Source organism: Chrysemys picta, chromosome 3, assembly GCF_011386835.1.
Source record: "Chrysemys picta bellii isolate R12L10 chromosome 3, ASM1138683v2, whole genome shotgun sequence".
Lineage (NCBI taxonomy): Eukaryota > Metazoa > Chordata > Testudines > Emydidae > Chrysemys > Chrysemys picta.
This window is the reverse complement of record NC_088793.1, coordinates 82,277,000-82,421,178: the sequence shown is the minus strand read 5'-3', so window position 1 is coordinate 82,421,178 and position 144,179 is coordinate 82,277,000. Positions and strand designations below refer to the sequence as shown.

The 144,179-nt window shown below is 40.5% G+C and overlaps 1 protein-coding gene across 9 annotated transcripts; it reads right to left on the bottom strand.

The window, feature by feature from the left end:
• Positions 1 to 23,075: 23,075 nt before the first annotated feature.
• On the bottom strand, positions 23,076 to 142,014 carry PRDM1 (PR/SET domain 1). Of its 9 annotated transcripts, none has more exons than XM_024102487.3 (9): positions 141,542 to 142,014; positions 140,995 to 141,087; positions 140,280 to 140,319; positions 50,698 to 50,946; positions 43,503 to 43,622; positions 38,460 to 38,709; positions 27,031 to 28,133; positions 26,499 to 26,627; positions 23,076 to 26,225 (listed from the first exon to the last, which is right to left on the bottom strand). In XM_024102487.3, exons 4-9 carry the CDS (start codon positions 50,878 to 50,880, stop codon positions 25,650 to 25,652), a joined length of 2,361 nt encoding a protein of 786 aa, XP_023958255.1. In that variant the 5' UTR covers positions 50,881 to 50,946; positions 140,280 to 140,319; positions 140,995 to 141,087; positions 141,542 to 142,014; the 3' UTR covers positions 23,076 to 25,649. The 9 variants fall into 9 exon arrangements, with proteins under 9 accessions (XP_023958255.1, XP_005287756.1, XP_023958256.1 ...); XM_005287699.4 differs by lacking the exon at positions 141,542 to 142,014 and adding an exon at positions 141,187 to 141,434; XM_024102488.3 differs by lacking the exons at positions 140,995 to 141,087; positions 141,542 to 142,014 and adding an exon at positions 140,412 to 140,784.
• Between the last annotated feature and the right edge of the window lie 2,165 nt (positions 142,015 to 144,179).

Sequence of the window (144,179 nt, the reverse complement as noted above, 5' to 3'; positions counted from 1 at the left end):
CCACCTGCACCCCACCTGCACTACAGAGGTAGTATCCCGTTCCAAAAGGACTAGGTCCATATAGTGGCAAGGTCTGGATGAAGGATGTCCCAGAATGTGCAGTAGAACTCCATGGTCAGCCTGTTTATCCCCAGAGATTTGTTGGTGGGCATCAGATGGAAGGTGACCAAGAACTCAGCCTGAGTGAGGGGATGCTCTAGTTGGTCCCAGACAACCACACTGACCTTACGGAGTTCATCCCACAGGACTTTTCCCACTTTGGTGTCAGTCAGGTCTGGAGAGAAGAGGCTGGAGTAGAAAGCCTTGGCCCTTTCCCACATTGCCACTGGTTCCGTAAGAGGGGTGCCATCTGCTTCCCTGAAACAGGTGATATGCTTTTTGGCACCCCTCTTTTTCTCTGCTTGTGCCAGGTCAGCCAGAACTCTTGGAAAGACACCACAAAGCCCACATCCTCCAATCAGCTGTTGTTAAAATGCCAGTGGGCCAGCCTTGGCCGCTCAGGCATCAATGAGACTGGTCACCATGTCGTGGTTAGATAATAGATATGGGCTGATGTTGGAGGAGTGCATGACTGAGTGTCTTCCACCTGGACATAAATAAAGGTGGCAGAGTCATCTAGGGGGTGGCCATGCCAGATGTTCACCAGGGAGTGATGGTCCAATGATCTCCCTGAGGACATCTGCAGCAGCCTGTCACTTCTCTCTTCCAATGCCATCCTGCATGTTCAGCATGGTGTTTAAGTCACTGCACAGGACCCGGCACTTGTGAGGATCCAAGATGCTGAGGAAGGCGTATGCCTGCCGTTAGAACCACACCCACTCTGGGTCTGGTATTGGGACATAAAAGTTAAAAGGGTAAAGGATCAGCCTGTCCACACAGATCTAGCGGTGCAGCCGGTGACCAGGCACAAGCTCAGCAAGCCCCAGTACTTCGGGCCATAGATCCAGGGAGAACAAGGTCGCCCCTCTGCCCAAGAACTCAGTGACGTGGCTGAAGTACACCCAGTCCCCCCACTCCAGCCACCAGCTGGCTTCAGTGGCCTGGACTGGAGAGAGTCTTCTGCAGGAAGATCACAGAGTATCCCTCCACCCTAAGGAAGGAGAGTACCTGGCATCTGCAGAGAGACACTTTAAAGCTGCTGATGTTTTGAGATGTGCTGGTGGTAGGTCTCACTGGGGAGTTTGACAATCCTCACAGCTGGTGACAGCGCCACTCACCCCAGCAACCCATGGTCAATCCCAAAGTTGACAAGGGAATTGTGGAAACTGCAAGCCCATTGGTAGGCTGCGGAGCACTATCCCTGGGTCCCTTTTCCCTTCCCCCCAAAAGTCCTCCCACCCTGGAGGATGAGATGCTGGAGAGTGAGTTGCACCTTCCTTCTGAAGCCTTGCGAGTCATCCAGGAACTGGCACAGCTCGTCCCACAGTGCAGTGGAGGCCAAAAGGACCGTAGACTCGAATGAGCCCAGGCATCCTCCAGCTGGCCCCCAACAGCATCCCCATGGCCTTTGGGCAGGGGTGTGGTTTCCTCTCTCTCAACGGTGCCAGAACCCTGGTGCAGCACGACCAACATGGTTTACCTTTCCCCCAACAGAGGAGTGAGTGACAGAAGGAGCACAGCAGTCCCCGGTGGAGCATGGAAGGGAAACACAAATATCATCTCCTGAGGGTCACCCTATCCCCAGTGGTAGCATGGAAGGGGAAAAAGGAGGGGTTGGGAGTGGTATTAGCATCCACCGTGACTGAGCTGCTAAGTTGATACCACTACTCAACCCTCATTCAGGTGCAAAGGCAGCGCGCACCACACAGAGCCGCCTGGCTGCCCATGCGCCTAGAGGCTGCCGGGACCTGGCAGCCGCTTCCTCAGAGCCGCAGTAAGCGCTGCAAGGACTCCGCACCCCAACCCCCTGCCGCAGCCTGAAGTCCCCTCTCGCACCCCAAACCCCTCATCCCCAACCCCACCCCGGAGCCCACACCCTCAAAACCCCTCAACCCCAGCCTGGAGCTTCCTCCTCCACCCAAAACCCTTCATCTCTGGCTGGCCCCACTGCAGAGCACAGTCCTCCAGCCGGAGCCCACACCCTCTCCTGCACTCTGAACCCCTCATCCCCAGCCCATAGCTCCCTCCTGCACCCCAAACCCCTTAGCCCTGACAAGCCCCACCCCAGAGCCAGCATCCCCGGCCCAGAGTGCATACCCCCTCCCGCTGCCCAACTCCCTGCCCCAGCCCAGTGAAAGTGAGTGAGGGTGGGGAAGAGTGAGCGATGGAGGGAGGGGAGATGGAGCAAGCAAGGGCAGGGCCTCGGCAAAGGGGTGGGAGTATGCGTGGGGCCCCAGAAAAGGGGCGTGGCATAGGAAGGGGCATGGGTGTTCGGTTTTGTGTGATTACAAAGTTGGCAAACCTGGGTGGCTACCAGGAGGCAACAGATATCATGTCTCTGGTCAGAGCGGGGAAGAAGCCCCAGCTGCTGTTTATATTATATGAGGAGGCAGTGGCTGGAGGGGCCACAGCAGATGGTGAAGGGGAAGCAGGTAGAGATGTGGCCACATGCCCTGGGGACTGACATGCAGGCACCCTGCAGAGCTTGTGGCAGGGACAGCAGAAGGAGCCTTATGGGCAGGGCTCTTGCCCTTTTTCCTGCCTTGGCCCTTTTTGCTGACTGAGGGGGGCACGTTGGCGGTGGTAGGAGACTTGGCAGCAGAGTCCCTACCTGTGCCTTTTGCTACCGCCCTAGTGGGGCGCTGAGATGCTGGTAGAGGTGTTGAGGGAGAAAGCTGAGGTGGGTGATGACAGTTGCTGGAGATCCTTCTCCCTCAGTGTCCCTTCCCTTTTCCTCATGGAAAAAGCTGCTGGAGAAGAAGCTTAGCAAGTGGCTGGGTTGGGGGGTCTGCCATCGAGGGCTGGTGATGGGAACAGCCACTAGAGGAGCCAGGTGTAGGGGATAGAAATGATAAAGGGGTTGGGGTAGGGGAAAAACAGATGCTAACCATTCTTACCTTCTGGGCTGTGTGTGGGGGGGGAAAGGGTGCAAACAGAAATTGAGGAGGATTAATGGAGCAAATAAAGAAAGGTGGGGAGTCACATGAGGCAGTTTTTTTGGGGAAACCACCTCCTTCACTTGCATTGGGATTGAGGGACTGATATAAATGTGTGTGGGGGAGGTGCACTGAACAGTGGATCAGACAAAATGGTGGGATCAAAAGTGCAAGGAGTACATAGGTGCACAGGGCACAGGGGCCAGGCAGGGCAGAGGAGGCAAGCAACAAGCAGTGAAGGGCGGGGCCTGACTGGGCAGGAGATGCAGGCAACAAACAGCAAGGTGGAGGGCAGGGGAATCTCAGGCAACGAACAATGAGGGAGGGCAGGAAGAGGAGGAATACAAAGGCAGGGGTCCCTGGGAGGGGCAGAAGAGGCAGGTAACAAACAACAAGGGGGAAGCTCTGCTGCAGCAAGAGAAGCAGGTGACAAAATATAGGAATGAGGATAATGAGGGAACCACATGAAATGGGGGAAGGGCAATAACCTGCAAGGGAGTGGGGGACCACATGAAATGTGGGAAGCAGTGAACTGCAAAAGAGAGGCAGACCATGCAAAACTGGTGTGTGGGGGGGGGGGAGGTTAGGAGTGGTGAACTGTAAGGGAGAGGGGGACCATGCAAAGCTGTGAGGGGCAGCAAACTGCAAGGTGGGAGGCAGGCAAGGGAAAGAGAAGGAGGTCTACCAGTCCAATGCAAACTGAGGGGAAGAGGAGGGAAAGCCCAAGGCCCAGGGGCATATGCATCCACATGCGCTTGTGGTAGAATGTAGCTGCAATCCCCAGGGGGGTGGGTTGAGGCAGGCAGCCTAGCAGGCCAAAGGCAGGTGAATAGTTAGGAGCAACAAGAAGTCCTGGCAACAGAGTCACAGATATCAGGGAAGGGAATTATAGGAAGTAAAAAGCCGGGTTTTATGGTTAAGGCAGTTGAACGCTGTCCTGGAGGATTGGATTCTGTCCCTGCTTCTGTTGAAGAGTTCCTATGTGATATTCTGAAAATTACATAAACCAAACTTTTCATGGGTGTTTGCTAATTTTCTGGATGCCTGAGTTAAGATGCGGGGGTCTGATTTGCACCAGTTGAGCACCTGTAACTGAAGTCAGTGGGAGCTGTGCTTTGAGCATATAAAGTGCTGCATAATAATAAATATTTATTCTTAATCTCTGGACTTCAGTTCCCCAAATGTAAAATGTGGATAATACCACCACTTCATCCCCCGGGGTTTTGGAAAGATAAATTAATTCATGTCTGTGAAGCATTCAGGCAAGGTGGATAGATTTTAATCACCAATTTTAATCATGATTTAAATTGGCAAGCAGGAAACCTTGATTTAAATAATTGATTTTTATCTTGTTGTGGGTTTGTATTTTTTAGTCCTTTTCCTAAAGAAAGGTTGATTGTCATTGGTCAGTGACCATTAAAACATGTTGGTTTGCAACTAAATGTAGCTTTTACATTGTTTGGTTAGTCTTTTTGCTAGCCAGGAGGATACACTATATCTATTCATTTATTTTAGCAATTATTATATATCTTAATTTACATTTATTCAGATTCCTAATCTTTATATTTTTATTGTTAGAAAATGAATGATGCATTTCTTATTTACTAGATTACATTTTTTACTTCTGATTTGTGTCAAGGTCTATGTCAGGGGTCGGCAACGTTCGGCTCACGGCCAGTGGGGGCCGCGATTAGCCAAACCTTCCGCGTCAGCAGATAAATAAACTGGCCCGGACCGCTAGGGTGCTTACCCTGGAGAGCCACGTGCCGAACATTGCCAACCCCTGGTCTATGTGGATGGAAATTAAAATTTAGTTAAAAATGCACAAAACCATCACATTAAAATAGTTAAATAAAACCTACTAAAAACATCTTAACTATGCTGGATACATAAGGGAAAATTATCTGAAAGTTTATCACAACATGTATTGCATTTAAAACTCACAGATTTATTAAATAGAGGAAGTATTATCTATAGTTAGTGAATTGAACTGATTGTTTCTGGTTACCATGTCCTTCAAGATTTTAGAACTAGTAGATCTCACTCTCTCACACCTCTTTTTTTATTCTGCAATTGGAAGAGAAAAACAAGCTTTTTTTGCCTTTTCAACTCCTATTGGCTTCTTAACTTTGACTGAACTAGTCATTGAACTGAACTAGTTGAATAAACTCAAATGAAGAAAATATCTCTCTGCACCTGCAGAAGAAGCTATTGCTATCCAAAGCTGATTTAGCATTTCAGCAAACTCTGGTTCCAGGTGCTTAGCCAGTGACTTCCACTGGGTGAGTGGTTTCAATTTCCTTTAAACTTGGCAGCAAACATGTAGTGCTTAATATTATTTTTTTATTTAAGTCAAATGATTTTAATAGATAATAAATTTAGGACTTAACATAGGTTGTCATCATTTCAAATTTAATTTGTTTTAAATAAACCTGTGTTTAATTTAAATTAAAAAAATTCAATTTAGATAAAAAATGTGATATAAATATTTTTTTTAAAAGTCAACATTCTTTTTATCTATATTTATCCATCCATCCATTCAGATACTATAGTGATGAATGGGCCATAGAAAAGCTCAAGAGGAAATGAATAATTCTGTCTTCAAAAAGGGTTTAAATAGTGTGCCGTAAATAAGGCTTAAGGCCAAGCACTGAACAATGAGGATAAAAAAAAAATATTGAATAGCTTCTCATTAAGTGAGCTCCCTCTGTTCTGTGCACTGAATGAGGCAGGGATCCTGGGGGGGGAAATAGTATTTGTTCATATAATTAAAGACTGTATCATAATGCATATGCACAGGCAACCTTAACTCTGGCATTTTCTGATTATTGAGTGCTTGATTTTTCAACCTTATGTTGTTTTAAGTGTGTGTGTGTGTGTGTGTGTGTGTGTGTGTGTGTGTGTGTAATAATTTTCGCTCTCTGCACTAGATATCTAGAGAGGAACATCTTTTCCAGTGTCAGTTTACTTCTAAGCTAAGTGAAATGACATCCCACTCGGTTTTAGCACATTTTATGGGGGCCCAGCCTTTCAATATTCTATAATATTTCTGGCAACAGATGAGAGATAATATATTATGTTTAAAGCTGGGATTAGTTGTTGACCAGCTGTAGTTTATATGAAAAGATATTGAACGCTTTTCTTTAGATAATGTCAGTTTTTGCCTGGAACCCACATGTAGATCAGACCAAAGAAGATGAACACTATACTATCAGTCCAGTCCCATAAAACTATAAATCTCTTCTAATGTTTGTTACTATCATCCTCTAACAGGAGACTGTATTTAAAAGGTTCAAAATATTCTAGTGGAGGCTGTTCAGTACTGAGCTTTCATTGTTTTTATAAAAAGATAAAAACTGAACTGCCATTTCCAACCTTCTATCTGCATTTAAGTGGTAGATTAGTTAAGCTCCTGCAGAAGTTATTGCATGCAGCCTAAGTGGTAAATGTTGTTTGAGCTGCAGAAAAGGAAACAGCTCTCCACAACTTATTAGTTTCTGCAAAGCAAAGATATCTCTTCAGCTTCCCACACCATCAACCTGAGTCCTAAGTAGATATGGGCAAATACCACAAAAAAAAAAAAAGTCCTGTAAGTATTTGTTTGAAATTTAAATTAATCTCCATGAACTGGATTTATGTCCCTCCTAAGTTTCAAAACTGCAGGCCAGAACAATTAATTAATCAGGCAAGATCTGACTATTCTTTGCAACTGGAAGTATTATCTCTTACATAATTACTTTTTGGGAATGTGAGGAGAGAAAATTGATATTTAAGCTCTGAACCCAGCCAATGGATTTTTCAGTACCCTATTTTTGTTAGGAATAGTAAAAATATTTACAATTATGTGGCGTGTTACATCAGAGGATCTCAAAGTCTGGTTAGTTTAGCCTCACACTAGAACTTGCATGAGTCTTTATACTCATGCTACAGAGGAGTACAGTAATGCACAGGGAGATTAACTGACTTGTTCAAGGCCACACCACAAGTTAATAGTGTTGCTGATGATAGAACCTAGCAGTCATGACTGTTTCCTCCTGACCCTGTCTTACCTCTAATTATTGAATTTTCCATTAAAATATTTAAACCTATAAGTCCACAATATTGTACATATTTTGATTACAGGTATGCTCAAATGTAATCAGTAAATTACTGCATAAATGTTCAGGTTCAGTGGAGATGTGAACTAGAGATAGCGCTGATTGAAAATCCCAGATCTGAACTCTCTAAGCTTTGGGGAAATTCAGATCTGGATCTGAACTTTGTGGCTTGGGGCTGTGCCTACTAGTGTTTATGGATTTAAAGTTCTCACATGTTTGAGATGTTCCCTTTTTAATGTTTAGAACCTTTTACAAAGTGTGAGTGTGTGGGAGGGAGGCTGATCCTGTTAACAAGGTACCAAAGTAGGACTTGGGACAGCTATGTTTAACTGGAGGCTTTACCACAGACTTCTTGTGTGAATTCAGGCAAGTGATTTAGGCTGGTATTTTCAAAGAAGCTGAAAGGTGTTAGGTGGCTGGGGCTCTGTGAATTTGAATGTGTTTTGGGGATCAAACTCCATGGGCTTTTCTCAAAATCCCAGCCTTAATCTCTGCCTGAGTTCCTCCTCTGCAAAGTTGGGGATATTTGTCCCCTACTTAACAAGGGTGTTGTGAGGGTAAATTCATTTCTATATCTGAAGAGCTCAGATGGTATACTGACAGAGCCCACTGTGTTCACTGGGGGAAAAGGGCTCTAAACAATAACTGAATGCTCGATACAATTCTCCAGGAAGCACAAGCAACAAAAGCGATTGTTCAGCAAATCATATAGTCAGTTCTGACTTTTTTTTTTTTTTTTGGCAGCAGGCTGGGGGAACATCAACCAATTTGGACAGAGATACTCTATCTAAAGATTGCTGTTAGCTGTTGATTTTTATTTCTATGAAGTGTGCGTTTTTACTTGAGAAATAACACATTTATTAGTGAGACTCCTGATGTATTACAATATCTGGCATTAAAGACCTAAAGTAAAGTCAGGTAGAATATGGGAGGAAAAATCCTCATAGATTTTGGTTAAATCCCCTTAGTCTGCTGCAGATTGTGGAGGAAATTCCCTGCAGATTTCCATCATCCCTACATAAAAGTGCTCTGGGCCCTCTTTCAATGTGGCACTTAATTCCCATTAAAGTTAATGGGACTACAGATGGAAGTAATGGTTTCCAGTCTCGAGCTCTTTTACTGTAAACACTTCAGGGTAGGGACCTTTCATTTCAAGAGTCAAGCTCATAAATGCAGGAGACAGAGCTTTCTCAAGGGTGACTGGAACCAAGTCCCACTGGAACCAAGGACCAGACCAAACCTCACCACCTTCTGCTCCAAGTGCAAGACATGTGTCTTCCTCCTTGCCTTCTCTAACCTAAACATGTACACTTAAAAAACCCCAAACCCTACCATAAAAAAACAGTCCATTACACACACAGTTCTCCCCCTGGGGAGAGCGTGAGTGAATGAACCGCTTTTGACAGATGCTAGTCACACCACATAATGCACTGCTGGAAGGCACTCTTTGATGTGCCTGTAGTGATGAGGGTAGTATAATAGTTTACACAGAAGAGATTAGTATTTCCATAAAGCACCATGCATACCTCTAGTGCTATATTTTAAAAATGTAGTTTATTTTGGATACAAATATATAAGCAGGGAGTTAATGTTTGGGATAATAAACCCCTGGAGACAGATTGTGCCAGGCCTTGAAGAGAGTGGAAGTGTGTGCAAAAGCCCGTCTCCCCCTCCCCTGACATGCCCCACACAGGGGCCAGATATCATTTCAGTTCCTGTAAGCTCCCAAGTGCCAGAACTGCTCCAGGCTAGCACCCCAAGGTGGAGCGACTCTCTCACAAGGGGGTGAGGAGATGCATGAGCCTTCCTCCTCTTGTTCTGGTCTACAGAGTTTCCTCTCCTTGCAAATGGCACAGCACTTGAGCTCCTCAGGTCTAATGTCTCCTGGAGAACCCATTGCACCCACGCAAAGCTATGGCTTAAAGCCAGAATTTATCCCTTGTTTGCTCTAGGGATTCATGACAGGAAAGTATCTGGTTTCCCTTGCCATTGGTTTAGAGTGGCCTGCAGGGAAATTTCTTGGAAGGCCCACAAACCCCACCTAGCAGTGGCAGTCCAAACAAAGATCCTATTTCTCTGTGTATCCGCATCCTAACTGGCAGGGGCTAAAATGCTCAACAGACCACAGATCCCCACTGCTGGGGAAAAAATAGCTCAGGAGGAGGTGGGGCTGGTGTCCTCTTTCCCCTCTTGTGTTTGAATTTAGCAAACTACTGTGCTATGTGTTATGAGGTGGGATCTGAGGGCTCGTCTATACTTACCGCGCTGGTTCGGCGGCAGGCAATCGAACTTCTGGGTTCGATTTATCGCGTCTAGTCTGGACGCGATAAATCGAACTCAGAAGTGCTCCCCGTCGACTCCGGTAATCCTGCTCGCTGCGAGGAGTACGCGGAATCGACGGGGGAGCCTGCCTGCCGGGTCTGGACGGCGGTAAGTTCGAACTAAGGTACGTCGACTTCAGCTACGTTATTCACGTAGCTGAAGTTGCGTACCTTAGTTCGATTTGGGGGTTTAGTGTAGACCAAGCCTTAGACACTGTACTTCATTCAAATCCAAACCACAGCAAACAGTTGGAAGGCAGCAAGCCAAACATTGAGAGTATGTCTACACTTCGCCTGGTGCCTTCCAACTGTTTGCTGTGGTTTGGGTTTGAATGTACGGAGATCCCACCTCATGATGCATAGCACTGGCCCAGGAGAATCACGGTGAGAAGCAGCAGTAATGGATTTCTAATTCCTTTACCTGAAGGGAGAAAAGACCAATTCTGCCTCCAGGGGAATGGTGGTGGGGAGTTAAAGCATAGGTCACTGCTGCCCTGCCCTCCCTTGATGGGTCCTCTTCTCTGCTCTTCCTGGAGCTCTTCCCTCCCAGTGCAGCATTGCTGACCTATCTTTTATGTTTAGGTGCCTCTTCTCCTCAGATGTACACATAGTGCATTCTGAGGCTTCCTGTGGGGATGTAAAGTAGAACTGAAATGTCATTGGTGGAGACAGAAGGATCTTTCAGGTCCTGAGTGGAGAAATTGGAGGGAAGACCTCTTTAAGTATTGGTAAGTGTAAGTTATAATTTCTGATCCCCTGGGTGGGAGAGGTGGAGGGGGCGGGGGAAAGAGAAACAGTTTGGTTGTTACTTGGGTCACTTTTATGCTTAAAGAGCGTTGTATCTGTTTTGCAGTGTCAATAGGCCGGGTACGTTATAAAGTCATGCTATTTGTGTTCCGAAGTGATAAGACAAGTGCAAAATGCCCCCACAACTTTCTGAAAGAGAATCAAATTGAAACTTACCAGTAAAGTAGAAAATACATAACACCCACAGCTACAGACGTGCACTAATTGTTGCAATATAGGTTAGATGAGGAGTCTCATTCTGCAGCTCTTGGGTCCCATGAACAAAAAGATTTCTCTAAATGACTTGAAGCCCATGCGCTTTTTCCCTCTTGAACACTCAACTAATTTTTAACAGCTTAGTTAAAACACGAATTTTCACTTTTCATGTATCTGTGCCCCTTTCACACCTGGTTACAGTTTCCACAAAATGTTTAACTTTTTTTTTATTATTATCAAATGCAAATAAAGTGAAAAACACCACCATCATTAGGAAGCCCCCTGCCTTAAATGACTTCCCCCATTGTACCCAGAACACAATGAACAGAAATCTGACTTTTTACTTATTAATGATTATTAATTGTATTATGGTTGGAGCCTCAAGGCTCCAACTGAGATTGGGACCCCTATATACTAGTCCCTGTGAACACACAGAGTGAGAGAGAGAATCTGTCCCAAAGAGCGTATAATCTAAGTCCACAAGACAGGCAAAGGGCGGGAGACAACAAGTATTCTCCCTATTTTAAAGCTGGGGAATCGAGGCACAGAATGCTTTGGTGACTTGCTTAAAGTCATACAGAAAGTCTGTGGTAAAGTTGGGAACTGAACCCAGCTCTCTAGAGTCCGGTGCACAGCCTTAACCACCACCTTCTCTCTGCTAAGAAACTGCTTTCTGTTAGTCCCTTGAATGCTCATTTAAGCAAGGTTTCGGTAAACTTAAATATATCATCATATCTGGCAAATGCACTGCATACTGCAAAGATTAAAGGCATAACCTTTCCAAGCTAAATTTTGTGCTCTAACTATTTCTAAACCTCGTGTCCCATTGCTACAACTAATTCCCAGCCCTGTAGCCACTAATGGGTTGGAATGCTGTAAGGAATCTCACTCAGTACTTGGATGAGGAAATTAAGCAAGGCTATTCACAATTAATGGAAAAAGACACAGAGGCCTGGGTTCAGATTCCATAGTGGGATGTGTTTTCTACTCATTGCACAATAAGGAAGTCATACTGGTTTGGCTTCCTTAGGTATGGTTATTTGGTCACACCTAGTTAGGTGGCCTGGAATCCCAACTATCTTCCCAAGTCTGACAAAAGAATGAGGGGAAGAGAGACTGTGCTCCTTGCTTGAGGTCTTCCTGCCTCTGTCCTAGAGGCAAAGACTCCTATCACAAGTGTGAAGTTGCAATACCCAGCTTCCTTGTAAAAAGGACCAGTTCAGACATAATCACCTTGATCCTCAAAACAAAACAGTTTAGGAAAGGAGGTGAAGAAGAATGGTGTACCCAACTGAAATTACAGGCAGGTACTTAGGGAGGCAGAATTACAGACACTGGGATTTAGCCAGAACCCTGGGAGTAACAGCTCTACTCCTGAAGCAAGTGCCACAAGACTTGTATAGTTATGATCCCAAGTGGTCAGGAGCTTGATTTGACAGACAGAACCTTCAACAGCACAGTGACCCAAACACCAACCTAGGGCTTTAATTTAGTGGGCAGTGAGGTACTGTATCTACCAGTGAATACTGCAGGCAGATGTGGTCGCCTCATCTCAAAAAAGATATATTGGAATTGGAAAAGGTTCAGAAAAGTGCAACAAAAATGATTAGGGGTATGGAACGGCTGCCATATGAGGATAATAAGACTGGGACTTTTCAGCTTGGAAAAAAAGACGACTAAGGGCCGATATGATTGAGGTCTATAAAATCATGACTGGTGTGGAGAAAGTAAATGAGGAAGTGTTATTTACTCCTTCTCATAACATGAGAACTAGGGGCCACCAAATGAAATTAATAGGCAGAAGGTTTAAAACAAACAAAAGGAAGTATTTTTTTCACACAATGCACAGTCAACCTGTGGAACTACTTGCCAGAGGATGTTGTGAAGGCCAAGACTATAACAGGTTTCAAAAAAGAACTAGATAAGTTAATGGAGGATAGGTCCATCGATGGCTATTAACCAGGATGGGCAGGAATGATGTCCCTAGCCTCTGTTTGCCAGAAGCTGGGAATAGGCAACAGGGAATGGATCACCCGATGATTACCTGTTCTGTTCATTCCCTCTGGGGCACCTGGCATTGGCCACTGTCGGCAGACAGGATACTGGGTTAGATGGACCTTTGGTCTGACCCAGTATGGCCATTCTTATGCTCTTACCAAATGAACACCATCACTTCCTGAAGTTCACAGAGTTTCCCATCCAAACACTGACCAGCCCTGCTCAAATTCTGTTAAAAGTCATAGGCCCAAGTGGCATTACTAAGACCATTTACAGCAGCACAGTTGTACCAATACAGCTGTGCTGCTGTCAGAGCGCTCGTGTAGCTGCGGTATGTCTCCCGTGGACAGAATAAAACCAGCTCAACGAGCAGTGGTGCACATGAGTTCTTATGCTGGCAAAACTTATGTTGCTCAGAGGGGTGTTTTTTTACACCGCTGAGTGACAAAAGTTTTGCTGACATAAGTGCTGGTGTAGACATGGCCTTATTCTCTTTGGAGAAATAAACATGCAGAAAGTTTCAATTTTTTCCTACTTCCTTTTAAAACTCACCCAACAAAGGTTTATTACATATCAGAAAACCATAGACTAGGGCTTCTATTGTTTTTTCCAATAACTAGATTCCATAATTCTTGGTCCTGCTAGTGAAGGCAGGGGGCTGGACTCGATGACCTTTCAAGGTCCCTTCCAGTTCTAGGAGATGGGATATCGCCATTAATTTTATTTTATTTATTTATTTTTATTCCTGAGTCATTTTGCTTTCATGTTATTTTTTAATCCAGTTTATCATTTCCTCATTCCATAATCTTGATAAATACAATTGGAAAGGAACTAATGCCTTTGCTCTTTGCACCACAGGCACAATAACATGCAATACTCAGTCACCCTTATATAAACATAACAAAATATTTTTATTTATGTTTTCTCTCTTATTTTTAAGAGATTTTAATGGTAGTGAAAGCAGATAGACAGCCCTGGAAAATGAAGTCTTCTCCTAATTCAGGCGCAGCAGTAATGCAAGATTCCTACCACATTCTACCTCTAGGTGACAGGGTAGTTTATGTTCTGTGCCACTTAGGTCACTTGCCTCTCTGCTGAGCCCAGGTATAACAATTTGTGGATGGCCTTCCCCAAGGAAAATTGGGAGTGGTCCCTTCCCCATCCTTAGAACTTCCTAACTTTAAGGTGCCCTTTCCTACATTCTGCTCTCTCTCAGTGAAGATGTGTGTTTTATTTCTTTAATTCTGTCACAGGAAGCCAGGCAGGAGAAGGACAAGGTTCTAGGCTGAAGCTCTACATCTAAATGGAAAGAGAGAGTTTTAGGGATAATCTTTTCCTTATTATAAGTGGCCTATAGCTAAGGATGTTTTCCAATATAAGACCCGGTTTTCAGTTTAATCAGTTGGACTGATACTTTCTGTGCTGGGTGTCTGTCTCAGGCTGAATTTTTTATGGAAAGTTTCAGCTAAAATAGTTCTGGGAATGAGGTTTGTGAAAAATACACTGTTTTGCCCATGTTAAAAAATTGACACCCATTTTAATGAGACGCTCTAGCAACTCTGTGCTATAAAGCAGGGGCTTGAAATTTGGCAGCGGGTTCCCCTGGTGTCAGGGATCTGCCTTTTTAACATTGCCATGGAAAACCAACCCACATTTTGCCAAGTTATATGCCTTTGAAAAATCTCAGTTTGTACAAGCTCAGTACAGACTCGTTAGAGATCAGCAGCTAAATTCCACTGGTCTACAATTTTTGAGAAGTCGTCTGCTTCAGAGATAAAATGTGCTATTTATTATGTGTTTTGATGTGCTGAATTCAAACATGACAATTAAAATAACTGATTGGCTACTGTTTCTAAGATATTTAAGTTTTTACATTTTATGTCTATGTATATTGCGTAGATAGTAGAGTTTTAATCATAAATTGTAAACCTAGGTCTTTTCATGTGTTTATGGTTGCTTTACATGATAATATTTCACCTGTCCTGTTTATGTAACACTTTAAAAATCAGCAAAAGGGTTATATAAATAAAATGTATTATGAAACAAAAGGCAAAAAACTATTATGTACATAGTTTAGTCTTATTCAGTGTCTACTCGGTGCTTCTTGGCTTGTCTCTTGTATTCATTAAATGGAGCATCTCTTGTCACTGTCCAGCACTAGTCTGCAAGCATTGATGGGCTCCATTTGCCCTGATACCGTTTCTCCATTGTTGCAATGTCCTGGTGAAATCGCTCGCCGTGCTCGTCGCTCACTGCTCCGCAGTTCGGTGGAAAAAAATCTAAATGAGAATGCAAAAATGTATTTTTAGTGACATGTTGCAAGGCTTTTGTATGCCTTGAGGAGGTTTTCCACCAACAACCTGTAGTTGTCTGCCTTGTTGTTTCTGAGAAAATTTATTGCCACTAACTGGAAAGCTTTCCATGCCGTCTTTTCCTTGCCACACAGTGCATGGTCAAATGCATCATCTCGAAGAAGTTCACGAATCTGCGGACCAACAAAGACACCTTCCTTTATCTTAGCTTCACTTAACCTTGGAGATTTTCCACGGAGGTACTTGAAAGCTGCTTGTGTTTTGTCAATGGCCTTGACAAAGTTCTTCATCAGACCCAGCTAGATGTGTAAGGGTGGTAACAAAATCTTCCTTGATTCAACAAGTGGTGGATGCTGAACATTTTTCCTCCCAGGCTCCAATGACTGTCGGAGTGGCCAGTCTTTCTTGATGTAGTGGGAATCTCTTGCACGACTATCCCATTTGCAGAGAAAACAGCAGTACTTTGTGTATTCAGACTGCAGACCAAGCAAGAGAGCAACAACCTTCAAATCGCCACAAAGCTGCCACTGATGTTGGTCATAGTTTATGCACCTCAAAAGTTGTTTCATGTTGTCATAGGTTTCCTTCATATGGACTGCATGACCAACTGGAATTGATGGCAAAACATTGCCATTATGCAGTAAAACAGCTTTAAGATTCGTCTTCGATGAATCAATGAACAGTCTCCACTCATCTGGATCGTGAACGATGTTGAGGGCTGCCATCACACCATCGATGTTGTTGCAGGCTATAAGATCACCTTCCATGAAGAAGAATGGGACAAGATCCTTTTGACGGTCACGGAACATGGAAACCCTAACATCACCTGCCAGGAAATTCCACTGCTGTAGTCTGGAGCCCAACAGCCCTGCCTTACTCTTGGGTAGTTCCAAATCCCTGACAAGGTCATTCAGTTCACCTTGTGTTATGAGGTGTGGTTCAGAGGAGGAAGATGGGAGAAAATGTGGGTCCTGTGACATTGATGGTTCAGGACCAGAAGTTTCATCCTCTTCCTCATCTGACTCAAGTGAGAATGATTCTGGTGCATCAGGAACCGACAGTTCTCCTCCGTGGGGTACTGGGCGTATAGCTGATGGAATGTTTGGAAAATGCACAGTCCACTTTTTCTTCTTTGACACACCTTTTCCAACAGGAGGCACCATGCAGAAGTAACAATTGCTGGTATGATCTGTTGGCTCTCTCCAAATCATTGGCACTGCAAAAGGCATAGATTTCCTTTTCCTGTTCAACCACTGGCGAAGATTTGTTGCACAAGTGTTGCAGCATATGTGTGGGGCCCACCTCTTGTCCTGATCTCCAATTTTGCAGCCAAAATAAAGGTGATAGGCTTTCTTAACCATAGTGGTTATACTGCGCTTTTGTGATGCAAAAGTCACTTCACCACAAACATAGCAGAAGTTATCTGCACTGTTCCCACAAGTACGAGGCATCTCTGCGCACTTTGGCTAAACAGAAATGTGTCCCTTTGCAAAATCAAACACTGACAAATCAGAAAGCACGACACTGTATGATTTCTAGAGCTGATATAGGGCAATTTGTTCAGCAGAGTGATGTAAGCTTTGTTATGATTGCATCATCCATGACTTCTAGGAATAACATGATGCAATTCATATCATGTATGACGCAATACCAGCTTCAGATTGCATCATTCATTGTTTTGCCTAAAAAGCAAGTACTGTCCAAACCCAGTCATAGATTTATTCATAGATCCAGTCAAAGATGTATTTTAGTCATTTCTGGTTTAAACTGAGATCCCTTCCCTTTATAACTCACTTATCCTCCACCATTCCCAAGTCAAGGGTCGTATATACTGACCCAATAGCATATCTTGAAAACTAGAGCCAATCAACAATGTTAAGCATCATTTTCGTTCTCAGTGACCCAGAATTAGTAAAGTTTGACTACATTTATTTCAGAAGCATTTTGGCTGTAGAGCAGTGTTCTCTGAAGATTCCATTTACACTGAACATGCTGCACTCAGGACTTTCCCTGTGGTTGTCCCTCCTGATAACCAAGGGCTGTTGTGGCAGGGAGACTGACTCTCCTGTGCCCTCAATATTCCCGCTACTGGTGGCCAGGCAGCAAAGAGGAGGTGGAAAAAACAGTCTGATCGGAGTGCAGAGGAGTGAGGCGCAGAGGTGGGCGAGGGAGATGATAGGTGCAGAAGATAGCTGTGGCAGGCGATGCGATAGGGACAGGGTGTGTGGGTAGTATTTCATTGAATGAGGCGATCCTGTGGAAAATATAGTATGTGATCATTTAAATAAACCCTATATCATTATTCATATGCACAAGAGGGCTGAATTAAGGTCACACAGGCAACCTTAATAATGGCATTTCTTAACTTCAGTGCTTGACTTTGCAACCTTAACATTCTTTTAACCTAGTTTCTATTCATGTCATTCTAATAAAAGTGCCTTCCTTGTTCAGTGTCTGAAGGAAAGTGACTTTCTGAGATTGATGATGATAATAATGGCAATCATCATCATCACAGTGATCCTTCCTGTTATCCCAAAGGCCATCCTGCCCCTCTTCAGAATTAAAAATGGGTACATTACATTAAAAGCTGAAAGGAGGGGCACACGTGGTACCTCTTCATGCCTGCTTACTGTTTTGCCCAGTCCTTTTGTTGTATCTTCTTGTGGGCCACCTACTTTCTTTTAAAAGAAAATCTTCTCTGTCCCATACCGCCATCCTTTCCACTTCTAACTTTGCCTTGGGGGAGAGGAAATAACCCCAAAATGAAAACATCAACACCCTAGCCTCAGCAACCAAATCAAGATCCCATTATCTAAGCTATGTCCTAATTGCTGTTCATTAGTCCCAGAAGAAGCTCTGTTTTGCTCTATCTCTTGGGCTTCCCTGTGCTTCTAGGTTTCACTTCTCACCTCCTCGCCCCCCAGCAGCAGGTTTTTCTCTGATTTTCTCACTTGGTTGATGGCTCAAGGGATATTTTCCTTCTCTCTTTCCACACTCCCTGCTGTATGTCTGGCTCTTTTAGAGGTGGGAGGTGCTCAGATGACATGCAGAGAGGAAACGCGTAGCTCCTTACATAGAGGGAGACTGCAGTATTGGGTGGCAGCAGTTCTTCCTAAGAATGGCTTGGCTCCAACTTTGTCTTCTGTCAAAAGCACTAACTAGTAATCCTCCCTAGCTCTAATGTCATTCTAACAGCTCTTGTTGCCCAGCAGCCAATCCAGTTTCTTCTTCCCAGTTGGTTGGTAAAGTTAACAGAGGCAGGCACTCAGTGCCTTTTATAAAGTCACCAGTTTGAGCCAGCAGCCTTCTGAGTAGCAGAAACACGAGGCATGGTTGAGTAGTTAGAACTGTGCTTCGAGTCTGACACCTGGCTTCTATTCCATTCTGCCTCTGATTTGCAGTTTAACCGTTGGCAAGTCACTTCACCTCTCAGGGCTTCCGTTCCCCATCTGTAAAAGGAGTATAATTACGCTAACTAGCTATGCTGAAGGAACTGCTAACAACATCCAGTATGCTCTTTTGAAGAACTTTTCTCTTAGCCTGGTGTTTGTACTGCTTTTCAGGCCAGGTTCTTTTGAAACTGTTAATACTTTTGCTTAATTCCTAGTTCCTCAATGCGCTGGCGCTTATATTTGTCCAAACTCTGGTCAACGGATATGGCTTATGTAAAATTCCAGGCAAAATTGTAGCACACAGCTGCACAATTGCTCCCCTCTTTAAAATGGCTTCAGTTCCTCTTTCAGCTAGCTCCTTCATAGGCCCCACTATGGCTACCAAAAAATGGTTCTTTCCCCCCTCAGTCGCTGAGTAGGCAAGTGTTTATAGTAACCTGTCTCTTCAGCAGAGAGCATGCTTGGGCCTCCCTAGGGTGACCAGATGTCCTGATTTTATAGGGACAGCCCTGATATTCAGGGCTTTTTCTTATAGAGGCGCCTATTGCCCGCCACCTCCTGTCCTGATTTGTCACTAAGGTTGCCAACTTTATACTCGTACAAAACCGAACACCCTTGCTCTGCCCCTTGTCCGAGGCCATGCCCCTTCTCTGAGCCCCCGCCCCCACTCGCTCCATCCCCCCTTCCTCTGTCGCTCTCTCTCCCCACCCTTACTCACTCGCTCATTTTCACTAGGCTGGGGCAGGGGGTTGGGGTGCAGGATGGGGTGAGGGCTTCGGGCTCTGGGCTGGGGTGTGGCTGGGGGTGAGGGGTTTGGGGTGCAGGAGGGGGCTGAGGCTGAGAGGTTTGAGGTGCAGGGGGGGGGCAGTGTGAGGGCTCCAGCTGGAGGTGCAGGCTCTGGGGTGGGAGCTGAGGGGTTTGGAGTGTAGGAGGGTGCTCTGGGCTGGGACTGAGAGGTTTGGAGGGTGGGAGGAGGATCAGGGCTGGGGCAGGAGGTTGGGGTTTAGGAGTGGGTCAGGGATGCAGGCTCCAGGTGGCGTTTACCTCAAGCTGCTCCTGGAAGCAGTGGCATGCATTCCCCCCCTCCAGTTCTTATGTGGAGGTGCGGCCAGGCGGCTCTGCACTGTCCCATCTGCAGGCGCCACCCCCGCAGCTCCCATTGGCTGCGGTTCCTGGCCAATGGGAGCTGCGAAGCTGGCGGCATCACACAGAGCCCCCCTGACTACCCCTATGTGTAGGAGCCAGAGAGGGGACATGCTGCTGCTTCTGGGAGCTGCGCAGTGCAAAGACAGGCAGGGAGCTTGCCTTAACCCCACTGTGCCGCCGACCTGACTTTTAAAGGCCCAGTCAGCAGTGCTGACCAAAGCCACCAGGGTTCTTTTCGACTGGGTGTTCTGGTTGAAAACCAGACACCTAGCAACTCTATTTGTCACACTTGCTATCTGGTCACCCCAGCCTCCACCCCACAACTGCTACTGCTCTGATCGGTCATCTACTGGCTTTTGAATCAAGCATGGCAGCTCACAGCAAAGGATGGCATAGACAGAGCAAGTGGTCTCCAGCATGGGGGAGGTGAGGCCAGCAGTGACTTGTGCACTGGAAGAAGGAACATTTCCTTGCACTTGCCTATATTGATAATAAAAAATAATATATGGAGATATACCTATCTCATAGAACTAGAAGGGACCCCGAAAGGTCATCAAGTCCAGCCCCCTGCCTTCACTAGCAGGACCAAGTAGTGATTTTTGCCCCAGATCCCTAAGTGGCCCCCTCAAGGATTGAGCTCACAACCTGTGATTAGCAGGCCAATGCTCAAACCACTGAGCTATCCCTCCCCCCTTCACCTGTTTTTGGGTTACTCAATTTCCTGGGTATTTAGGACTTTCTAGAGCAGTGGTTCTCAAAGCCGCTCTGCCGCTTGTTCAGGGAAAGCCCCTGGCGGGCCGGGCCGGTTTGTTTACCTGCTGCGTCTGCAGGTTTGGCCGATCGCGGCTCCCACTGGCCGCGGTTTGCTGCTCCAGGCCAATGGGGGCTGCGGGAAGCGGCAAAGGCTGAGGGATGTGCTGGCCGCCCTTCCCGCAGCCCCCATTGGCCTGGAGTGGCGAACCATGGACAGTGGGAGCCGCGATCGGCCGAACCTGCGGACGCAGCAGGTAAACAAACCGGCCCGGCCCGCCAGGGGCTTTCCCTGAACAAGTGGCGGACCGGCTTTGAGAACCACTTAGCTAGAGTTCCGCACAGCTTTCAGTTAGAACCATGTAATTGCTGTATTTTGCTACTAAGCAATTCACTGCATCTTGCGAGTTGTAAAATATTGAACCTCATCCCTCCCTTCTTTCCACATTGAGAATTAGCCTGTCATTCTTTATATTTTCCCCATCTCCTAATCATTTTAAGAGCCATCACTAGACCTTATCACAGCACAGTTGTATTTCCCTCATTGTCTCTTGTGCTTTGTATTATAATTAATTATTTTATTATTATTTTGCAATTCTAAATAAATTATACCAATGTTTTGTCCTTGCGCCATGATTGTTTTTGATTTTTTTAAAGAATTCTAGCAAATTATAGGGACACAGTTTACCTTAATGCCTCCATTCTGGTTAATCATACACAGTACTGAGATGAGTGTTTAATGGCTAACAATAATTAGATTGTAATAATCTCCTGTTCTTCTTTTTGCCAATAATTAGATAGTTTTATATACATAAAAAAAACCATTTTCCACTTTAATGCCTCTGAATGACAAGTCTTAGGCCCCAATCCTGGAATGAGCACTGTGCCAGTGGACCCCCTATATCTGCATGGTGGCCCACTGACTTCAAACTAGTTACCTACACCTGAAAGGCTTTATAGCCTAATGAGAACTCATGGGGTCACTCTTTCCTTTTTCTTTTCTCTAGTTCAGCATTGCCAGCAGTAGAGGATGAATTCATTTCTGTCCTAGAGTCTAGCCATAAGCTACAAGTCTCTACAACTCAGTAGTGATGGAAAATACTTTTTAAGGCTTTATTTAGATTGATCTTAGATATAGTTTGCTCTTGTCAAGCATTATGGAGTTAGGCACCTAAATCTAACATTTAGGCATGTCTGAGATCCTTAAAATCACTGTTCAATTGCTGCCTAACTGTAGGCCCCTGAGCACCTTGCCATCTAAATTTTTGCCATCAGGGTCCCTCAGCACCTATGCGTTGGTGGTTGGATATGTGCACAGCTGCCTCAGTCCTGCTTCTACCCAGCAGCTCAGAGCCTGCCTTATTGCTTTGCCCCAGCAGCCCCTCCAACTACCTGGCCTACAGGGCATGATCTAGTGGGTGTGCTCAGAGCAAGCTTAACTCCACACACAGGAGGAGAAGGTGACTTCCTCCCTTAAACCAAGTAGCTTGGTTACTTACCTCAGATATGGGAGACCCTGGTTCAATTCTTTCCTCTGATTGATGTGGAGCAGGCATTTGACCATGGGTTTCTCCTCTCCCAGGTTGCTATGCCTATGTTCTTTGGTGATGTTAGCCCAAGAACAGCTGGCAAAACCATTGGAAATCAGAGTTTTTTCCCCTCTAGAATATTTAAAATTGAATTTCAAATTAAGCCTTCTGTAAGGACTTTAACTGAGAATGTACAGTAAACAAGCCTCCCACTTCTTCAGTGGGAGTTGTATGTACTTAGCATTTTGCTAGGAAGCACTAAATACCTCACAGGACTGGGTTCCTATGAAGCAAGAGGAAGGAAAAAATCTGTTACCTGTACAGTTTGTTTCTTACACAGTTAATAACCCTTTTTTTTTTAAGCCCGCTATATTTCTGGTCACAATATGCTCTCTTTAATGCCTGCTAACTAGCTTCAGTTTCACCAAAACCAAATGCAACAGCTGCTGACTTCAGGCTAATGAGGCTGCGAGGTATAATGTGCATTGTCTTTTTATGTAATGTGGTTTATTAAACATCTTCTAAAGCTTACCAGTGTCCCCAGGACATAACTCTCCCGCACAAAGCAATGCCTTGCCAAGTAATGAACTATGATTTATGGTGGTAACGGTTATCCTACTTAAAAAAAAAATATTACAGCAATTGCTCTGTAGAATAAAAGAGTATAACATGCACCATTTGGCACATTTATGACAACAGTGCTCTGGTTTTCTTAACTCCACAGTTCACTGTTGGCAATATTTCAAATTCTTGAGACAGATGTTTAAATGAATTTAAAGAGGACAGTGAAATACTTTTAAAACATCATATTGTGTTGAGTGTAAGGAACATTATTTCTTTAACGTTCAGGTAAGAAAGGGCGCCACATGGCCTATTCTGTTTTAGATCTAGTAGTGGATGATGGAAGTAGCAAACATGGAATTAACTTTGTGAAGGATCCCCATGCTGTTGTTCAGTTTTGGCTGAGCGAGCTCAAACTTTTTCTAGAATTAGCTCATAAGCGCATCGATTTTGTGAGATCCGCATTTGTTTTGAATGTAGTTCCCACCATGTTAATACAGGATTAAGTGGTCTCATGCTAACATTGTGATTGTCTCATTGTGGTCCCAGTGGTTACAGTTTCAGGCCAGAAATGATAAGCATTTGGAAAAAAATGTAATATTAAAACCCTGGTCATGTCTCCGAAAGACAGATATTGTAAAAATGCTTTCATCATAACTTGTGAAATTCTAAAGAAAAGAAAGAAAGTGTTATAGGCTAAAAACCAAGAGAGTGATTTAGTCAAGAAAATACTGTACTCAACCCTAGCATTGTTATATGTTGCATTTGAATTATAGAAAGAATCAAACTCTCACAAAAGGCAGAAGTCAGTATTATTCATGACATGATAGTTGTCAGTATGCAATGTGTTTGTGGCTAAGGGTGGGAATGTAGTCTGAAAATCAGTTGCGTGTGCAGACAGTGTAAGACATTGAAGACAAGTGAAGCATTAATAAAGCAATGAACATTTATATTTAATTTACATTTTGACAATTCGCACATAAATAACGATGTAAACCAGTACGTAAACATAAGATAGTTTGTTGTTCTAGCAAAGTAAAAAGCTTGTTAACTTTGGTCAGAGTCTTTCTTAAAAGAGAAAAAACACTGTTGATTGTTGCTACATTCACATGTAAAAGTTCTAAGGGAAGTGGAAAAAACAGTAAAGAGGAGTAACAATTCTTAAAGCTGATGCATATAAATCTTTGTAAAATTTGTAACAAATACAAAGAAAGCACTACAGGCAAATAAAAGGAGAAGTGTGTGCCCAGTGACAGTAGTGATACTTTGGTTTATCCTACAGTTAAGTACTATTTTTGAGAACCATTGCTACATTAAAAGATGTCAGCCTCACGATTTATAGGAACAGAAATGTAATGAACGTACAACTGTAGTCCTTCAAAAGCTATATTTAGAGACTTCCTCGGTTTGGGGTTTATTTATTTATTAATAGAAGGCATTAGAATGACATTTAAAAAAAATCCCCAAACGCTAGCTTTATGAAGTGGTCTATTTAAATCTATAATTTAATAAGAATATAAGTAGATAGAAAGATAGAATGTATACAGTGGTAAAGGGTGTAATAATGCTATTTATTTTTCTGCAAGTTGCATGTGACCATATCACTCTTAAGGGGCAGAGAAAAATGAGACGTTAGGGTCATTCTAAATAACCCAAATTACTTTAAATAGTTCATTCCACTCTTCACCATTGTGTATTATATTTATACCATACATGGTTGAGATTTTGATTTCTTTTGGTTTATTTTCAGGCTTTTTTTCAGTTAAGTTTTCTTGTTGTTTAGTTGTTCAAAAAACAAACAAACAATCCAGCAAAGATATGAGGAGATCCAAGACCCAGTCCTGCAAACACTATGAAGTGTGTAATCCCACTGAATTCTGTGAGACTGCACATCAGTAAAGTTATTAATGTAAGTGTTTGGCAAGATCAGGCCCCAAATGAGCAACTGTGCATGTGTACTAGCAAGTGATAAATGCCTTAACGCAGCATTCTGATGTTGGGGTCATCAGACGATATGCAAAGTTGGATAACATTTGATCTTCACACTTAGATGAAAAATAGGTTTTATTACATGGTTTGGCTCACAAGTTAAGTGGTATAAATATATATCTATATACATATATGGTATAGTGATATAAATATATCTATAAATATACATGTGTTCTTTGCTACACCTCCAATGCCAACATGATATCTTTGGGCTTAGCAAAACAAAAAGATAAGAGAACGTGCATTCTATCTTTTCTGTGAACATTTGGTTTCTTCTCTAAAGTAGCAAAGCATTAGATAAAACAGCATTTTCTGCACCACTGGACACACGCAATGAGGTAATTGTTGTTCAACAACTTTGCCAATGCCCTTTTCATCTTTAATTAAATTAACCACAAAATGTACAAACACAAATACTGAAGAAACTCTGAATCGTACAGGAAGCAAAATAAAATAAAATAAAAAAATAAAAAAAAAGGTGCCAGGAAAGGACTTCATTATCTCCTTCTGCCCAAGGAAAGTGTGTGGGTGGGGGAAATAAAAACAAAAAAACCCCTATTTCTCAAGGAACCTGACCATCTTTTGATCCCCAGAAGACTCTGGCAATAAAATCTCAGCCAAATGCTCCTTGTAGGCAGCGCATTTGGGATAGCTATATGTTTGACTTTTAAACTGCTTTTGCAAAAAGTTTAATAGTCGTTTTTAAAAACAGCCACTTTTTCACAATCATGCATTGCTTTGGATTACAAAGTCACAGAATGTAACGTGTCTACTATTGTTTTCTAAAAGCCTCTCTGTTATATTATTTATGTGAGGCTGGGTGTTTGTTATTCCACATCTGTTATGGGTAGTGCTGCAGGTAGAAGAATCTCTCTACAACTCACAGAAAGGCAGGTATGGTTTTCTTTCCCCTGTTTATTGCTAGTCACATTTTTGGGGGGAGGGGGCGAATGATTTTGCACCTGCTCCATGAAAGTACACAGCACTTTTCAACCCATTCAACATGTCAAATACCCACCTTTGGCAATAAAAAAACCTCATTTTCAAAAACACTGGTACATAGACACATTTACTGAAGTAATGTTTCCCCCCTAATCTTAGGTTTTTAAAACAGATGTGCAGAGAAAAAAATTATCTACAAAGAATGGCCATAAGACAAAAATATAAAGATTTATATTCAAAATTACAACGAATTTTCTGGTCATTGTAAACGTTTGCTAATTATTGCTTTTAGAATGGTAAATTGCATAATAAATTATGAAGAACTGTCATTGAAAAGGTAATTATGGATTGATGATTGTCTTTAGTAAGTGGGGAGGCAATACATAGTCCTTGCCTCTTTTCATGCCCTGAGAATACAGTAACTTTGGAGTTCCTTCTTTCAACTGGAGGATGAGGGAAACTACTGTAAGCCAAGATTGCTTTGCAGCATAGAAACTATGTACAAGCAATTGCTACAGGCACCCTGACTTGCCAAGTCATAAATAAAAATCACTTTTTTTCCCCCCAAAGAAGTCTTAAGGGTCCATTGGTTCAACTGTTTCTTGCTTAACCTTTATAGGTAACAGAGGTAGTGGATGACCATGAGGCAACTTCATAACTGACATGTCTGAAGATTCGTAAAGGTTACATCCTGAGGAGATAAGTCCATTTCCCATGTTCCTCTGCAAAGATACTTTAAGACTAGCTCCTTCTATCTCTCTTCTGAGCATGGTCAGTATTTCTTTTTCGACAACAGATGCCATATCGATATTGTCCTCCACATCTTCCAACCTGTCAGCACTGTCACTGATGTCGAACTTCTCAATCTCTTCATTGATACGATTCAGGTCCTCCATTGAGAGGCCAGAGGCTGGGGCTACAGGGCAATTGCCTTTCAGATGGACTTTGAGGCTGCAGAGGTGAATATAGCTCTTGTGGCAGTGGACACACTTGTGTGGCCGTTCCCTGGTATGGAGACGCTTGTGCAGCTTCAGGTGTACAAACTGGGTGAATTTAGCAGGGCACAGCTTGCACTGATAAGGCTTTTCTCCGGAGTGGAGTCGCAGATGGGTCTTTAGATTGCTAGTACTGCTGAATCGTTTATGACAAACCTAATTTTGGAGGCGACAGGAAAAAAAAATAACAGTGAGTGAGTGGGAGGGTTGTTTTTGTTTGTTTGTAATTGCAGATAAATAGGAAAGCCTGGCGTGTTGAAAAAGCCGCTTGCCACCACTGCATCTTTGTTTTAAATGTGAAAGTCTAAACACCCCCAAATTAACTTTTTAATCTTGTTGAGTAGCATTTGGCCTACAGCTTGTCTGGCAGAAGCTGTAGCGGGCAAAAAGTAAAGCTGATGATTTCGCCGTGTATGGAACACTACATACCTGACACTCATGAGGCTTTTCTCCTGTGTGTACCAGATAGTGCTTCTGGAGATGAGCCAGCTGAGTGAACCCTTTATTGCAAGTCTGACATTTGAATGGTCTCTCTCCACTATGTACTCTGAGGTGGACCTAATGAGAAACAAAACATTTACTGTAGTTTCCAGTAACTACAAACATAGTACTTTAAAAACAAAAACCCTCAAACATTTGCAAAGTTTCTAGAGGCATCCCACAGGCAGAACATATTGCATGGAAATCATCAAGTTACTTTTTTTAGGCCACTTCAACGTTAAAAAAATAATAAATATATTTAAAAAAAAATGAAAACCATCACGTTTACTACCATGATATCCTGGTGATAAGTATAGCATGAAACCTAGATGAATTGGTTGTCTCTTAAAAGAAGGAAAGCATGGGTGCTAGGTAAGTTACAGGGGAAAAAATAAGCTTTCCAACCATGATGAAAATGTAATATATTTTGTTAAAGATGGGAATGTTTTCCTTATAATTAGGCTGTTGCCTTAATGCCTACCTTCAGATTGGAGAGCTGGCCAAAGGTCTTGGAGCAAACATTGCATTCATACTTGATCTTCCCATTCTGCTTCTTCAGTGGATATGGAAGGGTTTTGTAACCAGTCACATTCCTCTTACTTTTAATGAGATTCATGGCTTCTTCACTGGTGGCAGCCAACACTGCTGAGGTAGGTTTAGGTTGCATTATGTGTTCTGAAGTGGCTGCTGTGCCAGCTGTGGGGGACCCACTGGTGGGGCTGCATGGTTTGTCTTTCATGCTGGCAGCAGCGCCTGTGATGGAAAAGGCACTGTTAGGTGCTGGTATTAGAAAGTCTCTTGGATGATCGGGTTGTAGCAATCTACGGCCTCCTTCAGGTGGCAATGAACTTGGAAGAGGAGCTGGGTTCAGCATGTGATGGGAAAGGCTTCCTCCGTTGAGTAGGTTGCTATAGAGAGGATACATCCTTGGGAACAGATTGAAATTGTTGATGCCATTAATATTGTTCAAAGCGCTCAGATTATTACAGCTCATACTGTATGGAGGTAACAGGAATTTTTGAAAGTGGGAATTATAAGAGGATAAAAACGGTGAGAGATGGCTAGGGGGCGCATATCTAGGATAAGACCCCAATCCTTCTGAGCCATAGGGTCCATTCAAGTATGGGTAAGATTCTCTGTGTTCTTGAGAAGTAGGTGCCAGAGGAGAAACTGTAACCCCTGGACTGCTGTGTGGGCTTGAGCTTTTTAAGCTTTGGTCTGGGCTGCTCCTTGCTGAAGGACTTGGTGTGGTAGAAGACTGGATGGGTGAGTGAGTAATGTAGCTAGGTCTTTCCATCCCATAAACTAGGGAAGTTTTCAAATAATCTTCTGGAATGTGAGGTCGGATTGGATAGACAACACGAGGAAAGAAAGACCTTTCCGGGCTACAGTTTTTTCTCAAGTCATCCAAGTGTTTTTCTGGAGTAATTGGTGAAATGTTAGTCTGGAATAAGTCCTTTCCTTTTGAATTGTTGGGTTCAGTTTTCAGGATTTCTTTCACACTATGCTCTCTCTTTGGGATACTTTTCTGATAAAGCTCATTTTTATCAGTGCTTTGCTGCTTTGGATTAACGTGGCTTTGTGCTGAAAGACAAAGACAAGGCAATGATTATTTAACAAATCAATATGGAACAACATTCCTCATTTTTAAGTACAATCTACCTCTACAAGCTTAATCAGAAGGTCAGAAGAACAGGTGACTTATCAGTACAATCTTTTAACTCATCCAAAAAAGTTAGCTTCTGTGCAAAGGAGGACTACTTTGGGATGTAAAGAGTTAACAAAAAGCAGGACAGATATACACTGTTAATATAAGGGATATCCACAAGTATACACATAGCTAGAGCAGTCTGATGATGATTTGTTCTGAGATTGACAGTCGTCAATGTTCAAACTGATTTATCCTCCCTCCGCATGAATTTGAGTAGATCCACTATAAATTCCCTTCATACAATAGATTTCTAATAACTGGGATAAACAAGCATTTGTGAATAACATAGATTTAACAGAAAGCCTTTGGCGAGCTTGAGCTCTCAGAAACGCTTCTCCTTGGAATAGCAAGGCATGGCAAATCAACCTTTGCCAAACCACAACAGGCACTTCACCAGCCAGTTCAATTACTTACAGTACCAAAAAATATGGGTCTGGCTAGGATGAAAGCCTTCTTCAGAAAGAAGGTATTCTACATCAGTAAACAGACCATTAGTCATTCAATATACTGCCTAGTAACATCTACAACAAAGCAGGCTATTTACTGCAGATTTTCTGTGGCATTCAGTGTGTGCAAACTCCTTTACTTCCAGCTGTACTTTTCTATAAAGACTACACCAAAGTAGAGCAAAGGAAAGCGAGATTCATGGCTCCAGCCTAAGTCAATTTTTTCCCCTCTAGAAATCTACATTTTGAAATAAAATACTTGCTAGTGTCCATTTAAATCTGTTCAGAACAGCCATTTTAGGTTATCTGCTCTCAGAATCTCTTTATACCTCTCCAGACATATGCTATATAAAAATTACCATAAAAGATATCTTTAGTGGAAAGAATTTTGCTTTAGCTAATCTCTTAAAGTTAGTAGTTATATAACCATACCGTGATTGTTTGTATGATGTTTTATTACAAGATAAACCATAAGAGAAGCTTTATAAAATCATGACTAGGGCTACTAGGTACTATGGTAATATAAATAATAATGAGAATATATTCACAACTGTTTGTGTCTATGGTTTTGCATATCCAATGGTAAACTGCTATCAGTTGACACTAGGAAGCAGTGCTATTTGATAGTATTGTAAAGTTTCTACTTATTGACTTTTTTCTTTACTGATCTGGTCAGTAAAAAAAACTTTACTTATTTTTGGTGGATCAGCTAAAACCAATACCCAGTAAGCATTGCCCCTTTTGTCATAGGTTTGTTGTCTGAACACTAAGTATCATTTAGTGAATCTATAATTTGCAGTATTACACTGTGAGGCAAAAAATGATCCTTTATTTAAAAATACTGGGGTTAAAAAAAGGACCTTTCAAAGTCTTATTCCACTTAGAACAATTAACTCTCAAAGTCGAATCTTCATCAAGAGGCACGAGACTAGCATCAGGCATATATGTGGTTTCCAATGACAAGTCCAAAAATATGAGCAGCTTTTATACCTTAAACATTTATTGAAAGTATAGAGATGTCCAGATGCTTAAGCATCAAATGCTTTAACTTGGAATACTATCTAGAAAACACAAACAGAAGTACAGAGTACTTTATGCATCCGAAGAAGTGGGCTGTAGTCCACGAAAGCTTATGCTCTAATAAATTTGTTAGTCTCTAAGGTGCCACAAGTACTCCTGTTCTTCTTTTTGCGGATACAGACTAACACGGCTGCTACTCTGAAAAGAGTACTTTATGATCAACCAACTTCCCAATTGCCTTTTTAGATATCAGTATAATTATTCAAGGTCTCACAACTTCCTTAACAACAAATAATAATATAATAAACAAGGAACTCTCAACACTTCACTCTTTAAAGGTGTACATTGCAGTTGTGTGAGTTAGGGGATCTTCGATGAGACTCTTAAAAAAAATAAAAAATAAAAAAAATGGAGGCCTTATCTATTATGTGAGGACTTTTAACAGCCCAGGCCGCTTTTCATAACAGCATGAATTTTCCTTTTTCTCCTTGGCCAACATTTCTGGGAAATGCCTCAGGCAACTAAGAGCCTGGCTTATCCCTGTAAAATAGCAGTCATCCTATTAAAATAGGAGAGAGAAAATAACGACCTAGAGACAGCTTTATTTATTTATTTTTAAAGTCACAAATCTATTTTACTTGAAATGTTGTCTGTCTCGGTGAACTAGTAATCAGTTATATAACCTCCCCTCCCCCCCGCCTCCCCAGAATTTTAAGTCTTAATATAAATATATTAGTTTGCTGGGTTCAAGAGCTCCCATGTCTCCCTAGTGGAGTTCTAGGAGATGTTATCTCTGTCTTATTATCAGTTGCTCCTTGCTGAGCCAGCAGCACAGAGCAAACATTCAGAGTGACACTATCAGAAAAGATACTGATCGAGGTTATTGAAAGCTGGTAGAGGAGAAGGGCTTGTGAAGCCACTAGACAAAAAATAAATATCAGCTTATCAGGCCCATATCAGTAAGGCCTGTCAAGCAGGAAGTTAAAATTGTCACTTCTGTTTTTTAAAGAAAAAAGGTAGAGGAAGAAGAAGAGACAGCTCTGCTGGAAAAATGACATAGGAACCCAGACTGTCTCAGCTGAAGGAATGAATCTTCCTGTGTGATGAGATTAAACAATTAGGGTGTGTAAGGTACGTTTGTTATGTGTAGGAGTGAACTACAAGAAAGACTATTCACAGAATGTAATTTTCTTTGCACAATAGTCCAACATTGTCACTTGACAGACTGAACTTAATTGCCATTTCCTTTCAGGGATCTCAATAATACTTTCCCTCCTACTAATTTCAGTGTGTAGACAGGAGCCTCAATTATTTAAGGAGTATTTTCGAGTATAATCATGCCAGACCTCTTCAATTTGCATGTTATCTTTCTCTCAAATTCTTATTTGCCTTTTCTCCTTGTATACGCTAATCTCACCTGAACATACCTCTGCAGTGGGGGATATCAGACAGATGAAACACATAAATAAGTACATCAGTAGAGTGTAAAACGAGTGTAATGTGGGGAACTACATAAAAACGGCCATACACGATCACACTAATGGACCATTATCTAGCCCAGTATCCTGTCTTCAGACAGTGGCCAATGCCAGGTGCTTCAGAGGGAATTAACAAAACTGGTAATCGTCAAGTGATCCATCCCCTGTCACCCATTCCCAGCTTCTGGCAAATTGAGGCTAGGGACACTTCAGAGCATGGCTTTGCATTCCTGCCTTTCCTGGCTACTAGCCATTGATGGACCCATCTTCCATGAATTTATCTAGTTCTTTTTTGAACCCTGTTAAAGTCTTTGCCTTCACAACATCCTCAGGCAACAAGTTCCATGGGTTGACTGTGTGTTGTGTGAAAACATATTTCCTTTTGTTTGTTTTAAACCTGCTGTCTATTAATTTCATTTGGTGATCCCTAGTTCTTGTGTTATGAGAAGGAGTAAATAACACTTCCTTATTTACTTTCTCCACACCAGTCATGATTTTATAGACCTCTATCATATCCCCCCTTAGTAGTTTCTTTTCCAAGCTGAAAAGTCCCAGTCTTATTAATCTCTCCTCATATGGCAGCCGTTCCATACCCCTAATCATTTTTGTTGTCCTTTTCTGTACCTTTTCCAATGCGAATATATATATATATATATACACATAATTTTTTTTTTGAGATAGGGTGACCACACCTGCATGCAGTACTCAAGATGTGGGCGTACCATGGATTTATATAGAGGCAGTATGATATTTTCTGTCTTATTATCTATCCCTTTCTTGATGATTCCCAACATACTGTTAGGGTTTTTTTGACTGTCGCTGCACATTGAGTGGATATTTTCAGAGAACTATCCACAATGACTCCAAGATCTCTTTCTTGAGTGGTAACAGCTAATTTAAACCCCATCATTTTATATGTATAGTTGGGATTGTGTTTTCCAATGTGCATTACCTTGCATTTATCAACACCAAGTCCATCACCCAGTTTTGTGAGATCTTTGTTACTCTTCACAGTCTGCTTTGGATTTAACTATCTTGAGAAGTTTTGTATCATCTGCAAATTTTGCCACCTCACTGGTTACTCCTTTTTCCAGATCATTTGTGAATATGTTGAACAGTACTGGTCCTAGTACAGACCCCTGAGAGACACTACTATTTACCTCTCTCCATTCTGAAAACTGACCATTTATTCCTACCCTTTGTTTCCTATCTTTTAACCAGTTACTGATCTTTGTGGACCTTCCCTCTAATCCCATGACAGCTTACTTTGCTTAAGAATTCTAATAGATTGATGAGGCATGATTTCCCTTTACAAAAACCATGTTGACTCTTCCCCAACAATCGTGTTCATCTATGTGTCAGATAATTCTGTTCTATACTACAGTTTCAAGCAATTTTCCTGATACTGAAGTTAGGCTTACCAGCCTGTAATTGCTGAGATCAGCTCTGAAATCTTTTTAAAAAATTGTCATCACGTTCGGTATCCTCTAGTCATCTGGTACAGAAGCCAATTTAAATGATAGATTATATTCCATAGTTAGTAGTTCTACAATTTCACATTTGAGTTCCTTCAGAAATCTTGGGTAAATACCATCTTGTCTTGGTGACTTATTACTATTTAACTTATCAGTTTGTTCCAAAACCTCCTCTAATGACATCTCAATCTGGAACAGTTCCAGAGATTTGTCACCTAAAAAAAAAAATGGCTAAGGTTTGGGAATCTCCCTCACATCCTCTGTTGTGAAGACCGATGCAATTCATTTAGTTTCTCTGCAATGGCCTTATTGTCCTTGAGTGCTCCTACAGCATCTCTATCGTCCAGGGGCCCCACTGGTTGTTTAGCAGGCTTCCTGCTTCTGATGTACTCCAAAAAAAATTTTTGGTGGTACTTTGAGTCTTTAGCTAGCTGTTCTTCAAACTCTTTTTTGGCCTTCCTAATTATATTTTTACATGTCACTTGCCAGAGTTTATGCTCCTTTTTATTTTCCCCATAGGATTTTACTTCCACTTTTTAAAGATGCTTTTTTGCCTCTAACTGCTTCTTTTACTTTGTTGTTTAGCCGTGGTGGCATTTTTTTGAGCCTCTTACTAGGTTTTTTAATTTGAGGTATACATTTAAATTGAGCTTCTATTAAGTGGTCTTTAAAAAGTTTCCATGCAGCTTGCAGGGATTTCACTTTTGGTACTGTACCTCTTAATTTCTGTTTACCTAACATCCCCTTTTTTTGTGTAGTTGCCCTTCTGAAATTAAATGGTACGGTGCTGGGCTGCTTTGGTGTGTTTCCTCTTCCCCCGTGGATGTTAAATGTTATTCTGTTATGGTCACTATTACCAAGCAGTTCAGCTCTATTCACCTCTTGGACCAGATCCTGTGCTCCACTTAGGACTAAATCAAGAATTGCCTCTCCTCTAGTGGGTTCCAGGACCAGCTGCTCCAAGAAGCAGTCATTTAAGGTGTCAAGAAACTTGATCTCTGCATCCTGTCCTGAGGTGAAGTGTACCCAGTCAATATGGGGATAGTTGAAATCCTCCATTACTATTGAGTTTTTTAATTTTATAGCCTCTCTAATCTCCCTGAGAATTTCACAGTCACTATCACCATCCTGGTCAGGTGGTTGGTAGTCTTCCCCTACAGAAAGGCTCCTATGTCATACTGGGCAAGCTGGATTGAAACCTGGGTTGAAGTTGATTTGGAGGTTTGTAATTTTTATTCTTGAAAGTACCCATAAATTGAATTATTCCTTACCAAAGTGGGTTTTTTCCCTTTAAGCATTGGTGATGATAACACCTATTGTACTCATACACTATCACACATCTATCCAGAGTCTCTGGTCTGAGGCAAAATAGTTGATAGGTTTGTGACAAACAGGAACCATAGGATTGCATCATTAAGTTACTGAACTGACAAAAAGATGCTCCTCTCACAGGGGCCTGAGCTAGCTCCCACTGAAGTCAGTGGAAAGACTCGAACCTACTTGAATGGCTATTGGATCAGGCCTTAGAACAGTAAGAGACGGAGACAAAACCCTTTTTAATACAATGTTTAAGAAAGGCTATGTCTGAAGTCCCTCAGCCCCCTCCAGTTTGTGTGTTTGGGGGCCTATTTTCACAGCGAGCTGAATAGCTGTCAGTTTTTTGTTCTCATTTATGCCTCTCCTAGCTGTAGCTTCAGATAGATTTAATAAAAACAAAAGATCTGTTTTTTCTAAAAACTTGAAAAACCGTTGTAGGCGGGTAGAGTCATTTCAAGAGTAAAATGCTACTCAACACTTCGAGTGGTGAAGTTTAATTATGCCGATTCACATTTTCGATCTAAATTAAGAACCTCCTTTGCTAGTAGAAAGAGAACCTAGAAGTTCTGAAGTAGGCAAAACAAAGAACGTTTCCACTCAAACCGAGAATGGAGACCAACATTTACAAGTATATAATTTGATCATCTGTTTTCTAAATGGGTCCAAGACTGTGTGACTTGATTTTTTAAAAAAAGTTTTGCATAAAGAAGGTCTTTGAAAGAAGCCTTAATTCTCAACATTTTAAAGGGGCACTATAAAGTCAAATTTAGCCCAGAATTTAGGTCTCTCACAAAACCTAAAACCTATATAAAATCTTTCCATGACCTTTTTAAGATTCCATTTTTTTTTACTATTTCCTGCCAACCCAAACATTGTAGCACTGTCCTAGTACATTAAAACCAGAAAGTGAAACTGACCATAAACAAATGGGAAAATAAGTATTTAACTGTTTTAAGCAAAGAGAAGTACAAAATGTAAGAGAGTCAGGATAAAGAATGAAAATGAGATTAGATTTTTTTTAAATGTTTTGTTCAAAAGTTAACATAGCACAGGTATGGATTTCTTTTTAACCCAGCCAGTGTCTCTTTAACATTTCTTTCTCTGTTAAAAAGGCTTTTGTTAGGTCTGCAAATTATATCCCCAAACCTTTCAGACAGGTTTGTCAAAATAGGGTGTCACCTTCCTGTGTTTGTCTGATGGGACAAACTTGTCAGGACAGCAGGCTGTTGCATCATCTTATGATGCAATGAAGGACACTGTATCACAGTCATGTCCTGATTCAATGTGATTCTATTTTGGGAGAAGTCAAATAAATAAACACATAAATAAAAAACAACCTCAACAACTCTAAAACTGAGATGCTCCACAGAACATGAGCGACCACAATCAAATTTCCTGAATCTATGCCAGGTATATTAAAGCATGATAGGCTTTAGACTATTAGTGACTGTCAGGATTCATTTGGAATCATTATTTAGTAAGTGCAGTAGGTTTGATGAAATAGTGGAAATTATTTTCTTGGTCCACAGAATGTAGAAATTATGTGTCACCACACCTAAAACATGTATTGCACAATGGTTAATAAAGGCACTATTTGAAGGTGATTTTCTTTGTTATTACTCATATCTTGATTCAAAACAATGTCAACAGATTAAGAAAAAAGGAAGATGGAAATACGTAAATGGTAAGATTATACTTCCTCCCCCTAAGACAAATCAGGGCCCTGATCCTACAAACACCTTGGATCTCCTTGCAAACACTTATGCATATGATCAACTTTACTACAATGAGTAGTCCCACTGTGCATAAATGTTTGCAGAACGGGGGCCTAAGGCTTGATTCAGGAAAGCGCTAAAGCACATAATTAAGCATGTGCTTAAATGCTGTCCTGAATACATACTCCTTCCTGAATTGGAGCCTAAATTAATTAACTTGAGAGGTTATATTTAAAGTTAAAAATATATGTCCTCATGGAGGCAAGTGGGTGTGTCTATATGTGTGTGTTCTATGTGGTGGTTCTGATCACTTCCTTCAGTTAAGGGCTTCAGTTAAGCTATAGGAAATTCTTTGATTATTTTAACACTGGAGATGCTGAAAGTCTAAAATCTACAGCTTGTGCAGGGTCTGAACAGTCCAGGACAAGTCCTTCTGGATTTTTTCTAGCTTGGAGACTGCCACTGAGGTGTCTCTGGAAGGCTGGAGAAATTGGTGGGTCTCTGCTAATTTTAACTTGCAAGAGCTGACAGCTGAGGAAGGGGAAGAGGAAAGCTAAAGCACCTGTTAGAATTAGTGCTGGTATAGTAGTATCTTGACATTCATCTATCTCTAATATTAAATCTGGAGAAATATCAGTGCTGGAACTAGGGGTGCTGCCACACCCTCTGGTTTGAAGCAGTAATAACAATCCAAATACATGGTTTCTGCCTTCAGCACCCCCACTACAAAAATAGTTCCAGCACCACTGTATCAATCACAATTCAACATTATACCTTCAATGAACAGACCACAAACATCTTATGGTCCAATGGAATTTTTCTAAGAGTTTGTGAGAAAAGTTGTTGAAGCTTCCAATGACCGCTCTATACCTATTGTGAAGGTTTTATTGCCTAACTGTAGGCCTCCATGCCCAAACATACTTGTCACAGGGAAGGGGAAGAGTGTGGACAAGATTTGATTTAACAGGGGAGGGCCAATGCTAACAGTGGAAGGAAGCCAATTAAAAAAACTAAAGGACTTATGCTCAGTTCTCTGTATTGCTAAACTGTAGATGTGCAAGGCAAGGAAAATCTCTAATTTAAATACAATTAATAAAAATGAGAGAGTTTATAAGTGTCAAAAATCAGAAGTCTCTATGTCCATCCACATGCCAATATAGGATTGTTCTGTGTAGTCTATTTTCAAGTACACAGAACTGTTAGGAAACAGTACACTTCCTTACACAGCCAGTGCCTTCCAATCCAGGTCTGAAACCTACTTTTACAGAATTGTTTCATAAAGATACAGATGCTGAATGCTTCCAGATACACACAGTGATCTGGTCAATAGTCAGAGCATCTGCCAGCACTTTACAAATATCTTGCTGTATCAGTGGGGAGTACATGTAACATAAAAAGTCAGCAGAGATGGAAAAAAATGGATGCAGAGATAAATTTTGAAATGTGACTAATTATATGTTTGCAAACTACTTGTACATGTGAACCAATGAACCTCTAATGTTGTTGACATGTCCCACTCATGTCACATGGATAGGCCTGCACAGTTCAGCATAACAGGAGACCAAATTGCATGGTAACTAATGAAATTACATTTAAGATAAGGTTATAGTGAGCAAATTAATGTTGTTTGAGTAAGGAACATAGGAACTTCAGATCCTTAGTACCTAAACAAGCATTTCTAGTGTTTCAAAAGAGTAAACATGCTTTGTAATCACTAAGAGGTTGGGAAGCAACTAATGAAAGTACAAAGGAGGAGAAATGTGTATTGGCAATTTCTGACCAGTCTGTGCTGTATACAAAGATGGGGACTGCATCTTTGTATATCTTGATCCACTCCTAAACTAATACTGACATTTTATAACCCATTCTCCATCACCAGATAGCAGTGAACCCCATTTCATAAAAACAAAAACTATAATGCATTAATTTTAATAACTCCTACATAGACATAGGCATATTATATAGGTTAACAGAAAATTAAATCTACTAAGGGTCTGATTAAAGCCATTTGGAATCTTTCTGCTGCTTTCAGTTAACTCTGGATGAGATCCTAGTAGTGTATCAAATCTAAGGGTAAAAGACTAAAATTGGAGATGGTCAGAACACACAGCTTTAAAAAAAAAAAAAAGGGAATGCATCTTCACACCATTAGCAATTTTGACACAAGGAAAGAAATTAAAAAAAAAAATCTTTCTAGCATTAAGTGTTAAGCAACTACACTATAACCGATTTGAGACAGAATTGAGTTTTGTTATCATCAGAAATGAAGTTTGTTTTTTCTAACCTTTATGTCTATCAGTTCAACATACAGTTTGGAAGATATGCACATGGCCTGGGTCCAGTTCCTTGCACAGTAAGGACAGTCCCTTTGGAACCCAAATATACATCCCTTTGTGTACATTTTCACAGCAGAATTTTTTTAAATAGACCCATGAAACCTGGAATCTCTAAAGTCTCAGCATGTAGCAATGTCAATTATTTTTAAGAGCGGGGAGGAGGACAGGAATTGTCTATGTAGGATTTCATCAGATAATTCTCAGATTATAAACCAATAACTTGAAATTTTTAATAATCTGTTTGTATTTAAACAGCACAAGAAACTCTGTTTTTAAATTCCTTCTGTCTACTCCAAACCACCTACTGTGACACAACAGATGATTCAGCTATATAATTATACAACATATTATTAGATCACATAGGCAGAAGAGACATTACTAGCATTCTTTGTTTATACTGTAATCCACTTACTGAGATTCATCATCAGCTCTCTGGAGGAAGGATAGTGCAGTCTCTCTGCAAAGTCCGGACAATACCACACAAGTAGTTCTTGGTTGGCAGGGATGGGCTTGATAGTGTAGAAATAGATGTTCATTCCATTCTGACAAGCTGCCAAATTCTGTTCCTGAACAGAATGGGCTGGGTTCACATAGCGCATCCAATTGCTCTTGTCCTCATTAAATCCGTCAATGAAGTGGTGAAGTTCACCACTGGAATAGATCTAGATAAGAGTAGAATATTATGAATATATATCTATAGTGTATACACATACACAGAGTACATATGGTAAATAAGAGGTTTTAAAAAAAAAAAAAAAAAACATGACCGACCAAATAAACAACAAAATAAAGAGAGAAATGGGTGTTCCTTTTCCAAGTAAGACATTCTCGGCATTAAGAGTAATAAATCTCACTTTAGATTAGGTACGCTCTCCCAGTTACCTTTTCCATTTATGTTTAGTCAATGTGTTGCTCTATTAATGTGCACACATGAAAGCCACAGAACATGAAGAGTTGTCTGAAGTAAGTCTACCTTAGAGATCTTTTTCTGCTGCTATGATCCAACAAGTGTGTGATACTGTTGACTTCAGGTTTGACTGTGTGCTTGCATTAATGCTTTGAGTCACCTGTGTATAAGACTGACTAGCTAGGCTACGTCAAACACAGTCTCTTTCTCCGTTTTTTTCTATGGCCTCTGTACTTGCAGTTTCCTACCACCTCCGCCCAAAGGTTTAAACTATGCAAACATCCTCCCCCCTCACCCCCCCGCAACAGTCCTAAAGTAACACTTGCTCACACTTGGAATGTAGCCCTTTTCTGGAAAAGCTGGGTGGGGCTAAGGTGAACTTCACCTGCTATAACTGAAGACCTGGCAAGAGGCCAGCATTTGTCAGTCTATGAAAATCACTTTTCCTCTCAATAGACATGTTTAGACATGTACTTTTTAAAAAATTACACATAAAATTGCTTGGCAACATGCACAAGAAAAAGACCCAATTCAATGAGTGAAAATGCCATTTGTCAAAGTTATGAGAATATGAAAATTAAGTGAAAATCTAATGAACTCAACAAATATGTCCTTTAGAATTAAGATCGCTTATTTGTGGAAATAATTAGTTCAGTCACTTCTTGATGAAATAAGCCATTTAAGAACGCCTGAGTTTCACAATAAGTTATCGGGTAAAAGTTAGTCTTAGACTGTGAGCCATTTGGATTTTAGATTGGAATCTCTTTGAGGCAGGAACTCTCTCTTTCTAAAGAACAGACCTAATATATTTGATCTCATCTCATGCTCATACTACTTTCTTTTTCATTTGAACAGTAACTGCAAGAGTCAACTGAGAAAAAAAAGAAAAAAAGGAAAAAGACAGGCTGGCCCTTTAATGCAGGCAGTAAACACCAGAATCACTTTCTTTTAAGAGTAACTTCCTGTAAAATGAGAAGGGGGAAATACATGTGGCTTCATCAAAGAAGCTAGTGAGAGATTTTGCGGTGTGTTTGTTATGAGAAAATGGAACAGAGCCGGGTGAATTCTGCTATCAAGAGGAGTTTTCAAGTTTCTTTGTTTACTCCGATTTGCAAACTTCCAGGAACTTGGGGTTCCATTGCTGTGCACTTCTACTAGAGACGGAAGCTGCTTTCTAAAGCTACACTGAAGGTCTTCCAGTTACCCGTCCATAGATAGTACAATTTACTGTACTTCTTTTAAAAAAAGAAATATCAGTATCGTGAGGTCACATACACACCCCCACAAAACCTTATTCTGCCATCTCACCAGATTTCCATATATTATCAAGAAGATTAAAAATGTGCTGACTCATAGTACAGTTACAAGAAATGATGTCACTCTGAGGTTTGCACAGCCCTCACGTCCCCCTTCTCCTATCTGTGTGTGTAATTTGCATGGAACATTTATGTTCACACAGAGCAGATGTTCCTGTTCCTGCCAGCAAAATCAGGATGCCTTTTATAGCATGTGGGAAGTTATCTCCCACAGCTTCCTTTGCATGTGCAAGACTGTTTCAGTCCCTGAGGAAGGAATTCATTTGAGTTACGGCAGTGTGTCTGTACTGAATCAAGAGATTATAATAGTAAGTGTAATGACCCTTAGAAGACTCCTATATTATTTCCAAGAAGCTTTACATTAAAGCAAAGTAACATCACAAAAATGAGGTCATCTTTCTTACAGCAATATGACTAAAATCCTGGAAAATAGTTAAAAACCTTTCTGAATATTTGCTGAATTATTCCCCACGGGTAATGTTACACGAGTTATTATTCCTTTCTCCTGGTGTTGGACTTAGATGCCTTTGTGGGGCTAAGTCCAACACTTAGATCCTCAAATCATCCAGTCAGCTACCATGTAAACCTATAGGCACCCAAATTCCTTATGTGCTTGACTTTCTGCTGGCAATGTCTGATGGCACCTAAGTTCCTGCTGCTGGGCATGTGTAAAATTGCTTGAAGACAGATACTGCTGAGCTGCTTGGCACCCTACCTCATGCCTAAGTCAAAAACCAGGCACTTCCCCATCTGTGGGGCCAGATAGGCATTTTCAGACCAGACCTACTGGACAGGGCCTTGCACTAAAGACAGTCAGCAGTGACCCAGATGGGGAATTTTTCTGGCTGGCTGGAGTGCGGGTGTCCTAGAATGCCCAATAGTTTGGTGGTTAGAGTACTTACCCAGGATGTCGGAGACCTGTTTTCAAATTCTCATGCTGCTCAATTTGAGCAGAGACTTGACTCCAGGTCTCCCATATTCCAGGTGTGTACCCTGACCACCAGACTGTTGGCTCTTCTGGAGTAAGGGGTGCTCAATCTCTCTCCTCTTGGAGCTGTTCCACTTGGTATAAAATAATTAAATATTCAGTTCAGAAAGAGAGCAAATTTAGTCCATAGGCCGGTGTTCAAGTTCAAATCCCTGCTCCAAACCAGGCACAGCAGGTATCTGCAGACAGGTCTCCCATGGCCCAGGTGAGTGCTCTAACCACTGGACTATTGGCTATAATGGGATAGGGTGGGTTACTGTCTCGATCTCTATTTTTTTCGTGAGAAAGGTCTTACCTGGCTTAGGTGCCCAACTCCAGAAGAAGCCTGAGTGGAGATAGACACCTAAAATACCTTCCCTCTCCTCAGCATTTCCTATGGGCGAGTTTAGGCAACTCCTCATTCAACTTGTTTGTATCTGTGAAACCATTGTTTTAGCACCTAACTCTTCCCATGGATTGCACAAGGAGCCTGGCCACCTAATTCAGGGTTGAGAGGATTCCACTGGGCAGCAGGGCATCTAAAAGTTAGCTGTTGCAACACTTAGCGTTGCCACACCTAAGTCCCTTCCCGGACCTAGACTCTGGAAATTAAGTACAAGATCTTGGTCTCACAAGTGTAAAAACACTCCTGCACCTTGTGTGAATGTTCATGTTAATTATTATCCATGTGCCAATGAGTAAAATTCTGCGGGAGAAAGCATAAGAAAACCCAAATAGGGTAATTACTTAACTTAATTTTTCCTAAGAGGCCTCAAAAAGAGCTATAGAAAAGATCACTAAGGCTATGTCTACACTTACGGCAGCATGTGGAGTATGTACCATGCATGCCCCCCAGTACAGGTATAAACAGCAATGTAATTGACAAGGCACTGCTTAGACGAGTAAAGACATACCAGAACATTAGGGTATGTACCGTACATGGCTCCCTACGTGCCCAAGTCGTGCCTCCCATGTCTACACTGCCTTCTCCCAGCCAGAGTTGTACACTGTCACATGTATTACAACACCACAGTGTGGAAATAGCCCATTTTCTACTGAAGTGTGTAGCTACACATACCATATACACCACTGCCAGTGTAGACAAGGCCTAAAAGTAAAGTTATGCTTTTATGCACACATAGTGTAGCAGTAGTCTTTCTATATAAAGAATGCATGCAAGTGCCAGGACAATTAGAGCAAACCTGGGGCCTACTATGAAGCCATTTGATTAAGCTCCCAGTGGCAAGGCTCAGATACAGAGTACAAAAACTCTTCCCACTCACCCACATTTGCATCAAAACCTGTGACAGACAGGCTTAGTGATCTGAGGGGCAACAAGTTCAGTTCCATGGAAGGGGATGGAGCAGAATGGATGATGTATACAGAATTGGTAATGTGTTTGTGGAGGAAGTTGGGGGGGATTAGTTCACTGAGGTTTCCCAATTAACAGAAGAAGGAAGGAAGGGATGAATGAAAGGGATGGCGGGAGATAAATGGAGGGGGGAAGGGAAGGAGACTATCCTTACTCCCCCAGGGTGCCTAAGTTATCAACACAGAGTGCTCAGTTAGCACACACAGACTCCTACTCCATACCAAGCTGCACTACCTTATGAGCAGTAAACATCACATTAACATTTCTGCCTGCCATTAGTGGGGTACATGGACATGATGAGGCAGCGAGTTTTGCAACATTTTTTCAACTGGCCCTAGAAATGTCTGTTAATTTAAAATACACATATTGAAGAGATAAACACTGTTTTACAATAGTTGAATTTGAAACATGCTTAAAAAGTTATTCAGATTTTAATAATTCCAGCATAAAAGAATATATAATTATATAATACATCCCACTCACTCTCAAGTATGTATTAGCTAGAAATCAAGAATACATGACATTCTTCGTCTTAAAGAATGACTTATTACTATTTCCTTGTGTAGAAATGCAAATCAACCTACCCCGGCAGCAAGCTGCAGAGCTATTTCTTTATATGATCAAGCACTGATGTGTTGCAGAAGACCGAGCCAAGAGCTGTTGTGCATTTCCCTCACTCTCCACCCACACTGTCCCCATTTCCAAGAGGGCCAGAGGTTTACTCAGCTTAGTTCACCACTGTTCACTCAGAATTCTGTTCATATATGGCAGAGTGAAGAAGTTGCCCCCTGCACTCACACAGGTCTGAAACAGGAAGTGACCCAGCTTTTCAGCTGTACTCATTTAGTGATCTGATTACTGCATCAACATGGAGCTGTTTTTTTCCTGCTTACCCGCCAAAAGTATTTTCTGTTTGCATTCTTGGGAACTGTATCGTTGGTATAGATCTCTCCTACCAGGGGTCCAAAACGTGTTCCTTTCGGGATGTACTCTTTACTTACAACTCCAGTAACCTGCAAGCAGAAGAGCAAATAATCAGCCCATCTTCAATAGAAAACAAAAGTCACTCCTATTCTTACTAAAAACCCCAAGCCCAATATATTTTTGATGCGAGGTCAGCAAAGCAGAAATAAACTAACAGCTAAATTGACATCTGATATGAAAAACTCTGTCAACTTACAGTTTCTTGCTGAAAAATATGGAGGCCAGTAGTGAATAGAGCTTCAGGTGCATAAATAATGAAAAACTGCCTTATGGAAATTTGTTTGAATTTGTAAGCAGAAAAGAATCACTGAAAGCAATTTCTTCTCTTAAAACAAGAGGTCAGGTGTTTCAGAGTTAAGAAAAATCAGCAAGTTAAAGAATTCTAACCTACTGATACTAATACCACTTCCAACCACTTACAGAGAAGCTTTTCTTATCAAAGGTGAATGTCAAAATTCTAGTCTCAGAAACCAATAATATTCAATAGTAAGCACTTCAATGTGCTGAAGCCACCTCTTTCTTGTAGTTTTCTAGTAAAATAGGTTCAGTGCAGTCTCTATTTCTAGATAAAAATGAACCCCTTTTATTGCTCTGGTACCTTGCTGAACGGCTGAAGAAAAGAAAAAAAAAAAAAAACCATCCAAAACCTACAACTCTTCCATTACCATACAATGAAAATCAACAATCAATATGAACTGACTTTGGGAAAGTGTACTCACAGATTACTGTCTTTAAGAGAGACAGAGGTTCCTGTAATATGTGTTACGTGGGTCTGGTCAAGGAAGTGTAGGTTTTTGGTGAAAATGCTCTGCTGTACCAAGTTTAAGATACATATACTAGCTGTTCAGCTTCCTCCTTGACAGTAATTATACTAAAAAAGTCACTGACCACAAATCAGGAAGCAATTCATCATTATTCAGAAGAACGTGCCTTTGAGTAACCCTTTACAACACACTGCTGAGTTCTTGTTTTTGTCCTTCCCTGTTCTCCACCAGTCCTCTGAATTTTTGTACATTTAAACAATGTGTTATAAGCAGAATAATTTTGTAAACCAAAAATCAGGACTTTACAAGACTGCTTAAAAAGCAGGGAAGGGAAATAAACAGGCTGTTGGTTTGCTAACCTTACTGAACTTTCATAGTAAAGCCAATTAAACATATTCCTCTCATGCACCTTACTAGGTAATAATTCTCATTATGCCAGCTAAACTCATGAAACCATAGAACTACAGCAGAGCCTTGCTGATTGGCACTAATTGGAAGCCCATTTCTGATCCCTGAATTCTGCAAATTCACAAATAAACAAACACAGCCAAATTAAGGATTATCACAATTATGTACTTTGTTCATATGAGTAAGCATTTATGTTTACTTGAAGTACTTCATAGTGCTCTAACAAATATTCTGCATTGTACATGGTATTTTGTAAAAGTAACTATGGCTTGTAACATGAAACCCAACCACAGTTTCTGCTGTTAAATCTTTGCTGAAAAATGGGGCTATGCTTGTTTTTTGTGTGTGTGTGTGAGAGAGAGAGAGAGAGAGAGAGAGAGAGAACGAGCATTATTGGTTTGTGTATTAAGGGAAATGAGAATTAGTAAAGTTCTATTGTACATTGTCTATGGATAAATATTCCAAAGACAGCTCATTTGACTTCTTGATTGGAAATGCAGACAAATAATTAACTCTTAGCAAAGTTTTATGTGAAATGGGAAACAGAAATGAACAAGAAATACTGAGGAATTAAGCATATAGTCCATTGGGAAGAGGATTGATGATTATGTGGTAGATGATAATGCTGTCTTGCAAGTGTTTTGCATGTTTTTAAGTGTGCGCGTGCACACACACACACAGATTTGTGCATCTGGACTGGAGAGAGAGAGAGAGAGAGAGAGAAAGGGACTTCCAGAAATTTTCCTACACCTACCACAAGTTGAAACATGTTCAGTGGCCCAGTTTTATTTTTATCCTTGTACATTTCTCGTAGAGAGCTGAAAAAGGCAGATGTTCTTTCTCATCTTCCCCATCTACCTTCATTTACATCCATCTGCCCTTTCTAGAAAAGTTCATAGCTGTGTAACTGTAAAGTATATTTTAGCTCTTTCACAGTTTTAAAATGTCTTGGTCTTAATTAAAATATCTAATGAAATTCTCAGAATGTCTAGAAATCACTACTGCTTGAACTAGTCAACTTGAAACATTTACTATATTGGCTTCTCTGACACAGCAGATCCTTTTTTTTAATATGTACTATACACAACATTTGATTCTTTCCCAATATATAAAGCATTAATATGGTTTATCATCCAACAATTAATGGAAGATATTTTAGCATCATATATTTTAGAAGTGTGTGTGCGCGTGTCTGAACACACTTTTTTGTTTTTTTAACTATCTACTTTTTGCCACCTATGGTTTCTGATCAGAGTGTATAGTATAAATTATGTCTCTAAAGGCTCAACTGTTATGAACAAGTAGCATTACACTCAAAATCACAAGCCAGCAGAGGAACATTGATGACACTAAGACAACTCTGGGTTCTAGATCTCATGCCAGACAGGAGGCTGGTCCAGTGCCATAATCAAGATCAAAGAGACTCTTGCCATGCCATAGTGGAGTGGGATTTAGTTACTGTACTTTGTTGTTTGTTGGTAATCAAGGTTACCACGGACTGTAAACAAATCAGAAAAAAATGCTACAGATCAAAAGCAGAAAGGAAGTTGGGCCTTAGTTGCCAAAAGCAGACACAGAGCAAACATTTCAAACTTCTGTCCACAAGGTGTCCTTCAGCACACTCCTTGTGAACTGTGAGGATACTGTCTGAAGCTACCACACCTTGTGGATGAACATGAGTCTGATAATGAGCTCTCCTCTCACAAGTAAGCTACAACTAAAAATGTTGAGGATTTTTAAAAATCTTTGGATCTAAAATTTAAAACTTTGCGACAAAACAAAAATCTGCTTTCAAAATGTTTTTTGAAATATGTTTCTCTCTTTTAAAGCTATAGACACTTCAAATCTCTTAATACTGCCACAAACACTTATCATTAATTCCATTATCATCAGAAAAACAATATTTCTACAACAAAAACCAGTTTCTCATGTTAGACTTGTGATTTGAAATATCTTCTATGAGATGTATATAAGCCATGCTCCTTCAGTACTAAAGTGAGTTAAGACACTTTCACCCCACTTAGTGTGTGATAGGATGAACACAATGCTTGCGTGCTAAGCTAACCAGGTGCCAGCATTTAGAAGAGCAGACAGCTGCCTCCTTGCAAACAACAAGCTGCAGAATCTTCAATGGTCCTGTCCGATACTGTCTGCAAGGAAAGCACTGCTGTGTTTTGATTGGTGTATTATATGTAGATGTTAAAGAATTGCTTTTTATACTCTGCGGAACTCAAGTTTGTTCAAAAGGCCATTTAAATGACAATGTTCACCTAACCCAGGAAGGAAACACCATTGGAACTGACCAGGGTCCTAATGAATTACTGCTGGGGCAGGCTGCTGTATGCCTTCTATAAACACATCCGTGAGAAGTTGAAAAGCTTCAACACTTTCATGCTTCATCTACCCCCACAGAAGCCATTCCACTAGATACTTTATGGGCAGCACCGACCTCCCTGCCATTTCAGCATATCCATCTTTGTCAATGGACTGGGTCACAGAGCACATCCTGACAAGTCATGGCTCCCAGACAAAAAACAGTATTCCTTAGATTCTCATTTTGATATTTAAAAAAAAAAATTGAGGAGCATTTACACTCCTTTGTTCGGGGTGGGGGCAGTGAGGTAACCAATAACACATTAGTTGTGAGAAAAGGGGATGCCCTTAAATAAATCTAATAAATTGGATGTTTTTTTCACCCCTGGTTCAATCTATTACAGCATATTTTCATAATAATTGTAAATGTAAATCTGGAATGGTGGTTCAGTTAGCATTTTGTTTTGAAACATACAAACACTTATTAAATTGACTGGAAGAAAACTGCAACTGAACCAAGACCTGCAGCTTGCGATTTATTTTTTAAAAGTGGTAAAGTGAGAGGAAATGCTTTGTGATTATATCCTCCTTAATTATCTAAGATAGAAATAAAACACAGCTTCAGTGAATTATCTGTAAAAGGGCAAGTGCATGAGGTTAGCGAGGTGTATATTTAAAGCAGTTTATAATAGACTTGGTCAAAACAGCTCAGAATCCAGTACTAATCCCTTTGAGGAGTAGCCTTATTATAGAAAGTACTGCATTAAGGATCTTATGCCACAGGTAATGGATTCTGTGAACTCCTCATAATTTATCCTTTTCCAGATTCAGTAAAAACAACAGGATAAATTGTGTGTTGATGGTCCCAAACTTCTAACTGATATTTATACTAAGAAGTGCGGGGGTGGGGGAGAGTGTGTTAAGAAGATTGAGGCAGAAGGAAATTTCTTGAAAAACTGTTTTAAAATTGTTATCTTAAAAAGATTAGTCACGTGTAATATTGGAAAATAGATCATTTTATTCTTCATACGTTTTTCATTAATTGCTAATGTGGAGAAAAGAGCTAGCTGCCACATAAAAATATACAGCTGTCTTCATGTAAATCTAACAACTCCAAATGTTAAGAGCAGAAGCAATTCATTTTAAAAAGATACTGATGTATATCGTGAGTTCATAGTGAAAAATGTGTCCTTCAAAAAAAAAAAAAAAATCCCTGGGGAAGGTCCAAGAATAAACAAAAGTATGATGTGTCATGGAATCTCTTGCCATTTCAATAACAGTCTTTAAGGAGGAATTACTGAATTAGCAGAGCTACGAAATGCATGAAAAGGAAAAATAACCCACAAAAAACAACACCCCCCCCCAATAAACCAACCAACCCACCCACCCAAGTCTGCACATACAACACTGTAGTATTCCTAGTCCCTTAGGACATAGGTTACAAAATACAGATCTAACCACGAAAGCTTTAATATTTCATAAACCATGTACTGTATGTTTTTGTCAATAAATTTGCTCAGTGCTCACATCTTTCCTCAAGATAAAGGAGCAATCATTTCCCAAAGTTAACAGTGAAGACAACTCAGTCGCAAAATCCGTAGGTCCATGTTCACATGCACATGCACACACACACAGAGCCCAATTCTTACCTCCACCCTTTGCAAATCCGAAATAACTATTAGTGTTACCCCAGGTGCCACATCAGTGTAAGATCAGAATCAAGCTCCCTTTATCTTCCCTTCTCCCTCCCCCTATAACGGTCCGATCCTTCAAACACTTATGCACAAAAAACCAGGTTACTAAAATTGAGGGCAGAAGAGCAAATCAAAACCTTAAAGTCAGTCGGAAAAAGAAATGTTTAGAGCCAAATTAATAAAGGTACTGTGATGAAAGTGACCGATGCGATCTGCAACTATTTCACTATGTTGACAAGTGACTAGTCAAACCTATAAATGAAGTACTATAGCTTTAATAGATGGGGATAATCAGATTGGCTCTTTCATTCAGAGCTGCGGAATAAAAATCAGAGGAATCAAAAGTTCCTTTTGTTTCTTACTCTATGTGCTGCTCAGCACAAGCCAAGTACAATGGGGAACTTTGGTAAACAAACAAACAAAAAAAAAGGATGTTCTGTATTCAGACCCCCCTCTAGTAAAATAATCCCAATTGGACTTATTTTATAAGAAAGAATTGGAAAAACTTTTCAACAAATTAAAAAAAATTACAACTCAGAACGATCCCAAACTGCATATTCATGTCAGCAACCCAGAATGAATATGGAAATGTGTTAATCACAGAGTTACAGCTTCATCTCCCAAACCACAAAAATATTTAACTAAAAAAAAAAAAAAAACCACAAACAAAAATGTTTGTTTTTTGCTTTTCTGGTTTTTTAAGCTTCCTTTTCCCCTTCAGATTTCTAGAGGATAACCTTTCTCCCCCCACCTTGATGTTTAGCCTTAACCTGTTGCCAAACCACTATGCATTCTAGCCTGCCTTGTAGGGCCGAATTCTGCTGCATCGGTTTATTTCAGTTGAGGATCTGGCCCTATTTCTATACACAGGATTAAACAAGTGAATGCATCTTCACGGTACTTGTTTTGGGAGGACACGTTTGATAGTTAGACAACAATGAATTTACATCCCTTTTTAGCTCTGTGGTCAGTATATTTAGCCATAGTAGTAACACAGGTAATAGCTGCTCCACCACAAATCGCAGGACAAGGAGAAATTAAGGGTTGTCCCTAGGATTATTACCCTGTTGAACATCACACCTAGCTATAATAGCTAGTGTATATGGAGTAAACACACGACCAATTGCTCATCCAGGCTCATTTTTTTCCAGCCCGTCTGAAACAACAACAACAAAGAATGTACCCACTCCAGAGATAAGGATACTTACATGTCTAGCTACAAGTAAAGGTATTGCCCCAGATAAACAATAGTTAATTTAAGGCATGCAGACATAGGATAGTATTATGTGAATCTTGCAATAGTTTTATCATCACTTCATTAATAGGTAGGCCAGAGTTTTGAGAATTTAGGAAGTTGCAAATAAAGCAAGTTCATTAAAAGAATAAAGTATCAGAAGGGGAGCCGTGTTAGTCTGGATCTGTAAAAAACAACAAAGAGTCCTGTGGCTACTAGTCTATAAGGTGCCACTGGACTATTTGTCGCTTTTTAAAAGAATAAAGCAATTTCATAAAAGAAGACAAAAATGATTAAACACATTTCCAGGAATTATATTTTTTTCCTTTTCAAAGCTATTGTACAACTGAGGCACTTTAGTCTCTAGGTCAGAGGCAATGGATGGACTGGCCAACAGCAGTCTAGAAACTGGCACACAGGACGACCCACACTTTAAACATGCTTATGCAGTTGCCTGAAGATTTAACTGTTTGCTAATTGGTACAGAACCAATTTTAGGATATGTGACTTAGCCATGGAAGTGATGGATTATTTGTTTACAGTTCCTTAAAGAATTTTAAGAATTTGTCTAAAATGCCAGTGGCATTTTTTTAAGGTGGTTAGAGTGTGGAAGCATAATGAACCGGTCACTTTCCAAAGCACTGTGATTTGGCTGTCGGGCTCCAACCTTCCCCAGTAGATGGCTGCTTACCTCTTTGCAGTTCGATGTATATTTGAAAGTCAAGTTCCTTGGCAAGGACGCCTCTGCCTGAGTTATGGTGCTTCCATCATCGCTGGGATCCCAGGGGTGATCATTTACAATGTATGTACACTTCTCTTCAAAATCAGCCTCTGTCCACAGAGTCATGTCAGCATCCTCCATGTCCATTTTCATTGCCCACTCTGTCCCTTTCACCAGCGTTTGGGAACTCACAACGTCCAAGCTACACTGTGCGGCAGCCTGGAAAAGAAGAAAAAAATCTTTTAATCCTCATTGTCCTTCAGTTTCTGTGGTTTCCTTTGAGACAATGTGACTAATACAGCAGTCTGTGGCACTTTAAAAGTGTATGCAGTACAGTTGGTACAGTTGAGTAATAGCCAAAAAAAAAAAAAAAGGCAGCATAAAACTATGTTGCCTTTACTGAAGCAATGTCTTAAAATGCCAGCCTTGGTGGTAATAATAATAATAATAATAATAAGGGAACCAAAAGAATGGGGGGGAAATCCCTAAGATCGGCATCTGCATTACCTTTCTCAGATCCTTTTCTTAAACACCTCACAGCAGAAATTCTGCAAGGCCAATACTGTGCCCAAGAATATCTGGGGTCATGGCCGCGAGACCACTCAGTGCCTGTGGAAAAGCTGCCTCAGAAAAAGTGTCACAAACAAGGAGAGGAAGAGGAAGGAGCTGCTGTCTGCGTCTGAGCGAAGCTAAAAATGGAAAGCGCATGTTGGAAGAGCGGAACCCAGCCTAGCCTTTTCCAAATGGAGAAGCCTGAACTTTCCCACCGGCTTCCAACACACAAACAACTCTCAAAACAACCTGGCTCCCTTCTGACGTCCTCTTATCCTTTGGCATGGAAGGTTGAAAAAGCAGACATCCTGCCAACAGTGTTGCAGCAACAGCTTTTCACAACTCACTGGAACACATTCACTTGGACCAAAACAAAACAAAAAAATCCTTATGTTTCTTTGTCTTGATGACATCTCACAGAATTATATGCTTAAGGCACTAGATAGAATCCTTGTGAGAAAATTCCATCTAGTCCTTGACTGCCTATTTTTATTTAGGACAGACAATATCAAATTCTCAGATAGGTATTACAACATCATCTTTCTGCAAGATAAGTAGAACTAAAGAATGCAGTCGCTGTTTAAACTGGTAGTTGTAAATGGTTTTCAAATCCAGGATCAAAAACTCATTTTTCCTTTAAAAATATTCAACCATTATGGAATGTCCTCCCTTCACTCCTCTACCTCCCTCCCCCAACCCAAAAAAGATTACAAGATAAAATGAAACATTCTGGGAGGAAAGGACAGAGAACTTATCCCTGTCAATCTCTGACTCCTAGTTAAAATAAAACATCCAGTAACCATACCAAGACTTTCTTTCTGGATAATGTAGATTCATTTCAAAAAATGTTCTTTACAAAGTTTACCCCATTTATGCTGCATCACAACATTTAATTTTTGACATATTTTTACAATAATGCCTCCCACTAGCTTTATAGAGTGCAAGAAACTGGTTCTTTAAGTTTTGGTCTAATTTATAGCCAAATCAAATCATCAGCTAAATATTTACTGACTGTGAATATCAAGATGAAAATAAAGACTAATATCGAAACTCCAGTGAACTGACAGTTACATCTAGAAGTGAAAGGGTTAATATCTAGGTCTTCCAAATCAGCGCTGAAAAGGTTAACAAGATATGCTTGCTATTTATTCTAAGTGTTTAGATTAATATATTAACACAGCATTAAAAGGTCAATAATAGATCCAAGGGGGAAAAAGGAATCAAGTTCCTTACCAAGGTAGAGTCCACAAATGTTTCCAAACAGAAGCTCCACGTTTAAGATAAGTCTCGCTCATATCTACCGAGTAAACATTTCTTCTTCCTTCCACTGGGTATGTTAGAGTAAGACTGACTCACACCTAGAGAGTTAACTCCTTTTGCTTGTGCCTCTCTCTCTCTTTTTCTGTCAGACAGGTGCTGCTGCACTTACTGCTTTTGCCTCTCACTGGAGGGCTGAGTGTTACAATACTTTCAGTCTCTGTGTTAACTAGGCAGCCTCCCTGTTTCAGATTTCCTATTAGCCACTCATTTGATTTACTCACAGTCAGGGCTGCCAAAAGCAGGGGGTGGGGCTATACCTGTAACTCATACGGAGATTAGCCAAGGGGAATTTTTTTCTTTCTGACAACATTTCACAGAGTTTTTCCTCTTACTGCATATGGATATTAGCATTCCCTTGGAGCCAGCCTTACTTCCACATGAAACACACATATGACTTTAGTATTATTATGGCTCTCTCATCGAGTTTCTACTAGAAATTTACCCCACTATTTTGAACTGTGAGGTCTGAAGGACACAGCTAATTTTCCCATCTAGATTAATTAAAAAAGAGATGCTATTAAACTAGCAATTAAAAAGTCCTTTCCAGGTTAGAGAATATAAAAATATCATTTAAAGCTTCCAACAAATAAATCTAAACAACTGTGGTATTTTATCTGATACAATTCAGGAGTCTCATGATTTAAATTATTTCTTACAAAACATGAGGGCTACAAGTAGGGTGACCAGATGTCCCAATTTTATAGGGACAGTCCCAATTTTTGGGTCTTTTTCTTATATAACCTCCTATTACCCCCCACCCCCGTCCCCATTTTTCACACTTGCTGTCTGGTCACCCTAGCTACAAGTTAATTTATGTTTAAATCTCTTTACATGGATATTTAGTAAGGAAGTTAGGAAAAATACATCAATTTAAAAAAAAAAGATAGCTGCTTCCTCCATTCTAAGTAATAAATGGGGAAGCTTATTAAATAACTACAAAACAAAACATAGTAAAAAAAAATTCATGCACCAAATTTTAAGTACAATATGTACAAAAATGCAGACAGTATTCAAGTGGAGTGTGCTGCTAGTGGAAGAAGGATTGGTATAGTAATTAGTGGGCCCTGAGCCCTTGTCAATTTTTTCCTTCTCTCCAAGTCAGTGTGTGACTGAAGGAAGGACATCCTGTGATGATGGCATACAATGTCCTGTTTGTTTATTATTAAGAGCATTCCTGCTTCTCATTACAAAACAACCAGATGCCTTACTTCCTTCAAGTGGTCCTGTCTCTTCAGTGAGGAATCCTCCAGATTGGAGAAACAATGATGCACAATTCCATTTATAGTCAGCCACCCTATTACAAACACCAGTTGGCTCACTGAAGGGCAAGTCTCCTACTTTTCCTTCTTGCCTCACATCTGCAGACATATTTATAAATTTCTTTCCTCTTACTAAGGATGCAGCATGTTTTACACTTCCCCCTCCCCCCACAAACACATATTTATATGTTTAGGCCTGTGCGGATGTTTCATATTTCTTTTCAGAAAAATACTATTTTGTGAAATCTCAAGTGTGTACACACCTCCCTCTAACTGTCTCCCCACCCCTCAGTTCTGCTGATAAAAAGAAGGGTGGAAAGGATTATTTGCCTCTCTAGGTTTTGCAATGCTGAGAATAGTATATCTGTGTAAAGACCTTCCGCATGTTTTAATGCAGAAGGGCTCATGCCACTGAATGTAAGTAGGGCAACTGCTGTGAGCGAGTGTCCTGGCTTAACTACTACCAGTGTGTAATTCCACAAGAGAAGTGGCAAGGGCACTGGTGCTGATGGGTATAAATGTAATTGGATATATAGGGTATAACCAAGGCACATTCAAAATGAGGTCTAGGAAAGCTCTGAAATAGGAAGAGGAGAAATCCGGCCTACTTGATTGAGTTAATTAACTGATGCTGAGTCACACCACATAGAGCAGAAAAACAATGTAGTCATACTGAAGTGGTTCTTTGCACACGCGCACACACACACACACAAAATAGTCTCACTCTGAGATGCAGATGTTTCAGTGTTTTCACTTCCTTATCAGCATAAAAAAAACCCCTGTGTGTTCCAAGGTAACCCACACACAATTCAAGGGCTGATCAACTTAAAATTAAAGAAAACCGGGGACAGGTAAGTCTGCCTCAAGGAAATGAGGCTACTTTTTCAGTGAGGAAGAGGAAGGAGAGAGATTGAATCAAACCAAATATGTATTTGGATGACAGGAGGATGCCACCAATCCAAATCAGTTTTAATCCACCTTCAGAGATGATGGAGCAGGCTGGAATTTATGGAGCGTACGCACTTCAAATAGTTTTGTGGCACTGAGCAAAGCAACCCTGAAATTAGCTCCAGGTGTTTTAGCAGAGCTAAGAAAGGCTTGAGAGCAGAACTACAGTAGTTTAGGAGATGGGATTTCACTTTCATGTAGGTCTTGTTCTAATGATCGGGAATAAAACTAAATAAGCTTCTCATGTTAAGGAAAGCAGAGATGGACATAAAGACGAACAGTAAAGATTCTGTATTAAAGTAGCAAGCATGAGGAAACTTTATCATGAAAAAAAAAAAATAGACACTGACCTTCTGACCTTCCTCCCTACAGAGAGGCATAAAAAGACATCTTACTCGACTGGCAGTTTGCTGCTTTTGTATAGAAATCGTTCATAGCAGTAGCTGCTGCTATTGTCTGGAATTTGCAATCTCAAAATGTTCATTTCAAAAAGAACATTTTTAGTCATATTTTCATTTTTTCCCCTCTCGCTCATAGAAAACCTCAATTACCTTATTAATCAGCATTTCTCAGGCAGATCTCTCTTGCAGCAGCTCTGAGCCTGGCAACAAATCATGAATGGCCCTAACAGCTCTGATCTCAGAAATCCCCATCCATTTCCTTTGATGCTATCACCACTTCAGCTCAACAACAAACTGATGCTACTCAGCTTCAGCTGCTGCGTTATTTTCTCTACGCCTATAAGATTGTGTAAGTATAGAGGAAAGAAGGAGGGAGGAAGGAAGAATGAGTCTGAGAAGCTGGCTCCAGTGGAATAAACTTCTTTAGAAAGTTGAAGGGGAGATAAAAATGCACACAAGAGATTAAAGCACAGTCATTTTCACATCTTCCCCTTCTTTACTCAAACAAGGTCAGGGGCAGATTGACCACATCAATAGTAATAACCAGACCCAACCCCATTTCCCGCTTCCTGTATGTAGACATCTTCACACCGGTAAACATTTGGGGACCAACTGTGGTCATTACTCTGAAGAAAATAACTGGGGTCTTTGGACCACTACACATTTCTTGTAAGTTGCTTTAGAAGTAAGGCCCAAAGAAGGATTTTTTCCATGTTCAAGTTGCTGTTCCTCTTAGTTTTCCCACTCAGTTTTACCTGCATTTTTGAAAACCTGACCAGAAGCTGATACAAAGGAAAGAAAAACGGTCACCATGCAGTGAAATTTGCAATCATTAAAATTAAAACCTGGTGCTCACACTGCATACTGTCCTGACCTTGCAGAAGCACACTTATAGGCTTCAAATATGATCTAAAAGAGGCTCTTTCTATGTCCTAGACTACTTCAGTGTGATGCTGCCTACAAGGATAGAAATTAAATTTCATTTAAATCTACATGGAGTGTTTTTGCCAGGAAGTTTAGGGTGGTGTGTATTGTAGCTGGGAGGCTTTTGAATTAATATATACAGCTTTCAGGGATGGCCTTTAATTACAGAGCACCTTGGTCATTACCTTGTAAGGCTTCCAAATTCCTTCCCTTTTATTTCTGACTCTTCAGTACAATAGCAAGAGAAGCACTATTTGGTATGCTCTCAGTTATAGCTTGGTGCAAGATTGAATCTCTCTCTTTATTTCAGTGTTCTTCCACCTGTTTTAAAAAATCCCCCTTTAAAAAAATTCAAATTAAAATATTTTATTACTTTTTGTTCTCACTTGGGCTTTATTAAAAGCCAATATTGTGCAGATTACTTAGGATCAAGTCAAAACAATCCTCGTCAACCACTTATGGGAAAAGGTTCCTCTCTTGAAGCAGAAAGAAGCCAGAATTAATGCCTCAGAGACCTTCAGTGGGGGAAAGAGATCAGCCTGAATGGAACAGGAGTACTTGTGGCACCTTAGAGACTAACACATTTATTAGAGCATAAGCTTTCGTGGGCTACAGTCACAGTTATGCAGCCGAAGAAGTTGGCTGTAGCCCACGAAAGCTTATGCTCTAATAAATGTGTTAGTCTCTAAGGTGCCACAAGTACTCCTGTTCTTTTTGCGGATACAGACTAACACGGCTGCTTCTCTGCAGCCTGAATGGGGCTACCTTTGTAGATCTCTTTCCTAGTGGAGGGCAAGAATTAGCTGTGAAAGGCGTTCCCGTTTTGTCTGTCTGGTGTGGGTGCACTGGAAGGGCAAGAAGATGGACTGGAAGAGGCTATCCCTCTGTAGTTTTCCCTTCTGCAGACTAGGGTGAGGGTGTTGGGGAAGAAATCTCAGGAGAGACCATGCCATATGACTTCTCTTTTAGTTTTAGGGTGGGGAGAGGGAAATAGAGTTCTGGGTGGTGAGGGAAAGAAGAAGAAGGAGGAGAAAAAGGATTGAATGAAAGGACCCACCTCCATATCCCATAAGGGAGGGAAGATGTATCACAGAGGAGGTATCATACATGTGGGTAGGGTGACCAGATAGCAAGTGTAAAAAAATCAGGATGGAGGTGGGAGGGGGAGGGAAATAGGTGCCTATATAAGGAACAGCCCCCAAAATTGGGACTGTCCTTATAAAATTGAGACATCTGGTCACCCTACATGTGGGAGCTTCTCAGAAGGAGCACATATACTGGGGATGACTGTCTTGGGAGAGTAGGCATAAGGCATATACTAAACCCAGCAAGGCTTTTTTCCTAACTTTAAGCTTATGATTTTTTTCAGGATCCATTCCACACAGCTCCCAGTAAGTAAGTAACAGTGACTTGAACCACAGTGTGACAGACCCTAGTTTTCCTTCCTGTTCAATTTTGCTTTTATTTAAACTAGTGCTTAGGCAGCTAGATACTGTGGGGACAGACACATTAGAGAAAAAAAGAGCCAGATCCATTCTTCTTGCAGGGAATGGAGCTATGCTAGTTTATACCAGCTGTGGATCTGGTCCACAGAGTGTGTTTCAAAACAGGTTAACAAAACAAAAAATACACACCGTAAAGGAGCTTAAAGTAGAAATAAACTCATTTATGGCTGAAGGGATCTGAAGTTGCAACTATATGCTTAAAACTGAATGGCAACAAGGGCTCTGAAAAACATGGACTTGCACTTGCTATTCACTATAAAGCATATAGTTGCCTCTTCATATTCAACAGTGGTAAAGTGAGTCTTTTCATTCTTGTGTACTTGATGTGTGCAGGGTGGGGAGGGAAGAAGAATTCATCTGCTATTAAACACAACAAATAGTTGACACCTTATCCTTCTTTAAATGTTGTAATGTTTACTTTGCAAAACCCAGGAAAGCTTTTAGAATAGAGAGAGCAGAGAGACTCTTAAGCCATGTGTCCTTGCTTATCTGCTTTTTATCAACAGGCTATTGTTTCCTGATGGGACTCTTCGAAGTAGGTGGAACAAGGGGGTTAATGTTCAATAGGTATCTCTCAGTGCCCCTAAAGGAATACTGCTGCTGACAGAACAGCAACACTAGGCTCTCAGCTATTTCCTGCAGAATGCAACAAATCAAAGAGAAAAACCAAGGGCTGAAGCTATTTAAAAAAAAACGAAAAACAAAAAAACAACTAGTTTTAAAGAAAGACATTGTCCTTCGGAGAGATAATCCCACAATAGAGAGTCCATTAGAGGTATTAAGGCATTGGCTGCGGCCTGATCTACAAGAAGGGCTCTGTCCTGACAATAGACAATTAAAGCCGATAAATCTGCACTACTTGTTGCTGTTCTAATTCCCCGTAATTGTATGCTACTTGTCACAGCCTCCTGCGCACAGGGATGAAGCATGCTTCTTTAATCTCCAGAGTACCTGACCTAGTTCCTATGTGGTCTTTTCAGGACCTGTTTTCTTCCCATCTGGACCTCTTTCCTCCGCCGCTTCCCCTCCTCTAAACACTGAGGAGGGTTAGTGTAGAGGGCAAGAAAAACATCAGAACACAGCACCCAGATCAATAATTCTGAAGCTCCAGACAATGCACTAATCTGCAATAACAGCTAATCATGCTCAATTTGGCACACCCATGATTAAACTCTACTTTTCATTAGGCTCAACAAGCGGAGCAGACGCACACTGACAATTCAAATCACTATATCAATCTTAGCTGCCAAACTTGTGGGTATTTATCTGGGCTTCAGAGATGCTCTTTGTATCTACTATCTTGCTTATTTTGTTGTCATTACCCGACTGAATGCCTTGCCTAGATTATTCTTTTCCTCTGAAATAATAGATGGTACAACTCCTGTTGAAGTTTCTTAAAAATAATAATAATAATAAAAAAATTGTTCTTGTTGGACTAGATGCCAGAATGACTGAATAAAATCTACGTCCTGCATTCTGCAGGAGGTCAGACTATGCGATCAGAATGGTCCTTTCACAGTGTTGCTAACTCTCACAATTTAATCATGAGTCTTATGATATTTGGCATTTTGTTTAAAGCCCCATGTCATGTTATTACATGAGACTCTTAGATATTTGTTTAAGTATGCTTCTAGCCCTCCTGTGGCAGAGAAAAGTTTGAAAATGTGAATGCTAATGACTCAAAGAGGAATGTTGAAAGACCCCACATCAAAACAAAACAAAAACAAAAACAATCCTTGTGAGTTTTCAGCCAATCTCATGAGTTCTTTTAGGCCCTGACATGGTTTTTGAACACTCAAAGTTGGCAATATTATTTCTGTCTTTAGAACATTCAAAGTTAACATCTCTTAAAATCATTTTGATAATAATCTTTCACTCACCCACACAGAGCTGGTTTCTGCCCCACAACAATTTCATCTGGTAAAATATCTAGCCGATCCTCTCTTACCTCTTCACATACTGCCCTGAAGGCCTCACTCAAGAGTTTTCCACATTCTATATGTAAAATATAACACTAAATTCCAGAACTCTTAGAGGCCGACCTCACACACTCAGGGGTCTCTGTCTGTTTAACTTTAGCTTATCATCCTTGTATTAATGCAAGTAAGTGTTAAAACTGGAGTCCAGGTTACCCTTTAAAAAACAAAACAAAACCTAGAGTGTGGTATCAGCTAATGCAGGAAACAGCTACTCCAATAATATTAATTAATTCCTAAAGCATTTGGAGCCAACTTGAAATAAGTCAGTAGAGTCCCTCTCCTGACAGCCCTTCCTTAGACAATTTCTACTTTTAAGATGCTGATGCTTTCCCTTTTGCTTGTAATCTTATACCTAGTTCAAAACATACCAGAGGCCCCCACAAAATAATTTATGTCATCCTAAACAAACAAAGCCTTTGAGATTGCAGTTTAGGATATTGCACATGTCCACTCAGTTTTTCATTTTAGCATATGTAGCTGTAACAAACAACAAAACACCCCACCAAAAAGCGGGACAGCAGCAGATTGCAATACAGAAAGCTCTCAATCTTTTGTTGCCCTGTACAATAACAATTTGGCTTTGCAAAGAAAGATGACGGACTCTTCTTATGGAAGACTAAATCAGTCCTTACACTAGGGGCCTACCAACTGCTAGAATGGAAACAAAATATTACAGATAATTCACTGTTCATGATAAAGCATAAACAGGCAAGCATGCAGCACCCAGCAGGGGCTCAACTGATAAAACTGTGTCAAACACAAGCCATTTGTCAACCAGGGAGGGAAGGGAGCAAGCTGAAAGATGGACTCTGGAAATAGATTTATCTGATGCAACACATTAACTAGTATAAATACTAAGGAAAAAGTAAACACATTTGTCCACCAGTATCTCCAGCAAGCAAAGAAAAGCCTCTGAGTTCCAAACCTACTCCAGTCACCCAACCACTAAACTGTCATAGCTGCAACAGTAGCATTTTTTTCTCCTGTATTATAATTCCATTTAATTCATGTCACTAAAAGAGTTTATTGAAAGCATACATTATGATTAAACAAAATCAGAGTGTGACTCCTCTGCTGTTCTAGGCTCCTCCCTTCACCCAATAATGCCGCCTGGCAGCAAACAAGTACGGTAACATACCCTAAGAAAAACATATAATTGTTATATAATAGTTTACTTACAGTTTTGATCACTGGGACAGCCTTATCAGATACAGTGCTTTTACCCATGAAGGTCCCAGGGGAAAAAGTAGTCCTACAATACTATTCAAGCATACTTCAGAACTCCTCTAACAGTGTAATACAGGACATTCAAACTAATCAACACAATATCAAGCACTACAGTCTTGTTGGAAGTTACTTTTCATTATAACTCATTCTAAACAATTACAATTATTTAATGAAGTGTCTCTTTGCTACACTAACGGTGATAAGGAAAAATGGTTAAAGGAAATATGTAATGCCAGTATAGATCAATAGCTATATATAAATCAAACTAACCCCAACAACTCAGTAATATCAAGAGTTAATATCACAGCACATCATTTAACAGGCCTTTCTAACACGAAACTAATCATGAAACTAAGAAACTAACATTAAAATAGGTAGTCATAATGCTACACAATATTAGTTAACACACAAAGACAAATGCAGCACATTTCCTTGTTTAGCAGTACCCCCATGTATCTACCTGGAACAGGTTCCCAGTCTCCAGTTCATGCATCCCAGGATTTTAGTCCCTATGGAATGTCTGTCACTCACTCACATGCACACCCACAAACACACCACACCCACGCTCTCACTCTCACACAGGCATTCTCATCTAGCCCTCCCTGAAACAGCTCCTAGGACTTTAGAATTTCCTCTCGCTAGCAGATTTCCCCTCCCCTTCACATCTACTCCACCCCATGCAGTAATTAGGCTTAGCAAGAGCAATTAACAAAACAAACTCCTCTCATCCCGGTGTCCTGATAATTTTGATTGTCATAATGTTTTAAGATATGCAAGATGGTTTAAAATGAAGGTAAATTAAAACATTGCACAATACCCTTTTGGCACCTAATTGCCCCCATTGTTTTATATGAACAATAGGTCTTATTTCATACTTTAAAATATCTACTCTGAACTTAGAGCTTAAAACTGCCTTTGATGGCTCAACTGTCTCATACTATTGTTTTCACTGATATATTAGTGTACAGTTGGCTTGACTATTATGCACACTAATACACATATGCGACATATCATTTTTTCTGTATTGAACTATCCGGTGACCCAAAGAATATAACACGAGATGTAAAATACGGGTTGCAGTTTGAGTAGCTGTCCTTTTCCCTACCTGTTGACCTATGGCACAGCACTGATGGCTAATGCCTCAAAAATTGTTGTGCTGGGTTTGCACCTGCTTTCCATTCACTTTCCACCAATACTTTAGTTGAATGAGTTGACTGTCAGGAGTATCACAAAAACATCAAATAGGGACTGATCTAATGCCCAGTGAAATTGATGAAAACCCCTCCTTTGATTTCCTTGGGTTCTGGATCAGGCTCATAGAGAATATTTGCCCAGAACAAATCTTGAATTGGTAAACATGTATTTGAATTAAAACAAAATTCTAGAAGTGACGCTAATGCAATCAGGGAACAGAAACAACATATCAGTGTGTCCAACCAAAACTAACTAAGACAGTTCAGATTTTGAATACAATACATGCAACAAACTGTTCACAAATACCAGCAGACCAAATGAATTATTGTTAAAGTTATTTAGCTAAATTTTTGAATAAATGTGTGAAAACTGTAATCTGCAAAAGGAGAATTCATGAGCAGAACGAAAGACCAGAATTGAATAAGTGGTCTGTTATGTGACATTTTCTCAACTCAAATTTTACATAAACTGAGTGAATATTCTAGATTCCAATTATATATAAACTGAATGAAGTAGCTATCTTTTAAGATGCAATCTCACCAATTATTTAAACTACAGCAACAACTAAAATTAAAGAACAGAAAGCTAAAGTCCTTTTATAAAGGATTTATTACTACACTCAATGCTGCAACTGTACAGCTTCTAATATGGTAGGTATATTTCTCTACTTCATGGATTTAATTTCCATTGGAAGTCAACATTATTTGCACAAAGGTATTTTTCTGAGCAGAAAGACATCAACAAATGTGATTTCAAAAGGTTTCAAAATAGAGCAGATTGCACAAACACAGGGAAAGAGCATTTCAACTTCCAGCAGTTAATTTTTCTCCTTCATACGCCTTCTTGCCTTGAGTCAATGTTATATAAAGACATGTAATGAGCCATCAGATTTGTAAAACAATAGCCTAATATAAAAAGCCATGTTATATAATAAGATTACACAAAAAACTACTTTAAAAGAACATTATTAAGGTTGCTAAGCACTCAAAAGTTAGGAAATGCCAGATAGACAGCTGCATGTGTAACCTTAATTCTTTGCATATATGTATATGATAGTGCTCAATTAATCAGCAGCTCTTCAAAATTTTGTTTTCTCCTTGCTACTCAATGTATGGCCTTATTTAACTGCACACTATTCAAACCATGCTATGAAGATAGAATTATAAATTTCCTTCTGAGCTTTTTTATACACTTGTCACTTCAGTGGTTGAGTGCATCAAAAACATCAATGAATTTATTTTCGCAACATCCCTGTGAAATGAGGGAATATTATTCATTATTAATTGAGCAAGGACATAGAGATAAAGGTAAAAAGTATCCACTAACTTTGGGTGCTCAATCTGAGATCCCTAAAACCTGATTTTTTAGAGTACTTAGCAATATGTAACACTTCATATGTTCAAAGCACAGCTCCCACTCACTCCATGAGCAGCTGTGAGTGCTCAGCCCCTCAGCAAATCAGACACCATTCCCAGTTTCCCCTTCCTCACCTACAAGCTCCTTGTCCCCTGACTTCTTGCCCGGCCACTCCCAAGTCCTCTGCCCCGGCTCCTCATCTAATAAATTTCTCTACCACATGCTGACCTCCACCTGTCCTCCCCACTCACATTCCACATCCCTCTGGACTCCCAATCCCAATCTTCCTCCCCAGGGCTCTTCATCCAATCCCAGTGATCCCTCCCTTTCAGCTCATTGCCTTAGTCTCTTTGTTTGGACAGTCCCAGTCTCCCCCCCCCCCCCTCTTTCTCAGATTTGTCTTCCCTCTCCCTCACCTCCTTTCCTCTTTTCCATTGGCTCTCAGTCTCCTTACCCAGCCAGTCCATGTGTCCCCTGGCACCTCATGCAATCTCAGTCTTTCTCTGCCCCCCTCCTCACCCCACTACTGGCTTTCAGTGCCCCCTGTCTCCCAGCTCCTAGTTTCAGTCTCCTTGCCCAGCCAGTTCTCCTCCTGGCTCCTGATCCCAGTTTCTGTCCCCAGTGCTCAGTCCCAGTCTCCATGCCCACCCAAACTCAGTCTCTTCCCAACTCCCAGGTCCCTCTCCCCGAGCCTGCCAGTCTCCAGTCCCAATTTCCATCTCTCCAACCCCCTGGCTCATTGTCCCAATGTATTCTCCCCTCCACATCTGGCTCTTTTCCCCTCTTCATTTGAATCAGACAGCTTCCTCCTCCTCTACTCTGCCTGGGCCTAGTGAGAGTCACTGACAGGACTGAATAGTCTTCTTGCTCTCTGTTCAGGTGCCCGGACCAGACCCAACATGATCCATATCAGCACAGAGGTGCAATTGCAGGGAAAGTCCTTGTCAGCACTGGGCTGGAGCATACCTGGTGCAGATAGAATCTTTGAGGAATTTAGCTGCTAAAATCTAAGAAGTTGCTACTGGGCACGAGTGAACTGCAATTTTTCAAAGGCTTATAACTTGGTCAAATTTGGGTGGATTTTCAGGGGGATGTCAAAAGGCACATCCCTGACACAATGGCCACCTCCCTGTCAAGTACCTGCTCCAAAGCATGGAAACAATGTGCTTTTCCTTGCTCTGAAAAATGACTGAAACGGTTTGGCTGAAATATTCCCCCTACAAGCCCATCAGCTTGAGGCAGATTCCCAGCATGGAAACTTTCAGACTAAATGGTTAAAAATTGAAGTTATAAACAGCTGAAAGCAGGGTCTTACACAATGGGAAGTGCTGAGAAATCTTAATAGGTAGTGCTACCAATCCTGTCTACAACATAGCATGTTTCAGATTATTTCCCCACCATCAAACACACAATTCTCTTTTTTATGTGAATGATAATATGAGCAGAATATACAGATCACATATAAGAACTTGGATATATACAAATCTAGTTTCCTCAGGCTACTATTCTTCTTTCTATAATTCCACTTAAACACACTAGAATTAGATGAAATTAATTCTAAAGTACCGCATGGTTCCATACACAGATCTAGTAGATGAAGCTCTCCGCCCCAAGGAGTTTGCAATTCAGACTTACAATCCTATAATGACTATTGTGGACTCATGCACAGCCCCATTGCTCAGCATGGGCACAAGAACCAACTTGCATGAATCAAATTGCAGAATTGAGGCCTTAATAATTCAACCTTCAGTTAATAGTCATAAAGTGTAGTCGTGCACTAATTTCTGCTTTCTTGTTTAACCAAAAATGTTTAAATATTAATTTTAAAAAGTTTCTTCTGTATCCATGCCAGAGGATTCCCAAAATACACCTAAAACCAGTAATATTTAGAAAAATCAGTGTCCCTGAACTGATCACAGAGGAAGGAGGTGCAGTCAAAGTGTTAGTAAAGTAAGATAATACATTTCTTGAAATGAATGAAAATCCAGTAGCGCACATCTGTTTTGGTAAACCAGTGTCCTAAAATACCCAATTTTGCCATTAAAATGATCAATTAAAAAGAGTTTCAAGAGTTTAGTCTGAGATAGTTTATCCTGAATATTCCTCCTACAAAATTCTCAGCATTATTTTCCCACAAATCAAACAACTGGGAGTAAGGAAAGCTAGTATTCAGTCCTCATTTCTCCCTTCCCTCTTAGCCCATCTCCACAAGATGGCCACTTCCTATCCACAATCCATTTCAGTCAAATCTGTACACAAAACAGGACACATCTTCTGGGCAAGCTCAAGTCTTTACATGCAGAAAGCTCCCTACAAAGCATCACTAAGAATCTGTGTGGGAAGTGTATGAAATATTAAAACCATCCTGTATTTTTTTTAATCCTAAATTTGCCCCATAACTTCTCTGTTCTTATTTATTTTGGGTTAACATAACCTTTTTGACTCTTGAAATAGATGCATAAATATAAGCAGAACCACAAATGCAAACAAAAACAATAAGATGATCTGCAAGTGCCTCCCAAGAGGACAGTTCTGACCCAAAATGTGATTTTTTTAGATTAATATGCTTCTCCTACTTTAGAAATTGGAGACAGGGAAGGCAAAGGAGAAAACAAGGCAATAAGTCCCCAGGAGAATAAAGATCAAACTTCAGGTGTTTTCCCAAATCTGAATTATTTGGTTTTCTTTGTATGAAGACCCCACCTCCAACCTTGTCTTCCTTTCTTACCTGTACAACTTCAAACAGGTCCACACCCCTTTATTCAAGTCATAATTTACTCTTTAAATAATCCAGAACTAAATATTTTCTATACTGCCCATCACTGTAGTAACTGCCCTATCCTTCCTATTATGGGGTCCAGCAGATCAGACAGTGTTTGCTGTTTCTTGCCTTTACACTCCTCACGTGAGTGTCACACACTCTGACCTTCTCTAGTTAGGTCCATGCTCATCCACCTCCTCAGCAGGGTTAGTCACAGAGCACCACTGCTCTGTACCATCCATTAGCAGCCAGTTCCTTTCTGATCCCAATTCAAGGCCATCAACAGATCACAAACCAACAATATCAGAGGATGGCTCTCCATCCTTGGTTAGCCAAGAAGCTGCTGTCGTCTTGGACAAGGCAGGTAGCAAAACCAAGGGCAAAGCATATGAGATCTGAAAATTCAGCACTCTCAGTTAAGTAGGTTAACTTGTGAAATGGGCTATCAAGCCTTGTCTAGACTAGGATTTGGAAGGTGTTGGCTCACACATGTTAACAACCTAGTGTAGACAAGGCAGTGTGCCTTTTACATGTGTTAAACCAGGTCATAGAGTGTTAACACCTTCCAAATCTAATCTAGATGAGGCCATAGGGGAGAACTACACTCACCCAAGGTTAATTGCTTTTACAGCATGCTGCAATATTCATCATTTGCTAAATCTTTCCCATAATAATCAAAATAATGACTTGAGGGTGGGGGAGGGGAAGAGAACAAGCAGAGAGCTTTCTGGAATTTGGAAAGGGTGGAATGCAGAATCTACTATGGACTATCATCACACAGGCCTAATTTACAGATTTAGCACCTAGAATGCTGATGTGAAGAATGGTACTGAATGACCACAGATATACAGATAGGTACATACATAACAGAAACAATGAACTCTAGGACACTTGTGATTGGGAAGCCCTTCCAATGCAAGATATAAAGGGAGCTAGTTTTATGCCAATCTGCCATGTTATTAGATCTTATGATGGAAGGCTTAAAAGCCAATGAGATCTGCTTGATATGTGTTGACAGAAAGAGGAAGAGGCAAGGCAGGTGGAGAGCTGGAGAAAGGAAACTTTGTGGATCTCTTTCTGTCTCGATCAGGATACAAAGTGAAAGAAAGAAATAAAACAAACTTCAAAAGCTTGTCTAAAACCAACAAACTATTTTGATGGTTCAGCTGAAGGTTGAGTTTCACCAGTCATTATCAATACAGTAGACACAGAGGAAAGTATTTAAAACTGACAAAACAACTAACTGGCATGTAGAGCTTGTCTAAATACAAAATAATATTGGTATCCTTAAAGCAGTACAACTTGCCTAGTGTGGATGCAGTTATTCCAGGGTAGAGGTTCTTCTTCCACAAGAGAAGGTGAATGAGCTATACCAATATAAAGCACTTTTCTACTGATATATCTGTATACACACTAGGGGTTGAACTGATTTAACCTGTTTTGTAAAAATCATACCCCTAATCAAGATAGTTAAATCGATACAAAATCTGTGTGTAGATCAGTCCTAAGTGAGAACATACTTTCACGCTAATCGTCTGAATTTCTCCCATGTTATGTCTGTTTCTGGCAGAAAAATTCATTACTTTTCCAGTCATAGGTATAGACAACTGGCTCCTTCTGGAAAAGATGGCAGCAGCAGTGGTTATCAATCAAACCATGGACGCCCTGACAACATGTGCGGCCTTGTTAGCATTTTCTCTTAAGTGTCTGTACTTGCTATCTTTGAGGTGTGCTTAGACACTAGTGGGTCAGATCCTCAGCTGGAGTAAAAGGGCACAGCGCCATTGGCTTCAAAGGACATTAGCTGAGGCTTCAGCCTACGGGCTGTAAGAGAATCCAGATTAGGTTCTGGAGCTAGGTTTCCCAGTAGTGTATGCAGTAAAGTGAACTGGTTTACCAACCTCATTATTAAGGCCAATCACTGTAAAAGGATCTAAAGGCAACTGAATATCGAACTCAGAGTATATGCTGATTGCTGAAATACAATCCTCTCCCCCCCCTTCCAAAACATAATTTTTCAGATGAACTTACATAAAAACTCTGTACTCCCTCCCTCCCCCAACCCAATTTACAGCACAGAATATTCTGCAAATCACTGCGTCTAGTAACTTTTTACAAAAGCATAATAGCTTCAAGGGGCACATTTATTAAAAATGCTTCAGTAACAATAGTATTAAAGTCCATGCTTCCAATTATATTCTTTTCTTCAATTAGTCTTAAAGAAACTAACACCTCTATTAATCATTTCAATTAACTGCAAGCACCACATGACACCAGCATCAGTAGTCCATATGTTGTGTTCCAATCATCCAAATATTAAAGCCTTTTTAATTGATTTATCTAAAGAACATTCAACAGACTCAAGGTGGCAGCCAGCCAGGAAATCCCAAAAGAAGATGACAAAAAAGGTGGGGGCGCTAAACCAGTTTCCCAATTTGTTTTTTTCTCTTCCTCCAGGGTTCACTAAGTTAATCCAATCACAGCCCATAAAGACCCTTTTAAATAAATAAATAAATAAATAAATAGATAGATAGATAGATAGATAGATAAGAGAACACACATGTCAGCTCTCGCGGTGCTTTCCCTGTGGAGAAGCCCCTTCTGCTACCGTAGACAGCCACACTGTTAAGAGACTGCTGCATACAAGAGTGCATTTTTTATCCAGCAGAAATATTTAGCTTGGCTGCCTGCCAGGGAATGCTGGAAGAATAGACTGAATTAGGGGATTTACCTTCCACGTGTTTGGCACGTGTCACTGGGCTCTGAAGAGCTTGTCTCTCTCTCTTCCCCCCCCCCCATCAAAGCTTTGCTACAGAGAATGAAGTATGACCTATAAGAACAGTTGATGGGTTGCATTACTAAGTGTTGGCACAATGACTTTGTTCTGCTGAAGAAGAAAACTTTTGCCTAATTTCAGATGATCATTTCCCCCCTCACCCAGGTAGGGGGTGACATACCAGTAGTTTGAAATTAATCTTTTGAACAGGTATATTTTTCTTTTTGGTTTTTAAAACACACAGGGTAAGTTTTCTATAGGCAGACTTAACTTGGAGAAAGTGATTTAAAAATAAATCTCCAACCACAGAACATTTTAGGAACTTACTGAATAAAACTAGCTTTGTAGATATAAGCAAAGTAGATCATTTTGCCATTTGATTTCTATATGTTGACATGTGGACTTTCATTATTTTAGAAAGCACTTCCTAGCGTAAATAGTTCAGTCCTGCCAATATCTATTAAGACTAACAATCAGAACAAAATCTAACAAAGACTAACAATCAGAGTTTAAGATTAAGTACCATGTAACTCAACCACACTCCTAAATTTGAGAAGGGGGGTGTCTATGTTATAATTTAACTGCTGGTGCCATAACATATTTAGAAAAAGAAAATAAGAGTTTCCTTGTGAATTAAAGCTGGAAATTCTTTCAACTGCATTTAATTCAATATATTGTATGTGTGTCTGGCACACACATGGGTTGTGTTTAAAATCAGATAATTTTACCAAACAATTCTCATTGGTGCTAATACCAATTCATTTAAATCAGTGTTGGTGCTGGTGAGGAACCTAGTGGAGACAGATCTCTGGCAGCTTCTGGTGGTTTTATCTTTGTGTTAGTTAAGATGAGCCTTTGTCTGCACACTTTTTTATTAACTAAATTGGTTTAGAAGCTATATGACTAAAATTGGTGCAACCCCTTTGTGTGAACACTCTTATTTAGATCAAGTCAGTTTCTGAACTTCACCTAAACTGATTTAGTTTAATCCACAGTTCTCATGGAGACAAGACCTTACTCTAACTCTAAGCAAATCTGGTTGACATGGTGGTAAAAACCCGAGCCCTCCAATCCCTACATTATTAGTAGCAATGGGTTTAGCTAAACCATTTCTGGAAACAGTTTACCTGCAAGGGTAGATATGACCAAAACATGCCTTGCTCCCAACTATAATTCCACTTAGTTCATCCATAAGCTTGTGGCATCTGAGTGAGTGTGACATTACAGGAAGACCCAGTGTACCTTATTCCAAGTAAGGCTCAACCATTGTTTCTGAAATGGTGCTGAACATGGTTTGATCCTGCAAACACGTATATATAAAACTACTTTCACTTCTGGTTCAGCTGTGCCTGTTGTCACCCCTATGGATAAAATTTCTTAGTGCAGGCAAGAGCTCAGATACTCAGGCTACAGTACAGTTTTCCAGACCTTTTATAGCAGTTACAATGAGACCTGGTTTCATTTATAGTATAAAAGGGCCTTATCAGGGGCTACTGAAAAACAACATAGCAGTTAACTCAAGTTAGGTTTCAGCTTCAGGAAAGTCATACGAAGTCAGTACCAAATCTAGCATGATATTTAAGTCCAGATCCTCGGGTGGGGTAAATCAGCATCGTTCTGTTGATTTTATTGAAGCTACTCCAGTTAACACGAGCTGAGAATATGTGGCCAGATTTTTAGAAGTATTTATTAGGCACCATAGCTTTTAAAAGTTTAGCCCTTGATCCACAATGTTTAAATTCTTAAATAAATAATGTAATCCACATTCAGGTTAAAGTATTGCAAGGTGTGTCTTTGGATGGAAAATGAGAATCAAAGTTTCCACTCCTCCAATGACAAGCCTGACCAGGATTTCGTTATCTCCTCCTCCATGTTCCTCACACACGTAACTAAAAAAAAAACCTACATGGGCCAGATCCTGACTGGTGTAAATTGGTATAGCTCGGTTGATTTCAGGGTCTGAGAATCTGGACTGTATATTTTTAATTCTATATAGAGGCTATTTGATAAGTTTTCCCATCTTTCCATAAAATATGGTAACCTTTGTGATAATACAAATAACTTTTCTTTCTTTTATTTACACTTAGTATTTAGAGAATTTGTTTATCACTATGCAAAGCTTTCAAATAAATTAAGTAACTCTGCTGTTAACATGCAAGTTTGGCAATATACTGTAGTGAGATTAAATAGTTACTGAATCTCTGCTTTACATTTTCAGTTTAGTATCTTTGCAGTTAAATGAATTTTTGAATGACTGACCACTCAGTACTCTAGCACTGCCCTCAGGTAGCAGCAGCATCTGTTATAGATAACTCATCAATGGCTGCTTTTAAATTATTAGAAAATGAAGTTAACTGTTCTTGAGTACTAATCTAGACTTAGGTAGGCACACTCTGGAAAGAATAAAATTTCAGTTGAAATGAAGCCTGAATCAGTGTACTGTACAGTGAATATTACATACTTGAAGCTGACTAAAAAGCACACAAAAAAGCAAGAATGCTGTTGATATTTTTCACTGTAAACATGTAAGCGATCCCCGCCCCACTCCCCCGACTCCATATAGAATTAAATTTCCTGACAAAATAGGGGTGAACACAGAAGGTCCATTTCTTCATCTTTGGCCTTGCTTCTGTACTCATCACAGCAATATTGTAGTGCCCAAATCTGGAACTGAAAATTGCCCATTTGGTTCGTTTCTGAAAACAATGTTGCCAAGTTTACATAGATACTGTGACTAATATTCCAGAAAGCTAATCCAAAGAGAGTACTAACATGCTGATGTGTGTGGGTCTGATGGCAAATGATTGCTTGGTGCATTTGTCATCATTGTAACACACTTGTTATTTTTAAACTGTTTGCTTGCACTTTTACAGAAAAAATGGAGTTTTTAGTAGTAGAAATAAACCTTTTCTGTATCTTGTCCAACCCAGTTTTCAGTTAAAAATCACAAACAAAATCCAGACACTCCTATTTTGTTGTAGTTTGGCATTGCAGAATGGTAGATATGGGGATAAAACGAACCTTTATATGTTAGTGAATCACAACACATTAAATTCTCTTTCACAAACCTGCCTTCTTCATTAAAATCTTATTTTCTTGGTAATCTCCTTTGATCACTAAAGTTATAAGAAGCCCCCTCCTCTCCTTTTGATACTATCAGTGTAGCTTTTGACCAGAGAGCGTGATGAATTAAATGTATGACAGATATGACAGGTGAGGAGTGCTTGGAGGGGGCTTAAACAGCAGGGATAAGACAAAGTCCCCATTTAAGAACAAAACCCCCACCCGATGGCTAGCCCATTAATGACCAACCACAGAATCACTATTTGTCCTGTTGGCTGAGGAGCAAGCTGATACTATAGAAAAAGCTTTGTTAGCCATGGGGCTGTTCTTCAATCAGGCCACACAACCAACTAATTGAAAAGGCAATTTTTTTCCTGAGTATTTGAAATACAAGCTAGGACTTTTGTAGGTATACCAGGGTCTTTCCTATAATGTTGTATTAATTTAGCCGCCACAAATTTACAGCTGGACTAAGTGGTATTACAGCATATAAACCTGAAAATCTATCTGCAGGGATCCAGCTAAGCCCTGGAGAGAGGCAAGTCCAGCAGTACAAATCCAAGGAATTTTGGAAGTCAATCCATTAGGATTACTAGGGCAGGCCTTTGATTTTGGAAGTCATAGGCTCAAAATATGGAAGCAATTGACTCTCAATCTTCCTTTATTTTAACCTCTTATCCAAGGGCTTATTGACCCAGTTTTTATTTAAAAAAAAGAATAAAAGAAAAAAAAATAAATATAAATGAATTATTGGGTGAGAAGAGATTATTGGGTGAGAAGCCCAGTAAAATATTTGCTTTTCATGAGTAATTAAAAAGATTCATTTCAAAAATTGTTTCAAAATCTAATAGGACCTTATGATAGATAATTGGATGACAAACATTAAGGAAACTGACAACCTAATCACTTTTCCACTGCTAGCTAACAGCCTCTCCCCCACCCCCTTTAAAAGCAGTTGGTACTTGTTAATTTAGGTATTTACAGCATACTGTTTTGAACCTAAATTGAGAGTCCCAGGTTCTAAAGGTTCTAAACACCCAGCAGCCTCCTTGAGGTGAAGAAATCTCTGAACCCCCTGCAGATATGGATTATATTCTCAGTGGGCAATCTCAGATTTTATCCTTCCAATCTGTGGATAGCAGAAGGCTAGCAGTTTCCCAGCAGAGCTAGGTGCCAAACTGGTATTCACAGTCAAGCCCAACTGTTTTGAAAAAATTAGCACTAGGCTGTAGAGGTACAAATGAGCGTTCTAGTGCAGTTTTTCTTCAGGTTTAATGAGAAAGTGTAAAAATCACTCACACAAGTAACAATGGGTCTTTACTTTTGCATTTAATAGTCACCCTGCTGTAAATATTTTAAAATATAACAGGAGGGAGCAGAGTCTTATGCTTAAATCATAGGCCCTGGAGTCAGCAGATATGGGATCTATGCTCAGCTCTGCCACAAGCTTCCGGTGTGGTTTTTGTTGTGTCACCTAACCTTCCCATGCCTCAGTTTCCTCACATATAAAATGGGAATAATCTTACCTAACTCAAAAAGGTGTTGTGGGAGCAGTGTGGTCTAGTGGTTTAAAACCAGACCTAGGAATCCTAATTTTTAATCTGAGTTCCAACATTGATTTTTTCTGTGACGTTTGAGGAAGTTACTTAACCTCACTATGATCCAGTGTACCCATCTATAAAATAGGAGTATTTATATTTCCTTGCCTCAGAGGGTGGTTGCAAAGATTAATTGGGTAATATTTAAATACTTCTAATATGAAAAGTGCTTTGCAAGTGCGACATATTAATGTTTATAAAGCACTAGGATGTCCTTTAGAGAGAAAGCACTACAGAAAGCCTAAGTAGTATAATTACTGTATATAAAAAAGTCTGTGCCAGTTACCTGTGTGCTAGAATACTGGGAGGCATACAAGGAAAAGAACGGTATTTCTACTGAAAGCAAAATATACATTAAAAAAAAAAATGTAAGAGTCAACTAGAAAATGGAAAAAGTTTGTTTAACTAATTTATCTTTCCCTAGGTTTTAAATTCTGCAGATCCACACCTGAAAAGGGATTGCTAGAGAGGCTTTTCAATATCCCCATTATATATAAAACATTACAGTCTTATTACACACTCCATTTCTTAATTTAAACCCATTTGTCTCATGGAATCTCTGAGCCACTGGGTTAAAGTTTTAGCCAAAGAGGTGAGGCAGCTTGTATCCGATATGGAGTCATAAAATCCTCCAGTGCTACATCTCCAAAAAGCTCCTGCTGGCCTGTGAATAGGCCTGGATTATGTCTGTCTGCAGCTCAGCACCCAGAGAGGACATTTTACAGAAGTGCTGAGTGGACATCCAGGAAAACTGCTTTCAGGACCTTATCTGAAGGACAATACTTAACTTTCACCACTGGGCCTGGCCTCTGAGAGGAAACAGTCACACTTAATTATTGTGTCTTTTTAGACAATTACTGTTTAATCAAACCTCCAGCTGATATTAACTGGTGGAAAAAGACTATTTTTAGTCAGGACAGTGATTCTCCCTCACTCCTTTCATCTATGAGTAATGTATTTCCTTTTCGTCTCAGTACCACAAACCAGTCCACACCAGATGCTCAGTATTAGGTAAAATTAAAAATGTGGGCATCATGTCCTTTGAGAGATGCTTTGAACTCAAATTAATATACCTAAACCAACTTTTTAAATTAAAGAAATCCTATGTCGCCACTGTGTATTTTCCTCTTTTACCAAAAGGGGAATTTTAGTCCATTTAAGGGTTCTTTTTAGTTCAACTCCACAGGCTACGCTTTGACTTAACATGTTATAATTTCCTTTTAACCACAAAAATAAAGGAAATGTACAGAATCAACACCATAACCTTGTCAGGCCCTCTTACTTCCCCCCATAAATAATTTGCCAAGGATATGTGAAGTCTAAGATTTTGTAAGCTTTTATCTGAAAAAGTTTAGTTAATGGAATACTTTTATTGGAAACAGAAGAAAATATTTTTGAAAGTGTCTATTGATCTGTTCACATATACAATACATACACATGCCAAAAAGTGTTGCTCACAGGGACAGAGTAGTCTGTGAACAGCAGAATTTGCTGTAGATTTCAAACCTTGTGCTTCAGAATCTAAACTTTTCCAATTCTTTTTTTTAGAATCCAAGTTTATATTGTAACAAGTTAGGCTTTTAGCCTTCCTGGTTGTGGAATGTGACTCAAGAGCAAACCAATGCAGCGATATCTACCTCGGCCCCATTTGAATAGGGGTCTTCAACATATTGAAAAGCAAAAATGTGGGAGCAGTGTAAAGTAAACAGAAATCCACATAAAAAGTAACGGAGTACTGTTTCTAGATTAATTTTCGTATTTATTTATTTTTATTTGAATTTTATTTTATTTTTTATCTTGCAACAAGAGAGCTGGGTCTGGTTTGCCACAGAATACATAGATGTGACTTTCATTATATACACAGACATCAGACACACCACAAGTAATTTCTAATCTTGATGTCACAGTTTTACACTCTACATTTTGACTATCTATATTTTCTGCTGACAGCACAATGTAGTGTGTGATTCATCTCCTTTACACACTCTGGATTCTGGGCAGCTATAGAAGTTATGGCAACCTCTTCAAGGCTGTCTATGGCCTTGCACAGCTGCTCAGAGTATCTCTAGCATTAGGCACTATATGCTGCCGTTGATACACTCTGGCCTGGCATGCTGCCTAGGCTGGGGTTGCAAGGGTGCAAAGTATGCTGCTCCTGCTCCTCCCCTACCCCAGTGCAACTCTGCCCCCATTCAGAGCTCTACAGCCGGACTTGGATCCTGTGGGTCCTGCAGGATTCACTGCCATAATAGCAGGAGCTGGTAAAATGTACTTTATTAAGGGTGCTGGGCGGGATTGGATGGGCAAAAAAACCAGACTGCAATAATTTGCGGGGGTGGGGAGAGGAGGAATGCAAGTTTAGCTACACCTGCTGTTTAAATTGACCTTATTATCGATCACTTAGTTTGAGCCTCTTTTTAAAATTTATTTCTATCAAGAACCTAGTGCTGTGAGCAGTTTTTCTGTTAAATGTTTTTCAAAAAGCAATAATAATCCTGACATATAAATAACTTGAATGGTATATTTCAAAAGTTCTAAAAATGGTGCTTAAGCAGTTTTTAAAATTCCAGGGTTTTAAAAAAAACAAAACAAAACAAAACAAAAAACTTACTTTTTATAATCAATAAAAAAACGGAACCTTTTAAAGCAAAATTGTGGTGCAATTTGTTTTGGCATTCTGTGTGATATACACATGATAGTTTGTCATAAATAGAATTTCAGCAATGTAAAGCAAGTTTCTCTTTTTATAAATAAAGGTTTTAATACTTAAATTTAAGCGAGGTATAGGAAGATTTTTGATGTCTATTACAACAGGAGTTGAAGTTTTTTTTACATTGTTTAAGCAAGATTGGTTGTATTCTTTTAGTACTAAAAATTGTGCCTGAATTCCATTTATAGATATATATTAATATTTTTTTAAAGTAGCATGGGGAAATCTGTCTCTCTTGTGGGATTTGCAGGTTCTAAGGTTTTTGCAGGTGGGACCAGGATAAAAATGCAAGAAACAATGTGGGACCTTAGTGGGAGTGGGATTAAAAAAGTCCTTCCCAGGGCTCTACCCCTAGGGACTGCAAGGGAGGCCAGAACTGGCCCCAGAGTTTCAAAGGGACAAACTAAAGAAAAGAAATCTACTCTAGATTTAAAAGAGAAAAACAAAACATGAAGTTGGGAGAAACCAAATCAATTTTGGATCAGCCTTTTTGGGCAGAAGGTGAACCAAAAAAATCACTAGACCACAGGCCCCTACTGTTAAAAAAAACCTTTGTTTTGAAAAGCAGTCAAATAACTGGATCTGAACTATTAGAGTGCCTTTGAGACATAGTGATATTAAATGGTTTATTCCCTAGAGTTTTCTCTCCATCTGAGGTGTTGAGTCAACTTGCAGTGACCTCTGACTGACCGACACAGCATTTGTAAGTGCTGTGCAGCGGTCACAGTCAGGAAGCACTCCTCTGAAACATTGCCCTTTCAAAACACCACTATGAAAAGCAACAGCTGAGGTGCCCCAGGAGTTAGTCGTCCATCCTTGTCCACTGTGGAGGAGATCTCCTTCACCCTTTTGGGGTTTCATCTATCTTCATTTGCTTTTCCTTACTGCCATTTCCTCTGACTTTTCAAACTCAGGACAGTGGTAGCTATTATTCATTCTCTTGCTTCTTTGCAGTTGCAGCTTTCCATCACTACTATGTTACTATTTAGATAACATTTTATTTTGATCAATGATTTTCTGCTCAGATGGCAGAATCCAGAGCATACTGTTAATGAGTAAGAGCAGGAAAGGGGTTTTTCCCCACACCATTACTACTTTTTAAAGTAGTAAGAGAAAAAACATTAATGCAGTTTTGAAATGTAGGTTCTGAAATAACTTGCTAATACCGAAGTTTTGAATAGGAATGGAAACACTATCAAATTATGATTAAAAACTACATAAGCTCCTTAAGCAAGAGGCAACATATGTCTTTATTGTGCTTCAATTTTTGTATATAAAAGAGTGGGGAGGGGAAAGCAACATAATGTAGTATATTCCTACCACTGACAATCACACAGTTCAATTTTCAGCTTTAACAGGCCCTTTATTCAGTGAGGTAATTCAGATAATTTAAGTCACCAACTTGCAAAACTGAATAATTTTTAATCAGTTTTGACATCAAATTGACCCATCTGGTTCCCACTACCAGGGCTGGATTAACCCATCACTTGGCCCTAGGCAAACATTCACTTCTGGCCCCTGTCTTCTAAGATGGACAACAACAAACAGCCGTAGAGTACACTCACTGCAGCCAGGCTGGCCATGCTGTGGAGCTACTCTACCCCTAAAAAAGGGAGCAGTTCTCTTTCCTTTATTCACCCACCTTCCCACACTTGTAAGAAATATCACAGTAGTCTAGACTTTTTTTCATCGTTCTGGAAGTATCATTAACATGCTTCTCAGAGAAGAATAAAAATTATAGAGGTTCCCAACCTTATTGGCAAAGAGTGCCTCAGCTGACTATGAAGTACATACTCTGAATATTCTCAATATCAAGACCATCTTCAAGCAATTTCTCACACTTATACTGCATTCATTTTATGTAAAACGGATGCATGTCTTTGGGGTAGGCTTTGTCTTTTATTCTTGTATTGTGAAAGTCCTTTCTAATTAAAACAGGAAATACAAATTTCCTTGTCTAGTTCTAAGGATAAAGATCACTTAGCACAGCTGTCTGCTGATTCAGATGGAACTCTTTTAGCAATTCATAATGAATGTTTTGCTGAACTCAAGGGCCCAGATCCATTGAGCTACATACGCTGCAAAGGAGCTATACTGAGTTACAGCAGATGAGGATCTGGCCCAAGTTTCTAAATCACTTCTTAAATCCAAATATCAGAAGCCTATTAATTGTCACTATTTAATAGTCATATTATGGTTGAGCGTAGAAGGCCCAATCAGGGATCTGGGCCCCATTATACTCAGCAGTGTGCCCAGCATGAGGTGGGACGAAGAAAAATTAAACGCAAAAATAAACAAGCAATGAAAGCTGGGGAAGAGAGTGGGTCATAGTGCTAACTATAGAATGAATAGAAAAATCAGTTAAAATTCAAGCTGTAATTGAATGTAATTCACAATAGTTTTGACCCATCCTTCTAATTAAAAAAAAACAAAGAAGGAAGCAAACATTTCCTTTACTGACTGTGGAACTGACAGCAAGTATTCTGGATGTATTAAGCCTACTTCCTTTTCATCAACTTCTCTTGTGTTATGGTGTGTGAGTCAAATGTGATTGATAAAAATGGGCTATTCTTCAGTTCTGACACATTAAACCCCAAGCAAGTTTATAATCACAATTGATCAGCCATGGGGGAGCCTGAAGCAGATACAGTGTCTATTGAGTGGGCTAGAAGAAACTAATTTTCACACTTGTCAGGACTAGATTAATATCCTTGCTAATTGCATGTTAGGAATGGTCAATTAGTTCTAGCTAAACAGCTTTCATTGGGAAGGGGGAGAAGCAGCCGGTTGTCATCATCAGGACTCATTGTTCCACTGAACAGAGCTGTGGTCAAAACTGCATGTCCCTCAGACATTTCATTGGAATCCCTGCTGTATGGCACAGCAATAATGTCATTCTCCTACCTTCAAGTCTGCTTTAATGATGATGGAGATTTCAGAAGCGACAATGCTTGAATAAGAAAAATAAACTGCTAGATGAAGATTATGTGGACTAAAACTAATTTTCCAACAATAAGCAGTTTCAGCTTTTTCTAAAAGAAACCCCACCAATTTCCAGATCAGCAAAAGGGATTTTCACTGTTTTTCTAACTAAAATCTCCTTTTTGTCCTACAAAGGATAGTCACCCATCTATAATACAATACCTCCACCCCAGCAAGAACAAGCCAATAAATTCGCTGAATTTGCAAAATGGGATTAAGTAAAGTTCTGACCTTGGAGTAACAACTTTGAATTCTGACAACTGAAATGTCAATAATACCTATGGAACATTTAAAAACAAAAGTCAGGGGCCAAGGGTTATTCCCATGATTCATCAGTAAACATGACAGGAAGGCTAGTTAATAAACACCAACTAACCCCTTCAATTACAGCAATAAATTGTTCAATTGGTTAAATGTCCACAAGTTCTGCTCCATCCACCACTGTGAGCTGTTTAATTAGCAAACTGTTGCATCACTCAACAAACAGATATTGGCAAGCACTGGGGGACACAAGGTCCTTTAAGAATTAGTAGTGCTGATGTGCCATTCTGCTTGCTTTTTGCAGGACTTATATTCACAGAATTGAATGAATAACTATAGATTAGAGGTATGTAAGAAACTGGTGTTTAAGAGTCTCTGTAAGAGCTAATCATTCATTAATGCTTGTGTTTCAAAATGGTGTTAAAATAATGAGAGCTAAGTATTATCAAAAACCTCCTTCTATTTTCCATGTTTGGTTAAGACATGCTGCAAATTAAGCTCCTCAACTACAACAAAACTAGATTTACACACAACAAATTGTCCCTCAGATTCCAATTTATGCTGCTCAGTGGACATATCTGGGAATTGTATGTTCCACAAAATAAATCTTTAATTTAAAACCAACGAGTCCAATCCTAGGAATAATTTTGGTGAGGGTACTCAGGACCAGGGGCGGCTCTACGTGTTTTGCTGCCCCAAGCATGGCAGTCAGGCGGTTTTCGGCGGCACGCATGCCGGCGGTCCGCTGGTCACACTGATTCGGCGGCATGCCTGCGGGAGGTCCGCCGGTGCCGCGCCTTCGGCGTCCCCGCCGCTGAATTGCTGCCAAATCCGCGGGACCGGCGGACCTCCCGCAGGCATGCCACCAAAGGCAGCCTGACTGCCGCCCTCACAGGGACTGTCAGGCTGCCCCCCCGTGGCTTGCCGCCCCAGGCACGCGCTTGCTGCGCTGGTGCTTGGAGCCGCCCCTGCTCAGGACCTTCAAGGATTGAGACGTATGTTCACAGAGGAATCATCAATTATCATTTACTACTAAGAAACAGATTTAATAGTTGGGAACTCAAGGCCTTTTTCCAAAGTCCGTTGAAGTCAATGACTTCAGTGGGCTTTGGATCAGGGCCATATTATTTTACAAACACCATCTGATTAATTACTGACTGTTAAAAATTGTTAGCTGCTGTACAGATATTGCTGTTGTCAAATAGATTAATTTAATAGAAAGTTCTAAAACAATTTCAGTTAACTTCCCTCCTCCCCCACTCCAACAAAATAGAAAAGGGAGATGAATAGTATGTACTATGCTACAAACTGAAAAGATATGCTGTTCCTCCACTCAGGTTTTCTTTAAACTTATGTCTGGTAAAATTTTATATATTCTGTAGCATTAAAAAATGGGTGCAGAAGATGATATGTTACAGAAGTTTGAATGCTTGTGGCAAACGGCAAATGCACTCATAAAACTGTTTATACATACTAAGGAAACTGATTACTCTCTCTGGGTCGAAAAGCTCCTTTGAAAGAAGGCTTTCCAAATAGATATACACTTAAGCCTAGATTTTTAAAAACCATGTTTAGTCATCCAGGATGCAGATAGCTGCCTAATGGGATGTTCAAAGATGCCTAGGGACCAGGTCCTCAAAGGTAGTTAGGCGCTTAACTCCCATTGAAATCAATGGCATCCAAGGCACTTTTGAAAGTGGAACTTAGCTGTCTAAATCCCCGATAGTGGAAAACGTGCTTAGGCATTTTTGGAAATCACACTATTAGGTCTTGTAATTGTGAACAGAGCAACACCTAAATGCCTTCAAAAATCTGGGCCTTACGCCCCATCTGAATCCAATTTGTATCGATGGAAGTCTTTCCACTGACTCATGGGCACTGGATGAGGCCCATATACGTATTCATGGTGTTAAGCCCAATAAAGAAAATGTTGTAAAGGGATACTCTATTATAGATCAATATCATCAGCCATCTCATAGTTATTCTTGTTCTTTTTCATCCAGCAAGGTACTTCAGCACATGCAATCTCATTCAGGGTGAGGTGCGGGGGACAGCCCAAACCCAGTAGTAATGTTCTCTTGCTGTGATGGCTCAAATGGGCTTTTATTCTGGAGATATTTTACAAGCAGTACATAACCTTTGTACTCCAGACAGTCTTTAGGACCTACACTCTGTTCTGTGAAGGTTAAAGATTTCAGATAAACTTTCCACCCAGGGAAAGCATTATAAATATTTAGCAGGTACATTGCACCTGATAAAATTGCCATAAAACAAATGTTAGTAAAGACTCTTATATTCAAAAAGTATTTTTCCATAAGAATCTTAGACTTTATTCTTTTTAATCAAAGTAAGATGGCCTAACAGAACAGCTTTCAAGATAGCTGTGCTTAATAAGATGCACTTCCAAGCTAAATAGCAAAAAATAGGATCAGGATTCAGGATAGATTTTTGTTTAATAAACAAATAGAAGAAATAACTATTTAGTCCAAAGACATTCTCTTATTTCAGATTCTTAATCTCAGACTTGCTTTAGATAGTTTGATTTCATGCCTTACCCTTTCTATACAAATTCACTTAAACTAAATCTGAAACTCATAAAATAATACATCACAGTAGCCAGAGTGTGACTATATTTCCTGAATGTAGTGTATCTTCCTCCTAAATTAAGCAAAAATCACTTGGAATTTACAAAACAAAAATCAGTCATGTTTTAGGACTGGCAAAATTCTTGTTTGATCCATTTCAATTACACATATTTGCTTTTATTTCATTCTCTATTTTACATCAATTCAATGCTTTTAATCATAATATTAAATCCAGGATCGGCAACTTTTGGCATGCGGCCCACCAGGGTAAGCACCCTGGCGGGCCGGGCCGGTTTGTTTACCTGTCGCATCCACAGGTTCGGCCAATCGCGGCTCCCACTGGCCGCGGTTCGCCGCTCCAGGCCAATGGGGGCTGCAGGAAGCGGTGTGGGCCGAGGGATTTGCCAAAGGTTGCTGATGCCTGTATTAAATAATAGTCATGTATGAATAATCTGTCAAGATAACATGATACTACCATAATTTTGCGTTCCAAATTTAGGTTTTGCTTTCTAAAAGTGATTTTAAAAAGACATAATAATAGGAACACAATTGTCCCAATACATTTCCTTTAAAAAATTCAGTGAAAAGTTGTTTAGACATTCACTGTGAGAACTGTAGCTTCAATAACATGACAACTAGAGAGTAAAACTATTAACAATAGTGAAACTGACCAGTGTAGTTTCATTGTGCAACCTGAGTGAAAAGAAGTTTACTGTAAACAAACAGCATAAATTGTGAAAAGTAAGATTTTTTTTTTATTCTCTTATGACTTGATCATTTTCTCACTAACAACAGTCAGGAGTAACTCCATTGAATTAAATATAGTTATATCAGTAGTCTAAAGCATACTAACAGACAAGGAATATTTATCTTGATAGTAAAAATGGCTTTAACTTGTCAAATTCCAATTACATTTTAAAGTTTTCTTCTTAACAGCTGCTTCTGTTGTCAGTTGTGGAGGCTACATAGTTATAATTTTATTACTTTATTCAGAGCTAAGCAATCTCATTTGTTTGTAGGGCAAATATTTGCAGATGTCATCAAAGAAAAAAAGAAAGAGCTATATTGCCTAAAGTCAGGAAGTCATAAGCAAAGAGGGCGTCATTTGCAGGCTAGCTGATCTCTATCCTATACCACTACCCAAGGTCACAAACCTGGAATACCAAGTGGCTATAATTAAAAAAGACTGAAATATACTGGTTCTAGCCTAGACATGATTTAAAACCAACATATTCTGCACTGAATTTCATCCATCTACATGTAGAAAGTAAGAGTTTGGAAACAGTAAGCAAGAACCACAATTACTTATTTCATGTGTGTAAAATTGATGTATTACTCTATTTTAAATATAAGTTTAAATACAAGATAGCTCAGAACTGTAACAATTAGATCCAGACCCAAAGTTTCCCCAAAGTTTGAGGGTTGTTCAGACTGGAGTTTCGGTGCAGACCCACCCCTAATCTAAACCTCTTACACTGAGCAAGCTGGTAATGCAATGCTATTGCTGTTCAAAAATGTGGAGACTTCTTCTTGTGGGAAGTCTCTCTTGCGGCAGAGTTCTAAAGTTTTGCCATCATATATAGTAAGTTCAAGAAACATGATTGTTATCCGAGGATCAGCACAAAGCCTCTCTTTGTTTTCACAGCAGAGTACAGCTTTAAGTTCCACAGACCTTCCACTTACTTGAACACACACTCTCATATTATATATATATGAGCTTCATCACTATATTGCCCCTTCAATCACTGTGCAGAATATCTCCACACAGTCCCTTCCTGTGCAAAGCATGTTTTTGCTTTTTTTCTTCCCCCTTTTCTTGTAGTGTGAAAGCAAAGTTATGCCAGCTATCCAAATCAGTCTTCTACTGCATTGGGCACCTGTTTGGACACCAGTCAGTTAAACAAACAAAATAACAGCTGAGTGAGGTCAGCCACCCTGTGAACTTCAGGACATATAGGAGACCCTGGCACACCCATCCCTCCAGTCTTTATTTGAAAATAGCAATTCTAGACACATGATGCCTTCCTTTCCTGTTTGAAGAGACAGTGAAAGCCCTCCTGCTGTCTTCTCCTACTTGCTTAAGAGGAAAGCCCCAGTCTCACAGCCTTGCTAAGCTCTGTCTGGGATGCGGGCGGAGGGGGGCTCATCCCACAGGAGCAGTGTTTGTTTAAGGAGCACAGGTTCAGTAGGGACAGCTAACCATTAATGAAACCCCATAGAGATCAAATTACACTCACCATGGGTGCTTATTAACATATTTTTACACTCATGCAGTTTAGGGCAACCACTTTTGTTACTCAGAATGGCAGCACCTAAACAATTTGGCACAACACAACAGAAAATCGGTGCCTAAAAGTGAAAAATTACAAACAACAACACATACTACACTAAGCTTGGACACCAGCTTCTTGTTTGTGCACGTGGTAGTTAAACCTAAATACTGAAGAAGAGCTCTGTGTAAGCTCAAAGGCTTGTCTCTTTCACCAAGAGAAGTTGGTCCAATAAAAGATATTACAGCACCCATCTTGTTTTTGTTACGTATATTGAAAACTGATCACAATTACATAGACAAACATTAAAAATTCAACCCAGAGGTATGCATATTTTAACAAAGACCCTAAAAGCAGTCAGTATAAAGGGATCTTTCTCTCCTCCTCAGATAAATTTGCTGAAGAGCATATGGATATTCAGGAAAGTCTAATTTTCATATGCTGAAGTAGCAGCAGTCAATTTATAAATTGTAAGCGTACCACACTTCTACAAGTTCTACATTTTTACAACTTTTTGTAGTCTTATAAAAATTACTCGGAACTGAAACATGTTCGCAACAAGAAACAAAACTATTTGATGCTGCCATTATTTTGTTTCAATGCAAAAATATTAATAAGTCTTTAGTTGTAAGTAATTTGTAGTCATATCACAAACATTATTTTGCCAAGTCCAAACTTGTAGACAACCATGGACTCAATGCTAGCAAAAAGGCTTTGCAATTAAACAAAATTGTTCTACCAACCCTCTTTGGGCTCACTAATCTGTCTCAAGGTGCTTACAGTCTACAAAGAGAAGACAGAAAAAGGGTGAAAGAATGGAAATGTTATTGTGTCCATTTTATAGAAAGAGAACAGAGGCATAGGCACCTTCCCCAATCCTACAATTCTGGATTTAGCAAAACAATTTTTAACTTCATTGAGACTTTTTGTGGGTGCTGGCGTTCACTTGTGCAGAGACAAGTTCAGTATTGGAACATAGGTGACTTGCCAAAAGTCATTCAGTAAGTCTAAAACAGAGCCAGGAATTGAGACCATATCACCTCCAGTCCCTTTACCACAAGCCTATGCTTTCTTTTACACCATTTTTACATCCATGTAACTCCACTCATGTCAGTGGAGTTACTGTACTCATTTATTTCACTGTAAGGTCAAAATCAGGCCCTTAGTTTTTTGCATCTTTCTAGCACAGAAATTTCTTCATTTTAGGGCCCTGATTCAGCAAAGCACTTAAGCATGTGCTTAACTTAGAGCAGTGATTCTCAAAACTGGTCCGCCTCTTGTTCAGGGAAAGCCCCTGGCAGGCCGGTCCGGTTTGTTTACCTGCCGTGTCCACAGGTTCGGCCGATCGCGGCTCCCATTGGCCGCGGTTCGCTGCTCCAGGCCAATGGGGTCTGCGGGAAGGGCGGCCAGTATGTTCTTCAGCCCGCTCCGCTTCCTGCGGCCTCCACTGGCCTGGAGCGGCAAACCGCAGCCAATGGGAGCCGCGATCGGCCGAACCTGCGGACGTGGCAGGTAAACAAACTGGCCCGGCCTACCAGGGGCTTTCCCTGAACAAGCATCAGACTGGCTTTGAGAATCACTGACTTAGAGCACATACTTAAGTCCATCCCTGCTCAGCAAGGTACTTAATTATGTGCTTAATTCTTATTTAATTGAATGAGACATGAACATGTGCTTAAAGTTAAGCCCTTTGCTTAAGTGGGATCTAAACTGGGGGCTAGGACCAAGGAGAAAAAAATTAGAGCTACACGATATCCAGTGCAGTTTCCCCACAGATTTTAGTTTAAGACACAAAAAGGGAACACTATTTTAATTTGTAATTTGCAATGACTTTTTGGGAATAGGACCAATAAAAGAAGAGATCAATAATATTAACAAAAATAAGTCTCTTCTCCCAACACACTCATCCCTAGTAAGCTGTGTAATACCAGTGTTCAGGGCCAAGGATTCATTCTCTGTTATGTGAAGTGATATTTTCCAGGCCTTGGGAAAGTCTTGGGCTTTCTCAAGATAGGTACTTGAAAGATTAAATTTGACAATGTAAAAGAAAATACTAAATTATAATTTAATTATATATCATCTTAAGACAAAAATTAATGGAGAAGTGGGGAGACTTTCAGGAAAGAGAATATACAGTAAAAAATTAGCATGCAGTGAGCATACCATAACTCAGGACTTTGGCAGTGTGCCTGCAATAGCTGATGCAAAGGGGGTCTAACGAGAACAAGCTCCTCGTGCCATGGCATAGCCATCATCAGGAGACATCATTGAAGATACTGTCTACCAAATCCCCTATTGTGCAATGAGTTCCTAGTGGGTGGACCCCTGTGCCCACACAGAGCTCATTGCAGGATCAGGGCCTAAGAAACCCTCAGAGAGAGATGACTAGATTTCCCAGCATGGCAGAAAGCCCGTATTATATAGTAGAGAAGGGAAAATAATACAATATTTTAAGAACTATAAATACATTTACCAATTTCTTTACTTCCTGTGGCATTTGTCTGCCCTACCCTTCTGACCCTCATGTGTTCAATAAAACATGTTTCCCTAGTGATAAGACCTTACCCTGACCAAACATACTCTCTTTACTGCAGGGTTCACTGTTCAAATTAAAGCTACCTTGCCTGTTTCAAGGATATCCATATCAATTCAACGGCCACTGCCATAAAGCTGGAAAGTCAGGAGTCAGGGACTATAGCTGCAGGTGAAATGTAGACATGTTTCTGCTTTTTTGCCAACAATGCAGCTGTAGAATTATATTGACAAGAGGCTTGTTTAAAACGCAAGAACTAAAAAGTTATTCATTTCTATCAAACATTTGAGCATCCTTTCACTATACTACATGCCTTGGATGCATCGGACTGGACGGCTTCCACTTTCACACAATGGCATTTCCGGTAATTAAAGTTCTAAAAGTCATTCCAACAAATAACCACCACACATTTATAGATTACTAGCACTTCCTAAATATCAACTTCTACCATTCTTACCCTTGTCAGAAAGTGCTAGTTTTCTATAAATATAGTAAATTGGTACTCAGTAGAATGATTTCATGTACCTTTCGATTTTTTACTGAATTGGAATTAGTCACAACTCCCATCCTGCAAAGGTTAACGCATGTGCTTAATTTTATGAGCTATGAGTAGTTCCATTTAAGCTGATGGAATTACTTATAGTACATAAAGTTAAAACACAGTGCAAGTCCTGGTAGACTCAGGACCCCAAATCTGAACAGCTACTAGCCATATCCTTTTGATGAATCTAGCCAATAATTGTGGCTATAAAATGTTTACAAACTACTTTGAAGATGAAAAATGTAATGTAAGTGTGTAAATGTGGATGTTGGACAAGGGGAGTGGAAGGAGAGAAGAGGGAGAGAAGGGTAGAAAAACTGATTGTATTGACTGGCCTGATGTTTGCCATGGAAACTACAACTCACTATTAGCATCTGTAGAATTGTGAAGCTTTGTGTACTTGAGGAAGCACCTGACATTTTCAGTAGACAAGCTCAATCCAATATTAAAGGAAGCAACTCCTCAACTTCAAGCTCAGTTTAGTCTCTGAAATTAAGATAAACAATTCCCCATATGCATGAAGTATTTCCAGTGATGGACAGCTCTGACATATACACACTTGCAACAACTTGTATATGAAAAAACCTGAGAAGCACAACAGGTGTTCCTTAAACTGTGAAATTATTTCTCCATTTTGCATAACTGTAATATCTCCCATCCTCCCTATCAATACATTAAATAAGTAAATAAAATAACAGTTTAGAATTAAACTTTCCCTGGTATACTTGAAGTAAGAACGGTGGATTTATCTAACCATTAAGACTTTAAATGTCTTTAAAACAGAACAATCTAGCAATATTCCCAAATACATCCTAATTTTGTTCAGACTCTAGTTGTCCTAACATTTTCAGCATTATGCATTTTAGCAAATGTAGACATCTCAATCAGGCAGACTGTTATACAGAAGCATGTATTCTTAAGGGAAAAAATCAGTTTTTTTTCAGCATTTAACTTGTGTGTTCCCTACTTACTTGAACTCCATAATGTATTTCTGATCTACTAGGAAGCAAAGAAAATTTGCAAGCTCACATGTACTGATTTGGTACTGCTTGATTTTTATCATTATTAGGAGTATAAAATGTTTCACTACAATAGTGGATTACAGAAGTCAGTCAGGATACACCAGAAAGTTATTGGTCTGGATTACGCCCTTCAATAAATAGATGATTCACTCTCCTCCCTCCTCCTTCCCACTTGCCTTTTGTCATTGATGGAAAAAGAACATTGCCCATTGCCAGATGGATACTCACTTTTCCCCTCAAGAAGCTTCTAATAGTATTTGATCCCAAGAGCATTCAGGAGAGTGCTGCACTTGAGCAATGCTTTCCCTCTTCACAGCAGAGAGGACACTCACTGCTCTGCCACTCTAAAATGTGGATCTCAAAGCCTTCTGTGTCAATAGTAATCGCTGGAGGGGTCACATGACATGGCCTTTGTCTCTTTCCTGCAAGTGTGGTCATGGCCAATGATTAAGACAGGGGATCGCAAAGGGATGAAAAATGTTTAATCTGTATTCCAGCTGTCAAAGGGGTAAGAAAGGTCACCCCTCTCTTTCCTTCAGTCATAATCAGAGCTGGGTACCTGCCACTACCTGAACTGTTGGTCCTGTTGAATTATAGAATATTCTCTAACAAAAAGAAACTGGATCACTGGCCTGGGGGAACCATAACATTTATTCTAATGGTAATGAAAGATAGATAGAGTGCTTTGATCACTTTAGCGACTATCCATCTTTAACTGCTGAAAGCAAGCCCACTTCAACAGCAGCAGCAACAGAAGCACCATCCAGAAGCCTGCTTCCTCCATCCAGGCCTAGATGTCAGGCTAATCAGTTTGATCTGACAGATTTTAATTAAATTAATTAAGTCTTTTCTGAATGGACTTGATTAGCATTCCACAGAGGACTCAGTTGTAAAAAGAAACCCTGCCAGCAGGATCAGCACTAATACTTTTTCCTCTTCTCACAATGAGGAATATTTATTATTTTTTATAATGAATCATTATTTTATAAATGACTGGTATTTAGGCACAAGATTCTTTGTTTTAGCACCCAGTAAATATAGCCTTAAACAAACAAAAACATTTCCAAGATTTTCTGTAAGCCATTTTTCTACTTTGAAATTACTTCCTTCATATCAACTTCACATAAAAGATCTAATGCTGTAAGCTATGCACGCACACACAAAAAATGCAAGAACAAGTTGCACAGATCCTGGTCACTTCCAGTCAGGTTTCCCAGCTTTCTCAGACTGGGTTCTTGTGAAAATTCAAGAGATGCACAATTGAAAACACATGTTATCAGTGAATAATGCTATATTTTAACACTGTAAGAAGGTGAGCTGGCAATAACATTTCACTTTCCTCTCATTCATTTGAAGCAGAGCAAAAATAATTTGTGATCAACAAGGATTTGATTGATATAATGTCCTGGCCATTTTAGGGCCATAGACACCCCTAAGTCTAAGCAGCTCTTGAGGGTTGCACGTCTGAACTAAGAGCAGCATATCCTTACTACCTAAGGCCAGTGCTTAATTTGTGCCAAAGCTTGCCAGGGCTAAGAATCAGCACCTCTAGGTTTGGCAGTCATACCCCAGCACCTCTGGCCCTGCTGCATCATTTATGAGTGTAAAAAAATTGCTTGAGCCCCAGCACCTCTTTCATTACAAATTAAGCACTGCCTAAAGCCACAGTCTTGCAACTGAGTTCACGTGGGTGGACCTCTGTACCTATGCAGAGACCCATCGACTTCTAAAGGGCTCCATGCAGGCACAAAGCTTCACCGGTGCAGATTAAATTGTAGGATTGGTCCCAAGAGACCACCTTTCTTCCTATGCCACACTGCCATCTGTGATCCACAAAAAACAGAAAAATTCTAGTTCCTGCACAGCTCGGCTTCTATCTCAGACACTGTGGTGTGGTTAACTGTTTGTGAATGTTGACCTTTGAATGACCACCTCTATACTAGAGCTTGTAAATTTGTGTGTGATTCAACAGCCTATTTAAAAAACTAAGTGAAATTCTAAATAAGAGCCTTTTGGGAACAGCTGTTTTTAAAGAGTTTACATGGTGGAGGCAATCCTGACTATACACTAACCACAGTGATAAAAGACAGACAAGTCTTATAGGTATTTTTTTCACCCCTTTAGTCCCTGTGTCCCTGCTGCAGGTTGTATGAGAGAGATTCCTTAGGGAATAAGTCTGACTCTTTACTTAACTGTTTACTTTAAAAAAATAAACTCACCTCTAAACTCTCTTCCCAGCTTTCCCTGCATCTCAGGAAGAAAGTGGCCTTCTCCACCCACTTCTCTCACCTCCCATCTTTCCCCTGCAAAATAGCTTTTAGCTTTAATTTGATAGGAAGGGAGCTGACCCTGAAGTTGTAGGAGATTCCTGATCTAGTTTCATCATAAGTAGCAGGGCTTCCTGCTACTTCTTGTCGACTGAAGTGACACTGGGAGTTATGCACTGAATGACCACTGCTTTTACTTTTCCAACATTTCTCTTCCTCTGGTCACTAGTAAGAACATAAGAATGGCCCTACTGGGCCAGACCAAAGGTCCATCTAGCCCAGTATCCTGTCTTCCGACAGAGGCCAGTGCCAGGTGCCCCAGAGGGAATGAACAGAACAGGTAACCATCAAGTGATCCATCTCCTGTCGCTCATTCCCAGCTTCTGGCAAACAGCTTCTACTGTACTTCTAACAAACAAAACAAAACCAAACAAACAAACAAAAATCAAGCTAAAGAGCCTTCTAGGAAGTGAAAGCCAAATGGAAGAAGAGAAGGATGAAAGAAAAAAAGCAGGGAGTGAGGGAAGGAAAGAGGAGAGCAAGAAGCCAAGGAGAGAAGAATAAGAGAGAAGAGGGTTTGGGGGAGGAGAGTTAACGAGGGAGAAGAAGAGGTAAGTCTCTTGCCTTTCAGAGAAACAAGGGATCCTGAAAAAAAGAAAGTAGAATTACCAAACATATTTTTTAAACACCCAAACTAGGAAAGCAAGAAGGTGATATATTGTAGGAAAGAGACATTGTTACCTGACATCATTATTTACCCAACTGTTGTTAATAATCCACTATTAAATTGAATCACTATGTTTTAAAGGTCACTAGAAAATCTTGCATTTTGTCTGGTTAGCAGCCATTAGTTGTGGAGGTTACTTGTGATGTGGCTCTAGGGTGACCAAACAGCAAATGTGAAAAATTGGCACAGGGGGCGTGTGTGTGGGGGTAATAGGAGCCGATATAAGAAAAAGACCCCAAAATTGGGACTGTCCCTATAAAATCGGGACATCTGGTCACCCTATGTGGCTCATAAACAAAAGTTGACCCGGCTATTGACCGATAGTATTTCCTAATGCCATTTTATGCTGTTAGTTTGAACAGAATCTCCTGATTTACTTTTACTCAAATGGGGGGTTCATCACTTAGAATTTTTACCATGTAGTTTAAGTTACACAAGGGGCTAAAAAGTATTTTTTTTGAGGTTTGTGGGTTTGTGCAGCTGATGCATGTGGCTGGTTTTCAGATGCACGCACGTTAGGCGAAATTCTGCTGTCAGATACATGTACATGTGCAGCAGCCAATGCAGTCAGTGAAAGTTTTATTCTTATACCTAAATAAAGATAGGAATTTAAAGCTATCAGGCTAGAAGTGTGATTTTGGTTAGCTATTTCTAGAGACATATTTTGACTATGGGGAGCTTCTAGTCTGGAATGTTTTGTGTATACTGGGAGAAAAGAAAAGAGATATAAACCAAGAGAAAAATCATTCACCTTTCAGTATGTACGAAACAAAAAGAGCTCTGTTAAATGAATGATATTAAATCAATATCTGTTACAATAAAAATTGAGGGTTAGGGAGAAGAATTCAGTATGATCGACCTTCATGTTCCCTCTACTCTTTCATTAACTGTTCACTGTGGTGATCTCTGTCCAAATACGGGCAATTTGGAGCCTGTCATAGAATTACAAGATGAATTAGGGACTGCTGCCACAAATTTATAGCTACCAAGGCCTTTGCTGATTAAATTTTCCAGACTTGAAAGTAATTTCAGTGGCAATGCTCTCAATTTAACCCACGATCATCAGCATCATGACAAATGAGGAAGAGGATAACACTTTTCCCTTCACATTATCACATAATATGATCATCACTATTTTCTTCCCAGCTTGAATGATAAGCAAATAAATGTAACTTCAGATAAGCTAAATCAGTTTGACAGTTATTCCAGACACAAAAGAAAATCACCAAAAGTAGTCTGCCTGCAGACTGTCAAGCTAAAAAACATCACACGGTCCTCAACTTGCTTAAGGAAGAGAAGCTACTGTATTTTAATTTCAAACCCCAAATCATAACATTTCTTAAATATAAACAAAGGATTACTGAAACAGGGTCTTAACTATCTGTAAGGTATCTTCCATCCATGTTTGACACTATATACATTAATTATCACTAAGAAACCTTTATTGAATTTTGCCAGCTCTCCAATTTCCCTCCACCTCAAATGCTGTATATCTTCCTAGAGTGATATTTTTGTACATAGAATGTTGTAAAATTTACTTTGATATTTAATTAATCTGGGATTTAACATTTGACAGTTTAAAGTATTTTAATCCAAACTAGATAGAATGGAAAACATTTTAAAAGCTTCTAAGTCTCAGTTCTTGGGTAGAATAGGGGAAAGAAGTAAAAATGTCATAGGATTCAAATCCTGAAACATTCTGACCTTTAAACTGAAACTCCCCCCACCACCACCACCCTTTTTAGGTTTAAGATAAATTCAGGAAACAAAAATTTCACCAATGAGTTTGATACATAATCAGTTAAACTACTGAACAAGTATTGAAGCACTTTTTCCTTTGAAAATCCCAATGCAATTTTGTGAGGAAAGACTGATTCAATATTTTAGATGTGAAGCTAATAGCAAATATGATGCAAAATATGCTTCCTCAGATTTTAATTAACAAGAAAAACAGGTTTTTGGTTGTAGTTTTTTAAAACCCAGTTGTGAAATAACTGTTTCAAGATAAGAAACTCTGACTAAGATGACTTTTGGTCATCTCAGAAAAACACTGGTCCCCTTCCTTAATTACTTCAGTCTGATTGCTTCAATTTGGTAATCTTACATTTCAATAGCTTTTTACTACAGATTCTTAGGAAGCTATAGGATTAAATGAGAGACACAAGGAATATTGCAGATTTTGATCAGTTATTAGTTTGGCCTAAAATAATGTTATTAATAGATTGCAATCCACAATGACTCATTTTTTTAAATCCTCCTTCTTTCAATTTGTCTAACTTAAAATGTTAACAGATAGAAGATTCTCTTTGTAGACACTCTGCAAACAAATGCAAGAAATGATTATAAACAAGATGAGTTAAATGTAGTGTAATCCAGTTCTTTACTTTCCTTGTGATAAAAAAACCAAGTGATTCCACTAGACTATTTTGCAAAGCTACTATTAAACAGATCGTATTCATCTGGCCAGCTTTTACTCACCTATCAATATTCAGTGCCACTCTCTTTTCCTGCCTCCACTTTCTCTTCTGCTATCTAGTGTTTGCTAATGAGCTACTCAGAGGGGTCCTTCAAATGAGCACTAAGTTTTGTAATGGGTGGTCATACCCTCAACAGGCTGAAATTGAACTGAAATGGAAGAACCAAAAAGGAGTAGACTCTTCACTCATTCATTTATATAAGACAAAAGCCCTAAATCACACACCATCACAGACATTAATTTAAAGTGTAGTTACAAAGATACAGATTAAATTATGTGTTACAGAAAAAGGCTGCCTCATTAAAAGGCAAAAAAAGAAAGACGCATGTTTTTCATTCTGGTCTGAGGCTCACTTGGACACACGCACACACACAAGGTCTTGATCTGCTACCTTATGACACTACAACTTAAAAACAATTTTGTTCTTTATTTGTTCCCATTCCAAACCACAAAAACTTAGATGTCTGCTTTTGGTAATATATATTTTTTAAAAAAATTCTTAACTGAGTAAATGGAAAAAATATTTGATCTAATAATGTCTTCTTACTCATATTTATCACTTTCAATAAGGCACTATTGTGCAAAGTTAAAAAGGTAAGAATAAGCAGTATGGATTATTTTGGTTCAAAACAAAGAAAAGCAGAAGTGTTCTGCTAGGCCACAGCAAAATATAAATGGAAGAGGGTAAGATTTGTTATGGTGCATCACATACACAGTTACAAAGATCAAAGTGTTTGTAAAAATACAAACAAAGCCATCCAGGATGAATTGTAAGATACTTCAAATCTTTCTCGCTCTCACTGGTCATGTTATACAATGGTGAACAGCGTATACCTAACAATATAACAACCTCAAATATAAATGGAGGAATCTGATCATCCAAAATATACTGAAATTTGTTTTTAATAAACTGTGTACATTTTTAAACAAATGCAGTTTTACCCTTCGGACACTGTAAAAAGTCAAATTGACACTTGGTTACGTAAACACAATTTTTTAATCCTATCATTTACTGAAGGGAGAGGGACTGTCTAAAAGCAAAACTTTCTTTGTCAAAAAGTAATTATTGGGAACATCTACTTTCTTACAGTTTTTTCTTCAAAGTGAAAACAAACTGTAAACCTCACCTTCAACAATGTAGTTCAGGCCACACACTGCAGTCTACTGGACTGTTTCTACTACAGGTGTGAACGGGGCAGATCGCTTTCACACAGAACCCCATGCAAGCCTGTGAGAGTCTTTATCAAGTGAGAAAGTAGAGCAGAAGCTATGAGTACATCTTTTAAGCAGGATATTTAGGAGCTTCTTCAATCCTTTTACCAGACACACAAATGCAACCTGACTTTTTTTTTAAAATCTCTAAAAATACTAACCCTTCTACTGAACTAGTGGGAACAGTCTTAGAGAGGGGTGGAGTCAGAGAAATCAGTCCAACAGGTCACCTTTCAGCCACCTATGACATCAGCCCGCTGCCCTGATTCCTTCATTAATACCTTTGAGCTGAAAACAATGGGCCTGCCATTAAGCACTACACAGTTCAAGATAAGAAAGCCCTAAGTAGATAATAATCAGTGCATTTAGCTGGATTTCAAACATTCAGCTGCTTAATCATTTCTTCCTCACTGCATGCTGCCCAAACATACAGGGAATGCTTTGGATGCTTTGGGCGAAGGGGTAGAGGGATGGAGAGAGCAAGCGTGAGGGGGAGCGGGGGACGAGGGGATTTCATTGGCAATCCTCTCTCTGTGAAATGAAAACATTTCTTAATTGCCATTAGGGAAATAGGTTAAATACAGGCTTGGTAAGCTGCTAAGACTGGCTAACAGATTAGGAGGGATGGCAGTTGAAGTATACTCATTTCCATTCTATGACAGAGCAGGGAATTTTGATCTTCTTACAGCCTTTAGAAACTGATTTAGCTCACAGTTCTTGTCATGTGTTACTAAATATATCAGGTGTGAAGTTACTGGTTAGATTTTAACCAGTCAACTTCTAGGTGATGAAATGAGGCCAAATCACTGGTCCAAGTGGCTGCCTTGAACTCTTACACAAGAAAATGGAAACTGTAGGACATACCAAGAAGGGTGTGTTTTAGAAGGCAGATATTGTAACATCTGACCTGTTTTGGTAATACAAATAATCATGAGTAATCACAGAATCATAGAAATTAGTGATGTGATCTATCCTACTCTGGCACGCCAAGAAGTAGAGCCAAGTGTTCAATATAGGAAACAATTGCAGTCTGAGAACTGCACCAGGAAGTGATGGGCACGTAGACCGAGTTTGCATAGAAACAACCCATCCACGTCTGACTTGCCTCCAGTGCTTAATTTGTAATGAAAAAGGTGCTTGGGTTTAAGCAATTTTTTTACATTCATAACTGATGCAGCAAGCCCAGAGGTGCTGGGGCTATAAACTGCCAAGCCTAGAGGTGCTGGGGCTCAGTCCTTGCAAACCCTGGCACAAATTAAGCACTGTTTGCCTCACAGTCACAGGACAGACAGTGTGTATGTATGGAAAACTTGATTGCCTTTGCTGCTTCTATTTATAAGTTGAAGACCTCTCCAGTGCTGTCATCCACAAGCAACATTTTTGGGGGGGACTTTTCCATTCTAAATCTAGAGGGATTTTTTCCAAAAGCATTAATCATTGACCCAACTCTGCTATCATTGAAGTCAGTAATAAAACTCTGATTGAATGCAGTGGGAGCACAGGTAGCCCAGCATGGTGTGCTTTTGAAAATCCCACTCGGAATGTACACAGTCTTAAGAGTCATACAGAAAGCTACAAAATAGTTGCTGGCAGTACGTGTTACAAAGGTGGGGCCCTATCCTGTAATCTTTCATCTTGCAAAACTCCCTTGGGCATCAGTAGGATTATTATCTGAGTAAGGACAGGCCTGGGGTTTTTAGGGAGAGCTTTTGTTCCAGGGCTCACTGAGGCCAATATTCTGAACTACTCAAGCAATCTCTAGTTGGCAGTGGCATTTTCAAGCCATCCACTTTAAATTTAGTTAACTGGTGTTTGGAAATACCCACATTTTCTAGAATCCCATCTTTTATCTCAAGTAGTTCTCTGTGCAGGACAAAGCCCAGAAGTAGCTGTTGGGGCCCTGCCAATTCCCCACCTCCCCTTGCTTTGGGGGACACATAAGGATGACTCGCTGTTTTTCTTTTTAAAATACTAGTCAGTTTATTAAGCCCATTTCCTGGGAAGAGAGCCTTGAAAATTTAAACCAAAGCAAACAAAATAGATAGCAGTGAAAACATGTTGTTGGTTTGCAAAGATCACAGGTTATTAACACTTTCCCCTGTTCAGGGTTGGTCTTTGCAGTCAATAGAAACCATGGCCTTAGAACCTGCAATACTTGGTAGAACAATGACATAGGGTTTGACAGGGCCCCTCACACTCCCGAAATGCTATGGCTGTACAGCTGAAAATAAATTAAGATTATGAGGCTATTTCTTAGCCCTAGTCTACACTACAGAGTTAGGTCAATGCAAGGCAGTTTATGTTGACCTAACTATGGAAGTGGCTACACTTAAATTTGGCTGCCACTGATGTAACTGCCCTGCTATGCCAACTTAATAACTCCACCTCCACGAGCAGCATTGAGTCAAGGTCGATGTAGATAGGTCAATACAGTGTCAGTGTAGACAAGGGATTGGCAACCTTTGGCACACGGCCCGCCTGGGTAAGTATCATGGCGGGCCGGGCCAGTTTGTTTACCTGCCGCGTCCGCAGGTTCGGTGCTTACCCTGGCGGGCCGTGTGCCAAAGGTTGCCGATCCCTGGTGTAGATACTGCATTGCTTATGTTGACTGTTACTGTTTTTCAGGAGCTGTCCCACAATGCCCCATGCTGACAGTACAATTGACGAAAGCACTCCTGGTGAGAGCATGCACTGTCAACATAAGGAGCAAAGTGTAGACACACACAAGTGATGTAATTACTGCAGAGGCAGTATGCTGACATAAGTTAGGTCGCCTTAATTTTCTAGTGTAGACATAGCCTTAGTAAATTTAGGTATTTACTGTAGCCAGCTCAATATGCAATATCTAGTATTTGAAGAAATTAATTATCTAGTTATGAAAGCCAGAAGCACTATAGGACAGAGAAAAGGAAACTAGTGCATTCAGCTTTTATAAGGCAATAGTAAATTAAAGCACCAACAGAAATGTTAATTTAATTTACCTTTTTTTAAAAAATCAAGACTTATGTGAAAAAGGAGTTGAAGGTTTTTCCACTGAAACTTGTTTTTATCTCACATCTGAGTGGACTATAGTAATTCCCAGCCTTTCCCTGCCCCCACCCCTGCCGCTCTAACCACAAAACACCATTCTCCTCTCTGAGCCAGGAATAGAGCTCAGGAGTCCTAAGTCCCCCAAGCTCTAACCACTAGCCCCCACTCCCCTCCCAGAGCCAGGGAAAGAACCTAGGAGTCTAGACTCCCAGCTCCACCCGCCAGCTCCTCCAGGCACCCAACACTGAAGCAAGGGACAGTCCCAAACACCCCATTTGGGTCTGTGGAACTGGGGGCAGAGAGCTGCTTGCTTCCATATGGGGAACTTGCCCCATTGTTTGTAGCCACCCCGCTTCCATCCCCCGGCAGCCGTGACCTGCTCGCTCTGTCTGGCTCCAGAAAACTTACACAGAAATATTAGTTTCTGGGTCTCTGGCAAGCAGAGCGGGGCCAGAGGCTGCTCTCCAAACAGCTCTTCACCCAACATTTGTGCCCCACAGGTAGCAGGCTGACCCCTTCCTTCCCACGGCCTCTCCAGCATGCTCGGAGCTTGCCCTCCCCTCGCCTGCTCTGCCCGCAGCGTCAATGTGAACCTGTGTGCGCTCTTCTTCCCCAGTCCCAGGCTGGCCCCCTTCTCAGCCAGAGCCACTTCCCCGTGCTATGAGAAGCCCCCTGTAGCCACCGCAGAGGCTCTCCATCAGCAGCTGCTGGTCTTCCTGCCCTCTTGACAGGGAGGCTGATCGTGGTTACTCTGGTAACTGGACTTTTAGTGTCTGGTCAGCACTGCTATCAGGTCCCCTTTCCAACTGGATTTTCTGGTCAAAAACCAGACACCTGGCAACCCTAATTTAGTGTCAAGCCATTTATAGTGTGCCCTAGTAGACAGAACACTGACTTGGGACTCAGAACACCTGGATTCTATACCTAGTTTTGCCATTAAGTCACCTTGTACTAGTCACTTTGCCTCTCTGTACCTCAGTTTCCCCCGCTGTAAAACAGGGATAATGATCCTGACCTCTTGTACAGTGTTTTCAAATCTACAGATGAAAAGGGGCTGAATCATTACACAAATTTCACATGGCTGTTGAGACTTTTTTATGAACACAGCACAAATTAAACACTGTTGAGGACACTGTATATCACTTTTCTGCAAAAAGAGGTTTTCAAAACTTTGGGGCAAGAAAGGAGGAAAATAGCAAAACTCATAAATGGTTCTAATCTGCTGGACAAAGTTTCCTCCAGGATGGGTACAATATGAGACATTGGGTGCCCTTTAAAATATTTACAGATGGCCATCAAAGCACAAGCCTTTTTGAACTCAGTAGTAGTAGGAGAGGATTCTACTCTTTAGCACACTTTATTCTTGTCTGGGAACTGGACTATTAATATTCAAATAGCTCTTATGAAGGCATAATACACTAATCTACTAATGCTCTGGTTCCCAAATAATAAGGAGGATGCTGTTTTAAATGTAAAAAGGTAAGTAGTGTCCTTTTCTACCATTAAGGCGAGGCATACAATGTGGATTTTGCTTTGCAGTACCCCCATAGTGCTAAAGGAAAGGACATGCGGTGCTTTTTGTCTCAAGGAGTACTTTCTGTGACAACATAAACAGTACACAGATTGACTTTTTTTCAGTAAGGCCTTGGCTACACTTACCCGCAAGTCCGACGGCTGGAAATCGAACTTCTGGGTTCGACTTATCGCGTCTAGTCTGGACGCGATAAGTCGAACCCGGAAGTGCTCGCCGTCGACTGCGGTACTCCAGCTCGCCGAGAGGAGTACCGCGGAGTCGACGGGGGAGCCTGCCTGCCGAGTGTGGACCAAGGTAAGTTTGAACTAATTCGAACTAAGGTACTTCGAACTTCAGCTACGTTATTCACGTAGCTGAAGTTGCGTACCTTAGTTCGAATTAGGGGGGGTAGTGTAGACCAAGCCTAAGTTACAACAAATCCAATTACTATGAATCTAGGGTTACCATACGTCCTCTTTTTCCCGGACATGTCCGGCTTTTCGGCAGTCAAACCCCCGTCCGGGGGGAATTGCCAAAAAGCCGAACATGTCCGGGAAAATGGCGGCTCTGCTCCTCCCCGACTCTTCGGCTCTGTTTAAGAGCCGGGCTGCCTGAACGCTACCGGCTTCGGGCAGCCCCGTGCCTCCAGACCCTGCGCCGCCGGAGCCCGGGAGGGGAAGTGCCCGGCTGGGGGCGCAGGGTCTGGAGGCAGGGGGGCTGCCCGAAGCCGGTAGCGCTCGGGCAGCCCGGCTCTTAAACAGAGCCGAAGAGTCGGGGAGGAGCAGAGCCGCGGGGGCTGGAGCCTCCAGCCGCCGGGGCTCTGTGTAACTGACACAGTGTCAGTTACACAGAGCCAAAGAGGAGAAAAGCCTCCAGCAGCTGGGGCTCTGTGTAACTGACACAGTGTCAGTTACACAGAGCCCCAGCCACTGGAGGCTCTGTTTAAGAGCCGGGGTGCCCGAGAGCTACCGGCTTCGGGCAGCCCCGTGCCTCGAGATCCTGTGCCGCTGGAGCCCGGGAGGGGAAGTGCCCGGCTGGGGGCGCAGGGTCTGGAGGCACGGGGGCTGCCCGAAGCCGGTAGCGCTCGGGCAGCCCGGCTCTTAAACAGAGCCGAAGAGTCGGGGAGGAGCAGAGCTGCGGTGGCTGGAGCCTCCAGCCCCCAGGGCTCTGTGTAACTGACCCAGTGTCAGTTACACAGAGCCAAAGAGGAGAAAAGCCTCCAGCCCCCAGGGCTCTGTGTAACTGACTTAGTGTCAGTTACACAGAGCCCCAGTCGCTGGAGGCTCTGTTTAAGAACCGGGCTGCCCGAGAGCTACCGGCTTCGGGCAGCCCCCTTGCCTCCGGACCCTGCGCCCCCAGCCGGGCACTTCCCCTCCCGGGCTCCGGCGGCGCAGGGTCCGGAGGCACGGGGGCTGCCCGAAGCCGGTAGCTCTCGGGCAGCCTGGCTCTTAAACAGAGCCTAAGAGGAGCAGAGCCTCCAGCTGCGGGGGCTCTGCTCCTCTTCGGCTCTGTGTAACTTACACAGTGTAAGTTACGCAGAGCCGCCGGAGTCCCGGAGGGGAAGTGCCTGGCTGGGGGCACAGGGTCCGGAGGCATAGGGGCTGCCCAAAGCCCGAGCGCTACCGGCTTCACGGTTTGCTGGGCAGCCTCCAGACCCTGCGCCCCCGGCTGGGCGCTTCCCCTCCCGGGCTCCAGCTGCGCTGGGGAAGCGCCGGCTGGGGGCGCAGGGTCTGGGGGCTGCCCGGGAAACCGTGAAGCTGGTAGCACTGGGGCAGCCCTTTCCCCCTGGCTGGGAGTGGGAGGGAGGAGGGGGCGGAGTTAGGGTGGAGAAGGGGCGGAGTTGGGGCGGGGCTAGGGGGTGGGGAAATGGGCGGGGCCATGGCCCGTGGAGGGTCCTCTTTTTTTATTTATGAGATATGGTAACCCTATATGAATCCTACTTTTGATCTGAGGCTCTTGTATTCTCATTCCCACTCCTTAAATCTTCTAGTACAGACATAAACAATTATAAGAATTATATATTTTCAAATGGATATTCCTGGGGTATTGTTATGGTGTCAGAGTGTGTTGTCCTATGAGTGGTATAAAACTACCAAGCTCAATGGGAGTGACAGCTACACTGCAAACAACTGGATACTCAATAAGAGGTCTCCTGAATGCCATATACTAAATAGTTCTGTTTTTTTCCCCCTCCAGAGTTAGTTGTTTTTACAATTTTTTCCCATGTATCCTATGTAATTAAGGAGAGCATCTCTGTTATAATGGAATGTTCTATTAGAAGGAAAACTAAACTCAGCAGCCAATCTGGAATCCCCAGCATTGCAAATTATCTCTAGAAAACCACATTTAGCAGACCAAGAATGCTCTGAGGAATTAAGGACACCAATTAGTTGGACAACAGTTTACTTATAATGATGAAAATATGTTGTACTGGTAAATACTTTACTTGTAACTTAATTATTAAGGACATGCCATTTATCATCAATATACATATAATAAATTACTATACTCTAAAGTAAAATGAATAGTAAATGATGGAATGGCCCAAATTCTCTTCGCTGTTACACTGGAGCAATTCTGCTGAAATCTGATGACTAGAAGTTGAAGCTAGATAAACTCAGACTAGAAATAAAGTGGCAAATTTTTAATTATGAGGGTAATTAACCATTGGAACAACTTGCTAAAGGATATGTGGGTTCTGTATCACTTGAAGTCTTTACATTAAGACTGTATGTCTTTCTAAAAGATAAGCTCTGGCTTGATCACAAGACATGATCTTGTTGCAGGAATTACGGGGTGAAATTATATGGCCTGTGTTATGCAGGAGATCAGACTAGATGACCCTAATGATTCCTTCTGGCCTTAAAATCTATAAATCTATGAAAGGAATAAGACTTTGAACCACCGTGCCCACAATGTGCCAAAACAGTGGAAGATGCTTATCTAATTATTTAAGTGGAAAAGTAACTTATTTTTAGAGACTATCAATATAGTGTCTAATTACAGATTCTCTCCTCCCCCTGCTTGTATAATCAAAATATAAATAAACATATCTAAAGATTGTATAATAATAAATCAATATGGGACTTATTCTGTGCTTTAAAGAAAAAAATGTCCAAGTTCTTATAAACCTTTCAAACTTTCATTCCTTCTCCCACCCCTCAATTTGCATGGAGGAGTCTATTTTACAACTTTATCCATGTAATGATCCTGCAGACCTCTCCCTCATGCCAAAATTTCTCTTTGAAGTTTGCCCTCCCATTAGTGCTTCAGTGTAGGTATTCAAGCTGATCACACAAGCGCAGCAGAACTCCACAACTGTCCACATTCTGTGGGATACAGTTGTTTCATGTTGCCTGTGATTTACAGTCTTAATTAATGCTCCAAAGACGAAGAGCACATCTTTGGTGGAGCTTTCCACCCCCCTTCTTTTTGCAAAACAGTGCTCTCAGGGTTTTGTTGGACATTGTGCAGGATGGCTTTGCCAAGCAGAATGGAACACACTTAATACTTTTCCTTTATAACCTTTGCAATAAATCAGCTGCCACTCCGTTTGCACAAGTGCAGCCATTAGTGTCCTGTCCCCTCCCCCAGCACTTCCCAAATTTTAAACAAAGTAGGAATAAACTGAAACTGAGCAGAGCCAGCGAGCCCAGTAAATCAGTTTAATGAGAACTGAATCAATTGTATGAAGTCCATTGCTGAACAAATCCAGTGGAGAGCAGAAGTTGGGCTTTGGAAGAAGGGATGGGGTGAGGGGAAATGGGGAAGCAATGTTGGTGTATTTCATGTTAAGCTGTGATGCATGTCTGCTGTGAACACTGTGTTCTTTATAATCACATTCACTGCAAATCACTGCTGCGACTCATTGTTTAGATTCATCATTTTCTTTCCTGTTTATGGATTTGCTCCTCCATGTTTTCCCACAGAAGTGGAGAGTTTTCTGTTTACCCGTCCTCAGAACTTATCTCTTACATGATTATCTTGATCTTCATTTACCCTTCTTAGGCCTCCCATGTGCCTGTGTTTATTATCAATAACTACGCACAAATACAAACTCCTGCTTTATAGAAACCATGAGGAGGGCAAATAATTCTGTGTTTTGAGGAAGCTGAAGTTTTAAGGAATTGATGTTAATATCACTAACATAGCAAGCTGGTATCCAACATCTAGAGGCAAAAAGACCTTTTTAAAAACACATTTGCCATTAATCAGGAATGGATTCACAATCATCGCAAGAGGCAGGGAAATCACTCCAGACGTCATACTTAGGTACCATGGTGATAGGAGCAGTCTATGAGCCAATATAACAGGGATGAGCTATCTTTGGCACGCGGCTCGCCAGGGTAAGCCCCCTGGTGGGCAGGGCCTGTTTGTTTACCTGCTGCTTCCGCAGGTTCGGCTGATCACGGCTCCCACTAGCCACGGTTCACTGCTCCAGGCCAATGGGAGCTGCGGGAAGCGGCGCGGGCTGAGGGATGTGCTGGCCGCAGCTTCTCGCAGCCCCCATTCGCCTGGAGTGGCGAACCGCGGCCAGTGGGAGCTGTGATTGGCCGAACCTTTGGACGCGGCAGGTAAACAAACCGGCCCTGCCCACCGGGGGCTTACCCTGGCGAGTCAAGTGCCAAAGGTTGCCGATCCCTACAATACGCACACACACACACACAGAGGCAGGTGAAAGGCTGATGTGGTACCGTAGTCTGGCACATTTGATCCTAGGGGGAAAAACAGAATTGATCAAATGTTATTTTGGGAGTTTAGGAAATACACCCCAAACACACAGCCCCTGCCGCCATTTGGCAGTGCTTTATACAAATCCAGTGTTGCAAACTCTTGAGATTTTATTGTAAGTCTTTGTGATTTTTGGTGTTTTTTGTAAAGTCCATGGTTCCTGGAGCCATGTCATTATGTGGGGATTTCAGCTTCCATTAAAAAAGTAAGTTCCTAGCCCTCCCTCATGGCTGTGGAGAAAAGCTTGAAAACGTGATCTTTAATGCTCCAAAAATGGAAAGCTAATAAAAAGAACCCAAAGTTTATGATTTTTAAGCCAGTCTCATGACTGGGGAACTGACTTAGAATTTTTAAATATTTGGGGGAGGCGATACAGCAGATGAGCTTCTAAAAACAAAGGTCCTGTTTCCTCCTCTTTGACTTTAAAACTCTCGTGACATTTTTGTTAGAGCAGTGGTTTATTCAGATACCCTAGCTCAGAATGATTTCCCTCCTCAAAACTTTTGTGACCGTGCTAAGTGCTAGTTGTCTGCTGCCCCACTCCATTTCAGAGATGGCTGTGGTTTAGTGACAAACCAAGTGTAGTATGTATTTATTATATTTTGTAAAAATTTGGCTGCAAGGTGTTAAGTAAATAATATCAAATGTCTATATTGCACCACTGTGTTAGAAGACTTGATCTATTAATATTAATACATTAAACAATTTCATTAGGCGAGCTTCACATTTCATATACACTCTCTCCTTGAATTCAGTGAGTTTATACTGACTGTAAAGAACTAGAGAGCCCAGAGATCCAGAGAAACGGAGATAATCAAAGACGAAAATGAAAAGCATCAGATGTCCTTGGCATAATTACTCACTACTCTCATTCTAAGTGGTTACAAATATCTACAATATTTGTAACAGAAAAAAAAAAAGTACTTGGCATTCAAGGTGAAATTACAACACTAACCAGTCTTAGAGAGAGTGCTGTAATATCATACACTTTGGAGAAGGGGAGAGATTTCATCACAAATGCAATTGAAGGTTCAAATGTAGCTTTTATTGGCTTTCCCTTCCTCTCCTCCCCATCCTCACCAAGACCTGAAAGCTTACAAGCAGATTTTGAAACAGGACTTTAAAAAAATTTGCTGTGCCAGAACCAGCATTTTATTATTTATCAGTGTGGGCCTGATTCGAAGCTCACAAAAGTCAAAGAAATTTTCTCAGTTGGCTCTGGATCAGGCCAAATGTTTGTACATTTTTTCAAGGAGCAGTTTTCCAAATAAGCTGGGATTTCTGGGCTAAGTGACCCTCTCAGGTGTGTATGTGCATTCTAGTGACCTTTAGTAGCTAGCTCTCCCCATTTCACATGGAAGAAGCTGGGGTGGGGGGAGGGAAAAGAGAAAATTCCCTGAGATTCTCCAAGGAATTTTCTCTGATCTTTCAGAATTTGCCACGACCTTTTCCCCTCCCCAGCTCTCGGGAAATAAGCAAGAAGGGTCAGCAACATAACAGCCAACCACCCCTCTTACGAATAAGTCCTAGCTCCTCTCAGCTGGTTATCATTTTCTTGAGAAAGCCTACTGACCTACTAACCCATAGTGCATGAGTTTGGGTGTGTGCATACACAAACTTTGAGTGAGAAGGTACTAGTAGCTCTCACCATCCGAGTGTCATACAGAGGCAGAGATAAGTATTCTTTAAGCCTACTTTGCATCACTCTGATGGCACAGCTACCCCAAAGTAGCAGGTGGGAATTCCCCTGCCTTTCAGAAATTTCTTTTATGATACAAAACCAGCATGGCCAGTCCTTTTCTACCTGCTCCCACATAAGGGGTATGTCAAGAATGTAGCCAGAGCATGCTAACAATCCTGTGCCATTGAAACAGGACCTGATTTTTAGTGTTGAGTGCTTGCTTCTCCTATTGACGTTATTTGAAGATGTGGATGCTCAGCACTTCTGAAAATTAAGTTAAAAAGGGACTGTTCCAGTTGGTATAATTTGGAACCACCCTGTGGCTGCTCTAACTTGCACAGAGGACTTAACTAGTTCCCAGTGTGGCAGCTGTAAAGACTGGGTAATATCATCTCTGCCTCACTCCAGCTTTGGTGCATCAGGTGGAGCTCTGGAGCACCAGGGAATCCATCCTGTAATATTTTGTATGATTGCATAGAAAAGTTAGTACTGTATTGTTGCATTTTGGTTATATACCATCGCACCAGAGAGAGACAATCCCAGGTCTCACCATCTTCAAAGAAAATGTAAAGACATCTCATTGCATTTCATCATCATGACAAATCCAAAGGGATGTGGCCTCCTTGCAAATTGAGTGCCACCCAGATTGATCTCTGGTAAAGTGCTTAAGGAGTCTATATAAAGTTTATGTCAATGACTGACAATCTCAGTGTACTTGCTTCCCCAAAATAATATTATCATCAGAATGATCTGGTGACATTCCTCTAGAGAGAAAGCAAAAATGAAACATCCTTTCCTTTTACATTCATGTGGCATAATTAGAGGGAGGACTGAAGAATACAAGTCCCTCTCACTGAACTTTGAATGTATTTCTTTTAGCACTCAGATACCACAGTGATGTGGGCAAAATAAAATAAGTACCTAGATACATAGATGATTCTACAGTTGTGTCAAGAATTCCTTTATAATCCTCTGTGACCTACCCCGGCCAATATTCAATTTCATAGCTATTACAGGTATATAGTTTACATAGCTCAAACAAATTAGTCCAAATGTTACGCAGTCTGAGAATGTACAGTTTTTCAGAAGTACTTTTGCCCAGATGCAGTAATTCTATGATTTGGTATAGTAATCTAATACTTTACCAGTGAAGACAAGACAGCTTTTTAATTTTTTACATTTAACCTCTACAGTCTAGTTTTTCTTTAGTGAACAAGGAAAGGTCTGTCTCTTTTTATTAGTTTATTATATATTTACTCTTTAGTAACTTTTTACAGTGTATTTAAGTGTACTACATGTATTTAAACCACTCTTTTCTAAGAAGTCAAAGGGAAAAGAACCACAGCAGACTCAAGCTAGATTTGCCCCACCATCAAGTTTAAACTAGTGTGCACTTTAAGAAAAATTACCTAGGTTCAAGATGAGCAGATTGTATATATCTGCTCTCATTCACTTTTGGATTCTGACTACCCCTTGTAACCACTTCTGTGAAGTCAAAGTACATTTTAAAAATAAAGAAAATCAGAGTATCTAGTGTCAGCAAGCCTGTAAAGTCCATACATATTTACACTTGGCATCAGATTACACACATTTGACTACTTGATTTAGTATGCACACTTGTGTTTTCCCTTCTTTTGTCAGAACTAAAATACAGCCGTTTGTAAGAGACACTTTGGTTTTTAAAGACCTAATTTGTACTGTATGTTCAGAAAGCTCACTACTTTCTCTAGTCCCTATCCAGACAAACAAATAATATCCAAAGAAATGTAGAATTTACAGAGACTAATTTAGTAACTCCAATGCCTATGTGAATTTAAAAAAAAAGGCAGAGTCCTCAGTTATTTTTTGCTTTGTCACAAGAATAAAGCTGAAATCATATTTGGAAGATCAACTGAGTAAAAAAGAGAAATGCAGTTCTTAAATTATTTTGTACTTTCCATGTACGGAGGAACAGTCAGAACTGTATGGGGTTTTACGCCTTCTTGGTAGTTAATAAAACAGCGTAGCTAACAGTCCCTTTCTACAGGAAAAACAGCACTTTGTGAACTTTAGTCGTATTGCTAACAGTTTGAGATAAAGGGAACTGAAGAATTTTCGTGACTATTCTTCCCAGATAAGCTCCTTTTCTAATTATCTATTTGATGGCAGATAACTGATAAGCTATACAATTATAGTATTTTGATTTTGTATATTTTATAAAATATTCAAATATAAATATTAGAATAACTTTATTGGAGAAAGTCAGGAATAAAGGAAAAAAGGAAACAATTTGCACAAGGAAGGAATGATGATCTAATAGTTCTTTTCCATCCCTAATTTCTATAGTTTTCTGACAGGAATATTAAACTAACAGGAAACATGGAAGGTACTTTATTTGTAAAATGTATGCTAACAAACAGAACACTGAGGCATTCTGAAACTATGCTGCAAGAGTACCCAAACAACAAACTCTAGAATAATGGTAGGCCTCAATCATGGAAATTCTTACACACTTGCTTAACTTTGCTACTGTGAGCAATCCCATCGATTTCAGTGGGGCCAAAGTCGGTAGTGAAGTTAAGCATGTGGATAAGTGTTTGCAGGATGGGTGCCATAAATATATCAATAGCCTCAACAAAAGAGAATAATTAGGTGATACTTGAAATCCTCAGCATGAATTTTTATGGATATTTACATACAAAAAAAAAAACAAAAAAAAACAAGAAAACCAGCCCAAATTTAATAACTGAGTCAAAGACAAACCCCTACGTGCTTGTGTAACATCGACAGAACCTGGTTGTCGGCAGGTGGGATTGAACTGGGAACCTCTGGAGCTTAGTGCATGAGCCTCTACTGCATGAGCTAAAAGCTATACGGCTGTTAGCTAAGGCTGTATGTAGAGCAGACTCATTTTATCTCTCTCTATGTGGTCTCAGTGCCACTAGATGGGACAGAACACCACACCCAGGAGGTGTGTTACGCTTGCTGAAGTTGATTTTGAAATTAACACATTATTGATCATGATGTAAATACATGATGTAAATACAAAACAAGTTAGACCAAATACCATTTGTGCCAATTAATAATTTCAAGCCAAAAACAAAATACAAGCTATGTTTTTCAAAGTGTAACCAAACTGTTCTTATCTCAGAACATAAGTTAGTGGCATCAATGTATGTCCAACACAGAATCAGAGAATAAAAATTATACCATTTTGGGGGCAAAAAAGAAACAGTTATGAATGATGCCATCTATTACACTAATGCCCCAGGCCTGCAAACACGAACATGCTTAACTTTGCTACCATGAGTAACTGCATTAACTGTTTACAGGATTGGGGTCTAGCTTATGTTTAAACTAAAAGTAACATTTTAACCTGGATAAAAGAACACAGTGCTGCTCTAAGATATGCAGTTCATAAACCCGTTCCCCAACCCAATGCATTATTCATACAAAATCTGTTATTGCCCCACTGATATAAGGAGCTGTGGGCCTAGAACCCAGCGTTGAGAAATCCTGAGTAACTAGTGCCTCCACAATGCAGCTATGTGGAGTAGCACCCAGTAACTATTGGAGGGATAAGCACCCTCCAATAGTTCCTAACTGTCAGGGTGGTTAAACACTGGAATAAATTGCCTAGGGAGGTTGTGGAATCTCCATCTCTGGAGATATTTAAGAGTAGGTTAGATAAATGTCTATCAGGGATGGTCTAGACAGTATTTGGTCCTGCCATGCGGGCAGAGGACTGGACTCGATGACCTCTCGAGGTCCCTTCCAGTCCTAGAATCTATGAATCTATGAAAAAAACCTCAGAAAGTATCACCCAAAGAGGCCAGAACAACAGAATCCTGCAGACACTTGATTGGTCCACACCAATTATTTAATCCAAGAGCTTGGCCCAGGGAGGTGCATGAGCAGGTTCTGGCTTGCTATTGTCCTAGACCTTGCCTGTTCCGCTCCCGACTCCTACTCTGACCCTGGCCCTGCTTGACCTTGATACCCATGGACTGACTTGGCTTGGTAACTAGTTCTGACTTTTGCCTTCGATCCCAGCCCACAGACGCCACTGGGTTGGCTGCCTATACCGTGGCTGGTACAGCTTTAATTTGCATAGCACTTAATAAATTTATCTAGTTAAACATAGAATTTAACAGAGCAGAGCAAAGTGAGAATATATACATATTTTTGGTACATGTTGTGCTGAACTACTGTGAGTGTGTATAATTAAACATGGAACCTCATAAAACTTGGCTTCTTTGGGGTTTTGTCACAAAGTCCAAGCTTTGATCATGTTTGAAGGAAAGATTTGATAAAGCTGGTGACTCTTTCAAACAAACCTTGGGCTAATACATGGTTTTGTACGAAATCACATGGAATTCATGGTTTCAACACAAATCCAGGTTAAAACTTTACAGTTTGCTTTGTGATTTTGTATTTTTTTAGATCTCCCAAACTCAGAACAAAGCTTGGTAAGGTTGGGGCATGTCACAAATCCACACAGCTCAAAACTAAGTGAAATATTCGTATACCCACGAAAAGCAAACCTTTGACTTTCTTTGCAACTGAGATTTGAAATGACATGGCTCTGTGGTTAAGGCACTGGACTGGACTTGGGAGATCTGGGTTTAATTTCCAGGCTTCCTGTGTCACCTTGAGCAAGATACTTAGGGCCAGAGTCTCCGGGTATGTCTACACTGCCCACGTTATAGCGCGGTTGTGGTAGTGCTGTGACGTGGGCAGTGTAGTCATGCTTTATCGCTGGGGGAGAGCTCTCCTGGTGATAAAAAAACCCACCCTGAACGAGCGGTGCTAGCTTTATCGCTGGGCACACGGCACCTGGTGATAAAGCGCTGTCTATACTGGTGCTTTTCAGCGCTAAAACTTTTGTCACTCACTGTTTTTTCACACCCCTGAATGACTAAAGTTTTAGCGCTGAAAGTGGCAGAGTAGACACAGCCTTACACGGAAGAACGGGTCTTAACTGGCTGGAGGAGTGCCCTGGTGTAGGCATAGTCTCTGCTGAAGTAGCCACTTCTTATGTCAGCCACTTATCGTATGAGGGGAAGCTAGGGATATGGCAGAATTTAACTCTACTATGCCTTATTCTCTGCTGGCATAAGAGACATTACACCAGCAGCATAATGTGAGAAGAGCTTGTGTGACTATACAGATTTATTTAACATTTATTTTTTTTAAACAGGTATCATCTTGATGACATTAAGATAACTGTTCTCTATCAAGATTTAGATTTCAGAGAATAAGCTGTCTGGAATAGCCAAATTCCAAAATAGGAAGGTTATTGGAATTACCTTATTTGCAAAACAAAGAAAAATATTTGTTTGTTAGATTAGCAGAGGAGAAAATGAAGATGATGAAATTGATTGTGTATGAATTTATTTTTATTTTGCTGATGAATGAATATTTGAGCGCCTGGTTTTCTTGTGCTAGGATATTTCCATTAGTTATTTTTTCAGGGAGTTATACTGAATTTTCTGGTGAAATTTTTATACTGAGAAACTGGTTACATAATGTCTTTCTTCTAAAAAACATTTTACCCAGATGAGACCAAGCTAGCTTCCTCAAAAGTGGTTTTATTTTTCTGGGTTTGGGGGGGGGGGGGGGGGGGAGGTCACAGACCACGGCCCAGATTTATTAAATGTATTTAGGTATTGCTCCTGTTAATGGAATTTACTCTTAAGTTCCTATATACATTTTGAAAATTAGACTTAGGCATTGCAACGTTGAGTTACCTTTAAAAATATGGGACCCAGTCTCTATGATATGGAAAATAACAAATGGCTAGATTAAGGGGGACTCTTTCAAGTTGATGTTTGCTAATGATGACTTAATTCCAATTTGATTGGACTGAGTTGCATGGCTCTAAGATAGGCCTCACACTTGATTTGTCCAAAGACCTTGGAGGAAGGTACTGCAAAGCGAATTCATAAACTATATTTTCAATGGTAATGCCTTTCAATCAACAAGCCATTTGAGAGAAAAGGAGGTAATGAAATGAACAACCAGGCCACTCCCGGCTCTGACCAATCTCTCCGTGCACCCAAAGGAGGCCTGCTATAAAGAAATACTGTGCTAGCAGATCACTGACATCTGGCTGACTGTTTGTAAGTTCCAGCTCCTACTCTATGAGACTTCAGAAGATTGCAAAAGCTGAAGAATTTATGAACTCCCTATCGTTTTAAGTATCTTATTTTTCCTTTTCTATTTTTGTTGTTGTTATAATTAGCTCTGAGGTTTGATTCAGATATCAAACAATTCAAATTCAGTAGTAAGCTACTTCACTAGATTCAAATTATACATTTGATTGACTTTTGTAAAATTCTTTAGTGGGAATTTATAACCAAGCATTTTATGCATGCATCCGACGAAGTGGGTATTCACCCACGAAAGCTCATGCTCCAATATGTCTGTTAGTCTATAAGGTGCCACAGGCCTCTTTGCTGCTTTTACAGATCCAGACTAACACGGTTACCCCTCTGATACTATAACCAGTCACCTTATTAGACTTAGCTCAGAGAATATATTTTCTTTTCTTTTGTTTAGAAGTGTTAATAAAATTTATAAACTTAACACTGGTACCAACTCACATTTCTTTCAATAAACAACCTTTAAGGGTTTGAGGTAAATACCAGGCAGTCAGTCTATCTAAAAGCCTGACCAAATCCCACTAATAAGTCTATGATTCTCACAATAACTTAGTGCAGGACTCCTCCTGCTTTAACGTATATCAGGGCAGTGCCACTCTCCACTACATCTGAGCTGTGAACTGGGACTTTTGTCTCTATCCCTCAGTGTCACAACTGTAAAATAGAACACCCGTCCCCTCGCAAAAGGCATCCTTTGCATGTCTTGTTTAGGGCTTGTCTACACTGGCACTTTACAGTGCTGCAACTTTCTCACTTGGGGTGTGAAAAAAAACACCCCCCTGAGTGCTGAGTGCCAGTGTAGACAGTGCATCAGTGCTGGGAGCCCAGCTCCCAGCGCTGGGAGCTATTCCCCTCATGGAGGTAGTTTTTTTAGAGTGCTGGGAGAGCAAGCCATGTTAAAGCGCTGCCGCGGCAGCGCTTGCACATTGCCAGTGAAAACATGCCTTTACTCAGACTGTGAGCTTCTTGGAACAGGGACTGTTTGGACAGTGTCTAGCATAATGGTCACCAATCTCATCTGGCACCACTGTAATAAAGAATGGTAATGAGGTGGAAAAATACAGTAATAAATAAAATGGCAATTTAAGGAAAACTTTGTTGCAGTTGAGAATGTCTTTACTAGATACAATTTAAAAGAAAGAACAATAAAAGATTTAGACATAATTAGCAATTGTAAAGAAAGGCTTCATCATGACAGTGTGATGACAATGAGACACAGGAAATGCATGGCAAAATTTGAGAAAATTTTAAAGATAGGAGACTTTCAGAAGTCTGACTGTGATTTCCAGTATTTTGTATTGCTCAAACACTTTACAGCACCAGAAATAGAAAAGTAAGGGAACCCTGATAAACATAAAGTAGTATTACAGGAAACATGCAGTTTTCTGACTTTAGGGAATTGCTTGCCGTGTTTGTTTACAGAATCAAGCATCTGTAAGAGTGTACTTTTCCCTTTCCGCTATTTTTATAAATAATCTCTTCACTCATCTATATAATAAGATTCCAGGAATGTCGCTCTGTGCGTCATGCTGAAGCCTAAAATGTCCGTTGAGTCAGTGTAAAGCAATGGAAGCAGCTATATGATTTTTTGGCATTTTTTTTGTTCAGAATATCGTCAGGTTGAATCATTGCAGAGTTTTACAATCTGTTACTGTCCAATTTTTAAGTTATCAGACATCTGGACTCTATGAATTATACCAGGGTGGTGCTCAGCTACAGTAAGTCATGTATCTATGCTATGCCGAAAGTCCTAGACCATTGTGATATCAGAAGTACTTGTGGCACCTTAGAGACTAACAAATTTATTAGAGCATAAGCTTTCGTGGACTACAGCCGCTTATGCTCTAATAAATTTGTTAGTCTCTAAGGTGCCACAAGTACTCCTGTTCTTCTTTTTGCGGATACAGACTAACACGGCTGCTACTAACACGGCTGAAACCTGTGATATCAGAGATACTCAACCAATCACCGCTCTTACTTTACAGCTGATTTGCATGAAAATTTTATTGGTTGTATAAGGTTGTATGGCCCAACTGCCTCAACCATATGCCCAGTTGCAACTTGCACAATAAACATGAATCTCACAACACAACCAGCACCCACAATAACCTTAAACATGCATAGCCCCTCACCACAGCACAGACCCCTCATTCACTACCTGCAAACTCCAAAAGTTTCAGGCACAATTACATAAGGGCTCAAACTGAATCACTACACATCAGTAAAGCATTCTGTCACCTATTCCTTCCTTCTCCTGCTCACATGGTGTGTGCATCTTTGGTAGTCTGCTCTGTCACTATGCAGGACAGTCCAGGCATTTCCATAAAGGCTGTGAAACTGTTTCTGTCCACCCCCTCCATCTTCTGTTCCATTGCAAGATCCCCTGACTCTCCCCGTGCTATTCCATGGGAGTTAGTCTAGGATGTCCCATAATGTACACAGCAACACTGAGGTCCAATTGAAAGAGGAAGAGTTGGCCACCACAGAGGAAAACAATGAATTTGTTCTTGGCTGGATCCAAAGAAAGGGACGAGAGGGTGAGGATGTCTTAGCAGTCTGCAGACAACACACCAATAGCACTGGGGCCTAGTAGAGGCAGCTTGACCAAACACCAAAATCCTTTAAATTGAGGGGAGAAGACTGAGAAAACATGGAGCGTGGGTAGATAAGAAACTAGGGAGAAGGAATAGGATATGGTCCGGGAAAAGTTAAAAAGTAGAGGCCGAGGAAGGGAAGACATGTTAGAACATAGAGGAAACAGGAAAGAAAGAACAAGGAGTGGAAAAAGCTCACAAAGAATGAGAAAAGAAGAAAACAATTATTTTCAAGAATAGTTGAGAGGTACAGGAGAGAGATAAGAGAACACTTTAAACAGAAAGAAGGAAAAGGAAATGAAAACAGGAAAGAGAGAATGAAAAATTGAGATGGAAGGAGCAAAGGAAGACATGAAAAAAGGAGTGAAATTCAAAGAAGACAAAGTTAAGGTCAGTACATTTAGTTAGTAAGTAAAATTTCCATGTTTTATTATATTTTCTTTGCAGAAAAGAAGAGTTACAAGAAAGAGTAGAGATTATAATAATCCCCCGGTGAAGAGGTAAAGGAGGGGAGAAATCTTCATATCAGTTGTATCCATGAGAAGACAGGTAAAAGAGTAGCACTTATTTTAGTTTGGATACTGAATTCAAAAATGCAACAGGCACAAAAGAATGGTTCGTCAGTGTGCAGAAATCCTTGATTTTTCTAGCAGATTTCTTAAAATATTACCATGAATCCATACATTTGTCAGAAAAGCTAATAAATGAAACTTCTGTTGACAATTTCCCCCACTGTACCAAGGCAGATCATATTTAATGTAAATAACCTTCTGCTGAACAAGTCTGCAGTTTCTGCAATAAAGGACAATAAAGGACCACCACTGCCAGTTTAAATAGAGCTTTAGTAACTATTCAATTTAAACTTATTCAAAATCAAACTTGTGTAGACGTTGACTTAGATTTGTGAGCCAGTAGTGGCTCACCTGACCTTTATTAGCATCCTGCAATGTTTGTGAAATGCCAATTTTTTTTTCAGTGTTGAGGTATCTGATCATTTTGAGGACACTGTTCCTTGGTAAATTTATAATTTTTCCTGGGGAAAAGTCACACACACTTCTATATTTAAGGAGCCTAAATCTATGGGTAGCAAAAACCACAGCACCTATTTTCTCAGGTAAGGGCTGTTTTATGGAAGACCTCTGATCCCATTTTGGAGAATGGTGGAAAGAAATCAGAATTGTCTTTGTTTTAGCCTATATTTGTTCCATCTTCCTCCGCAAGCAACTGTCGTAGCTATCATTCCACCTCCTCTACCACTCTTCTGCTCCCCTCCACATTTATTTATTTTTAATAGTTTGAGAATTTCTTTTTAAGGTGTTCTCCCCAAAAACACCTCTCCTGCCTCTACCCTAAAATCCAGTAAGTTCATCAGTCTCACTTGTGGCTCTTGCAAATCCATAAACCAAACCACATCTATAGATATACAATGAGATTCAAACACTGGAAAATTGGGTTTGTTCAAACCCAAAGCCTTCTGAAGTTCAAGGCCTGCAGATTCATGCAAACTATTTCTAGCTGGCTAGCCATGTTAGGCATTTCAAGGCACACCAATGCTTTTTCCCCCAAGGAAAAAGTTTGTGAACACATTTGGAACCAAATTTAAAAGTTCTGACTTGCTAGTACAGTAGAGTGGAGGTGTGAAGGAAATTGCAGTTGCTCTCTTCTACCAGATGTCTAATCCAAAATAACTCCTTCCCACCTGCTAGGCCCAGTCAGTATCCCCAAGAGAAGTGGTTTTATGGAGTCAAACCACGGTTTTCTCCTGCTTTAGATCTAGTGACCCAATGCTAATGTCATCCCTTGCTACAACATTATCACACTGATTGACAGGGTCAATGCTTGCTAGATGTCACTAAATCAACATTCCCTTTGGGATCTCTTTCTAAAGGCAGAATAAGTTCCCGTGGATGACCTTCACAGTTCAAATTGACATGAGCTGAACTGCTGCACCATCCATCACTGTGGAATGAGGGGACATTTGCCCAGGGTCAGAATGGCAAGGGCCTGCCATGAATTTCCCTGCACCCAGCTTCCCCTTGTTCTAAACTTAACTGCTTTCTTGAAATGATTAATTTTGGTGGGGAAAAGGATAAAAGGTGAAGTCAATGAAGCCATAGCGATTACAGGTCAAACCCAGAAGGGAGTTACTGTGTGCTCAAACACACATGTGTGTGCGGGCGCATGTACACACACACACACAGAGGGCAGGAGTGTTTTCTATTAGCTGGCAACCATAAATATTACCTTTCAGTTCAAATATTTTGTTTTGAAAATAGCCAAATCCCAGGGACAATGTACACCCATCAATCTAAAAAGTTTTCTTGATCTGAAAACTTGTTCTAAACAAACAAGGTCAGTGATGCTTCAAAGCTGAACTAGCTCCCTCAGCTTCTCATACGTGCTTTAAAGAGATAGAGACAAAACCCAGATCCATCCAGCACTACTTCACATCAGTTTCAGCCTATGGTGAATAGGGACTCGTGTGTGTGGGTGTAAGCATGGGATTTAAATAGGTATATTACAGGGATAACATTCTACTGTATACACAAAAATTAAAAAAAACATCAAAAAGAAAAGATTACAAGAGTTTATGGATTAATGCAACAATGTGTGAATCTCCTTTTGCAACAGGGCATTATTTCCATCAGCAGCCACACAATTATTACCTTGTAAAAGAAAAGAAGAATTGTAGCCTCCCTCCGCTTGTGTTATCTGTTGCAGTGAGAGGAACACTTGGGAAAACAACTGGTTGACAAGTGACATCTAAGACTAGAACAGAGTTCTGTTTTGCTTAATGCAGACCTCGTTAAGGGTTAGGAGGAATCCACTGCACATAGATCAGGAGGCTGTCTTTTGAACTCTCTGAACCTTTTTCCTATTTTGGTTTCTAAATCGTTTACAGCCTCAGCTGTGGAAAGTGACTAAGTCAAAGCACACCTGTTGCGTTTAACATACCAGCCAAGACCGGAAGTCAGGCATGCTACCATTTGATTGTTACTTTGTTCTCACTGTCAAGAGGACAGGAGGGAGAGAGGCCTTTAATCTAACCAGGTTGAAACAGAGCTCTTTGGTTCTTGGTAGCATCAACATCTTTAAGTTCACACTTAATTGAGTGAAGACAAACAAAAACATAAGAAAAGTCCACCTAAGTCCCTGGGCCTTCACTAATTCACACTAATGACTGGGAGACCCATTGCAAATTACTGAGTTTTGTCAATTAGCAAGTGAATGATTAAACACACACACAAAAAAAGCAAAATACCTCGCTAAATGCCTCACAAAACGGACTTTATTCATTGTGAAAGCTGTAGTTATTTATAATAATTATTCAGACTGTATTTTATATGGTATTAAATAGTCTGTGGTACATTTTGAAAAATATAATCATGTTAATACCATGAGACCTCAGTACAGCATCTACATATTGCTCTGCTGCCTGGTGTGCTGCCTTGCCAGGGGATGGGGATGGGGGAGAAGGGCCAAAAGCACACCTCCTTGCTGCTTCTTTTTCAGCATGTCATTCCCCAAGGGATGCAAGAGCTAGCAGTTATAAATTCACTTCCTCTTTTGAAGTCCAAGTGTTGCAGTTTGTTGCCTTAATAGAGCCAGAGGACTGTCTTCTGAAGTGTCACTGGGTCCCTATGTTAGGGGTTAGGCAGTCTGTTATGTTGAATAATTTCTTACAACTTAATTTGATTTGTAAAGAAGTACAGAAAAGTATAATACAGTCTGACTGACCCTCCTTCTTTCCAGCGGTCTATCCAGTAGGACATCTTAGAATGTATTGTACCATGTGTTCCTTTATTGCTCTGTGTGCATATTCCTTGGACACTCTGTCCTCTGCTGAGGCACTATGGGATAGCTGCCCAGATTTTACTAGAAAGCAGTGATAAAAAGACAATGGCAAAGCATGGTGAATATGGAGATACAAACAATTATGGTGTCAGAAAGCTGTTCTATGGACCCAAACAGGACCATGCTATTTGTAATTAGTTAAGTTGACCAAGTCTCAGTTTACAAAACCACAGTTGTCACTATTGTGTGGTTGAGCCCTTAGAGGCAAATGGGAAACTCGTACTGCACCTGGCCAGTTGCGCAATGGTGTCTATGAATGGGTTGTTCCTTCTTAGCACCAGCTGGCACTCTGCTTCTTGCCTGAAGCATAAGGATTGATAGTCCATGTAACTGTTTAACCGAGCTGGCATAACTGCAAGGATAGTTGTTAGTCCTATAAATAGCTAACCTGCTTTTAGAAACTTAGTGAACTATTTTCCTAAGTCAGTGGTTCTCAACCAGGGGTTTGGAGCCCCTGGGGGTGCTGCGAGCAGGTTTCAGGGGGTCCGCCAAGCATGGCTGATGTTAGACTCGCTGGGACCCAGGGCAGAAAGCCAAAGCCCCGCTGTGCAGGACTGCAGTTCAGGGCCCCAAGTGCCACTACCTGGGGTTAAAGCTGAAGCCTGAGCAACTTAGCTTTGTGATGCCCATGGGGCCTTGGGCAATTACCTTGCTTGCTATCCCCTAAGGCTGGCCCTGGCTTTTATATACAGTAAAACAGTTGTTGTGGAACTGGTGGGCCATGAAGTTTTTATAGCATGTCGGGGGGCTCAGAAAGAAAAAGGTTGAGAACCCCTGTCCTAAGTGATACAACTACCTGGAGAAGAGTGGGGAGAAAGTATAGGTGAAGGGCAAAAGTTGAGGAGAAGTACAAAAGAAGGAGTAATGGAGAGGAGAGTGAAAACTAGGCAGGCAGGCCACATACCTTATTTTTAAGAGAGTTGCCCATGCTAAAGCCTCTAAGTAAGTCTCTCCATCATTGATCCACCATATAACATGCTGCCTATAAAAAAATTGCACTTGGGATTTCATGCCAAGTTTTATTTTAATGTATATTAAAGCTCTTTAATTATAACCTCCTGAAAGTTTTACAATAAAAATGGTCAAGGCATACGTTGTCAAATTAGATAGGCCAAAAATCAGTAATTTCCCTTAAAGAAAGCTTACAAGGAGCAGAGGGTACTCTGTGGAAAGCAGGGTTGTGTATGGTGAAAGGAGTAGAGGGGAACTCTCAGGTCCTGGTATGCAGCTAGTACAGGAAGAACAGAAATTGCTGGGGACTGGATTGGAGGCAGTGCTGGGGCTATGAAAGGGCAGAATTTTCTGCAAAGGTGAGGAGGTCCTGGTTATAGGAGCTCATTGTAAGGAGTAGGGAAAGGCAGAGTTCCTGTTATAGGAGGGGAAAGTGTTGAGGTTTCTAGGGGGCGAAGCTTGAGAGAGAAGGAGTAAAAGGAACTGCTTTGGAGTGGCTTTGCTTTTAATTTATACACACACTGGAACCACAGGGTGATTGTCAGCTATTGTTTATCCACCTGAAGGGCTCTCATGTGGCATAGTGCAGGGTTCTGCTGCTTCTCCATTCTTGTTCAATGTGTATGTGAGGCCACTATGAGGGTTAGCAAACAATATGGATGCTACCCAGCTGTTTATCACCTCTGCTGCTGCTGCTTTTGTGGTTAGGACACTACAATGGTATTACCCAGTGACCGATGGTGATTTGGGCTTGAATGATGGCTAGCTGTCCATGGGCTGGTCTACACTGGGGGGGGGGGGGGAATTAATCCAAGATACGCAACTTCAGCTACGCGAATAGCGTAGCTGAAGTCGAAGTATCTTGGATCGAATTACCTGGGGCACGGCAAGGGATGATGGCCGTGGCTCCCCCGTCGACTGCGCTACTGCTGCGCATTCTGGTGGAGTTCTGGAGTCGACAGTGAGCAGGTTCGGGGATCGATATATCGCGTCTTAACGAGATGCGATATATCGATCCCGGATAAATCGATTGCTACCCGCTGATACGGCGGGTAGTGAAGACGTACCCTAAGGCTTGAGCCACTCAGGATAGAGACCATACTATTGTATGGGGGAAAGCAACAGGGAGGTATTATATCAGCACTATTAGTTGATGATGCAACCATTATACATGAATTCAGATTGCGCTATAGGGTTCTTATTAGGCCTGAAGCTACTGGATATACAGATAGAAAAAACTGTGCTTGGTTGTGTGTGTGTGTGTGTGTGTGTGTGTGTGTGTGTGTCTCCCCTTGGGTTTCAGATGTGGATTTGCACCACTTATCCATGGTATTGACACCTCAGGATTAGGATAAGTTGTGCTTGGGCTACACCTTAAGACCATTCAGAAGCTGAAGCAAAATCTAAAATTGGCAGCCTTCTTATTAAGTGGAGCTTTATGCTTATATTGCCTAAGTGCTTCCAAGTAGAAATCAAGTTTGTTAAAGTTTTAAATGGTTTGGGGTACATGAGAGAGACTGTTTTTCAGTGTCATACTGCCAATGAGTTCAATGGTACTACACATCTGTATGAGGTTATTCATATGTAAATATTTGCGCAATCAAGGCCTTAATTCTACCTTGGTAATCACTTCACCTGTGGAAGCTCTTCCATCCCCAACATGCCTCCAATTATTTTTAATGCTGTTCTCTGGGCTGTTTCTATTTCTGGTTTGTCTGTGAGAGGTATCTGTTTTGTATTTTTTAATGTTTTTAACATGAAATAGTTTTACAGGCAACATAACCAGGCAGATGACAGGCTGCTTGCTTGTCTGTTTAATAATGATGTAAAAATACACACAAGATCCATATAAAAAGTTAAAAACAGACATTGACCATTGCAAGCAAATACATATAAAATTGTAATATTGTAGAAAGATACAGCTCATACTTTACTAGTGTTCTACAGATGCAGTAACATAACTGCTTCCAACCTTGAAGTCCACCAACAGACGTAGTTAATTCAAATATACAAGGGTAAATCTTAGCAAAAATACTACACTCCACTGTAAAATAAACTTAACTGCACTCTTGGAAATAAGTTGACCCAGCACTTAACTCAAGAATCAAGATGAGAGGTACCATTTATATAATCATATAATATTTTCTACCTTATGTTTTATGGATGGGATCCACAAAGGGACTTAGGTGTTGCAATGCTGAGCATCGCAGCACCTAACTTTTAGGTGCCTAGAAAAATCACGGGAACAACACTGATCCACAAAGCCAAGTTAGGCACCCAGGCTTCCCTATACAATGAATGGGGAAGAGATAGGTGCTTAAGCATGTGATGCACAAAAGCCAGCACACTGCGGGGGAGCTACCTAAGCTAGCCAATGGGAAATGCCAACCAGAAGGGTGTATGCTAAGCCCCACCCCCTCTCAAAGATAGGCACCTCAGTCAATGCTGCAGGGAAATGGCCTAGCTCACTTAGTGATCCACAAATTGGCACCTGCTGCCTATCATCAGCCATCTTAGGCACCTGCCTTGCTTCACACAGGATGTCTGAGGAGAAGATGCCCACTTTATAACTTTTAGCCCACTGATTAGAGCACTGGCGAAAAGATTTGATTTGGCATCTCCCATATCCTAGGTGGGTGCCCTAAACACTGGGCTACAGAGTCAGTCATTCTCCTCACCCCCAATCCCTGGCCTAATAACAGAGAAGAGAGAAAGAGGGAGAGACTATGGCCCAATGGTTAGGGCACCCACCCAGGAGATGGAAGACCCAGGATCCAGTCCTTCTCCTCAAATCACTCTTTCATTATTTATCCACAGTGGAACAGATGCAAGACTTGAGACCAAGAGAGCCCCACACCAGAATATCCCATTGCCCTATAGTTAAAGCACTCTCCTGAGATGTGGGGGCCCCCTAGTTCAGATACCTTTTCTCCCGCTCTGGCAGAGAGTGGGAAATTGAACCTGGATCTCTCACATCTCAGGCAAGTGCTCTAATCACTTGGCTTAAAGGTGTAAGATGGGCCACCCTACCACCTCTGGCCAGATTTTGAATGGGGACTGACCCACTAGGTGTCTGAGCACACCTACTGGATCAGGCCCCACACATGACTTGGGGCTTGTCTACACTGGCACTTTACAGTGCTGCAACTTTCTCGCTCAGGGGTGTGAAAAACACCACCCTGAGCATTGCAAGTTTCAGCGCTGTAATGTGCCAGTGTAGACAGTTCACCAGTGCTGGGAACTATTCCCCTCATGGAGGTGGTTTTTTTTTTTCTTTTTTTAATAGTGCTGGGAGAGCTCTCCCCCACTGCTGGTGCCACGACTACACAGCCATGTTATAGCGCTGCCATGTTACTAGTAAAGACATGCCCTTAGGTGACTGATTGCCTGTCTTTCCCAGTTTGTAAATCATTCTGGGGCTTAGGCAAGAAAGAGGCATCTGGATGCCTAGAGGGAGGCAGCAGTGTGCATGCTCAGAGGCAGAAACATAGGCATTGAGGGAACTTTTACTTTGAAAACTTAGGCACTAAGTGAGTCTAGGCACCTACAGGGTTCAGCAGCAGGAGTTCTGTGGATCACAGGGAAGCCAAAACTAGGACTTTGTGGATCTGGGACTATCCCCCTTTTTTTAAATGAATGTTGTGGTGACAATTGGTGGAAAGTTTAGATTTTGTGTTAAAACTTTTACAAAATATGAAATGGACTGAAATGTTGTCATATTTTTTAAATTCCAGTAGAACCATTTGTAAAGTAAACAACCCCTGCAGTGTGTGCAACCCAAATACTGAAGCATTGTGCTAAGTGTCTGAGGACCAGAAAGTGAAACTGACAGGAGTAAAATGCACACTTTAGCTGCATTATTTAAATTGAGATAAATGCAAAAGGTAAATTAAACAGCCTGAACAGCAGCAGTAAGTAAAATTTTTTAAATGTCAGTTTTTGTAAAATAAGGTGTTATCTGTAAAACAGGTAAGTGCATGAAAGTTAAGGATACGGATTTTATAATTGACAGTGTCCTTTTAATTTAATACAAGATCTTTTTACATATTGATAGGTTTTCAGTAAGCTGTCCTTACTGATAAGTCTCTCTCTTGAGTCATTATAACTAATCAGAACCCAGTAGTGTCCAGGAATAGTTTTTTGTTTTTTTTTTCAAGTCAGGAGATAGTCCACTAAGACATTTGTCTTTATTTTCCCCCAGTGTATCACAAGTTCTCTCAAACAGTTTGATATAGAATAATCTGAGTCCATGCTAAGATATTAGACCAGATACTCTGTTCTGGTTGAGTGCCGGAAAGGGTGGGCAAAAGTAGCTATGCAAGGGATGGTAGGGTTACTCTAGCTTGTGCCCAACTGCTTCTGACGCAAGAAGGCCATTCTGATAGCCAGAGTTCAGCAGTGCTCTAGACACATCCCATTTTACCAGGAATGCTCCTATACTGGGAATGGGGTAGCACAGAGCTGATACACAGGTTCTATACCATTTAGGAATTCCCCCTGTAGAAGGAAATAGGAGGAAGGTGGGAATCTCCCCTATACCAGATTCTGGGGACCAGTCCCCTGAGTTTATGGCCTTTTGAACTTAAATGTGGTGCAAAGGAGCCATAGTGGAACACAGAATTTGTTCTGTTTGTTGAGGAGGGGGGAAATAATGTAAATGGTTCCTTCCATCATGAGTTATCAAGAGCTCCTCACTCATACATCTGCTTCAACATACTAATCACCATTCTTAGTACAGATCCCTACAGCACCCTCTATATTCACCTCCTTCAATGCTGAAAATAGGATAACTTACTACTTGCTTCCTAGCCCTTAACCTTTTCAATCCATTACAGGACTTCATTGCTGATCTTATAGTTACTACATTTATTTAATAGTCTGTTATGAAGGACTATCAACAGATTTCTGAAAGTCTCAAATTATATTATTGTTCCCCTTTTCTTTTTGTTTGTCCTTTTAAAGAATCCCAACATATTAGGGGCATGATTTGCTCTTACAGAAATGCTCATCTGTCTCTATTATTATATTCCATCTTTCTACTTACTAGCTGTCTTTAATGATTGGTATTGGAGACTCAGTCAGCTACAATATAATCATTAGCAAAATCTTCAAAAGGTGTACAGTAGAACCTCAGAGTTACAAACACCAGAGTTACGAACTGACCAGTCAACCACACACCTCATTTGAAACCGGAAGTACACAATCATGCAGCAGCAGAGACAAAACAACAACAAAAAGCAAATACAGTACAGTACTGTGTTACACGTAAACTACTAAAAAAATAAAGAGAAAGTTTAAAAAAAAAGATTTGACAAGTTAAGGAAATGGTTTCTGTGCTTGTTTCATTTAAATTAAGGTGATTAAAAGCAGCATTTTTATTCTGCATAATATAGCTTTGAAACGGTACTATGTCAATGTTTAGTTGTAAACTTGTAAGAACCATAACGTTTAGTTCAGAGTTACAAACAACCTCCATTCCTGAAGTGTTTGTAACTCTGAGGTTCTACTGTATATGTTACTAATTATGTTACCTATTTTGTCAGTAGCTCAGCTATTGAGTGCCTCACTTTCTTTAGAACTCAAATGAGTAAAATCCAGACTTGGATATTGGTTGCCATGTACTTTCTAAAGTTTTCCCTGTTCCCTTTTTTTTCTTGTGAAGGAGGAAAGGGAAATTCATCACTTTCTGCCAATTCACCTTCATAACTGGCAATGAGTAATTCCAGAGTAGTTATTTCCCACATCATCCCTTGTGGTAAAAACTGACATAACAGTTCCTAGCATACAGTTGCTAAGAAAACCCCACTGCTTTCCTCAGTAACTGCGTTAACCTTCATTATAGAGTACTACCAGAACTTGCCACTGGGTTTAGGCCTCAGTCCTGAAAGGTGCTACACTCAGGTCTTGTTCCAGCAAAGTACTTAAGTACATGCTTAGCTTTAAGTATTTGAGTAGTCCCATAGATTTCACTGGCACTACTCATAGGAGTAAAGGGACTTAGGTAGGTTCTTAAGTTTTTGCAGGATCCAAGTCTTACTACTGAACAGGACTATAGTACTCACCTCATCTGGACTGAAGTCAGTGTTTCAAGAGTTTTAAGATTCTTGACTTTATCATTTGAGTCTCAGTCAGAAATACACATGCATTTTCAATATCAATGTTTGCCAACACTTAAGCCTTATATTTCCACTTCCTTGTGCAGCTATTCAGATGTATTATTGTATATTAAGCCTGCCATTTATGCTGAGGATTTAACAGTCTACATTAGCTCTGTGGCATGTAAAAAAATTAAGCAAAAATGTCACAGATTTTCTGCATATAATGTTGTTGTTGTAAGAGGTGCCAGAAGAAATCACTTTGAGCCAAGCACTTGGTTTGATGACTCCACTAATTACAGGCCAGTGCTTCTTCTGCTGAGCTGAAGAGGGCTAAGGCTTGTTGTCAAGCAGACTGATTAGCCACTGTTACCCATTAAGACCACCATTTGAGTGTAGACAGAGACATGGAAGGAAACACAAGAAGGCGACATGTGCATAACCAAAACAGGCTACCTCACTGAAAAGAAACCCCCTAAAGCCACATTCTGCTTCATTAGCACATGAAAATAAGGTAATTTAATACTTCACTCTCCCATCAAGAGCCAAGATCCATCATTCATGGAAATGGAGTTTTGATAAGCTAGGGTGTTTAAATGAGGCAGAGACATTTATTGAATGTATGTCACTCTACTCTTATTGTCTAATGAAAAAAATCCAACTGTATGTATTTAAGTCTAAACATCACTTTTATCGTGCACTCCTTTAGATTATAGCAAAGTCCATGAAAGGGATAAAATGGGTTTGGGTACTTTTTAGCATCATTTTCTTGTATAAAGATGAGGCAAGACTTTTAAAAAGTATTTTCTTCTGGTTTATTTTTATATTAGAAATTCAGGATTGCCCATCTTTGTCCCTGGCAGACTCTCTGAATAAATGGATATTTTGTTGCTTTCTGGCATTAAGGAAGTGAAACCTGAGCAATTGAGAGAGGAAGAAACTTGTAATCAAATTGTTTAAAACTCTGGCTCATATTTGTCTGGGTTTTTTGGCCACTTATTTAACTCAAACTCCTGATCAAAATAATAAAATCTCATTATTAAAGATTCAAAATTCCTACCCTGCAGTTACAGGCTTAGAAATCTCCCACATAAGTTCTCTGGTCCTCCACTAACACCTCAGCAAAACCAGGGAAGACAAAACTTGACAGTTTTGTTATTTAAAAGGAACACACAAGCAGAAACTTTTAGATCTTTCGCTCATAAACAAGTTGAAAGGGGCACAACCCCATGTTTTTTTCCCTTTGCTGATTACCGTAAGAATGAAACATAATAAGTGGCACATTCCTCTGGAAGAAAAATGTCACTGTATGTAAATAGTGCAAATAAAGGTCTTGCTTCATCTAAAATACCTGCTCTGTTATAGCAGTGTTGTGGTAGCCATGGCAGTCCCTGGTATTGCCAAGTCTCTCACAGCAACTGGAAATTGCAGAAGTGTACAGCTAGGCTAACTAAAAGTTGGTTCTTAGGGCTTGTCTAACACAAAATTATACTGTATTAACCATAGTGGTACAAGCCATCTAGTGTGGATGCAATTATACTGGTATAAAGGTTAGGCCGTAAGGAAAGAGGAATAAAGCATAAGACACCTTTATACTGACATAACTGTGTCCACATAAGGGGATGTACTAGTATAACCATTTTGGTAAAAAACACCCCCAAATCAACACAGTTATATAGTGGTACAAGGCCTTGGTCACTAGCAGTCATAAGGAATTTTAGGAAAACATTTGAGAAGTCAAGAGTTGTTTTGTTTTTACAGAAGCTTTTTTAAAGGACTTTGTTTGCCTGGGAGTAATTTACAAAGTGCCTCAAAGTGCATGCTTTATTACATACACATAATAGAACATTAAAACACCACCCTTTAAAAATGTAGGTAAAAACAGTAAAGGTGTGGGAGAAGTTCTAAAAGAAAAGGTCAAAAGAGGGAGGAAAAGGTATATTAGTGCCAGAAGTGATTAAACTAGAATTCAACTTTGGAGTAAGAAGGTTCTGAGTAATGGAAAAAGATGGAATGAGCTGATGGATTTCTGGGGTGGAATGAGCACCCTAGGGTCCAGCACAGCAAAGGCTGATCTCCTATCCTCATCAGAAAAACTAAACAAGGTGGTGTCTTAACACAAACATCCACCAGACCAAGGCTCAAAAAGCTGTTCTTGAATATACTGTAGCCAGGGCCTACAATATTAAGGGCTACAAACAAACTCAGTAGTGCCAGTTTAAAGTCAACCCACCACTTTATAGGCAGCCTATGTTGGCATAATAAGATTACAGTAGCTCAAGCCAGTGAATATACATACTGTTGCTTTCCAAACAACTGCTGAAAGCTCCACTAAATGGGAATTACAATAATCCAGCCTCGTGATCACACCAGCACGTGTTGCTGTGCAAGGTTGTCATGAGATAGGGGCACACACTGTGCACACTGCACAGCTGAAACAAACACTTGCTTATCATGTCCAACACACGTCTTTCCATAGGAAGGATGTGAACAAAAGTAAGACTAAAATGCTTAATTTGAGTCACAATTTCTAAAAGAAACCCCTCAGTAAAAGCATCCTAACATTGGTCCCTGCCCACCACCAAGACTCCAGATTTTCTGGGCTTGAATGCATTCAGCAAGCAATATTGTCCAGGAATTCATCAGAGTAGAGACTGAACTTGCAGGTCCACGGGGAAAGACACATGGATTAGAAAAGGTGTCAAAAGATCTCAGATATATTGAGCATGGAAAGTAGGACAGATCCTGGATGGGAACAGCAATTCAAATACCTGAGTGATGACGATGACACACATAGCTGTGTAACACCACTATTTGACTCCTTCCTTCCAGGTATTTCTTGAATCATTTGAGTACAATTCCAGACACACAAGCGGTTTTCTTTAGGTCATGTCTACTCTAGGATTTCTTTTCTAAGATTTTTACAATTTTGCCACTAGTTCAGTTAAACTTAGTGGACATTTTAGAATAAAATTCCCTAGTGTTGATAAGGCCCTAGTGCTGAAGCAATAAACCCTGGTCAATCATATCAAAAGCTGCCAAGAAGTCCATCGTGATCAAAATGGCCAAATGACTCTGATGTAATGCCAAGAGGAAATCACTCATGACTGTGACAAGGGCAACCTCAATTCTCATGTAAAAGATTCATGTCTTATAGAAATCCATTCAGACATATCATAGCAAGCAAACATTTGACAGTGAAGTGTAAAACATTAGCTCTGTCTAAATAATAAAATTATAATAATAAACAAATATGTAAAGCCTCTGCTTTAATAAAGTAAGTTTGAGTAGGACAGAGAGAAGTATTGGTCAAACATTTAAAGATTTAAATAGCACAAATCTAATATAGCTTAGATATAAAAACAAGAGAAACTAAACAGGATTATAACCATATTGTCCTAACTCTAATTTAATCTGATTTTTTAAAATACTGTACAATGACTCAAAGAATGGAAGGAGACGTTTTAATGAGTGTCACCATGTCTCTCACATGATCATCTTTCTCCATTATCCAAGAAAAGAAAAAGAAAAAGAAAAGAAAAGGAAGCTATGCAAAGACCAGGTTTGAAAGTTGTGCTTAATTAAACTGCAAGGAACTAAGAAATCCTCTTCCTTTTTGGCATAGGTTTTTTTTAGTTGTAAGTAAACTGGAATACAAGAAGCTAGTTTCTTTCCTCCTTAGCTATTTTGTTTTAACTTGCATATATTTGTGGTTACTCACCAGCCGTTCTAACATCATTAGTCCCGTGGTAACATTCATTGCCTCTGAACAAAATGGTTTTAAGTCCTTCTGACAATAGGTCAATGCACTCCGTTGAAAGATTAGGCATCAGTTTCAATATTTGACTAGAGGTTTTTGTTGCTAGTTTTTTCTTTTAATTACTTACCAGCCCTCAATCTGCCACATCCTGAATTGAATACACATACATAATAAGCAAATCCCTGAAAGAAAGTCATCCCAAACCAAGCAGAGTTGCAACTGGTTTTCTAGTGAAAACTTGCTAACAATGAGCAAGTTGAAAGGTCAGGGTGGGTAAGCTGCGTGGCCCCTTTCCCTTTTCTCACTACAGCAACACCTTGAGGACCTTTGATCTAAATGTCAGTGGTGAAAATACACAAACAGATACTTTCCTATTATACTCACAGGTGTACATTCCTAAAACTGTTACATTCCACTACCTTTATCTGCACTGAAAATCAGTACTTCAAAAAAAAAATAATAAAGAGTGATCCCTTCTCTCCTCAGATCATACCAGTATCAGAAAACAAAGTATCAATGTAAGTATTGTATTCTAAACACATACAGCCTGCCTGATATTACACTGCATAAAGCAAGGATAGGACCAGTCTGTTTTGCTACTTTTACTCATTGAGTAGTAGCTTACTTTACAGATAGTCTGAGAGTAGTCCCAGACTAATATAGTGAAAAGCATGAGAAAAGAATCTGGTGCTGGGCCAGCCTACTGGATTTTATGTGTTGAGGAGACCTGGGCTCAAGGCTAACTTGACATGCCCATGTCTGTTCAGTAAGAGGTGGCAATGGGGGATGAGTGCTTTAGCATATGTGAAAATATCCTTGTAGGCACCACAATTCCTAGTTTTCAACAGACAGTGGGGTAAAAAAGTCGCTTTGCCTCCCCAGTCTTTTTTAAAAAAAACTTAATATATTGTGTGAGTGTTAAGAATATTCATATCCATCTATTGATGTGTTTGTACATTAGTGTTTTACAGGGCTCTGAAAAGATTAAACACTATATAAACGTCAAGAGTATAAACACGCAGAAGAAAATTATTATTTCTGCTGTGTCAAAAAGTGTTCTATACGTGCTTCTGACATGCCTCAGTTTTCTTATACTGTGCATCAGTATATTTGAAAGGAATATTTCAAAGAGTAACTAAAAAGCAACTATCTCAAGCTGGCCTAGTTGTACAAGGTGCTGTCCCCATCTCCTTCGACTGGAAAGGATTTTGGAAATGGATACTCAGACTCCCTTTTCTAAAAAATGGCGTGGGAAGAAAATACTACTTCAAGAATGGTTTAGAAACAGCATGCAACATATTTTCCAAGACTCATGTAGAAACTACTGCTCTTTTGGGAGGTGGACGTTAAAAAAACAACAACAACAAAGCCATAGACTGTGTGCCTACCTTTTAAAGGTCAATCGGCTGTTTCAGTGCTTTATAGTGGAGGCAGTACTTTCCCCTCTCTTTTAAAAACCTCATAAATAATCAATGTCAATACAGGAGAGGAGAGAAAAGAGAGAGATCGCTAAGAGGAGTCAATAGCCAACTTTCCTCTCCACCAATTTTATTCCATGTTTATCAGCAGTTTGGTATTGTACTCCTACCATTACTCTTTTTTTTTTTTTAAACAAAAGTTGAAGTATAAAAGCCATCATCTAAAAACCTGCAGGCATTTTAAGAGCTGCAGAGGTTAGAAGGGTAGCTCCTGACTCTAAACAGCACCTATTTCCCCACCCCCCCTTCAATTACAAAAGGGAAGAAGAAAGCTATTACTGGTTTTTACCTCAGTAAAATCCCAATTCATTTTTTTTGTAAATTAGGTGATCTTATAGAACAATGTTCTTTCCAGCAACTGGTCAGACATTCTGGTATTTCCTTTTATGGTATAAATAAATTCCATAGAAGGCATATTAAAACAAGTAAGTAACAGCAGAGAAACACCCAAGTAGCATGTTTAGGATTCTGTCAAAGACAGGACAGATTGATCTCTAAATGTAACCCCTTTTGGGGTTTAGAGAGCATGGCCCCTTTAAAATTTTTTCCTAAGGGTGAGGGGGAGCAGTGAAAAAAAGGAGGGAAACTCAGGGGTGTGGCTCTGGAGCTCTGGGGGAGAGTAGGGCTGCAGCCCGCAGGCCCTCACAAAGTGAAGCAGCAGAAAACCTGCCTGAAGCTGGGGAAGGCCAGGGCCGATCGGGGACAACCCAGGACAGGAGCCAGGAGGAGCACTGTGCCAGGGAAGAATTGCCCAAGAAGGACAGGTCGGAGTTGGACCCAGTATCACTGCTGCCCAGAGCTGCATGGGGCTTTGAGTAGTGGGGCTTGTGACTCTGCATTGGGGACAAGGAGGGAGGCTGCTAGCTACTTAAGTGGGGAGGTGGTCGGTCTGTGTGGCTTTGCAGAGAGCGGCAGAAGAGGGCACCGGAGGGGTTTGTTGGGAAAAGTTCACTGGCGCTGAAGACGACCAGGAGCACCCAAGAACTCACCACTGGACTGGAACTTTGCTCAGGATTCCTGAACTCTGTGTGCAGACACATTGCTCAGTGTCTGCCCTTCCAGACTGTGCTACCACTGGGCCCGTGGGGCCTTGGTTTGGATGCAACCCTGTTCTACTGCTCCCCCTATATTTCCCCTTGTTGTTTTTCTTCTCTCATCCTTCTGTAAATAAATACCTCCCTTTGTTATATCCATTGTACTTTTTCTGTGGCTGTGGGTGTTCACTCTGGGGGGTTTGGAACAGGTGCCCCTGGGGTGGAAGGGATTTTTCCTGCTGCATTCCTGCGTGCGTTGCTTCTGGGCAGAGCTGCCTGCAGAGCAGACTCCATCTCGGCCACGAGGGTGCTAAAGTTACATAAAGTTAAAGTTTTTTTAAAACTGTTCTTTTAGGGCCAGAACCATAAGAAGCTGATGTGCTTTCACTTGGAAATAGTAAGGAAGGAGTTATAAGGCAAGGCTCTGATCCTGCAAGCACACACCCAAATAACTTTATGGTTGTGCATAGCCCCACTGGGTTCAAATCACACAAGTTAGGCCCTCATCCCACGACTGGATCCATGCTGAAGAACATGATGCTGTGCCAAGTGTTGGAGCAGTTCTACAGCTCCAAGGCTGGTGGTCAGATGGAGAAGAAAGGCTGGGACTTGAGCCTATGATAGCTGTCTGGGGGCAGTGGCTGCCAAGGCCTACCTCACCTTCATGGCCTCCTTCTGCCTGGAGCACCTGGAGCTTCACTAAGAGAGCCTGGCTTTCAGGGGTCACCAGCTGCATCTGCCCATGATGGACCTTCAGCAGAGGAAGGGCCTGGAGCACAATAAGCTCCTAGAGTTCTATTGCCAGGAGCACATCAGCTACATCTGTTGTATCTGCCTGGCCAGCCACAAGCCATGCACCACCAGCCACCCGGTGCAGGAGGCCAAGGCAGAAAAGGAGTCACATCTGAAGAACAGACTGACAGAGCTGTATAATCAGGGTGAAAAAGCTTCTCAGGCATTGGATGAAGTGAGGATGCAGCAAAGATAAGCCAGGGAGACAACTGCCCTAAATATGGATTTTCAGAGAAGTAAATTCTTGGGCTATGTCTACACAAGCAAGCTTACAGCGGTGCAGCTGTACCGATGCAGCTGCGCCACTGTAAACCTTCTAGTGTAGCCATTCTATGCTGATGGTCCCCTGAATGTCATTAATCCACCCCAGTGAGTGGCGGTAGCTATGTTGGTGGGAGAAGCTCTCCCACTGACATAGTGTCATTCACACCAGTGCTTATGTTGATGTAACTTATGTCGCTCGGTGGGGTGGTTTATTCACATGCCTGAGCGACATAAGTTATACAAACATAACTGGTAGTATAGACATAGCCTTGGAAATTAAAGCTTTAATTGCAGAAGAAGAAGAAGAAGAAGAAGAAAATGAGGCAATGAAGAAGGTTGAAGAAGAAGAAGAAAAGCGAGTCTTTGAGAAGTTGGGTTACGTCCATAATGTCCTGGGAAAGAAGAAGAATGGATCCATGTGACTGCACCCTTGCCCTTATGCAAATCTGATTGCAGAATGAGGCACTAAGAGTGAAATTCTGACCCCGCTGAAGACAATGAGAGTTTTGCTATTGACTACAATGGGGCCAGGATTTCATTCTGAGTATTTGCAAGACAGAAGCATGTGAGTAGGCCTTGCACAGGCTAAATGTGTGAATGAGTGTCTGGGTAGGAGGTGTTAGAGTCATGTCCTTAGCTTGTAAATTGATATAGGCCTACAAGATCAATCCCTAAATAAATAATTGCGGAAAAAAAGCAAATCTAGGATTATATGTATAATTTCTTCTGTCACTTTTAAAAAGCAGCTTCAAAAGTTCTTTCAAAATTTTTAAAAAACCCTTTCAATAGTATTCTGCTTGACTGTGGGCAAAGTTTACATAAATGCCTAATTATTTCTAATTTTAATAAATACTATTTCTGCAAAAATTCTGTTTTAATTTTGAAATTTCTTATTCTAGTTCCAAAAAAAAAATCTCTATTAATCATAAAATGTCTACATCTCCCACATCTCTCTATATTCATGCAGTTTAACAAATTACAAAAAAAAGTTGCATTCATAAAATCATTGTTATAGAAATTATTCTCCATTGCATCAACTACAGTTTTCTTACTGTTACATTCTTAAGGACTGAACAAAGATGTGCTTTATCTTATCAGTATACATATTAAATCCCAAGGCAACCTTTTACAGCCAAAAGACACATTGTCAGCACAGAAACCTATGATGCAAGTTTATGCCCCTTAACTTATATAATTAGCATGATCTCCTTTAGCAAGAGGATGCCAAATAACATACAGAAGTTCAAGAGAATCATGAACATAATGAAATAACCAAGACTTTCATATCAAATTATTTCTTACACCTTTGTGATTTCTAGAAATTTTGTTGGACTAAAATCTAAGGGCCAAATTCGGCCTACAATAAAATGTTTTCTACCCATGCATCATTTCATTGGACGCATAGGTGCTGCACCCCTGACTTGAAGTGGTTTCCATTATATCCAGGGTTTACAGTTTGGTTCAATGGCTCTTAGCACCCCCACTATAAAAAGTGTTCCAGCACCTCTGATTGGAAGTGAATGTTAGCAGGATTGGACCCTTAGCCATGAAGTACCACATCTTGGGGCAGATCCTCAGCTGATGTAAATTGTCATAGTTCTATTGAAGCGAATGCCCCCTTAAGAGTAAGTGAGGTAAAAAGTAACACACAAAGTGTTTACTGACAGAAAAAATAGGCAAGAAAGATTGAAAGCCTCCCCCCAAATAGATATTAAGTACAATGAATTGAAAAGACAGACATTTGTGAAACTGTCCCACTCAAGATCAATTTGACAGCATTACCCTTAAATTTAGAATTTAGTCAAAACATTTTATCTCACTGGCAAACCACATTACCAGGAGAACACTGAATCTAGACATGCAGTGAAACGTTTAAAAAAAAAAAAAAAGCATCTTCTCGTGACCTTTTGCAGCACAGTGTCTACCCAGAGTTTCTTCACTAACTAAGAATGAAAAGGGAAATCTGTACTTGTGCCTGTCATATCACACTTGACTGAGGGGAAAAAAATAAAATAAAATACTGCACATAGTATAGGTTATTTATATTTCCATTGGAAGCCAGTTGAAATTTTGTAGTTCATACATTTCCTGCTTCAATAAAATATTAGTGACATAATTAAATTATTTTGCTAAAATTAATTAAAACTATTTACTATAATATTTTATAATTCTGATGGACTAGGAAAGTTGGAACGGGTAAAGTAAATTGCTAGTCAATAAAAAAGGAAACTCACTGAATACATTCATATCTGCTTGGAGCATCTACTATCATGGTGTTTTTATGCATACTCTTTATTTATCTATACAGTATTTATATAGCCCTTCATCACCATTGTATCTGAGCCACCATATCTTAATCTTGTTACACTTTTCCCCTTGAAGTTATTATTGATTATAAATCCTAGGAATAACTGGGGGCTGATTAAAAAAAAAAAGATTTATGCAGTGCCCCTTCTTTGAACTGCTATTGGTGGGAAAAATGTTCAAAAAGGGGAAGATTTTTTTTTTATTACCCCCACCCCTCTTTCACACACACAAAAAATCCTCAAAACTCACTCTGCTCTCCAAAACCATGAATTCTGACAACCGTATAAAGACAATACCTACTTCATGTAGTAATATTCATTTTGCTAAGAAAAATAACATTTTTGTTTACAGAACTGTTAAAAGAATGTAGGCAGCAATCCGCCAAATTATATTATACTTTCAAAGGGAAAGAAAACTTTAGCCTAACCAGTTGCAAATGAGCTATTTTAGTAACAGTGCCCTCACAAATGCTCATTAGCCAGCTGATAAAGAGAAACAATTATTTCTCCACTTTACTGACCAAGTAGTGCTTACTATTCTTAATGCATAAGATGTACAGATTCAAGTTTGTAACTTATTACTACTCATACTACAGCCTGGTTAAGAAAAGTGTCAAGAATTTGGCAAACAGAGTAAAGTCATTTGGGGGGAGGGGGCACCCTTTCTAAACTCCTTTACATCAAACAAGCTGTTAATAAGAGGGTTGCCAACAACCGTGTTTAGGAACCTTTAATCACAAATGCAGTATCATCAGGAAGCTATTTATAACACACCTACATCTGGTAAGCTAGACAAGAGGGGAATGTTTCTAAATATAACAACACTTCTATTCAGGTGCAATTAAAAAGATCTGATTTTAAGGAGGACAAGTACATTTAAGAGCTCTGAGATGGATTACAACATATATGATTAATAAAACATAAATCCTATTATAAGAAAAAAAGCCACCAAAGGCTGAATGGAGGAGGGAAATAAGGAAAATGTTATTCTGTCTTCATTCTTCCATGCTTCTGGAATGTGGGTAGATCATAGTAAAATTTTAAGTGGCAAGAAGATTAAAGGAAAACTGTTAAAGCCAAGAAGGACACTAACATCATCTGGTGTAAACTGGCATAGTTCCACTGACTTCAATGTATCTATGCTGATTTACACCAGCTGAGGATCTAGCCCACTAGCTTTACAGAAGGTACTGTCTATTAAAATTGTAATTGAATTAGAATCAAGGCTTCCATAGCAATTAAAGCAAATCTTGCCCTAGCTAGAGCCATTTTGTCACAGTATTTTTCTTTTTGCTTTAAATAGCTTTGTAGGCGCGTGCACTAATAAAAGATATAAACATTGATAATGTACTTAGGTTTGTCATTTCATAGCATCTTCAGGAGTGCCAGGCACTTTACAGAAAATACATAAAAAACAGGTTTCTGCCTTGCAGATCTTACAGTATAAGGACCAATCATTCTACAAATCCTACCAAGTGTATTGCTTACTATTAAAAATAATCCCAATGACTTCAGTGGAGTGCCTCACAGTAGCAAGAACTATGTTCATATATGACAGGTTTCAGAGTAGCAGCCGTGTTAGTCTGTATCCACAGTTCATATAGTAAGCTGTAGCAAGTGATGGACTTGGCAAACAAGGGAGGAGACCAAAACAGAAAAACACAACTTATGGAGATATGGTAACATGATTACTCAGTTTAGGCATGAATGTATTTTTGTGGATCAAAGTTGATTGTGTGTGTGTTTCTGTGGACTTAGGACACATTTTTCATACATGAGGTTGCAGAAGAGGATCTTTAAAGCCTTGTCTTTGGACTTTTTTTATCATATTAGAAAATGACTGTGAACATGAATGGAACATGGATTCTAATATGACACATTTAGTGAAGATGTGCCCTAAGAGTGACTTGAATAAGGTGAAGGAATTAAGAATAGTGGCAAAAATTCTTAATGGCAGCTCCCACATGGTTTCATGGTTAAGCATACATCCCATGCACTGAAAAGTGTAATAACTACAGAAACAAATATTTTGTCCAATATTCAAGGCAAAAAAATGGAAAAGGATGCCAACTATGAAACTAAATTAGCTGCCATCACTCAGAGGTTTGCAAAAAAATGAAGCCAAATATCCATGATAGTTATTTACTACAATATTTACTTAAGCACCAAAAGGCTAGAAACCATTGTCATAATTGTAATGCTTCTAGTGAAAAAATAGTAGCAACTTATCATACTATCCAAAGTTCCAGCTGGAAATGCAGTACCTAAATATTTTACATTATCTTTCTAAATATCATTTGGGACAACTGAATCAGTAGCATTAATGACAAAAATAAATAAATATATCTGCTACACAATGCCAGTTACTTTTTTCTGCGCTATTTTCTGAGCTCCAGGTGTTTCAGTGTAATACTTCAATAACAACTACTTAATATTTTGTATTTACACTTTCTAAAAAGTTAACATTTAGAATGGTACCAATTGTTGTGGCTATGTATGATTGATCAGCTTAAAACAAAATGTAAAATAATGGTAAAGAGTCTTTCATCAATACACAGTTTGTAGAGAAGTAATTGATGAATTTTATTAATTGACCATTGCTGCTTTTAAGACATATGATAGAACCTAGCTGCTGGTGTGAATTTTGCAAATTAATAAAACATGAAATCAAGTATACAGCATTACTGAAATGTAGTTTTGTTCATTAATGTTGAAAAAATAGTTGTCTATTTATGACTCTTTCCAAGCATAATAGTAACTGTACTGTACTGTATTTTGAAAAAGTAAGGAAGACTTAGAAACATGAGACCTCACTACAGCACTCTGCTATTATCAGTTTGCTGAGAACATGAGTGATACTGAAGCTTTTGGCAAGATTTAGCAGGTTCGTGAATCAGCAAATTGAGAGTGCGGCTCTTCTGTAATAAATCTCTTCATAAATGTTCATATCCTAAGGATATGCTCAGTTATATTTCTGTATTTTACAGTTAATTTTATTAATACATATCCTTTCACATATTTTTACATTGGATTGTAATGTTACCTAGTAATTCTACAAGGAAAAATTACATGTTAACATGAGGAGTAATGAAAAATTACAGCCCAAGTAAGTCTTTTAGATTTTTTTTAAAATGCTTATTATTGATTAGAATCATACAAAGAAAAATATATATTTCTCTGAAATGTTGTTAATTGCTTTCTAGAAATAAATTCACTATTATTTCAGTTGGAAAATTTAATAGTTTCTTACACAAGACATTTCCAGCTGATTGATGAGGAAAATAGACCCTGATTTGTTTTGTTTTTTAAATATGGATTGTGCAACTGTGTTATTCAAAGTGAAGCTGCTATAGTAGATTATACTCATCATCACTTCCAGCTACAAACACTTTACAAAAGTTATAGATTTTGTTTCACATTTTGGGGTATCACACCTGCTTAAATAATTTTTCTAAACAAAATTATTTGCTCTTTTAATTTTCTTTTTTTGTTAAGTATTAATTTGTGGAATTTAGTAACAACTACCTCTTGCAAATGCAGAAATAAAAATTGTTTAGAGGTAAAAGCATTGTAAATATGGTATAATTAAAAAGAAAATTAACACAATTTGTCTTATTTGTAAGAAAATCTCCTCAAAATCCTCTCTGTATTCTGCAAAGTTTTATAGCTCTGGTGGAATTAAGATTTAGCATTTATCAATTAAAACAGAATTCACTTGGAATAGAGAGTTAAAACTTGAACCAATTTGTCAGCCACGATTATCACTTGGAAGGACATTCAGTTTATTAAAGACAACTACTGTGTGATAAGGACAGGATAGATACTAATAACCATGCCGTTTAAATTGCTTGAGTTGGCATTATGCCCAAGTTCTTCAGCTCAGTATATCAATGCACTTGTTGCTGGCAAAGAAAGAGAGGAACTCCCTCAGATCTGAAAATACCATACAAACTTCTCTTTTAAAATAAACGATGAGAATGAACTGTCCTGCTCACTCCTTATGTTTCCGTTTGGCAGAGAGGAGAAAGACAAAACTATCAGTTGTTGTTTTTTTTTTTAAACTATCTTCCTAAATAGTAAAAAATGGGAAAGCATAAAGATGTTAGGGCTCTCATTTTGAAATTCAGGTATACATAGTAGTCCTACGTTTCGCTTATGTTAATGTTGCAATTATAAACAAACAGTTGCTTTGTCTAATTTACCATCCCCCCCTCCCCAAAAAACTTCTTGCTTTCAATGACTAACCTATGAAAAGTAGAAAACTCCTGGTGAATCCAATGATTTTGTTACAGTTTATTACTTTTTTAAAAGTTTATATTAAGCTGCCTCAAAAGAAATAAAACTAACACATTTGTTTCTATTTTAATTTAAATCAAAACAAGATTGATGTTACCATGCAATTTACAACAGTTATAGAAAGTGTTTTCTTGACCATTGTAAAGCTGCGATCAAGAAGGTATTTTATGCACAACCATTTCCTTTCAGTTTATACCAAAACTCAAATTATGTTTATATTTGAGACACCTTGAGTATTGTGTGAAGTTAGACTTCAATTTCATACGTGGAAAAACCAACTATGAAAACATGTTTTCGTCATCTTCTTGAGTCCCTGTTAAAGAAAACGTGTATTCTCTTTGGACAGGAAGAATTCCTCATCTCTAACATCCCGGTATATAACTGAAACAAACGACATGTTTGCTAAATACTTTATATTACCCCAATTGTTCAAATAGTGCCTAGTAATGGGTCAGCATTACCCCATTCATCAGGAGTTCAGTTGAACAAATATGAGTTTTGCTGAGACAATGGGCCTCAGCTGCAGGACAAATACACGATATGACCTTGAATTTTAATCTTTGGTGAAAACGTGTCTTACCTTTTTGCAACTCGTCCTCCAGCGTCTTCAAGTGAATGATCTAGAAAAATAAAAACAAACTCCAAATGTAACAGGGCAGAATTTGAATCCAACCATCCACTTTGCTAGTTTTTGTCCAGACTAGTTCCTCACCGTTTGAGCTACAAACAGCAACTTTCCCGTGACATTTATTTTTACTAGTGAGCAATAAAATCACCCCGTTGTCCAATTAATGTGCGCATCAGCGTTTTCATGTGCCTTTCACCATCTTGTGCGAGGGGGGAAAAATGGAAAGGCAAAGACATAAAAGAGCATCAGTGACAAGAGTTTCAACTCATTTATAAATCCAGATAAAAGTTAATAGTTAAACTCCTTCCTCTCTCCTCCACCCTCCCAAGTGCTGATGTCCTTTAAGAAATGAACTGTTTTTGTTCTCTTTTACCAGAGGCTAGACAATCTGTCAACATCTCCACTTTATTTACGGATTGAGCAACAGCAGTTCCTCAAACATCAACATTTTACGTTAATCCTGGAGATAATCCACTTCTCTAAAACTAAGAGATCTGCCAGCATCTGTATTATTTGTTTTTAAAAACCAACAGTAAGAGTCTCGATCTATCTTCCCTGCATTCAGAAGAAAGGAGGAAAACTAGCCCAGAATCTCTCCACTTTCAGTTCCCTTCCCCTGCCCCCCCCCGGCAGCCCCCCACAAAAACATTCCCCACAGATCCCCCACCTGCTCAAGTCTAGTGGGATTTCACAGGAGGAAACAAAATCTTCCAAGTGGTTCCTTTCGGGCGATTTCTTCAACCCGTCTGGAGGTCTAAACCTGAAAAACAAACACCTATTGAATGCAAACGAAGCTTTGGGGGACGGTGTTAATTCTCCAGCAGACAGCTACTCTCAGTGTCTGGTTACACAAACATACCTACAGACAGGTTGGAGAGAAATCCCTTAGAAACCAAAAATAAATGCAAAGGGGGGTGTTGTTTGGCGTGTGTGTGTGTGGATCTGGAGAGGGGAAAGACACCCCCAGGGAAGCATGCTCCGGGCAGCTTCAATGCTGGGACGAGGAGGCAGGAATGGGTGGGGGGTATTAAAACAATAGGAACAAGCTTGGAAGGGGCAGATGCTCCAGAAAGTTTTAAAGCGCTCGTGAGAGAGAGGGAGACTTTCCCTTAGCTAGGGAGAGGGGGGTGTGGTTGGGGGGGGGGGGCAGGGCTCTAGTGCCACCAGCCCCACCCGCACTCTTGTTTGGCCACTGGCCTCCGCGCCGAACTTACCTGCGGGGCGCGGGGGGCAGGCGGAGGCTGCGGCTGCCGGGAGCAGGGAGCCCCCTGCCTCATCACTCCCCGAGCACAAAAAGAAGCGGGGCGGCCGCCGCACCAAGCCCGGGGGGAGCAGGCGGGACACAGCCCCAGGAGGGACACAGCCCCCAGAAAGCTTAGAAATCCCCGCGGGCGGCCCCGCCCCTCCTCCGCCACCGCCTCACAGCGGGGGGCAGCTGCCCGGGGGGCCTCGCGCTCTCATGGTCTCCCCGGGGCGGGCCGGGCCTCCGGGGGAGAGAGACGCTGCGGGCGGGGGGAGTTCACCGGCCTGTTGCCCTGCCGCGGGGTGGCGGTGGGTTTACTCTGGGGGGTGGGGGTGTTGCGCGGGAGTAGCACTAGCTGCACCCAGCAGCAGCAGCCGCCCCAGTCACACGCCGCGCTCCTGCCCCGGCTACTTCATTGACCTGGAGGCGGTTTGTGAGTGTGTGCGGGGGGGCGGGAGGGGGAAATAGCCATCTCCCCAAATCTCCCCCTTCACCCTGCCCAGCCCCATGTGATTGGGCAGCTTCCCATCTGTCACGTGACACTCCCCCCCCCCTCGAGCTGCTTCACTTTCACTTCGGTCCCACAGCGAGGGATCCAGAGGGAGTGAGGGCGAGTGGTTGCGAAGGGGGAGGGGGGCGACAGCCTTTGGGAGGGGGGTGTCTGGGAAAGTGACAGTTTCTCCTGGAGAGGGGGCAGGAGGCCGGGTGTAATGGGACTGGGGCAGCAAGGGGATGTGTGTGGGGGGAGGGGGTAGAAAGGTTGCCCCCAAAAGATAGAGGTGATTGATGAGCCCTGAAAACTCCCCTCACTCCCCAGCTGGCTTCCTGTTGGCAGTACAGCTCAAAGCACACGCACTAAGACACACTCTCGCCCTCCCGAGCCCCAGTCCCAGCAGGGACAGGCGAACAGTCCAGTTGCGTGTGGCACTGACTTAGCTCTGCTGCCCCCGCAGAGATTACAGCCCTGGGGCTGTGAGCTCTTGCAGTAAAGCACATTTTCTTAAATAGAAAGAAAAAAGGAAGATGGGTGGACGGGGCGTGGAGACTTATAGGAGCCTGTTTGTGGGAAGCTTCCCAGTGGTGAGCTGGAGGGGATTTGCGGGGGACCTTCGTTCATATTTCAGGACCAAACTGAAGGCTGGATTGGAATGATTTCCTTGCTTTCTGATGGAACTCACACCCACTCTGGAAACTACTTAATCATCTCTGCCAGCGAGGGTTTATCTTAAGGGCTGATAACAATCCAGCTTCAGAGCAAGTGTTCTGCCTTCTGAATAGCAAATCGCATCAGGTATTTTCAAAAGGTTTCCCGTGCAAGAGTACCTTAAGTCCCTTTTCAAGGCCTTACCCATCTCTTCCCCTGCCCCCCATTTGAAATGCTCTGCAACCCAAGATTACTCAGATCCAACAGGATACTACTCTAACAATTCACTCAGTGGCCCATGTTTATACTAGGGATGAAGCTGGCCCAGTATACATTTTGGGAGCTAAGTGTAAACATTTCCAGCATGTGCACTTTAATACAAGTATGTCAGATGTTTTCTCCTCCCTCCTTGGTTATGATGTAGTGGCTTTGTTTAAATGGGAAAAGGAATGATTAAATTCCCTCTCTTTTCACTACAAGCAACTTCATAAGAACGGCCATACTGGGTCAGACCATAGGTCCATCTAGCCCAGTATCCTGTCTTCCGACAGTGGCCAATGCCAGGTGCCCCAGAGGGAATGAACAGAACAGATAAACATCAAGTGATCCATCCCCTCTCGCCCATTCCCATCTTCTGGCAAACAGAGGGTAGGGACACCATCCCTGCCCATCTTGACTATATTTCTGGTATACTGAGTTTATCAACTATTAAGGGGGGAAATTTTTCAGGGAGTCCTTTGTTAAACTATTGGTATAATTCAAATGGTAGGAGCCAACTGGGAGAGGTATTCCTCCTCCAATCAAGAGTTCTTACACTTCCTCTGAAATTATGATTGCCTGCACTACACTTACATTGAGAATGGGAGGTGGTCAGGTCAGCGACCACAGAACAGAGTGGATAATTCTCAACAATTACACAAAGATGTGATAGCACTTAGTTTGTTAATTATTATCTCACGTGCAACATTCAGAGAGAACATGATGCTTTGTGTGAGTCAATTGGCATTGGCTTATTAATGCTTTTATTTAAGTTCTTGCTTTCTGTCATTCTATCAGCAGTCGCCAAACATGGAACATCTCACCTTCATCGCCTTTAATGAAGTAATCTTCAGCCATATTCCCCTGGGACCTGGTCATAAACACAGTTGTAAAGTTGTTGAGCAGTGGCACGCGCATGCTGTAAGACACTGGAGTGCACTAAAGTTTTGCTCCATATCATATAAGACCACTTGAGAAAGAGCAATTTCTGACAACTTGTAGGCTCCATGAATAGGCAAAATATACCTGGGATCATGTTTTTGAGTATACTACTGCCAGGAAAAGAATAAAAGCTATATAATACATATTCCTATCTGCAACCGTGGTCAATGACACCGGCTTCAGAAGAAGGTGTAAAATCTCAGATAATATTATAATATTTTACCATAGGAGATTTTTTCTCTGACCCAGTTTATGCCTGGAACCA

Coding starts and splice junctions, on each gene's coding strand:
- PRDM1 (XM_042857657.2), bottom strand. CDS start 88,767: ATGCTCTTGGGATCAAATACTATTAGAAGCTTCTTGAGGGGAAAA. Junction 50,947..88,722: donor GAAGCTTCTTGAGGGGAAAA/GTGAGTATCCAT, acceptor CTTCTTTTCCAG/GCTGCCGCACAGTGTAGCTT. Junction 43,623..50,697: donor ATACATCGAACTGCAAAGAG/GTAAGCAGCCAT, acceptor TTCTGCTTGCAG/GTTACTGGAGTTGTAAGTAA.